General features: G+C 38.3%; 5 protein-coding genes and 1 long non-coding RNA gene across 10 annotated transcripts; all 6 read left to right on the forward strand.

Moving 5' to 3' along the window:
• The first annotated feature begins 535 nt into the window (after positions 1-535).
• On the forward strand, positions 536-6,275 carry LOC131954451 (amiloride-sensitive sodium channel subunit gamma). Its single transcript, XM_059318134.1, has 4 exons — positions 536-702; positions 4,963-5,154; positions 5,399-5,579; positions 6,133-6,275. The coding sequence occupies exons 1-4, from the start codon at positions 604-606 to the stop codon at positions 6,273-6,275; spliced, it is 615 nt and encodes a 204-aa protein (XP_059174117.1). The 5' UTR covers positions 536-603.
• Positions 6,276-10,867: 4,592 nt separating this feature from the next.
• On the forward strand, positions 10,868-17,172 carry LOC131954531 (uncharacterized). Its single transcript, XR_009388776.1, has 4 exons — positions 10,868-10,932; positions 11,196-11,312; positions 16,773-16,915; positions 17,046-17,172. It is a non-coding gene; the product is annotated as an uncharacterized LOC131954531 (long non-coding RNA).
• Positions 17,173-17,435: 263 nt separating this feature from the next.
• LOC131954455 (amiloride-sensitive sodium channel subunit beta-like) lies at positions 17,436-34,293 on the forward strand. Its single transcript, XM_059318148.1, has 12 exons — positions 17,436-17,541; positions 17,782-17,929; positions 24,926-25,078; positions 25,290-25,393; positions 25,940-26,103; positions 27,548-27,764; positions 29,387-29,465; positions 30,096-30,153; positions 31,427-31,485; positions 32,342-32,420; positions 33,432-33,575; positions 34,057-34,293. The coding sequence occupies exons 1-12, from the start codon at positions 17,436-17,438 to the stop codon at positions 34,186-34,188; spliced, it is 1,443 nt and encodes a 480-aa protein (XP_059174131.1). The 3' UTR covers positions 34,189-34,293.
• A 5,398-nt stretch (positions 34,294-39,691) lies between these two features.
• Positions 39,692-47,200, forward strand: LOC131954516 (polycomb group RING finger protein 3). Of its 2 annotated transcripts, XM_059318261.1 has the most exons (10): positions 39,692-39,904; positions 40,296-40,476; positions 40,657-40,753; positions 43,292-43,347; positions 43,479-43,541; positions 43,696-43,828; positions 44,531-44,555; positions 45,375-45,467; positions 45,900-45,992; positions 46,949-47,200. In XM_059318261.1, exons 2-10 carry the CDS (start codon positions 40,302-40,304, stop codon positions 46,988-46,990), a joined length of 777 nt encoding a protein of 258 aa, XP_059174244.1. In that variant the 5' UTR covers positions 39,692-39,904; positions 40,296-40,301; the 3' UTR covers positions 46,991-47,200. The 2 variants fall into 2 exon arrangements, with proteins under 2 accessions (XP_059174244.1, XP_059174234.1); XM_059318251.1 differs by lacking the exon at positions 39,692-39,904 and having other exon boundaries at positions 40,257-40,476.
• A 3,845-nt stretch (positions 47,201-51,045) lies between these two features.
• On the forward strand, positions 51,046-69,160 carry LOC131954478 (putative ATP-dependent RNA helicase DDX23). 3 transcript variants are annotated; one of them, XM_059318200.1, is made up of 16 exons: positions 51,046-51,141; positions 55,214-55,385; positions 56,649-56,744; positions 56,865-56,979; positions 58,842-58,980; positions 59,355-59,527; positions 59,658-59,834; positions 61,283-61,362; positions 62,900-63,125; positions 64,276-64,421; positions 65,375-65,552; positions 65,699-65,938; positions 66,636-66,787; positions 66,916-67,024; positions 67,508-67,682; positions 68,461-69,160. In XM_059318200.1, the coding sequence occupies exons 2-16, from the start codon at positions 55,228-55,230 to the stop codon at positions 68,685-68,687; spliced, it is 2,391 nt and encodes a 796-aa protein (XP_059174183.1). In that variant the 5' UTR covers positions 51,046-51,141; positions 55,214-55,227; the 3' UTR covers positions 68,688-69,160. The 3 variants fall into 3 exon arrangements, with proteins under 3 accessions (XP_059174183.1, XP_059174201.1, XP_059174194.1); XM_059318218.1 differs by having other exon boundaries at positions 51,065-51,141; positions 55,184-55,385; XM_059318211.1 differs by having other exon boundaries at positions 51,081-51,245.
• Positions 69,161-75,228: 6,068 nt separating this feature from the next.
• Positions 75,229-88,207, forward strand: LOC131954189 (casein kinase I). 2 transcript variants are annotated; one of them, XM_059317730.1, is made up of 8 exons: positions 75,229-75,557; positions 79,352-79,458; positions 79,664-79,790; positions 79,892-79,990; positions 80,364-80,582; positions 80,835-80,909; positions 81,722-81,959; positions 84,380-88,207. In XM_059317730.1, the coding sequence occupies exons 1-7, from the start codon at positions 75,432-75,434 to the stop codon at positions 81,950-81,952; spliced, it is 984 nt and encodes a 327-aa protein (XP_059173713.1). In that variant the 5' UTR covers positions 75,229-75,431; the 3' UTR covers positions 81,953-81,959; positions 84,380-88,207. The 2 variants fall into 2 exon arrangements, with proteins under 2 accessions (XP_059173713.1, XP_059173720.1); XM_059317737.1 differs by having other exon boundaries at positions 81,722-81,938.
• The last annotated feature ends 55,972 nt before the right edge of the window (positions 88,208-144,179 follow it).

Raw genomic sequence — 144,179 nt, forward strand, 5'->3', positions numbered from 1 at the left:
ACCACACACAGGTTCAACTTTAAAACACAGCAACCACACACAGGTTTGACTTTAAAACACAGCAACCACACACAGGTTTGACTTTAAAACACAGCAACCACACACAGGTTCAACTTTAAAACACAGCAACCACACACAGGTTCAACATTAAAACACAGCAACCACACACAGGTTCAACATTAAAACACAGCAACTACGCAGGTTCGACAGTTATTGTGATGCTGGTTCTTTTTTAATGAATACATTTGTACAAAACACATTCATTAAGCTGTGCGAAATGTGAATCTTAAAGTTATTTCCTGAATTTCTTGTAAGCATACTTGAAGGTGACTCATGAAACAGCCAACAGCTTGAAGGTGACTCATGAAACAGCCAACATCTTGAAGGTGACTCATGAAACAGCCAACATCTTGAAGGTGACTCATGAAACAGCCAACATCTTGAAGGTGACTCATGAAACAGCCAACATCTTGAAGGTGACTCATGAAACAGCCAACATCTTGAAGGTGACTCATGAAACAGCCAACATCTTGAAGGTGACTCATGAAACAGCCAGCAGCTTGAAGGTGACTCACGAAACAGCCAACAGCTTGAAGGTGACTCATGAAACAGCCAACAGGAAACATGTGGCAGGAGGCAGCAGTCCGTTTGGGATCCACGGACAGGGGAAAAAAACAGAAAGTCATAAACGCTTTCAAAGAGGTGAATTTTTTTAATTGTCTAAAATATCCGCGGTTACTTAAGTTAAATAAGTTATTTAGTTAGCTTCGGCTTGCGTTCGAATCCTAGCTTGTATAGCCTTGTTTAAATTTCGCCAGTAGTATGCTCTTCCGAGTTGGTCAAATCTTTAGATTCTGGCTAGTTGGTCAAATCTTTACATTTTGAAGAGTTGGTCAAATCTTTACATTTTCAAGAGTTGGTCAAATCTTTAGATTCTGGCTAGTTGGTCAAATCTTTACATTTTGTCGAGTTGGTCAAATCTTTACATTTTGTCGAGTTAGTCAAATCTTTACATTTTGTCGAGTTGGTCAAATCTTTACATTTTGGGGTGTTGGTCAAATCTTTACATTTTGTCGAGTTGGTCAAATCTTTACATTTTGAGGAGTTGGTCAAATCTTTACATTTTGAGGAGTTGGTCAAATCTTTACATTTTCAAGAGTTGGTCAAATTTTTAGATTCTGGCTAGTTGGTCAAATCTTTACATTTTGTCGAGTTAGTCAAATCTTTACATTTTGTCGAGTTGGTCAAATCTTTACATTTTGGGGTGTTGGTCAAATCTTTACATTTTGTCGAGTTGGTCAAATCTTTACATTTTGAGGAGTTGGTCAAATCTTTACATTTTGAGGAGTTGGTCAAATCTTTACATTTTGAGGAGTTGGTCAAATCTTTACATTTTGAAGAGTTGGACAAATCTTTACATTTTGTCGTGTTGGTCAAATCTTTACATTTTCTCGAGTTGGTCAAATCTTTACATTTTCTCGAGTTGGTCAAATCTTTACATTTTCTCGAGTTGGTCAAATCTTTACATTTTGAAGAGTTGGTCAAATCTTTATATTTTGTCGAGTTGGTCAAATCTTTAAATTACCTGTTTCTACTCACAGGACTTGTTCTTTTTATACAAACTGACTTAACATTTTATGATTTCATCACTGTGTTAACAACGTGTATGTTTAGAAGCACGACCTTGTTTTCTAAAACTAAATAATTTCAATGTTAACAACGCCGGCGCTATTTTTATTGTATACTAGTTGTTGGGGGCTAGGTTTGTTGGCATCACCGCCTAGACCCACGTTTATCAACCTCCTGGATAGTGAGTTAGAACACAGCCCGGCTACTGATGGGAGCTCTCAGTAGCACCCGGTTACACTACCATAGGAATGCGTCCCATGTTTCGGTTAGTCATCAAATGTAGTGGCCCACCTTGTCCCTTTTGTAGAGTGCTCTTTAAAGACAATATAGGCGCTATAGTGCTCACAGTGAGGCCCAGGGTGCTCCTAGTTACCCGACCGTCGGGGCTCCGGTAGACGCGCCTGATTCAATTTACTCACGCCTGATTCAATTTACTCAACGATTACAGTAGCCCACCGTATCTAGTGTTTGCACTCTTTAAGACGAACGTAGGCGCCATAAATCACGTGGGTTTGCCCCGGGCCACCCGTCTGGTGCTGTTACACCCTTAAATCAAGTTACCTTTGACCCACCGTGCAGGGTGCAGGTACTGAGATAGCCGATGAGGTACTCTGGGCGACAAATCGCAGGTACTGAGATAGCCGATGAGGTACGCTGGGCGCCAAATCGCAGGTACTGAGATTGCCGATGAGGTACTCTGGGCGCCAAATCGCACCTACCAGAGCGCCTCCCCTCCGAAATAAAATCTCTTTTCCCTATTGCCATCAACTTCCCAAAGTTTCATGGCTTTCGGATGAAAGGTGTAGTAATGCATAAAAATATATAAACAAACATACAAATACTTTCATTTATATATGTTGACAGATTTCCTTTTGATTTTTATCAATCCGTTCATCACTTTTCAAATAATTTCCAAGTTCGTTTTTGTTGTACTGGCTTTTTAAAAATCTATTGTTTAACATGTCAGTATATTAATACCGCTGAATGTTTTTGCTGGACTATTTCATGCCTGGCTAAATAGGTCGATATTGATTTTAGTTATGTTAAGATGAAATTACTAGTGGATTTATAGTACCCCAGATTCAGCGACAAAACGGGGTGGGGGGGGGGGATGGGGTTGGGTGCTGTTCATAAATGTAATAAAGTTAACCGCACGTTTTTATGTCATTTTCCTCGTTTGTTTGACCCTAGTTATGGTTGTTTTACATTTTATCTGGGATGGAGTTCATTCAGTGGCAGGCGGCAAAAGCTTTTGAGAGATAACAGACTGCCAGTTCAACGTAGAGCTTTGTTGGTAGAGAACCCAACATTCTTAGCTTTGTTAGTAGAGAACCCAACATTGTTAGCTTTGTTAGTAGAGAACCCAACATCCTTAGCTTTGTTAGTAGAGAACCCAACATTGTTAGCTTTGTTAGTAGAGAACCCTATATTGTTAGCTTTGTTAGTAGAGAACCCAACATCCTCAGCTTTGTTAGTAGAGAACCAAACATTTTAGCTTTGTTAGTAGAGAACCCTACATTGTTAGCTTTGTTAGTAGAGAACCCAACATTTTTAGCTTTGTTGGTAGAGAACCAAACATTGTTAGCTTTGTTAGTAGAGAACCAAACATTCTTAGCTTTGTTAGTAGAGAACCAAACATTCTTAGCTTTGTTAGTAGAGAACCCTACATTGTTAGCTTTGTTAGTAGAGAACCCAACATTTTAGCTTTGTTGGTAGAGAACCCAACATTCTTAGCTTTGTTAGTAGAGAACCCTACATTGTTAGCTTTGTTAGTAGAGAACCCAACATTTTTAGCTTTGTTGGTAGAGAACCAAACATTGTTAGCTTTGTTAGTAGAGAACCAAACATTCTTAGCTTTGTTAGCAGAGAACCCAACATTTTAGCTTTGTTAGTAGAGAACCCAACATTTTAGCTTTGTTAGTAGAGAACCAAACATTTTTAGCTTTGTTGGTAGAGAACCAAACATTGTTAGCTTTGTTAGTAGAGAACCAAACATTCTTAGCTTTGTTAGTAGAGAACCAAACATTCTTAGCTTTGTTAGTAGAGAACCCTACATTCTTAGCTTTGTTAGTAGAGAACCAAACATTTTAGCTTTGTTAGTAGAGAACCCAACATTGTTAGCTTTGTTAGTAGAGAACCCAACATCCTTAGCTTTGTTAGTAGAGAACCCAACATTTTTAGCTTTGTTAGTAGAGAACCAAACATTCTTAGCTTTGTTAGTAGAGAACCAAACATTCTTAGCTTTGTTAGTAGAGAACCCTACATTCTTAGCTTTGTTAGTAGAGAACCCTACATTCTTAGCTTTGTTAGTAGAGAACCCAACATTTTTAGCTTTGTTAGTAGAGAACCCAACACTTTAGCTTTGTTAGTAGAGAACCCTACATCCTTAGCTTTGTTAGTAGAGAACCCAACATTGTTAGCTTTGTTAGTAGAGAACCCAACATTTTAGCTTTGTTAGTAGAGAACCCAACATTTTAGCTTTGTTAGTAGAGAACCCAACATTTTTAGCTTTGTTAGTAGAGAACCCAACATTTTAGCTTTGTTAGTAGAGAACCCAACATTCTTAGCTTTGTTAGTAGAGAACCCAACATCCTTAGCTTTGTTGGTAGAGAACCAAACATTCTTAGCTTTGTTATTAGAGAACCCAACATTTTTAGCTTTGTTAGTAGAGAACCAAACATTTTAGCTTTGTTAGTAGAGAACCCAACATTCTTAGCTTTGTTAGTAGAGAACCCAACATTTTAGCTTTGTTGGTAGAGAACCCAACATTCTTAGCTTTGTTGGTAGAGAACCCAACATTCTTAGCTTTGACACCATATGTTTGTAACAATTAAACTATATCTTTATAACAATATGAGACCATATGTTTGTAACATTGAGACCATATGTTTGTAACATTGAGACTATATGTTTGTAACAATGAGTCCATATGTTTGTAACATTGAGACTATATGTTTGTAACATTGAGACCATATGTTTGTAACATTGAGACCATATGTTTGTAGCATTGAGACTATATGTTTGTAACATTGAGACCATATATTTGTAACAATGAGACCATATGTTTGTAACATTGAGACCATATGTTTGTAACATTGAGACTATATGTTTGTAACATTGAGACTATATGTTTGTAACAATGAGACCATATGTTTGTAACAATGAGACTATATATTTGTAACATTGAGACCATATGTTTGTAGCATTGAGACTATATGTTTGTAACATTGAGACCATATGTTTGTAACATTGAGACTATATGTTTGTAACATTGAGACTATATGTTTGTAACATTGAAGCTATATGTTTGCAACAATCCCACAATGTTTCCAGCAGACGACCAGCGTGAGGGACGAATTGTCCCTGTTCTTGACCGAGACCAGTTTTACCCCCATCGTCCTCATCTACAACTCGACGTCTGCTCTGAAAAAACTGGCCTGGTCAGTTCTGGTCCTTGGTTTCCTGGCCTACTCTATCGTCCAGTGCTACTGGTTACTGGAGCGGTACTACTCTTATCCAGTGGAGGTATGTCACGTCACGTGATCGTTGTCACGTCAGCTTCAAGTGGTCGTTGTCACGTCAGCTTCACATGATCATTGTCACGTCATCTTTTCGTGATCAACTTTATAACGTCATCATCTGTGATTGTCGTTACGTCATCTTCTCGTGATCATCTTTTGTGACATAGAATTGTAGATCGTGTGCTGTCAGTGGTTTATTTGACAGTGCTAACATGATTTTCGTGAAGTAACTGAAGATATGTGTACAGGTGAAGCTAGATCTGAAAGCCTCCGTGGAGTTGGAGTTCCCCAGTGTGACTATCTGCAACTTGAACCCCATCCGACAGAGTAGCGCCAGGCACGAGCCGTACAAAGCACTCGAAAAATTTGTCCAGCCAGAGAGTGACGACATTCTTTTTAAAGCCACGCTCAAATCCTGGGTATTCGAAGGTAAATCTTGGGTATTTGAAGGTAAATCGTGGGTATTCGAAGGTAAATCTTGGGTATTCGAAGGTAAATCGTGGGTATTCGAAGGTAAATCTGGGTGTTCGAAGGTAAATTGTGGATATTCGAAGGTAAATCTGGGTGTTCGAAGGTAAATCCTGGGTGTTCGAAGGTAAATTGTGGGTATTCGAATGTAAATCCTGGGTATTCTAAATCTTGGGTATTCGAAGGTAAATCCTGGATATTCGAAGGTAAATCTTGGATATTCGAAGGTGAATCCATGGTGTTCAAAGGTAAATCCTGTGTATTCTAAATCCTGGGTATTCGAATGTAACTGCTAGGTATTCGAAGGTAAATCTTGGGTATTTGAAGGTAAATCGTGGGTATTCGAAGGTAAATCCAGGGTGTTCGAATGTAAATCCTGGGTATCCGAATCACCCACATGGACAACATAACAGTATACCACAACCAACCGACAGCACGATGTTAACACGCAGTAAAATTTGAAGGTAAACTTTGAGAAATGTTGCCACAACGTCAATGTTGCTCGACCTTTCAGAGACATGTACAGAGAGTGACTTCCAGTGCAGCAATGGCCGTTGTGTTTCTAAAGGTTTCGTTTGTGATGGCATTGATGATTGCAACAATAATGATGATGAGGCAAACTGCGCCGGTAGGAAAACACTAGATCTAAGTTTATAAATATATATATATATAAATATATGTGTGTGTGCGTGTGTGTATGTGTGTGTGTTTGTGTGTATGTGTGTGTCTGTGTGAAGCCCCTGAGGAACAAAGCACTGCAGCACATCAAATCCTCTCTATTCCAGCCCATTGTGTAATGTCCAATCGTCTCTGCTCTAGCTCATTGTGTAATGTCCAATCGTCTCTGCTCTAGCTCATTGTGTAATGTCCAATCGTCTCTGCTCTAGCTCATTGTGTAATGTCCAATCGTCTCTGCTCTAGCTCATTGTGTAATGTCCAATCGTCTCTGCTCTAGCTCATTGTGTAATGTCCAATCGTCTCTGCTCTAGCCCATTGTGTAATGCCCAACTATGTTCTAGCCCATTGTGTAATGTCCAACTATATTCTAGCCCATTGTATAATGTCCAACTATGTTCTAGCCCATTGTGTAATGTCCAACTATGTTCTAGCCCATTGTGTAATGTCCAACTATGTTCTAGCCCATTGTATAATGTCCAACTGTCTAAGTTCTAGCCCATTGTGTAATGCCCAACTATGTTCTAGCCCATTGTGTAATGTCCAACTATATTCTAGCCCATTGTATAATGTCCAACTATGTTCTAGCCCATTGTGTAATGTCCAACTATGTTCTAGCCCATTGTGTAATATCCAACTATGTTCTAGCCCATTGTATAATGTCCAACTGTCTAAGTTCTAGCCCATTGTGTAATGCCCAACTATGTTCTAGCCCATTGTGTAATGTCCAACTATGTTCTAGCCCATTGTATAATGTCCAACTGTCTATGTTCTAGCCCATTGTGTAATGTCCAACTATGTTCTAGCCCATTGTGTAATGTCCAACTATGTTCTAGCCCATTGTGTAATGTCCAACTATGTTCTAGCCCATTGTATAATGTCCAACTGTCTATGTTCTAGCCCATTGTGTAATGTCCAACTATGTTCTAGCCCATTGTGTAATGTCCAACTATGTTCTAGCCCATTGTGTAATGCCCAACTATGTTCTAGCCCATTGTGTAATGTCCAACTATGTTCTAGCCCATTGTGTAATGTCCAACTATGTTCTAGCCCATTGTATAATGTCCAACTGTCTATGTTCTAGCCCATTGTGTAATGTCCAACTATGTTCTAGCCCATTGTGTAATGCCCAACTATGTTCTAGCCCATTGTGTAATGCCCAACTATGTTCTAGCCCATTGTGTAATGTCCAACTATGTTCTAGCCCATTGTGTAATGTCCAACTATGTTCTAGCCCATTGTGTAATGTCCAACTGTCTATGTTCTAGCCCATTGTGTAATGTCCAACTGTTTTTGTTCTAGCCCATTGTGTAATGTCCAACTATGTTCTAGCCCATTGTGTAATGTCCAACTATGTTCTAGCCCATTGTGTAATGCCCAACTATGTTCTAGCCCATTGTGTAATGTCCAACTATGTTCTAGCCCATTGTGTAATGTCCAACTGTGTTCTAGCCCATTGTGTAATGCCCAACTGTCTATGTTCTAGCCCATTGTGTAATGTCCAACTGTCTAAGTTCTAGCCCATTGTGTAATGTCCAACTGTCTAAGTTCTAGCCCATTGTGTAATGTCCAACTGTCTATGTTCTAGCCCATTGTGTAATGTCCAACTATGTTCTAGCCCATTGTGTAATGTCCAACTGTCTATGTTCTAGCCCATTGTGTAATGTCCAACTATGTTCTAGCCCAGGGGTCTCCAAACTTTTCAGTCCGAGGGCCGCATTAACTATCAAATTTCAGTTCGGGGGCCAGTTTCTTTCAGGCATGTCTTTGATTTTTCTGGGCAAGTTCCTCAGCCATCATCAACAAACATATTTTCTGAAGACAAAGAGATCTCTGCGGGCCGGATGAAAGGACCTCGCGGGCCGCATCCGGCCCGCGGGCCGTAGTTTGGAGACCCCTGTTCTAGCCCATAGTATAATGTCCAACTATGTTCTAGCCCATTGTGTAATGCCCAACTATGTTCTAGCCCATTGTGTAATGCCCAACTATGTTCTAGCCCATTGTATAATGCCCAACTATGTTCTAGCCCATTGTGTACTGTCCAACTGTTTTTGTTCTAGCCCATTGTGTAATGTCCAACTATGTTCTAGCCCATTGTATAATGTCCAACTATGTTCTAGCCCATTGTGTAATGTCCAACTATGTTCTAGCCCATTGTGTAATGTCCAACTATGTTCTAGCCCATTGTATAATGTCCAACTATGTTCTAGCCCATTGTGTAATGTCCAACTGTCTATGTTCTAGCCCATTGTGTAATGTCCAACTATGTTCTAGCCCATTGTGTAATGTCCAACTATGTTCTAGCCCATTGTGTAACGTCCAACTGTCTATGTTCTAGCCCATTGTGTAATGCCCAACTATGTTCTAGCCCATTGTGTAATGTCCAACTGTCTATGTTCTAGCCCATTGTGTAATGCCCAACTATGTTCTAGCCCATTGTGTAATGTCCAACTGTCTATGTTCTAGCCCATTGTGTAATGCCCAACTGTCTATGTTCTAGCCCATTGTGTAATGTCCAACTGTCTATGTTCTAGCCCATTGTGTAATGTCCAACTATGTTCTAGCCCATTGTGTAATGTCCAACTGTCTATGTTCTAGCCCATTGTGTAATGTCCAACTGTCTATGTTCTAGCCCATTGTGTAATGTCCAACTATGTTCTAGCCCATTGTGTAATGCCCAACTATGTTCTAGCCCATTGTGTAATGCCCAACTATGTTCTAGCCCATTGTGTAATGTCCAACTGTTTTTGTTCTAGCCCATTGTGTAATGTCCAACTATGTTCTAGCCCATTGTATAATGTCCAACTATGTTCTAGCCCATTGTGTAATGTCCAACTATGTTCTAGCCCATTGTGTAATGTCCAACTATGTTCTAGCCCATTGTATAATGTCCAACTATGTTCTAGCCCATTGTGTAATGTCCAACTGTCTATGTTCTAGCCCATTGTGTAATGTCCAACTATGTTCTAGCCCATTGTGTAATGTCCAACTATGTTCTAGCCCATTGTGTAATGTCCAACTATGTTCTAGCCCATTGTGTAACGTCCAACTGTCTATGTTCTAGCCCATTGTGTAATGTCCAACTGTTTTTGTTCTAGCCCATTGTGTAATGTCCAACTATGTTCTAGCCCATTGTGTAATGTCCAACTATGTTCTAGCCCATTGTGTAATGTCCAACTATGTTCTAGCCCATTGTGTAATGTCCAACTGTCTATGTTCTAGCCCATTGTGTAATGCCCAACTATGTTCTAGCCCATTGTGTAATGTCCAACTATGTTCTAGCCCATTGTGTAATGTCCAACTGTCTATGTTCTAGCCCATTGTGTAATGCCCAACTATGTTCTAGCCCATTGTGTAATGTCCAACTGTCTATGTTCTAGCCCATTGTGTAATGCCCAACTGTCTATGTTCTAGCCCATTGTGTAATGTCCAACTGTCTATGTTCTAGCCCATTGTGTAATGTCCAACTATGTTCTAGCCCATTGTATAATGTCCAACTGTCTATGTTCTAGCCCATTGTGTAATGTCCAACTATGTTCTAGCCCATTGTGTAACGTCCAACTGTCTATGTTCTAGCCCATTGTGTAATGTCCAACTGTTTTTGTTCTAGCCCATTGTGTAATGTCCAACTATGTTCTAGCCCATTGTGTAATGTCCAACTATGTTCTAGCCCATTGTGTAATGTCCAACTATGTTCTAGCCCATTGTGTAATGTCCAACTGTCTATGTTCTAGCCCATTGTGTAATGCCCAACTATGTTCTAGCCCATTGTGTAATGTCCAACTATGTTCTAGCCCATTGTGTAATGTCCAACTGTCTATGTTCTAGCCCATTGTGTAATGCCCAACTATGTTCTAGCCCATTGTGTAATGTCCAACTGTCTATGTTCTAGCCCATTGTGTAATGCCCAACTGTCTATGTTCTAGCCCATTGTGTAATGTCCAACTGTCTATGTTCTAGCCCATTGTGTAATGTCCAACTATGTTCTAGCCCATTGTATAATGTCCAACTGTCTATGTTCTAGCCCATTGTGTAATGTCCAACTGTCTATGTTCTAGCCCATTGTGTAATGTCCAACTATGTTCTAGCCCATTGTGTAATGCCCAACTATGTTCTAGCCCATTGTGTAATGTCCAACTGTTTTTGTTCTAGCCCATTGTGTAATGCCCAACTATGTTCTAGCCCATTGTGTAATGTCCAACTGTTTTTGTTCTAGCCCATTGTGTAATGTCCAACTATGTTCTAGCCCATTGTGTAATGTCCAACTATGTTCTAGCCCAATGTGTAATGCCCAACTATGTTCTGGCCCATTGTGTAATGTCCAATCGTCTCTGCTCTAGCCCATTGTGTAATGTCCAACTGTCTATGTTCTAGTCCATTGTGTAATGTCCAGTTATCTATGTTCTAGCCCATTGTGTATTATCCAATAGACCTGACTTTATTAGCAAAAACATGAAGCACATTTAAATTGATTTAAGCCAGTTAGAGGCAGACCTTAAAAGACTTCTCGTCTCTCCTGCAGATTATATTTGTCCGGCCGGTAAGAGAAAGTGCTCAGCGGACAGATGTTTGGCGCTGGAAAGTTTTTGTGACGGACAGAACGACTGTCCGGACAGCCAAGATGAAGAGAACTGCACAGGTAAGTTGACAGACAGTCGTTGTAAATAATGCTAGCATAGACAGCATTATACTTGTATGGGGTATCACATAGACAACATTACATTTCTATGGGTATCATTACAATTATATGGGGTATCATATAGACAACATTACAATTCTATGGGGTATCACATAGACAGCATTACAATTCTATGGGTGTCACATAGACAGCATTACATTTCTATGGGTGTCACATAGCGTATGTTTTACCAGTGAAATGAAAGTAGAATAATTTCCCGCTAGGTGTCGCTTGTCCAGAGAACTACTTCCGGTGTAACACCAGCCGCTGCATCCCCTCCACTTGGCTGTGTGACTCCTTGACTGACTGCTTGCATGGGGAAGACGAAAAAGACTGTCCAGGTAGGATCTACTTGATTCCTAGTTAGACTGTCCAGGTAGGATCTACTTGATTCCTAGTAAGACTGTCCAGGTAGGATCTACTTGGGTGTAAGTTAGACTGTCCAGGTAGGATCTACTTAAGTGTAAGTTAGACTGTCCAGGTAGGATCTACTTGAGTGTAAGTTAGACTGTCCAGGTAGGATCTACTTGAGTCCTAGTTAGACTGTCCAGGTATGATCTACTTGATTCCTAGTTAGACTGTCCAGGTAGGATCTACTTGGGTGTAAGTTAGACTGTCCAGGTAGGATCTACTTGGGTGTAAGTTAGACTGTCCAGGTAGGATCTACTTGGGTGTAAGTTAGACTGTCCAGGTAGGATCTACTTGGGTGTAAGTTAGACTGTCCAGGTAGGATCTACTTGGGTGTAAGTTAGACTGTCCAGGTAGGATCTACTTGATTCCTAGTTAGACTGTCCAGGTAGGATCTACTTGGGTGTAAGTTAGACTGTCCAGGTAGGATCTACTTGATTCCTAGTTAGACTGTCCAGGTAGGATCTACTTGGTTCCTAGTTAGACTGTCCAGGTAGGATCTACTTGGGTGTAAGTTAGACTGTCCAGGTAGGATCTACTTGGGTGTAAGTTAGACTGTCCAGGTAGGATCTACTTGGGTGTAAGTTAGACTGTCCAGGTAGGATCTACTTGATTCCTAGTTAGACTGTCCAGGTAGAATCTACTTGGGTGTAAGTTAGACCGTCCAGGTAGGATCTACTTGATTCCTGGTTAGACTGTCCAGGTAGGATCTACTTGGGTGTAAGTTAGACTGTCCAGGTAGGATCTACTTGGGTGTAAGTTAGACTGTCCAGGTAGGATCTACTTGGGTGTAAGTTAGACTGTCCAGGTAGGATCTACTTGGGTGTAAGTTAGACTGTCCAGGTAAGATCTACTTGATTCCTAGTTAGACTGTCCAGGTAGGATCTACTTGGGTGTAAGTTAGACTGTCCAGGTAGGATCTACTTGGGTGTAAGTTAGACTGTCCAGGTAGGATCTACTTGAGTGTAAGTTAGACTGTCCAGGTAGGATCTACTTGGGTGTAAGTTTGACTGTCCAGGTAGGATCTACTTGATTCCTAGTTAGACTGTCCAGGTAGGATCTACTTGGGTGTAAGTTAGACTGTCCAGGTAGGATCTACTTGATTCCTAGTTAGACTGTCCAGGTAGGATCTACTTGGGTGTAAGTTAGACTGTCCAGGTAGGATCTACTTGATTCCTAATTAGACTGTCCAGGTAGGATCTACTTGGGTGTAAGTTAGACTGTCCAGGTAGGATCTACTTGATTCCTAGTTAGACTGTCCAGGTAGGATCTACTTGATTCCTAGTTAGACTGTCCAGGTAGGATCTACTTGGGTGTAAGTTAGACTGTCCAGGTAGGATCTACTTGATTCCTAGTTAGACTGTCCAGGTAGGATCTACTTGGGTGTAAGTTAGACTGTCCAGGTAGGATCTACTTGGGTGTAAGTTAGACTGTCCAGGTAGGATCTACTTGGGTGTAAGTTAGACTGTCCAGGTAGGATCTACTTGATTCCTGGTTAGACTGTCCAGGTAGGATCTACTTGGGTGTAAGTTAGACTGTCCAGGTAGGATCTACTTGGGTGTAAGTTAGACTGTCCAGGTAGGATCTACTTGAGTGTAAGTTAGACTGTCCAGGTAGGATCTACTTGGGTGTAAGTTAGACTGTCCAGGTAGTATCTACTTGGTTGCTTTACAACAGGCGTCGTATGACTTAACTCATTGGTTTATAACAGGCGTCGTATGACTTAACTCATTGGTTTAATACAGGCGTCGTATGACTTAACTCATTGGTTTATAACAGGCGTCGTATGACTTAACTCATTGGTTTATAACAGGCGTCGTATGACTTAACTCATTGGTTTATAACAAGCGCCGTATGACTTAACTCATTGGTTTATAACAGGCGTCGTATGACTTAACTCATTGGTTTATAACAGGTATCGTATGACTTAACTAATTTGTTTATAACAGGCGTCGTATGACTTAACTCATTGGTTTATAACAGGCGTCGTATGACTTAACTCATTGGTTTATAACAGGCGTCGTATGACTTAACTCATTGGTTTATAAACAGGCGTCGTATTACTTAACTCATTGGTTTATATCAGGAGTCCTATAATTTATCTCAGAACTCGCCCTTTCTCCCATTTTATGATGAGAAAAAATGGCGTGTTTATATTTCCTTTCGAGATGATTAAAAAAAAATTATTGCTGATTAATTCAAAACGTGTTTGTTTGAGATCACCGAGCTAGCGCTAGGCGAATCATATTTATTTCTCTTGTAGGGTAGTTCACATTGTATGAATTATAAGGCTGCAAATAAAGGTTGCACACTACCGCTGCATATTAGGGCGGCACATTAAAACTACATACAACGCTTCACTTTAAAGTTGCACATTCAAGCTATACCTTTAGGCTGCACATTAAGGCTGCACATTAAAGCTGCACATTAAAGCTGCACATTAAGACTGCACATTTAAGCTACTGCTGGTGACTGTTGTTCTGCTAGTGAACGTGGACTCATTCAAACAAACTTGTGCCTCAACTCGGATAACATATTTTATTGAGTGACTTGCTGCTGGCGTATAGACATTGGTTTTGTCATCTGACCATTGCATGGACATGCTAGCGTAGATTTTGCCACACTATATAGGAGAATGTGTTCCGCTTTCCACGGAGTTCAATGTGTACATCAGATTTCACAGCGTTTAATTTTTTTTTTTTAATTCGTTTTGAGGTGTTTAATTGACAGCTAAATATGATTCTCCTTCCCCACTCAATCATTTCTCCCTACCCCAAACCCCGACCCCCGTCCTTGTATCCAGCAGCGGAGTGCAAAGGGTTTAAGTGCAACAGTACAGGACTGTGTATCCCACAAGTTTTCAAGTGCGATCACTTTGATGATTGCAGCGATGGGGAGGATGAGATCAATTGTGACATATGTAAGACAGTTTGTGACAGATGTAAGACAATTTGTGACAGATGTAAGACAACTTGTGACAGATGTCAGACAATTTGTGACAGATGTCAGACAATTTGTGACAGATGTAAGACAATTTGTGACAGATGTAAGACAATTAGTGACAGATGTAAGACAATTAGTGACAGATGTAAGACAATTTATGACAGATGTAAGACAATGTTTGACATATGTAAGACAATGTGTGACAAATGTAAGACCATTTGTGACAGATGTCAGATAATTTGTGACAGATGTCAGACAAATTGTGTCAGATGTAAGACAACTTGTGACAGTATCCTGCCGCTTCTAACACGCGAGTTAATTAAGGTTTTGAGTAACAACTTGATATGATTGTATAATGTGCACTTTGCTTTTCTTATTGCATTTACTTCGCTTTTGATTTCATAGATGATTGCCTTTCATATCATAGATAATTGCTTTTCATATCATAGATAATTGATGTTTAAATCATAGAAAATTGCTTTCCTTATCATAGATATTTGCTTTATTGCCATATATAATTACTTTACTTATCATAGATAGTTTGGTTTATTTATTATAGAATGTTTTCTTTAGTTATCATTGATAGTTAGCATCACTTTAATATATACTTCGCTATTTATACATAGTTCGCTTTTCTTAAAGCATTGCTAAAATCCCACATTATCACGTACATTCGTTTTGGCAGCGTTTAATTTTTTTTTTAATTCGTTATGAGGTGTTTAATTGACAGCTAAATATAATTCTCCTTAACCATTCTATCCTTTCTCCCTAACCCGACCCCCGTCCTTGTATCCAGCTATTATTGAACCTCTCAATCTTACCCTAACTTTAGTTAGCCCTAGAACTAACCCTTTAATATAATTCCAGCATTGACCATATATTGAGTGTTCTGCCTGTTACATACCATATGTTCATTGTTATACCTCTAGTGCAGGCAGTGGCGTAGCGAGGGGGGGGGGGTGCGGACCGCACCGGGTGACACCATTTAGGGGGGTGACACCAAGGCAAAAAATAGCAAAATATATAGAGAAAAATGATAATTCCACTAATTAAGTGATTAATTCGAGTGTTAAAAAGTCTTTTAAGAGCAAATTTGACAAATACCGACAAGGGTGGAGGGAAGGGGGGTGTGCAAATCGAACATTTGAGGGGGTGTGCAAATCGAAAGTTTGAGAGGGGGTGCAAATGGAAAATTGAAGGTTTGTCCCCGAGTGCCGGGAAGGGTCGCTACACCTCTGGGGGGTGACACCATTAAGTGCCGCACCAGGTGACACCCGACCTCGCTACGCCACTGAGTGCAGACCTTGGAAGACCTATTTTTTACATCAGTGCTGACCATAGCTGGAGTAAGAAAATATTATTGTGACAGTTAATTAAACTAGCAATAAATTATTGTGACAGTTAATTAAACTAGCAATAAATTATTGTGACAGTAAATTAAACAAACAATAAATTATTGTGACAATTAAAATAGCAATAAATTATTGTGACAGAAAATTAAACAAACAATAAATTATTGTGACCGTTAATCAAATAGCAATAAATTATTGTGACAGTTAATTAAACTAACATTAAATTATTCTGACAGTTAATTAAACTAACATTAAATTATTGTGACAGTTAATTAAACTACCAATAAATTATTGTGACAGAAAATTTAACTAGCAATAAATTATTGTGACAGTTAATTAAAATAGCAATACATTATTGTGACAGAAAATTAAACAAACAATAAATTATTGTGACAGTTAATTAAACAAACAATAAATTATTGTGACAGTTAATTAAAATAACAATAAATTATTGTGACAGTTAATTAAAATAGCAATAAATTATTGTGACAGAAAATTAAACAAACAATAAATTATTGTGACCGTTAATCAAATAGCAATAAATTATTGTGACAGTTAATTAAACTAACATTAAATTATTCTGACAGTTAATTAAACTAACATTAAATTATTGTGACAGTTAATTAAACTACCAATAAATTATTGTGACAGAAAATTTAACTAGCAATAAATTATTGTGACAGTTAATTAAAATAGCAATACATTATTGTGACAGAAAATTAAACAAACAATAAATTATTGTGACAGTTAATTAAACAAACAATAAATTATTGTGACAGTTAATTAAAATAACAATAAATTATTGTGACAGTTAATTAAAATAGCAATAAATTATTGTGACAGAAAATTAAACAAACAATAAATTATTGTGACAGTAAATTAAATAGCAATAAATTATTGTGACAGTAAATTAAACTAACATTAAATTATTTTGACAGTTAATTAAACTAACATTAAATTATTGTGACAGTTAATTAAACTACCAATAAATTACTGTGAAAGAAAATTTAACTAGCAATAAATTATTGTGACAGTTAATTAAAATAGCAATACATTATTGTGACAGAAAATTAAACAAACAATAAATTATTGTGACAGTAAGCTCAAACTCGACCAGCAGTATTGGCACTACAATGCAAGTGACCTCGAGTGATCAAAGCACCCATCAGACGACCGCGCCCCCGAAATCTGGCAGAAGAAAACGTGAAGCGAAAATTGTTTCTGGGTTGCCAAAAAAGCAGGTAAAAAATATTAAAGCTGGTATAACAATGGTAGATTGTAGACCAAATATTTGATGGCCTCAACGTGTATAGACCAAATGTAATGAGACGAAAACGTAAGACAAATGTGATGAGAAGATGTACTTCGCAGATGCAGTTGCCTGAAAAGTTAAGACAAAAGCTTTTAACAATGATAAGCCGAGATGGCCATAAGGAGAAAGTCATCAATGAATTATACAGGAGTTATCGCGAGTTCCAAAAGACTGGGAGTAGACAGCAAGCAGGTAAGTGCTACTGTGTACGTGAGGAACTCTCTGGCCTGTTTCCTGTTCAGTGTTTCTTCCAGACTTTTTCTTCCGGGGGGGGGGGGGGCACTTGGAATTTTCGGGGGGGGGGGGCGGTAGACTTTCTTCGAGGGGGCGGACACTGGTATAAGTATATATTTTCTATATAAATTATATAAATTTCATTTCGTTGGGGGGGGGGGCGGTAGAATTTTTTCGGGGGAGCTAAGGTCCCCCCCCCTCCCCACCCCGAAGAGATGCCTAGAAGAAAGTATGTTCCTGTTGCTGCTCTCTTGTGGTACTGTGTACGTTACAACTACTACGTGAGGAACTCTGGCCTGTTTCCTGTAGCTGCTCACTTGGGTTGTCGGTTGACCTTTGATATGTAGGTCAAGGCTGATGGTTACGTCAATATTCTTCCTGTCTTTTATTACCTTCCATCTCTGGCTCATTACTATATTTGATCAGCTGTAAAGCTTAGATCACGAATGTAGTGCCTACATAACTGTGTAAAAGTCTTATTGAAGTGACATACCATCATGTAACTGCCTACATAACTGTACTGTGTTAAAGTCTTCTTCTAATGACCTAATATCGTCCTAGGACCCACGCAGGTTACCAGAAGAAAAAGACAAGCTGCCCAGAGAATGAGCGGTACCGACAAGTCGAGCATCGCCGTGGACTGGTCCAAGCTTCTCAGTAACTCCACCTTCACAAAATGGGACATGTTGAACTCTAGTGGAGCCGGCAGGTAGATAGGACATGTTGAACACTAGTGGAGCCGGCAGGTAGATGGGACATGTTGAACACTAGTGGAGCCGGCAGGTAGATGGGACATGTTGAACACTAGTGGAGCCGGCAGGTAGATGGGACATGTTGAACTCTAGTGGAGCCGGCAGCCGGCAGGTAGATGGGACATGTTGAACACTAGTGGAGCCGGCAGGTAGATGGTACATGTTGAACACTAGTGGAGCCGGCAGGTAGATGGGACATGTTGAACACTAGTGAAGCCGGCAGGTAGATGGGACATGTTGAACACTAGTGGAGCCGGCAGGTAGATGGGACATGTTGAACACTAGTGAAGCCGGCAGGTAGATAGGACATGTTGAACCCTAGTGGAGCCGGCAGGTAGATGGGACATGTTGAACACTAGTGGAACCGGCAGCCGGCAGGTAGATGTGACATGTTGAACACTAGTGGAGCCGGCAGGTAGATGGGACATGTTGAACTCTAGTGGAGCCGGCAGGTAGATGGGACATGTTGAACACTAGTGGAGCCGGCAGGTAGATAGGACATGTTGAACACTAGTGGAGCCGGCAGGTAGATGGGACATGTTGAACTCTAGTGAAGCCGGCAGGTAGATAGGACATGTTGAGCTCTAGTGGAGCCGGCAGGTAGATAGGACATGTTGAACTCTAGTGGAGCCGGCAGGTAGATGGGACATGTTGAACACTAGTGGAGCCGGTAGGTAGATGGGACATGTTGAACTCTAGTGGAGCCGGCAGGTAGATGGGACATGTTGAACACTAGTGGAGCCGGCAGGTAGATGGGACATGTTGAACACTAGTGGAGCCGGCAGGTAGATGGGACATGTTGAACTCTAGTGGAGCCGGCAGGTAGATGGGACATGTTGAACACTAGTGGAGCCGGCAGGTAGATGTGACATGTTGAACACTAATGGAGCCGGCAGGTAGATGGGACATGTTGAACACTAGTGGAGCCGGCAGCCGGCAGGTAGATGTGACATGTTGAACACTAGTGGAGCCGGCAGGTAGATGGGACATGTTGAACACTAGTGGAGCTGGCAGGTAGATGGGACATGTTGAACACTAGTGAAGCCGGCAGGTAGATAGGACATGTTGAACCCTAGTGGAGCCGGCAGGTAGATGGGACATGTTGAACACTAGTGGAACCGGCAGCCGGCAGGTAGATGTGACATGTTGAACACTAGTGGAGCCGGCAGGTAGATGGGACATGTTGAACACTAGTGGAGCCGGCAGGTAGATGGGACATGTTGAACACTAGTAGAGCCGGCAGGTAGATGGGACATGTTGAACACTAGTGGAGCCGGCAGGTAGATGGGACATGTTGAACACTAGTAGAGCCGGCAGGTAGATGGGACATGTTGAACTCTAGTGAAGCCGGCAGGTAGATAGGACATGTTGAACTCTAGTGGAGCCGGCAGGTAGATGGGACATGTTGAACACTAGTGGAGCCGGCAGGTAGATGGGACATGTTGAACACTAGTGGAGCCGGCAGGTAGATGGGACATGTTGAACACTAGTGGAGCCGGCAGGTAGATGGTACATGTTGAACACTAGTGGAGCCGGCAGGTAGATGGGACATGTTGAACACTAGTGGAGCCGGCAGGTAGATGGGACATGTTGAACACTAGTGGAGCCGGCAGGTAGATGGGACATGTTGAACACTAGTGGAGCCGGCAGGTAGATAGGACATGTTGAACACTAGTGGAGCCGGCAGGTAGATGTGACATGTTGAACACTAGTGGAGCCGGCAGGCAGATGGGACATGTTGAACTCTAGTGGAGCCGGCAGCCGGCAGGTAGATGTGACATGTTGAACACTAGTGGAGCCGGCAGGTAGATGTGACATGTTGAACTCTAGTGGAGCCGGCAGGTAGATGGGACATGTTGAACTCTAGTGGAGCCGGCAGGTAGATGGGACATGTTGAACACTAGTGGATCCGGCAGCCGGCAGGTAGATGTGACATGTTGAACACTAGTGGAGCCGGCAGGTAGATGTGACATGTTGAACTCTTGTGGAGCCGGCAGGTAGATGGGACATGTTGAACACTAGTGGAGCCGGTAGGTAGATGGGACATGTTGAACTCTAGTGGAGCCGGCAGGTAGATGGGACATGTTGAACACTAGTGGAGCCGGCAGGTAGATGGGACATGTTGAACACTAGTGGAGCCGGCAGGTAGATGGGACATGTTGAACTCTAGTGGAGCCGGCAGGTAGATGGGACATGTTGAACACTAGTGGAGCCGGCAGGTAGATGGGACATGTTGAACACTAGTGGAGCCGGCAGCCGGCAGGTAGATGGGACATGTTGAACCCTAGTGGAGCCGGCAGCCGGCAGGTAGATGGGACATGTTGAACTCTAGTGGAGCCGGCAGGTAGATGGGACATGTTTAACACTAGTGGAGCCGGCAGGTAGATGGGACATGTTGAACACTAGTGGAGCCGGCAGGTAGATGTGACATGATGAACTCTAGTGGAGCCGGCAGGTAGATGGGACATGTTGAACACTAGTGGAGCCGGCAGGCAGATGGGACATGTTGAACTCTAGTGGAGCCGGCAGCCGGCAGGTAGATGTGACATGTTGAACACTAGTGGAGCCGGCAGGTAGATGTGACATGTTGAACACTAGTGGAGCCGGCAGGTAGATGGGACATGTTGAACACTAGTGGAGCCGGCAGGTAGATGGGACATGTTGAACACTAGTGGAGCCGGCAGCCGGCAGGTAGATGGGACATGCTGAACTCTTGTGGAGCCGGCAGGTAGATGGGACATGTTTAACACTAGTGGAGCCGGCAGGTAGATGGGACATGTTGAACACTAGTGGAGCCGGCAGCCGGCAGGTAGATGTGACATGTTGAACTCTAGTGGAGCCGGCAGGTAGATGAGACATGTTGAACTCTAGTGGAGCCGGCAGGTAGATGGGACATGTTGAACACTAGTGGATCCGGCAGCCGGCAGGTAGATGTGACATGTTGAACACTAGTGGAGCCGGCAGGTAGATGTGACATGTTGAACTCTTGTGGAGCCGGCAGGTAGATGGGACATGTTGAACACTAGTGGAGCCGGCAGCCAGCAGGTAGATGGGACATGTTGAACCCTAGTGGAGCCGGCAGGTAGATGGGACATGTTGAACACTAGTGGAACCGGCAGCCGGCAGGTAGATGGGACATGTTGAACACTAGTGGAGCCGGCAGGTAGATGGGACATGTTGAACTCTAGTGGAGCCGGCAGGTAGATGGGACATGTTGAACACTAGTGGAGCCGGCAGGTAGATGGGACATGTTGAACACTAGTGGAGCCGGCAGCCGGCAGGTAGATGGGACATGTTGAACACTAGTGGAGCCGGCAGCCGGCAGGTAGATGGGACATGTTGAACTCTAGTGGAGCCGGCAGGTAGATGGGACATGTTGAACTCTAGTGGAGCCGGCAGGTAGATGGGACATTTTGAACTCTAGTGGAGCCGGCAGGTAGATGGGACATGTTGAACTCTAGTGGAGCCGGCAGGTAGATGGGACATGTTGAACACTAGTGGAGCCGGCAGGTAGATGGGACATGTTGAAGTGTAGTGGAGCCGGCAGGTAGATGAGACATGTTGAACACTAGTGGAGCCGGCAGGTAGATGGGACATGTTGAACACTAGTGGAGCCGGCAGCCGGCAGGTAAATGGGACATGTTGAACCCTAGTGGAGCCGACAGCCGGCAGGTAGATGGGACATGTTGAACTCTAGTGGAGCCGGCAGGTAGATTGGACATGTTGAACTCTAGTGGAGCCGGCAGGTAGATGGGACATGTTGAACACTAGTGGAGCCGGCAGGTAGATAGGACATGTTGAACACTAGTGGAGCCGGCAGGTAGATGGGACATGTTGAACTCTAGTGGAGCCGGCAGGTAGATAGGACATGTTGAACACTAGTGGAGCCGGCAGGTAGATAGGACATGTTTAACACTAGTGGAGCCGGCAGATAGATAGGACATGTTGAACACTAGTGGAGCCAGCAGGTAGATGGGACATGTTGAACTCTAGTGGAGCCGGCAGGTAGATGGGACATGTTGAACTCTAGTGGAGCCGGCAGGTAGATGGGACATGTTGAACTCTAGTGGAGCCGGCAGGTAGATGGGACATGTTAAACTCTTGTGGAGCCGGCAGGTAGATGGGACATGTTGAACACTAGTGGAGCCGGCAGGTAGATGGGACATTTTGAACTCTAGTCGAGCCGGCAGGTAGATGGGACATGTTGAACTCTAGTGGAGCCGGCAGGTAGATAGGACATGTTGAACACTAGTGGAGCCGGCAGCCGGCAGGTAGATGTGACATGTTGAACTCAAGTGGAGCCGGCAGGTAGATGGGACATGTTGAACACTAGTGGAGCCGGCAGGTAGATAGGACATGTTGAACTCTAGTGGAGCCGGCAGGTAGATAGGACATGTTGAACTCTAGTGGAGCCGGCAGGTAGATAGGACATGTTGAACACTAGTGGAGCCGGCAGGCAGATGGGACATGTTGAACTCTAGTGGAGCCGGCAGGTAGATGGGACATGTTGAACACTAGTGGAGCCGGCAGGTAGATGGGACATGTTGAACACTAGTGGAGCCGGCAGCCGGCAGGTAAATGGGACATGTTGAACCCTAGTGGAGCCGGCAGCCGGCAGGTAGATGGGACATGTTGAACTCTAGTGGAGCCGGCAGGTAGATGGGACATGTTGAACTCTAGTGGAGCCGGCAGGTAGATGGGACATGTTGAACACTAGTGGAGCCGGCAGGTAGATAGGACATGTTGAACACTAGTGGAGCCGGCAGGCAGATGGGACATGTTGAACACTAGTGGAGCCGGCAGGTAGATGGGACATGTTGAACTCTAGTGGAGCCGGCAGGTAGATGGGACATGTTGAACTCTAGTGGAGCCGGCAGGTAGATGGGACATGTTGAACACTAGTGGAGCCGGCAGGTAGATAGGACATGTTGAACACTAGTGGAGCCGGCAGGCAGATGGGACATGTTGAACTCTAGTGGAGCCGGCAGGTAGATGGGACATGTTGAACACTAGTGGAGCCGGCAGGTAGATGGGACATGTTGAACACTAGTGGAGCCGGCAGGTAGATGGGACATGTTGAACACTAGTGGAGCCGGCAGCCGGCAGGTAAATGGGACATGTTGAACCCTAGTGGAGCCGGCAGCCGGCAGGTAGATGGGACATGTTGAACTCTAGTGGAGCCGGCAGGTAGATGGGACATGTTGAACTCTAGTGGAGCCGGCAGGTAGATGGGACATGTTGAACACTAGTGGAGCCGGCAGGTAGATAGGACATGTTGAACACTAGTGGAGCCGGCAGGTAGATGGGACATGTTGAACTCTAGTGGAGCCAGCAGGTAGATGGGACATGTTGAACACTAGTGGAGCCGGCAGGTAGATGGTACATGTTGAACACTAGTGGAGCCGGCAGGTAGATGGGACATGTTGAACTCTAGTGGAGCCGGCAGGTAGATGGGATATGTTGAACTCTAGTGGAGCCGGCAGGTAGATGGGACATGTTGAACACTAGTGGAGCCGGCAGCCGGCAGGTAGATGGGACATGTTGAACACTAGTGGAGCCGGCAGCCGGCAGGTAGATGGGACATGTTGAACACTAGTGGAGCCGGCAGCCGGCAGGTAGATGGGACATGTTGAACTCTAGTGGAGCCGGCAGGTAGATGGGACATGTTGAACACTAGTGGAGCCGGCAGGTAGATAGGACATGTTGAACACTAGTGGAGCCGGCAGGTAGATAGGACATGTTGAACACTAGTGGAGCCGGCAGGTAGATGGGACATGTTGAACTCTAGTGGAGCCGGCAGGTAGATGGGACATGTTGAACTCTAGTGGAGCCGGCAGGTAGATGGGACATGTTGAACTCTAGTGGAGCCGGCAGGTAGATAGGACATGTTGAACACTAGTGGAGCCGGCAGCCGGCAGGTAGATGTGACATGTTGAACTCAAGTGGAGCCGGCAGGCAGATGGGACATGTTGAACTCTAGTGAAGCCGGCAGGTAGATGGGACATGTTGAACACTAGTAGAGCCGGCAGCCGGCAGGTAGATGGGACATGTTGAACTCTAGTGGAGCCGGCAGGTAGACGGGACATGTTGAACACTAGTGGAGCCGGCAGGTAGATGGGACATGTTGAACTCTAGATGCAAGAGATGACTATTTCTGAGGTGGATCTCTTCACGTATCTTGGAAGTGTAGTAAACAAGGATGGGGGAACAAATGAGGACATCAAAAACTGTATTAACAAGGTCAAGTACACATCCAACATCTTCCGCACCACATGGACATCGACAGCACTGTCTAATCTTTCCAAATAGGACTGTATAACAGCAATCTGAAATCTGTTCTCTTATTTGTGGAGAATAACAAAAACTAAAAACATCCGACTTTTATTAACAGATGCCTCCGCCTCATATTGAATATCAGGTTTAAGGAAAACAAATTACAATGCCGAAATGCTTAGAAAAACTGAGAGGACCCATTGGCAAAGAAATACAAAGCGTAAAATGGGGATGAATTGGACACACCTTGAGTAAACCAACAAGCAACATCACCAGACAGGCGCAATACGGGAATCTCCAAAGAAAGAGAAAAGTAGGTAGGCTAAAACAAACTGTCGTTGAAGCAGAAGCAGCCGGAATGGGCACAACTTAAAGGAATCGTCCGAAACAGAGAACGATGGAGAGGTGTGGTCCCACAAGGGATCCATGGGATATATATATATATATATATATATATATATATGTATGTATATATATATATATATATATATATATATATATATATATATATATATATATATATATATATATATATATATATACATAATATACAGAGAGAGGGAAAGAGATAGATATGGAGAGAGAGCGAGAGAGATGTATATATGATAGCTGCAAAAGTGTCACGATCAATAGAATGTTTGTGAACTGTCCCAACAACACACGGTCTGTTCTGCCCTCAGTTTCTACCAAACAAAAGACGATGAGTATGAGGCCACCATGACGTACGCGTACATCACCGCCATATTGAATTCTTCCACCGTCGAGCCAGCGGGTCATCAGAAAAAAGATTTCATCGCCTCCTGCAAGTTTGGCGGATATTATTGTTCACCTATGTAACTAATTATCTTTCTAATTAACTCTTGAGTGTGACGACATTTAAAGTATTTCATAGCATTGACGCAATAAGATGACACTAAAAAAAAACACTATACAAAACACATTAATTAAATAATAATAAAAAAAATTTACAGTTATTAATGTACCAAAGTGACACAATGCACACGCTAAAAAAGGAACTAGACCTAGTAACTTATTTTTCTGCAGGAACTTTACATATTTCCACAATCACAAATACGGCAACTGTTACACGTTTAATTCTCGTCATGTGGAAGGTACTCTGACGACTCGCTTCCCAGGACCGACATACGGTAAGTTTTACATAGGGTATGTTTCATAACATATTCACAGCGTTGACTTGCGGAAAGTTTTACATAGGGTATGTTTCATAACATATTCACAGCGTTGACTTGCGGAAAGTTTTACATAGGGTATGTTTCATAACATATTCACAGCGTTGACTTGCGGAAAGTTTTACATAGGGTATGTTTCATAACATATTCACAGCGTTGACTTGCGGAAAGATTTACATAGGGTATGTTTCATAACATATTCACAGCGTTGACTTGCGGTATGTTTTACATAGGGTAAGTTTCATAACATATTCACAGAGCTGTTCATGTATTATAATCTTATGTTCAGGGCTGATCTTGGAGCTGTTCATGTATTATAATCGTACGTTCAGGACTGATTTTGTAGCTGTTCATGTATTATAATCTTATGTTGAGGGCTGATCTTGGAGCTGTTCATGTATTATAATCTTATGTTCAGGGCTGATCTTGGAGCTGTTCATGTATTATAATCTTATGTTCAGGGCTGATTTTGTAGCTGTTCATGTGTTATAATCTTATGTTCAGGGCTGATCTTAGAGCTGTTCATTAACCAGCAAGAATACATTGCGAATCTGGCCAGCGAGGCTGGAGCACGCATCATCATCCACAAGAAGGGGACGATTCCATTCCCTGAAGACGAGGGCATCTCGGTCATACCGGGTCGCTCTAGCTCGATTGGCATAAAGCAGGTGAGAGAATGCTGTATAACAAACTACAGTATAACAAACTACAGTATAACAAACTACAGTATAACAAACTACAGTATAACAAACTACAGTATAACAAACTACAGTATAACAAACTACAGTATAACAAACTACAGTATAACAAACTACAGTATAACAAACTACAGTATAACAAACTACAGTATAACAAACTACAGTATAACAAACTACAGTATAACAAACTACAGTATAACAAACTACAGTATAACAAACTACAGTATAACAAACTACAGTATAACAAACTACAGTATAACAAACTACAGTATAACAAACTACAATATAACAAACTACAGTATAACAAACTACAGTATAACAAACTACAGTATAACAAACTACAGTATAACAAACTACAGTATAACAAACTACAGTATAACAAACTACAGTATAACAAACTACAATATAACAAACTACAGTATAACAAACTACAGTATAACAAACTACAATATAACAAACTACAGTATAACAAACTACAGTATAACAAACTACAGTATAACAAACTACAGTATAACAAACTACAGTATAACAAACCACAGTATAACAAACTACAATATAATAAACTACAGTAAAACAAACTACAGTACAACAAACTACAGTATAACAAACTACAATATAACAAACTACAATATAACAAACTACAGTATAACAAACTACAGTATAACAAACTACAATATAACAAACTACAGTATAACAAACCACAGTATAACAAACTACAATATAATAAACTACAGTAAAACAAACTACAGTACAACAAACTACAGTATAGCAAACTACAATATAATAAACTACAGTAAAACAAACTACAGTACAACAAACTACAGTATAACAAACTACAATATAATAAACTACAGTAAAACAAACTACAGTACAACAAACTACAGTATAACAAACTACAGTATAACAAACTACAGTATAACAAACTACAGTATAACAAACTACAGTATAACAAACTACAGTATAACAAACTACAATATTGCTGATGATGTTTGTAAAACAGCGAGATCGCCAGAGGTTTGGGGTTTACATACCTCTCTATGGTATTGTCTTTAGTGGAATTCACTTTCCGGGGGTGTGTAGATGTGTGTAGAGGTGGAGGTGAGTATGAAATAGGTGTGTTTGAATCTTGCAGGTGTCATACTCTCGACTACCGCCTCCCCATGTGTTTGAATCTTGCAGGTATCGTACTCTCGACTACCACCTCCCCATGTGTTTGAATTTTGCAGGTGTCATACTCTCGACTACCACCTCCCCATGTGTTTGAATCTTGCAGGTGTCATACTCTCGACTACCACCTCCCCATGTGTTTGAATCTTGCAGGTGTCATACTCTCGACTACCACCTCCCCATGTGTTTGAATCTTGCAGGTGTCATACTCTCGACTACCACCTCCCCATGTGTTTGAATCTTGCAGGTGTCATACTCTCGATTACCACCTCCCCATGGTGTGTGCGGGTATGAAGCGAAGACAACGGATTACTATGTGCACTATCTGGGCACTTCTCACAGTAAACTCTCTTGTCTCAAGTCATGCTACCAAGACATCATCATGGAGTACTGCGCATGTGCCGTGACCTTCTTTTACATCATTCCCAACGTGACCATTTGCAACATGACGGATCCAATAACCGGTTGGTTTGTTCTCCCTTGTGCACATTTTTATCTTCATTTTCAAGTAATGTATTGATTATAAAATGCCGTTCCAATTAATTATTAAACGCCTTTTGAAATTATCCAAAATGAATAAATTCACTTCGAGGGCCTTAATTGATGAACTAACGAGAATAATACCAGGAGAAAACAGGTAACACTTGTTTTAAATAAATGATCTTACATGAGAGATCTTTCATTTAGGCGTCACAATCGGCTACCAATGGGCGATAATTTTAAAAACTTACTTGCCAGATATTTGATGTATATTTTCATTCGGGCCAAGGCACATTCCAGTGCCCTCTCGTGTTATTGTGTATTTGACCGTGTAGACATGTTGTGTGTGTAGACATGTTGTGTATTAGACCGTGTAGACATGTTGTGTATTTGACCGTGTAGACATGTTGTGTATTTGACCGTGTAGACATGTTGTGTATTTGACCCTGTAGACATGTTGTGTATTTGACCGTGTAGACATGTTGTGTATTTGACCCTGTAGACATGTTGTGTATTTGACCGTGTAGACATGTTGTGTGTGTAGACATGTTGTGTATTTGACCGTGTAGACATGTTGTGTATTTGACCGTGTAGACATGTTGTGTATTTAACCGTGTAGACATGTTGTGTATTTGACCGTGTAGACATGTTGTGTATTTGACCGTGTAGACATGTTGTGTATTTGACCGTGTGGGCATGTTGTGTATTTGACCGTGTAGGCATGTTGTGTATTTGACCGTGTAGACATGTTGTGTATTTGACCCTGTAGACATGTTGTGTATTTGACCCTGTAGACATGTTGTGTATTTGACCGTGTAGACATGTTGTGTATTTGACCGTGTAGACATGTTGTGTATTTGACCCTGTAGACATGTTGTGTATTTGACCCTGTAGACATGTTGTGTATTTGACCGTGTAGACATGTTGTGTATTTGACCCTGTAGACATGTTGTGTATTTGACCGTGTAGACATGTTGTGTGTGTAGACATGTTGTGTATTTGACCGTGTAGACATGTTGTGTATTTGACCGTGTAGACATGTTGTGTATTTAACCGTGTAGACATGTTGTGTATTTGACCGTGTAGACATGTTGTGTATTTGACCGTGTCGACATGTTGTGTATTTGACCGTGTGGACATGTTGTGTGTAGACATGTTGTGTATTTGACCGTTTAGACATGTTATGTATTTGACCGTGTGGACATGTTGTGTATTTGACCGTGTAGACATGTTGTGTATTTGACCGTGTCGACATGTTGTGTATTTGACCGTGTGGACATGTTGTGTGTAGACATGTTGTGTATTTGACCGTTTAGACATGTTATGTATTTGACCGTGTGGACATGTTGTGTATTTGACCGTGTAGACATGTTGTGTATTTGACCGTGTAGACATGTTGTGTATTTGACCGTGTAGACATGTTGTGTATTTGACCGTGTAGACATGTTGTGTATTTGACCGTGTGGGCATGTTGTGTATTTGACCGTGTGTGTATTTGACCGTGTAGACATGTTGTGTATTTGACCGTGTGGACATGTTGAGTATTTGACCGTGTGGACATGTTGAGTATTTGACCGTGTAGACATGTTGTGTATTTGACCAACAGAAAACTGTGTCAACAGCCTCCCATCTATCGCGTCAGAGCGATACAAGCTATGTGATGAAAAATGTCCTCAACCATGCGAGTAAGTAATTGGTGGCATAAATAAATATCTCATGTTTGGCTGGTAACTTGAGCAATATCACCAGTTGGTTTGTAACTTGAGCAATATCATCAGTTGGTTTGTTTTATATTATCAGTATCAGAAGGTGATCTTTATAAATAACACGAGTTGATCTTTGTTATATTATCAGTATCAGAAGGTGATCTTTATAAATAACACGAGTAGATCTTTGTTATATTATCAGTATCAGAAGGTGATCTTTATAAATAACACGAGTAGATCTTTGTTATATTATCAGTATCAGAAGGTGATCTTTATAAATAACACGAGTAATTTTATCTTTATCCGTTTCACCAGCTAATTTTAAGCTTTATCAATATCACTTAATGTTTATGTTATTAATTCACGCGTTGATTGTTAAATTTATCAACATATTGTATTGATCGTATAACTAAATTATCATCTCTTGCTGATGATGTTACATCATCATTAATTGTTACACATTACGTGATGTCATATGTTCGCGGTAAAATGTTATCGTTGTAGATGTTCCATTTGCTTAGTTGAAAAACATTTTAAAATAATTTGTTGAATATACTTAACATTTTAAAAACAAATTAATTGTACAAACCAGTCCATGTACCTTCCCAGGGAAACTCGTTACGAATTGTCGATATCACAAGCAGGCTGGCCTTCAACTAAGTACCAGGTTTGTATTGCTAGAGCACATGTGTATCACTACAACATATTTATAGTGGGACTTGTATGGGCTCTACATTCATTTTATAGTGGGACCAGCGTACCCGTCGTACTAGTCATACACACCAGAATGACGAACATTTGATAGTGTTCTCTTGTTTTCTAAATCTGAGTTATTTCAATGTAAACGATACAGGCTTTGTATTTTCTAAATCTGAGTTATTTCAATGTAAACGATACAGGCTTTGTATTTGTTGGATCTGGGTTAGTTGGGGCGCGGGTTTGTCTACACTACCTCCCAGACGCCTCAGAGCGTGCTGTATAAAAGCTTTGAGTGTTTGTTAGGTCACCCTCTCCCAGTGTTTCTTCCAGACTTATTTCTCCGGAAGGTGGGGGGGGGGGGGGGGGGAATTGAAATTTTCTGGGAGGGGGGACTAAAATTTCCGGGGGGGGGGGGGGCATTGTTATATATTTTCTATATAAAATCCATTTCTTTCGGGAGGGGGTGGTGGTCTCTCTTCCTCTCTTCTGGGAGGAGGGAGATCTCATCCCCCCCCCCCCGAAGAGATGCCTAGAAGAAACACCGCCCCCTCCCCTCGTAATGGTGAGGTAGAACACATCGGCGGCTGCCCAAACGTCAGGGGCATAGCTGGGTGCTCTCAGGAGCCATCGATTACACTACTGCAGGGGCGTCCCTGTTGCAGTTTAACAGTTGATTCAAGAAGTATCCCTGACTCTATTTGCAAAATTCTCAATCAATGGACCCCATGTACCAAATGACGATCCTGGTTAGATTTAGTCATCGATTTCAGTAGTCCACCACATCTTTAAAGCAAACGTAGGCATCATAGTGCTAATGGTGAAGCCTGGGTCATACGATTGCTGAGGTACGGGCGGTTTGACCGTTGTATCAAGTAGTACACTTGAGCCCTTGTGCTGGACGAACAATCAACGGATCTCAGGTGATGGGGTACTCTACTGCCATGTACCGCCCCTCCGAAATTGAATTTTTTTTTTAAAGCAGAAACCTTCCCAGGATTATTCTTAACAACTTCCAGTATCACGCCCATGTAGTAATGCATAAAAACAAATAACAGAACAAACACACTTACTTTCATATATGTGTATATATATATATATATATATATATATATATATATATATATATATATATGTGTGTGTGTGTGTGTGTGTATGTGTGTGTATTTATATATTTATATATTATACTTTATGATAATAACCTGTCTTGCTGGGTATAGATATTAATTATAATTATTTTCCAGGATTTCCTCCGAGAAAAACTAGGTCAAACAAACGCGTTATATATTCAGGCCGCCAACACGTGAGTTCAGGAATGTTTCTTTCACTTTCCCCTGTGCTGCTCTCACTTTTTACAGTTTTACAAAAAACAACTCAATCAAACAAAATAAAATTATGTAGGCCCATTTTTTTAATGAAACTAAATGAACATTTACTGACACACGCGAGGTCACTTTTTTGTTGTCATGATGTCACGTGGCTTCACAGTTTGTGTGTGTACACACATTGACATCAGTTTGTGTGTAGACAAATCGACATCAGATTGTGTGTACACACATTGACATCCGTTTGTGTGTGTACACACATTGACATCAGATTGTGTGTGTACACACATTGAGTTCAGATTGTGTGTGTACACACATTGACATCAGATTGTGTGTGTACACACATTGACATCCGTTTGTGTGTGTACACACATTGACATCAGATTGTGTGTGTACACACATTGACATCAGATTGTGTGTGTACACACATTGATATCAGATTGTGTGTGTACACACATTGACATCAGTTTGTGTGTGTACACACATTGACATCAGATTGTGTGTGTACACACATTGATATCAGATTGTGTGTGTACACACATTGACATCAGATTGTGTGTACACACATTGACATCAGATTGTGTGTGTACACACATTGATATCAGATTGTGTGTGTACACACATTGATATCAGATTGTGTGTGTACACACATTGACATCAGTTTGTGTGTACACACATTGACATCCGTTTGTGTGTACACACATTGAGTTCAGAGTGTGCGTGTACACACATTGGCATCGTGTAACTGACAGCCCATATGTCCCTGTGTAACTGACAGCCCATATGTCCCTGTGTAAATGACAAAAGCCCATATTTCACCTGCCTAATTTCCAGCCAAGACGAATTCACCAAGGTCCAGATCTACTACCAAGATCTCATCTACCAGCACGTTGAGCAGCAGAAAGCCTACGAGGTACGACTGTCCTTATGACGGGGGGGGGGGAGGGGGGGGCTACCACTGCTCCTATAGATAGAGTCTTACCACTTTTCTCACATCTGTTAAAGAAAAATGTAGACCTATTGACGTAGTACAGTTTTGTAGATATGGTAGCTCTGTTGTTGTGGAATAATAGGTATATATTGTTGAATAGACCTATTGATAAAAGTAGACAAATTGTAGAAGTAGACAAATTGTAGAAGTAGACAAATTGTAGAAGTAGACAAATTGTAGAAGTAGACAAATTGTAGAAGACAAATTCGCTTTTCACTTTTAAGATGTAAACCAGGGTGTAAAAATGTTAGTTTCATGAATTTAATTAATTAAATGAAATAGATCGGCGAGAAAAATTTTCAGAGGGTGGTTTTTCAAATTATGATCATAAGGATACATTTTTCGATGTTAAACATGATGTTTTCAGAGTAAGAATTGGATGATTATAATTGTTTTCAGAGTATGTATTTCATGATTATAATTATGTTTTCAGAGTATGAATTTAATGATTGTAATTATGTTTTCGGAATATGAATTGGATGATTATAATTAATGAATTGGATGATTACAATTATGTTTTCAGAGTATGAATTTGGTGATTATAATTATCTTTTCAGAGTATGAATTTGATTATTACAATTGTGTTTTCAGAGAATGAATTGGATGATTATAATTATGTTTTCAGATAATGAATTTGATGACTACAGTTGTGTTTTCAGAGTATGAATTTGATTATTACAATTATGTTTTCAGAGTATGAATTTGATGACTACAATTGTGTTTTCAGAGTATGAATTTGATTGTTACAGTTATGTTTTCAGAGAATGAATTTGATGACTACAATTGTGTTTTCAGAGTATGAATTTGATTGTTACAATTATGTTTTCAGAGAATGAATTTGATGACTACAATTGTGTTTTTCAGAGTATGAATTTGATTGTTACAATTGTGTTTTTCAGAGTATGAATTTGATTATTACAATTATGTTTTCAGAGTATGAATTTGATAAGCGACTTGGGAGGACAGCTGGGTTTGTGGTTAGGCCTGTCCGCCATCACTATCGGCGAGTTTTGTAGTTTTCTGTTCTCCATAGGACGGAGTCTACCTTCTAAGTGTTGTTCGGCAAAAACATCTCCGGTAAATTTATCGCATTCGTTAATAAAAGTGGGTCGGTAAATGTACAATTATTGTTGTAATTCGGTGGTTTTATATCGCATTTTAGTGGGTTAAACAATATAAACGAAATTAATGTGATCTGGTAGCTTTTTTGTTTTCGTTGTTTACGTCGGACTTAGATCTGTAATGTGCGAGCACTAGAGGGCAGTACACAGATCTAGATCGATGTATAACAAACTCAAAAGTAAAGCTTGGACTTCCTGACAACAACTGAGGCTGGACCTCACAGCGGGGAAAGTAAAGGCAACTGAGATCATGTTTTTTCAAACGGAAACTCTACTTCATCTGCCACATAAACAATCTGGTCTGAAAAAGTATGCGAGTTAAACGATCGTTTTAAAAAAAAACAGTTTCTTTTGTTTTGTTTTTTAATTGTTGGACGTTTCTGTGGGGAGCTGTATTGATCAGTGCACGAGAACAGACGTAATTTTTTTTTCCCCAGGGTCCAGGTACTTCGGTAACTTCAATTCAGCCTGTCATTCTGGAGGACCTGTATGACGACTTGAAGTCAGACGCTTGCCGTTATATTCAATCAGACACGGCTTTCCCTCAAAGTTCGGAATACTTCCCTTAAAACTGTAGTTCTAAGGGAAGAAGGAGGGTTTATTGACTGATTGCCTTCACGTTTTTCCTCTTCTGTCACCACAGATGTCACATATTTAAAAACTCAATTGACACTTGCTTGTACGTTGTTTCAATAACTAATAAACAGCTTATAGCAGAAGATTGTTTTGTTTCATTTTTCCAGGTGACCTGCAGTTAGGGGTCATCCATTTATGACGTCTACAAATATTTCGGATTTTAGACCCACCCGACCCCCTCCCTCCTCCAGCCCACACGCGTCTTCAGTGTGGAAGACCACAAAAATAAATAGATCACGCAAAACTTACTACCAATTTACTATTTCAATAACATGTATTGTGTACCTAATAACGGATGTACGGATTTAGTATTTTTTATATGGGGTCATCCATAAGTGACGTCACGCTTTTTTTTTTTACGATTTTTACCTTCCCCCCCCCCTCCCTCCGATACACGTCGTCACAAAAAGCCAGACCCCCCCCCTAAAATGACGTCACACATCACCCTACAACCCCCCACCCTCAAAATTGCTGTAGAATTTTTCTGAAAACATCGAGATTTTTCCAAAATCTTGTCAGAACGCTGTTAACGTAGTATTTTGATCAATTCCTATTAGATCTACAATTTATTGAAACCGTTTTCTAAAACGCGAAATGACGGCTAGAACTCGTTTTCTAACATTGCCTTTTTATAATGCAAAAGTGTGGCGTCACACCATCTGACCCCACCTCCCCTCTACGAGTCTGACGTCAATTATGGACGACCCCTAAAATTAGTGTTTATTATCAGGCCTAATTTTATCAAAAGTAGAATCTACAGGATGCATGCAGGATACGAATTTTATGTCTGTTTTAAAATATTAGTACTTCGACATTAAGTTCAACATGATGTGGACGTTCGCATGGACCCGAACCCCCCCCCTTCCCCCACCACCCTACGTTATACATGGATGACCCTTAACTGTGTACGAGTCTTGATGATCAGTAGTGCTATGTTATATTAAAGCCCGCAAATGATGATGGATCGAGCATACCCTGAGAACGGAAGAGTACAGCAGTGTGAGGCAAGCGTTAGAATAGTACCATCAAATTCCATGCAACTAGGTGTAGCTGCAGCTCTTAGCTTAAAGCGAATATATATATATATATATATATATATATATATATATATATATATATATATATATATATATATATATATATATATATATATATATATATATATATATATATATATATATACGAGAGAAATGACCCGTTGAGGAAGGATACAACGGGCGCTAGGGTTGATAGTGCTGTCTCTTTTCTCTAAACCAAAACCAAAATCACCACCTTCATTCAATTTAAGCGGAAACGGACAATGACAACGGATTTTTATCCAGAATCAGTACTTTAATCGGATTTATTCTTGATCTCCACTTAGTTACTGCACATTGATACTAATGTTACCGTTATTGAATAAATAAGTAAATAAATTTAAAAAAAATACCCCAACTTATCTCAATCATGAGAAAAGTCGCATTTAGAGTCTCTTTTAGGCGACTCTACTTGCCCTCCCCCCCCCCCCCCCCCCCCGCCCCACATACACACCTCAAAGCACATATACCGTCCCATTCAACGAAATATAATTATATACTTTGTTTCCAGTGTCCGCCCCCTCCCACAAAATTTCACCCCGACCCCGAAAATTTCAAGTACCCCCACCCCTCTCCGGGGAGGAAAAAGTATGAAAGAAACACTGGTCGCATTTGTAGATCATACAAACTAAAGGAAGAACCTGGGAAGGGTTTCGCCCCTACCAGAAGAGATGCATGAAAGAAACTGTGCACGCAAAAAACTTTTTAGATTAGAAAAAGTTCGGTTCCCAGAAAGAACCGCAACGGAAAAAAGCGCAACGGAAAAAAGCGCAAATAAAAAAGCGCAACGGAAATAAGCGCACACGGAAAAAAGCGCAAAGAGAAAAAAGCGCAAACGGAAAAAAGCGCAAAGAGAAAAAAGCGCACACAGAAAAAAGCGCAAAGAGAAAAAAGCGCAAACGGAAAAAAGCGCAAAGAGAAAAAAGCGCACACGGAAAAAAGCGCAAAGAGAAAAAAGCGCAAACAGAAAAAAGCGCAAAGAGAAAAAAGCGCACACAGAAAAAAGCGCAAACAGAAAAAAGCGCAAACAGAAAAAAGCGCAAACGGAAAAAAGCGCAAAGAGAAAAAAGCGCAAACGGAAAAAAGCGCAAACAGAAAAAAGCGCAAAGAGAAAAAAGCGCACACAGAAAAAAGCGCAAACAGAAAAAAGCGCACACGGAAAAAAGCGCAAAGAGAAAAAAGCGCAAACAGAAAAAAGCGCAAAGAGAAAAAAGCGCACACAGAAAAAAGCGCAAACAGAAAAAAGCGCAAACGGAAAAAAGCGCAAAGAGAAAAAAGCGCAAACGGAAAAAAGCGCAAACAGAAAAAAGCGCACACGGAAAAAAGCGCAAACGGAAAAAAGCGCAAACAGAAAAAAGCGCACACAGAAAAAAGCGCAAAAAGAAAAAAGCGCAAACGGAAAAAAGCGCAAACGGAAAAAAGCGCACACAGAAAAAAGCGCAAACGGAAAAAAGCGCAAACAGAAACAGAAAAATGCGCAACTTGAAAAAACACAACGAAAAATGTGCAAAAGAGAAATTTAGCACAAAGACCATATGGACTAGATGACACATTTATACATGACTGTTAGGGCTGCTGTGAGAGTGTCGTGTGTGATCACGTGATCTACTACCATTTAAAGCGTACCACTACCATCTGCATTCCCATCACCACGATACAGGCGATAATCACTTTACACAATGCCTATTATTTTCTTGGTCAATAATTATTCAACTACTATTCTCGTATAAACATACAACTATCGACATTACACGAAGTATCTTTCACATTCTCCCTAGTCCGAACTACCTAGCTTGCATACTATAACAACCCGTTCCTATGGCAAAACTTCACTCTCTTTCATCCGCGTCATCAAACATGCATTCGTCATATCTCTCGTAACAACATTCATTCGCACCAAAATAACAATTTTGTATTTAATATTTTTTCACATCATGACGCACCTACCTACCTACCTACTACCCACCTACCCACCTACCTACCTACCTACCTAACTACCCACCTACCCACTTACCCACTTACCCGCCTACATACTTACCAAACTACCCACCAAAAAAGTATCGGCGAAGTTCGTAAGTTTCGTAAACTGTACTAGACATCATTTTTTTAATGAAAATTCATTGACATCATTGACATTTGTTACATATATGTTACATTTTGCGACAACCTTAATTAGTGCGTTGGGCTTGTATGAAAACTCACTTCGAACTAACTCAATTACATGCTATTTATTTTAACATTACACGGTAAGCGTCACCCAACTGTTGTGATGTAAGGTGAGGACAGGTTCGACAATAAACCAACACGAAAGTACGAAAGAGACATAGATTGCCTATTAGAGAATGGACCCCTTAACTTTCCTAACCACACCATTTATTATACCCTTCCTTTAAATGGTAGTAGATCACGTGATCAAACACGACACTCTCACAGCAGCCCTAACAGTCATGTATAAATGTGTCATCTAGTTCATATGGTCTTTGTGCTAAATTTCTCTTTTGCACATTTTTCGTTGTGTTTTTTCAAGTTGCGCATTTTTCTGTTTCTGTTTGCGCTTTTTTCCGTTTGCGCTTTTTTCTGTGTGCGCTTTTTTCCGTTTGCGCTTTTTTCCGTTTGCGCTTTTTTCTGTTTGCGCTTTTTTCTGTGTGCGCTTTTTTCTGTTTGCGCTTTTTTCCGTTTGCGCTTTTTTCTGTTTGCGCTTTTTTCCGTTTGCGCTTTTTTCCGTTTGCGCTTTTTTCCGTGTGCGCTTTTTTCTGTTTGCGCTTTTTTCCGTTTGCGCTTTTTTCACTTTGCGCTTTTTTCCGTTTGCGCTTTTTTCTGTTTGCGCTTTTTTCTGTGTGCGCTTTTTTCTCTTTGCGCTTTTTTCTGTTTGCGCTTTTTTCTCTTTGCGCTTTTTTCCGTGTGCGCTTTTTTCTCTTTGCGCTTTTTTCCGTTTGCGCTTTTTTCTCTTTGCGCTTTTTTCTGTGTGCGCTTTTTTCTCTTTGCGCTTTTTTCCGTTTGCGCTTTTTTCTCTTTGCGCTTTTTTCTGTGTGCGCTTTTTTCTCTTTGCGCTTTTTTCCGTGTGCGCTTATTTCCGTTGCGCTTTTTGTTTTGCGCTTTTTTCCGTTGCGCTTTTTTCCGTTGCGGTTCTTTCCGGCCACCAAAAAGTTCACCCCCCCCCCCTCAGAGGAAGAAAAAGTCTGAAAGAAACACTGATGTCGCGCTTAGCCACTACCCGAAGAATTGCATGAAAGAAACTCTACACGCAAAACGATTATAAGATTAGACACAATAAATATGCCTTAATGTGAGTCTTTTTATTATAAAGTATCGATGACGTCATTTCTTTTGAGTTAGGGGGAGGGGGCGGGAATAGGGCTTTGCCCCTACCCGAAGAATTGTAGTGTACGGAAAATATTGTCACCCCCCCCCCACAGTGGCGCAGTTAGGGGGGCGGGGGTGCGGACCGCACCGGGTGACACCATTTAGGGCGGGGGCGACACCAAGGCAAAAATAAGCAAAATATATACAGAAAATGATAATTTCACTTGAGTAAATTATTAATTAGAGTGGATTAAATAGTCTTTTAAGATCAAAGTGGACAAATTCCGACGCGAGTGGTGGGGGGGGGTGACACCATGTCGTAAATCTGCTAATGGTAAAAGAAAACATGCAACATCCAGCTGAATTTATATTTATATAGATACACATCGTTAGTGTTATCTTAGCATAGTTTAAAGCAATCACCGTGGGCGTGACGAGGGGGATGGGGAGAGTTCTCTCAACTCAACGCTGCAATATATATGCTTGAGGTAAACGGTTTGGTTGAGAATTGTAATAAGCTATATGTTAAACCATGTGGGGGGGGGGGGGGGGGTAAAAAAAATTAAATACATTCAGCAGAAAAAAAAATTAAATAATTATACACATGCGTATACACATACTTACAAGTGTATATGGTATATATATATATATATATATATATATATATATATATATATATATATATAATATATATATATATATATGGAGGTGTATATATATTACAAGTGTATATGGTATATATATATATATATATATATATATATATATATATATATATATATATATATATATATATATATATATATATATATATATATATATATATATTATATATATATATATATATATATATATATATATATATATGGAGGTGACACCATCAGGTGCCGCACCGGGTGACACCCGACCTCACTACGCCTCACTACGCCACTGCCCCCCCCCCCCCCCCCCCCCCAACACACACAAAATAGAAAAAAAAGTCTGGAAGAAACACTGTGGGTGTTTAGGCTACGTCACGATGGGAACTTCCCGTTCTACTCAAGAGATCTCTGGGCCTAGACCTCTAGATTCTAGAATAAAGTGAAATTTAAAAAGTTTAATGGGAACTTAGGTTTATGTTTAGAGTAGAGCAATAAACGCAAGACCTACAACTAGGCCTACACATTCATTTACACAAGTTCTAGATCTAGATCTAGATCTAGTAATCATTAGATCAAGATCTAGATTAGACTAGATCTAGATTCTAGACTTATATAAAAAGCGGCCATCTGTAAGTTAGAGTGGCTTCAACAATATCGCGCTAGATCTAGAATTCTAGAATCACTTCACTAGATCTAGATCTAGATCTAAATTCTAAATCTAGATTTCTAGATTTAGATTCTAGATCTAGAGAATCTATTGATTGGGGCTATGCACAGTCAGCTGGGAATAGCCCCAATACGGCTATTCTCAACTGGCTGGGGAAAGCTTTGGCCTAATATTTTTTATTAAAATTTATTAGATTTTTTCTAGATCAGTTCTAGAATCTAGATCTAGACTCTACATCTAAATATCTAGAATCTAGACTTCTAGAACTAGGCCTAAAATTAGTTATGACAGGGCTTATGGCTTTTATAGATCTAGTTTTCTGTCATTTTAGTGATTTCTTTAATTGGTTGCAGAATAAAATGCAAGAAAATCTAGCAAATGAGTGCTCTAGCAAAGAGTTGAAACTGTCTAGGCGCATAGACCAAAACAACATTCTCTGGATACCCATTCAGTCTGTAAACCCACATCTGATTTGTGGCTTGTGTCAAGGCTACTTGTATGAAGCATGTACTATCACAGAATGCATGCACTCATGTGAGTAAAATGAATTTTTCAGAAATTTGATATATTGGAAAACTAATGTAGAATCTATAGATAGGCCTAGCTAAAAACTAAATATTTTTTGGTCATATTTTTAATATTTTTGGTCATTTTCTGTCTTCACTTATTATTCACATTGAACATATAGATTTAGTCATAATATTTCCAAAATAGTTTGCAAGAATTGTATTGTTAAACATCTGGAAAGAAGCCTAAATTGTCCAATGTGTGCTATTCTCATTCACCCCACTGATCCATTTGTTCACATCAGGTGAGAGAAATATTTATTACTAGATCTAGATAATAATTTTTTGAATCATCCATAAAACATAAATGACAGTGCATTGTATAAAAAGAATTTCTCACTTTCCTTATTGACATTTTTATTAATTAAGTCTGAATTTGTGTTTGCGTTTTTGTTTGTGTGTTGCATTTGCGTTGTTTGTGTGTTTGCATTTCGTTTTTGTAAGAGTTTGCGTTTGTTTGTATTAGTGTTTGCGTTGTGTTTGTTAATTCTGTTCCCAAGTTGGTACATTTAAAAAAGATTTACAGTGTGTGAAGAACGGGTATGCAGTATGTAGTAGATCTATATGGCAGGAAACAGATTCAACCCTCAAGCATCTACTTTTAGGGTCGATTTTCGCCAATTTTCAAAGTAACAAATATTGACATATTATATATCAATTTTGTTGCTTAACAATCGAGGAATTCAAAAATATAAAAATTAATAGCACTAGACATTTACATCACGTTCAAAATGTAGATTAACCACACTCACTCAACTGAGATTTTTTTTTACATCTAAATGTAGTGAGGTCCAAAAATCCACGAAATTCACAAAATTAACAATATAATTACACAGAAATGTCACTTAGGCATACATTTATTTGTAATTATGTCAAACTTTACAAAATATACCAGTTTATAGCTTATTTCTATAATTATTCTTGCGAAAAAAAACGACCGCCCTCCCCTTTAAAATTCTGGCTTTTAGAAACACTCTGGGGAAGAAAAAAATAACAGAGTTAAATATAGAAGGTCTATATAAAAAACATAATTAATAAAATATGTCTATATGCCAATTTTTAATATAGTTGCAGCATTTACATGGCTAATTATAATTGTTTAGTACTTTGAACATTAATTTAAAGTTACGACTGTCTGTGGCGTCATTCAAGTGTAGTGTCAGTGTAGGTGAACAGGGTGTTAGGGCCTGATACGATTTCATTAGAATTGGTAATGAACAGAATGTATAATTAGAACTGGCATATAAAAACAATGTTGATAATAGATGCAGTTGTTTTAATGCTACTTATAATAGATCAAAATGACAAACATAATTAAAACCTAAGAATCTGGAAGCGGTGACCTCATTTTACTGACACGGTTGTCAAATAGTAAGTGAATAGATCTAGATTTAGAATCTACGTAATTTTGAAAATACGCTAGTTCTAGAAGCAAAATCACTTTTAAAAACTGAAGTTAGTGATTAGATCTATAATGAAATTGAAATCAACAACTGATATGTAAGTATCTTTTGATTTAAAAAAAAAATACGCTTAGTTCTAAGAAAAAAAATTCTATGGTGTACTCGATCCCTATCCCAAAACGTGCCAGCCATATCGCATGCGTAGTCAGCTACTCAGCTGCTTATCAAATCGATGAATTTTAAAATTATATAATAAAAGTAGGTCACCCTAAAAAAAAAAAAAGTCAAATGGCTCCCGTTTTCACGACAGCCGTCACTCGATTCATAATTTACAGAGTTATAAAGTTCTACTTTCTTTTGGCTATAGATTTAAAGAAATATTAATTTGTTATTTCTCATGCGTTCCAACAATTGTACCTAATTTTAATAAACATTAGATTAGTAAGGACTCGATTCTTTTTAGAATTAGCCCTCGACACTATACAGACTATTGCGAAGAAACAGACTCGCGCGAATGTCGTGCGTAGGCTGGTTCAGTGGCGAAGGTTAGAACCCAATTTGCGACGGAAAATTTTTACTTTGAAATAATTACATTATCAATTAATTTCGATTTAAAACAAATGGCTTAAAGTCAAAAGTAAACTAAAATTTAAAAACTTTGTTATTCGCAGTGTACTCAAGATTCTCGTGTTTTAAAGATAAGTCTAGTTTTACTACGTGTGCGTGCATGGTGCGAATACCGATTTTCCGCGACAGAAAATCATTAAAAATATAAAAAAAAGTATCTACGGCAAAATAATAATTATATTTTACAGAATTAAATAGATTTAACTTAACTGTTATTTAAATACATGCTTCGGAGTAAAAAAATACAATTTTATATCCGTAAAAAATTAACTGAAATTCCCGCTTTCAGCGACGCCGATGTGTCGTAATTTTCGGCAGTCATTTTGTTCAAATTAAAGTAAAAAACGCATTCAAATATACTTTTTTTTTACTTTCATAATTTACAGCAATCATTTCTAATGAAAAATCCATAAAAAAATAATAGTTATTTTTACAAAATATTATTTCTTACCTCATTAGTGCAGTACACGTACTTTCCAAGTAGATCCATTCCGTCTAGATTTGCATACTTCGCATCCTTCGCCGCGGCACAAAATGTCATAAAAAACGAATTCCACAAAAATGTTGCTAACGAAGCTTGTAAAAACCTTGCTCTATTTATCAGTATAAACAAAATCCCCGAACGATGTCTGGTTAGAAAGTTTATGAACGGCGAAGACCGAATATGCATTTTGCGGTACCAATCTGTTTCCTGCCATATATAAAACATTATATAGCAAGTATGTATAGATCTAGTTTTTTTTTATATCTTAGACTGGATGGTTTGTTACAAGATATTGTATATGCTCTTTTGCCACACTTAGAAAAAGGTTAGTATATTTTTATTTCATATTCTTTATCGGCTTAGCATTACACAAATTATTTCAATTTACTATTGAAAATTAAGCTTTCAAATATTTTTTTTAAAAATTGTACATTAATTTAAAAAATTGTTTTTCAGAGGAGCTTAAACGAGAAAAAGCTTTCTTTGAAAAACACAAGAAAGAGGTTACTCATGTTAATAGTAAGTATCTTTTGTCATTTAATTAAGTATAGTGCTCTTTCCCTCAAAGCAAGTCGATCTCTGGTTTACTTTGCTAATTATTATAAATGTATCATAGTTTAATTAAATGATGGTTTAAAAAATGATGGTTTAAAAAAATTCTTATTATTTGTAGATAATCAAGCCAAGGTACAGCCCAAAACATCCAGTGCTATTACTTCAACACCTATCCAAAAACGTTCTTGTACTCCAGTTTCTCACAGAAATTCATTTGTTCCACCAGTATCTTTGTGTCTTCAGTGCCTAGAGTAAGTTCATTTTTTTGTAATTTTCACATCTTATTTTATTATGAAATGTTAGAATGTATGTTGATCAAAAACCAAAACAACTATGAAGACAAAGGTATAAAAAAATTAAATTTTCAAATTAATTTTATTTATGGTTGGCTGGGGCTGGTTTAGTGTACTTACACACATCAACTCTTTACCTATTTTTTGTAGCTAACCTATTTTATAGAATAATAAGTAAGTTCTGAGCCTCAAAGTTGAATATTATTTAACCCTATCAAACAGAACCTTCTTATATCTGGAATAAAATGGAGCTATTCAATGGTGGTAATTTAACCACTTTATTTACCAAATAATTATAGTATAGCAGGATTGTGAATGAATAGTAATTGAATACTACTCACTGGTTTACATTGCTAAAAAAAAAAAGAATTTTAAACTCTGTGTGCTCTTCTTTAAAACAATTTGAAGTTAGCAATAAGATTGTTGAACAAAAAGTTCCCAGTTTGATGCCAAAAAGGATCATCTAAGCTATGTTGCGCAATGCACAAGGTGACAACTAAAATTATGTCAGAATCATACAAGCTGCCAAATCAGCTTAGGCAAGAGAAAATAATAAATTATCATATTAAAATCTAAACCTGAACTGCAGGCTGCTATAATAATGCAACTACTATTTACTGTAAAAAGATATTTTAATACCCTTGTGTTCTTATTTTACAGGCCAAAAAATTCTGTACATAAGCTGGTAAGTTATGTAGCTAGAAATGTGATGAACCCATTTCATGATTAGTTTATTATTTAGTAATTTGACTGACAGTTTTTACTTTCTCCTATACAAAGTATAGATGAAGTATTGTAACCGTGCAAAAAATCAAAATTGAGATTTCTCAAAGTTTTACAACTTCCTGAGTTGGAAAAACATAGTTTTGCAGTTTTGTCCATGTGTGTATGTGTATGTCTGTGAACACGATAACTTGAATACCGTTACAGCTAGGTTGATGAAATTTCATATATAAGTATATTATCTAATTACTAGTTCTGTATCAACTTTTCCGATTACGGGTAGTGTATTTTATTCTACTTTTGGTTTTTCAAAAGCCTGTAACTTGAGTACTATTGTACATAGATAAATGAAATTTCACATATAAGTAAAAGATCTAATTCTCTGCCTTCTCTCAAATTTTAAGTAATTTCCGTTAGCCAGAAGTAGTACTTTACGTTACTTCAGATTTCTCAAAAAATGCATATGAATTTATAAAGTTCTTATATTCTGCACTATTATACACATATAGTTTGCTTTTCACTTAGTGCACAATTCTTTTTTTCAAGAGATCTATTCTATTTTTAAAAGTTGAAGTAATTAAAAATCAAGTCTATATCCCCAGTTGCATTCCCCATAATGTTACATTAAAATATTCGAGAAAATGTTGGTGAGATCACTCCCGCTTTATTTATTTCACACTGTTAAATCTGGATCTATTCTTGCAAGCAAACTTTTTTAAAAATGATTTAGATCTACTAAAAAACCCAAAACTTAAAAAAAAAATTTACGTTTATTCTTTAGGATAAACAGTATGTTCGTGTCACGGGGTGTGCTACAATTAACAATCTGATGACATTCTTGAAGAAAAAACTTCACATTCAGGATTCTCACAGGGTTTGTTACACAGTCTTTTATATTTCCTCTCTTTATATTCAGGCCTAGATTATTTCCTCTTTTATACACAGTCCTAGATTATTTTTTAACAGTTCTCGATATTTCTTGTATTATTTTTTTTTTTTACAATCTTAGATATTTCCTCTTGAATACACAGTCCAAGATATTTCCTCTTTTTTTTACAATCCTACTTTACTCTTTTTTTTTAAAGTACTTGATATTTTCTGTTTTTATGGTCTTAGATACTTCCTTTTTTTACACAGTGTTAGGTATTTCTTCTTTAAGGAAAACATCTGGTTAATTTTTTATGCTTTTTTGTTATTTTACTTTTACTTTTGAAACTTTTAGGTTGGCCATGGGAAAAGTTTCAATCTAATAGGTTTCTTTTTTACATAAATCATTTCTAAATTTGATTTTAATATTGATTGACAGGTTGCACTATACTGTCCATGTAGATCGGGTTTTGTTTGTCTAAGCAACAGCCACACTCTTAAAGCAGTTAAAGATTTATATTGCCATGATAAGGTAAGTAAATATTTTTAAATGTTTTTTTTAACTGTAAATTTAGTCTTATGTCACTGACACATAACATTTGCTATTTATTTCCCACACTTTCATGGTAACCTACTTATAATAATGATGCCTAATGATTCATTAGTTTTTGATTTCACAAATCGAAGGATGCCACACTTAAGCTATTTTTAAAAATAAAGGCCTTGCTAATGATTTCTGCTAATAAATACCTAGCCTCTTTTTAATTTTTACAAAGGTTTTTCGTAATTTAAAAATGTATTCTTTAAGTAATATGAATCTACATCAACACAGATATAATTCATCTGTGTCATATCATTGTTACGCTCATAGAGAATTTAATGTTCCTTTGTACCAAGATAATTTCCAAGAATAATTAAATAATATAAATATTCTAAACATTCATATTGCTGTCAAATTAAAATTAAAAAAGTATAGTTTTTAATTGTTTCAAAATTACTTGAATCAAAATAAATTGGTGTTCTAAAAAATACTAGGTCATGCATTTTATTCTATGCTTCAACCTAGACAACTGATGGGTCAAAGCTTTCGTTGTTCAATAAGACTTATTAAGTCATGTGTAAGACAAAAAATTAGATCAAAGCTGCTATTAAAGATTGACAGCTGATAAAAATTAAACAAGCATTACAACATATTTACAAAATGTTTGTTTACAAAAAAAAAAAAAAAAACATTTATAGCAGCCACCTGTGAACATGCAGAAGCCTACTAAGTGCTAATAGTAGGAACAACCAGAAAAGAAATGTATAGCTTTGCCACATGTAACAAAAGGCATGTGGAGAATGGTTGATGTTTATGAATAGCTTTTTAAAAAAACTGTATTGATGATTTAGAAAAAATATTTTTTTACTTATTATTATTCATTATATTTTATCCTATTGGGTTTACTTTTAGTAATACATAATTGCTTTCTTTAATATTTTTTTCAGGATATTTTAGAGCTAAATTATGATGTCAGTGAACAGTCATGAAACTTGAAAAGCAACTAGAATATTATTCTTCTTTATAAAAGTGTACACTAAGCTTGACATGCAATGTTGCAGAACTTTGAGTCTGGATATACATTTGAAATCGTTGGAAAATAATCAGCTGAATATTTGTTCCAATTTCTTATTATTCAAAATACTGATTATTTTTGACATAATTTTGTCTTTTTTGGTTAAATAAAGTGCTTGACTTCATTTCTCAGTAAGATATTTTTATTTGTAAAAGCTTTAAATTTCAAATTAAACATTAATAAAACCAACATTATAAAACAGAATACTAGCCAAGAATCTATTTAAACAAACAACACACAAAGTAGGTAATTTTAAGCTTTATGCAGCATTTTTTATTATAACTTATTATAAGCGTGACTGCACCATTGAAATTAAAACAGCATGTATCATCATCATTACATCGGATGCAGCCACACCTTTCCATCGTAGTCTGTTTTGGGGCTATTCCTCCAAGTCAGGTCCACCACATTCATTCTTCTTCACAGACAGCTGATCTTTTCCAAGTTTGTTTTGGCCTACCTACTTTCCTTGTCTGGTGATGTTGCTAGTTGTTTTAAGCAAGGTTTTTCCATACCATCCCCATTTGCGCTTTTGTATTTCTGTGCCAGTAGGGTTTTGCAGTTTTCCTTCATAGGTTGGTATTTTTTCAGGCCACCTGATGTTTAATATCTGACACAGTCATCAATTAATGAAAGTCTGAAGTTTGTTGTTATTAGTTTGTTTTCATGTCCACAACTCAGAGCTATAAAGTTGATTTGGTGCCATATGGAATGGTGGGCTCAGATCCTGTCTGGCTAAACCGATTCTGCCTTTTCTAGGACCATATTACTATTAATATTACATAGCTGTACCCATCTTTGGTCTACTTCCAAACCCGCTTCATGTTTGTGACTAAACTGAACCAGAGGTGGCACCACTTGCCCCTGCAGTACTGTAACCAGTGGCTCCCAAGAGCACCTTGCAATGACTGATATGGATGGTGGTTGAAGGATGTTCTACGTCCAACTTACTGATGGTGACCAACATACACTCATTATTTTCATACTTTGTGGGGTGGTAGTGTGGAAGAACCCGTGCCACAGCAACTAAGATCCAAAATCTATAGCACTGTCATTGTTTAATTACAACTCAAGTTTAAGAAAATGTCACGTCTAAAAATACATTATTAACACATTGATACCACGCTCTTAAAATTTTTATTAGTTTCAATTTCCTTTCTTCTGAGATTGCAGCAATGAATTACAGGTACTTTAGTTGAGAATGAAGAAAAATGGATGGGTGGTGGGCCACCATAGACAGTGCGGTAATATTGAAAATCATTAACATTCAAGGGGATAGCCTGATCAGACGAGAAAGCTCATGGTAGCACATACTAAGTCTCAAGTTTGGACCACATGGCAGATGAGGCTTGCCAGCTAGGGACAGCTACCCATCTAAGACTTTTTGGAGAGAAAACTCAAAAATCAAACAGATTGTTTTTGGGTGGACAAATGCTAGAATGGTAGCAAATCCAGAAAGGAAAGCAGGCTGATGTTAGACTAGATGAGCCATCTGGCAAACTTTTGACATACTTAAATCACTTTTTTGGGAGGGGGGGTGGTTGAACCAGAGGCGTAGCGACCCCTCCCGGGGACAAACTTTCAATTTTCCTTTCCCCCCCCCCCCCCCCCCCCGATATATTTTTTATATTTATAATTCAAAATAGCAGCTAAAATTAGCTTATTTTGGCGCACCCGGGGACAGAGGCGTAGCGACCCTTTCGATTTACACCACCCTCAACCTTTCAATTTATCTTTCCAACCCATTTTGGCGCCCCCTAAGGTCGGCGCCCGGGGACATATGTCGCCCCCCCCCTCGCCACGCTACTGCCCAGGGACATGTACCCCCTCCCGTCGCTACGCCTCTGGGTTGAACTCCCCAGTCTACCCTCTGCATGTGTCCCACTCACAAATTATTAAATGGGTTTGACTCTTTGAGGAGCATCCAAAAATAATAATCATTGTACTCTTGGCGAGTAGTTTAAGGGTTAAGGCAAGGGGTAGGAGAGTGTGACATCACATTTTGGTATTTAAAAGAAGTGTATTTTAAACAGCGTTTATTTAATTAATAAACATATTTTTGTAAATTATTATGAAAATAAAAGTAGTTAAAGTAGTATTGTACCGTAACCCGTGCGGCGTCAAAGCGGCAAATGACAAAGCGACCCCGTCAAATCGACCCCGTCAAAAGGGCCAGCGACATATGGACCCCGTCATATAGGCTCCCGATAAAAGGGCCTCAGTCAATAAGGCTCCCGACATATAGGCTCCCGTCATTTAGTTTTTTGACAAAACGGCCCCCATCATTACGACTCCCGACATATGCGCTCCCGTCATTTAGTTTTTCGACAAAACAGCCCCCGCCATTACGACTCACGACTAATAGGCTCGCGTCATTTTCGCTCACGACAAATAGGCTCCTGTCAATTTGACTCCCTACAAAAGGACCACTGACAATACGGTTTCTGTAGAGACTAAGTCTCCAGGCAAAACGGTCTAATTGAATATGACACCTGCCATCAATATTTTTAGAGTTAGCTTATCCAACACTCTTATGTAATACAACGTATGCATCTCTGGTTCGGCAGGCCTAAATTTATATTATTTTATTTAGTATAAGAAAAAGTATGTTTTAATTTAAGGGTCATCTATCTATGACTTCCATATATGAGTCGATTGAAGGGCGGTTCCAACTAAAGTGTGTGGGGAGAGTGGTCCACGCTATACATCCCTACCTGCAGTATGCTTGTAGGTTATCAAAACAAAATGCCGTTACCCTGTAAACATCTTGTATATCATACATTTACACTTCAGTGCTCGCTTTTAAGCAACATATCTTCACTGTTGTAAATTAAACATTATCAAAACTTTAGAATTGGTGGAATTTAGCTGTTAAGGGCTAGATTTGTTTGTGATTTGATGTTTGTTCATGAAAAACAATTTCATGCAGCCATTTAAAAGAGGCCATAGCAGAGGCGTAGCGAGGGGGCGGGGGGGGGGGTGCGGACCGCACCGAGTGACACCATTTAGGGGGGTGACACCAAGGCAAAAAATAGCAAAATTGGTGCAAATTGAAAGTTCGAGGGGGGTGCAAATCGAAAGTTTGAAAGTTTGTCCCGGGGAAGGGTCGCTACGCCTCTGGGGGGTGACACCATTAAGTGCCGCACCGGGTGACACCCGACCTCGCTACGCCACTGGGTCATAGTGGTAGTGGATGTATGACAAAATGGTTACTTTTATGCCAATAGTGGTAATACGATTCATTTGTCTGGAGCCAATATGCACGGAGTCATTTTGTCGGAAGCCAATATATCGGGAGCCCTTTTGTCGGAGTCATTTTGTCGGAAGCCAATATATCGGGAGCCTAGTAGGTAATATGTCGTGAGCCCTTATGTCGGGAGCTAATATGTCCTGAGCTTATTTGTCGGGAGCCTAAATGTCGGGAGCCCATTCGTCGGGAGCCTATTTGTCGCGAGTCATTATGACAGCAGCCCATTTGACGGGAGCCAATAAGTCGGGGCCCTTTTGACGGGGCTATTTTGACGGGGTCGTTTTGTCGGGGGTCGATTTGACGGGGTCATATTAACGGGGCCGTTTTGACGGGGCCGAGTTGTCCCGGGCCGTTTTGGAGGTGCACCACCGTAACCTGATATTGATAGTACTGAAAAAATCATTTTTTAAAAGAAAAATTATGGATTTCAGTTTGGGAGAGGGTAGGATGAGCAAAAGCGTGAAGACCCCGCCCCCCCCCCCCCCCCCAAACACACACATACACAGTACACAGATTGTCTCCCAAAGATTTCACAGCATAAGTATGGCATTCGCCATCCTCTTTAACTGCTGAACATAGTAGGCCTATATACGCTTCCTCGTTTATTACGCTCCTGGAAAATATTATAATCTAAATCTTGAAATAGATCTAGATTCTAGATCTGTACATTTTATTATTTTAAAAGCTGCTCTATGATACTGCTATGGGCCTACTAAAACTTATCTCTTAATGCTGAAGTTCTATTTCCGGTTTACTGCAAAGTAAACCTATGCTGAACGATTAAAAATAAATATTCGAGTCTACCCAGTGTGACTGTGAGTGTAGAACTTAATACCTGTTAATACCATCATTCATACTATTACTAGACTAGATGATTAATCATCTGTAATCTAATCTAGGTTTCTAGATCTTGAATCTAGTAAGTAGATCTAATAGGTATTTGGGTAAGAGTCTAGATTCTAGAATCTAAATCTACTGATCTAGATTCTAGAATCTAGATTAGATCTAGATTCTAGATTGATCTAAAATCTAAATCTAATCTAGAAATTTAGATCTAGTTAGAAGAATCTGGCCCTACTGACAACCAAAATAAATACTCCATCCATGCCATGATAATTAAATAATTATTAACGAAGTGTCTACTCGGAAGATTTTTCTCCCCAACGTCTCCACTTAGTTGGCAAAAGATAGCCCTGCGCATGCGCAGTGACCTATGGCTAGGGTTAGGGCTAGAATGAGGGTTAGGATTAGGGATAGGGTTAGGGATAGGATTAGGGATAAGGATAGGGTTAAGGATAGGATTAGGGTTGGTGATAGGGTTCTGCGGTTGTAAACACACGCATGCGCAGTACCATCAAAAACATCTCCGCTAAGGCAAGTCGTAGTTTCTCTCCATTGCGCATGCGTATCGTATGCGTATCTTAGCCGGAATAAGAAAGTTAAGAATAAGAAAATTACAAAGTGACTACTCTGAGGAAGATTTTTCTCCCCAACGTCTCCACTTAGTCAACAAATGATAGCTCTGCTCTTACGCAGTGACCTATGGTTAGGTTATTAGGCGTTAGGACTAGCAGAAATGAATTAGGGTTAGGGAAAGGATTAGGGCTAGGGTCAAGGATAGGATTAAGAGATAGGGTTAGGGTTCTGCAGTTATAAACACACGCATGCGCAGTACCATAAAAAACATCGCTGCGATGGCAAGTCGTAGTTTCTCTCCATTGCGCATGCGTATCTTATTCCGGCTAGCATAGGCCATGATATTATTATCTGCCCTACGGCCTTACGGCTAGTAGTAGATCTAAGTACTAAAAGAAGTATAGTGGATCTAGATTTAGACTCTAGTAGTACTAGTAGTAACTACTAAACTATAGTATATAAGTATAATAGTCGGTAAAATCACAATATAGTGTCGTAAATTATCCGGTGATTTTTGTTGAGTTTCGTAAACATTCGTTACCGCAAACCATAGTTTATTTGACAGTTGAAATAAAAATAAAGATTTAATAGGCCTAAAGTCATGTGCATTAAATTAATAATTGTTTTAACTTAATTTAAAGTTTAATTGACAGAAAATTATTAACAGTTAGTAGGCCTAAATCTAAATTTTATTAATAAAGTCGAATGTATTAGGCCTATAGGCCTAATTATTTATTTATTTTTAAGAAACAGAAAAAAAACTTGCAGAAGATTTGCCACATCTTGATCTAGCTAGATTGAGTAAAATAAGACGATTAGATTTAGGCCTATAAAGTTAAAAGTAGATCTAGTAAGAAGAACTAGAACAATGTTTAGTAGCAGCAAAAATTAGCATATAGGTACACTTAAAATAATTAGAAATACAAAATAATTAGCAAAACAGTTTAAAATTCAACTAAAATTAATCCATGCACATTTTTAAACATTAGGCCCCTAGATCTATGTATTAAAAATAATATGGCGGAAAACAAATGATGGTTTACAGTATTATCGGTGGTTTCCGGAACGGCTCGGCAGACTACGCCATGGTTTTAAGGTTTTTTACTGCTGTACAATTCCGGAATAATAAAGGACGCAATATCGTCATTTTACCTAATGTTCACTAGATCTAGCTAGCGAGATTCTAGATCTTGTTTATTAGTAGTTAGTTTAGTACTAGATCTAACTACAAACTAACTAGTTAAGTAGATCTAGAATCTAGTTAAATCTAGTCCTAGTAGTAGTCAGAGAATCTAGATCTAGATCTAGAATCTAACTAGAATTATTCTAGTTTTAATGTTTTATAGCGTGGGTTCCCAAACTGTGGGTCTGGGGTCGTGGAGGGCTCACTGGGAGGGGGTCGCCAACTTGTTGACTAAACGGTAAACCGTAAACCTTAGCAGTAAAAATAAAATTCGGCTTTACTAATATCACTGGAAATGGAATAGAGAAAAAACAATACGCTAACAGTGCAAATTTGTTTTCAGTCATTAGTCTATGACCTTCAAAACTAAAACGTCATTTTGAGACGAGTCGTTCGAAACACACCAAAAAAGATATGGAGTTCTTTTGTTGGCATGAAGTTTGTTGGGAACGTCAGAGAATTGATTGAACAGGAAGTTTTCACTACTTTTCACTAAGGAAACACAGCATTAGTGCAAGCATCAAATGAAGTTGCATTAGAAATTGCCAAGCAAAGAAACCTCTCACACAATAGGAGAGATTTTTTTTGGGGATTCCAGTGCAGTAAAGATGCAACAAATAGCTCTGTCTAATAATGCTATTCAGCAGCTTTTAGCTGACATGTCCGTAGATGTTTAAAGAACAAATTGTGAATGAAATCAAGTTTTCACTATTGTTTGCAATTGCTTGTCTTTGTGAAATATATTCATTCAGATAATAGTAAAGAAGAGTTGTTGTTATGTGATATCATGGAGAAAATAAATACGTATTTTCAAACTGGTTGATTAAAATGGGAAAACGACTGTGGGGTTTGTATGAATGGTGCGCCATGTTGGATAAAAATCAGTCTTTCAGAAAACAGATTTAGCTCTCTAACCAAGGCAAATTCACTAGTATGCCCTCGCCAGCAAGACTTCCGACTCCATTGTTAATTAAAGTCGTAAATTATATTAATCCTGGAGCCCTAAACACCAGTGTGTTTAAAGAATGTGCAAAGACATGAATAAAGATCATGAGGTTCTGCCTTTCTACACTATAGTACTCTGGCTATCAAAAGGAAATGTGAATCGTGTACGCTGGCTGTCAAAAGGAAATGTTGTAAATCATGTTTTTGAATTGAAAGATGAAATCAAGTTGTTCTTGTAACAACAAAGAGTGGTTGGAGAGAGTAGCATACCTATCAGATATTTTTGAACATCATCTCTTTTCTTGATTATCAAAGCTGCAAAATTGGTGAAGAAAAATAATCTGATTGTGAGGTAAATAAAAATTTGAACAAGGAGATTTTTAGGCATCTTGAATCTCTTGGAATTGAACTGGCGCGTTATTTCTCTTAGCTGAAAGAAGAAGAATCTGCATTGACACATAACCCATTCTCTACTTCCCTTGATGTTGCGAGCATTCAAGATGAATTACAAGATGGATTCTTAAATTTGAGGAATGATTCCTGGTCAGATGAAAAACTGCTCACACAGTTTTGGTGTAGTATACTCCATTCATACCAAAACGTGAAATTGTCTTTCGAGTTTTAGTTCCTTTTGTGTCTACATATCTTTGCGGGAATAGATTTTCAACACTTCTCCAATAAAAAACAAAAAAATAAATAAATTAAATGTTGAGAATGACATAAGGTTGGCGTTAACAAAAACTCAACAGCGAATGTTGAGTCTAGTTAATAGCATGTAATTTTGCTCATCGTATGAAAATACAGTTATCAAGAATAATTCATATTGAAGTCTACTAGAAAATTGTATCTAGTACTTATTAATTTCCTCACTAATTTCAACTTTTCTATGGGGGTCGCGGGTTATTTACTTTTTATATATAATATAAATAGTTTGGGAACCACTGTTTTATAGAATCTAAATCAAAATCAGAACTAAATTCTAAATCCTAAGTCTGCTAGTGATTCTAGCTTTTAGACTAGTAACTAGTTCTTATCTAATAGTATTATAGTAATAACTAAGATTATAATATTGAAATAATTCAATTCTACATCTACTCTAGATTCTAGATCTACTAACTTAACTAACAACTACACCTAGATCTAGTAGTTTGAAAATAAGTTTGTGATGTTTTTATAAAACTTGAATTACTTTGCAGTTTGCATGGGTTGAGATTGAAAATTGACTCAACCCCTTTCCTACCCCCATCCCCAGCTTGTAAAAATATTTCACCTTTTTCCTGAGACAGGTGGTTACATAATTTTTATGTTACCAGCTCCCTAATCTGTTTTGTTTTTATTTCTAGATTAGAATATAGTAATGAGTCCAGGAGCACGTTCTCGTTCTCGAAGTCCCATAAAGACTGACACGAGGATTGATTCAGAAGATCTAAAAAAGAAAGACACGCGTAGAGAAAGATCACGGTCTAAAGAACGAAATAAAACCAAATCTAGGCACAGATCAAAGAGCAGAGAAAGGTACTTTTACTCAGCACATTTTGTAGCACCTCTTAATGTATTAATTATTATTTTTAGTTATATTATATTATTGCAGTGCTGGTTTAAAAAACCAGAATGGGTGTTTCTATCGGGTCCTATTTTAACAATTAAAAAACCAGAATGGGTGTTCCTATTAATTTCTATTTTAACAATTAAAAAACTAGAATGGGTGTTTCTATTGGGTTCTATTTTAACAACTAAAAAACCCACTGCTGTACAATATCTTCATGACTTTTTTTGCACATTTCAACACAAGCAAAGATTGTATAAGTTATAAGATAAGGCCACATTTCTATTGACATATACTAATGATATGTTAAGTGGATGTATCACATTTGTATGAGAAAAACTGATTGGTTATAATATAATCTAAATATTTTTAAAAAGTAAGAATGTGTGTTACTGTGTTTGTCTTTTATGCATTACTAAATGGTTCATCTGATTGCCATGAAACTTTTTGAGATTACTCCTGGAAACTCTGGAAAGGTTCTTGCCCAGAATTTCCAAGTGGCTACCTTAGCACCTGGGATCCACCGCTTGTGTGTCCTGCACAAAGGGTTATGGGTGCTAGTTATTTCAAAGTTCAAGCTGCACTGGGCACTTTCGCCTGCACCCTGGTGTTAGAGTTCTTTGGTGCCCCCAGGCTCTTCCATGAACACTATGGAATGAGGACCCAAAATGAAATTTTAAATTAGGCAGTAATTTCCTTTACAAACTGAAAAATGTTCTTTATTCATTTTTTATTTAATTATGCTTGATTTTTCAATTTGAAGTGCTAATTTATTATAAATTTTAAAGTTATTTCTCAACATTTGGTCTAAACAATGAACATTGTTTTATATCTGTATCATCAGCTGTTAGTAAAACTTTTTTTAAGTCGAACCAAATTCTTAAACAGTCTTACATGGTGGTTTAATATTTTGCAAATAGTATGTTTTTTTTTCTATTGCATTATAGAAAATAAATAGCAAATATGTTTTGTAAATTAGAGGATTAATATCATAACTTCTAAAATAAAATTTGTGAGTGAAACTTTGGTTGATACATTTTTCACTCTGAATCTGCTGTGAATTATGCATGGTCTACCAGCAATCAGATGGAAGTGCAGAACTTGTTAGTATTTTTTTTTGTGTATGCTAATATTTCTCTGTGACTACAAAAATTAATATTTATAAAATTTATAAAGTAGATGTTAAAGTGAGGCTATTTTCATGAAAATGTTTGTTATGTTAAATTTTTCAGAAAGCGCAGCAGAAGTAAAGAGAGAAAAAGAAACAGAAGTCATAGTAGAGAAAGAGACAAGAACAAAAGAAAAAGATCTCATTCTCCGAAGATAAAGTAATTACTTTAATAATAACTGTTTTCTGTATAAGTAATCCTACGGATGAAGGAAAAAAAAACTACTTGTATCGATTATAATTTTATATGTGCTACAGTATCAAGTTTTGTTTGTTCTAGAAACAAAGAAGAAGAAGAAGATAATGAAAATAAAAAAAGAGCAGACAAGAAAGTACCATTATCGTTGGAGGAGCTACTTGCCAAGAAAAAAGCAGAGGAGGCAGCCTTAAGCAAGGTACAATATGATGGTTACTATGCGTCATAAAAACTTTACTCACTTAGCTAAGTAATGTCCAGTTTTTCCTTTATTGTATTTTGAATAGTGATTGAAAATAATGACTAAAATGTACATTTTTATTCAGTAGTTAGTGTATTTTTGGCTAAAAAAGTTAAATAAAATATCCTGTAGGTATTCTATTGATATTTTGTTTCAGTGTTGAGAAAATCAGTTCATAAAAATTAATGGTTTACACAGCATTTGCAGTTTTTAAGCATATTTTGTCTAAGAGGTTGTGAGAACATTCAGTTCACAAAATTTTAAAAAATGTCTAACCTGCAATGGTTGAATTTCAGTATATGCTGTTGATGTAGAATATACCAACAAAAAGGCTGGATCAGAGTTTATAAATATCCTGAAGTTAATTAATAGGCAGATATAAAAATATCAGTTGCAAGGGTTCAAGTTAGGAAATAAATTTGTTCCTTAATCATGCTTGTAAGTCAAATTACTCTTATCTCAAAGCAAATTTCCTAAATGCCACATGGGCGTTTCAGCCCCCAAATGCCACACATTTGTTTTAGTTTCCTGTTTTATAATAAGAAAAATATATTTATAAGCTGCAAATGTTGTATAAAACATGATATAAGAGATTGTAAAGAAATAAACTGGTTTTGTAAAATGTATGTACTTGAGAGGTGTAGGATGGAGGAAATAGAGTGAGGAGTTTCACTTTGTTCACTTGCTTGCTACACTATTAATAATAATATGCTCTTTAGATCACTTGAATTCACTTACTCTTTACAGTTGTAAATCTACACTTTATTCTTAGACTTTATGACAGTTGACTAAACATTATTATTGCTTTTCTATTCACTGGTCTTTATCTTTTTTGCCACACTTTCCTCACTTCCACTTGTACATTGTTTTTTTTTTTAAATTGTCTAAGGAGGTTTGTTTCTTCCTCCCTTTCAGAATTTTGGGAAAATGAATTAGTCAAGTGTCATAAAATATCTCTGATACAGGAATAGTTGCAACTTTTTTGGGGTGTTTCTTTTCCATGAACTGTGAAATTACAATACTAGTTCCTTGTATCTCATATTTTGCGCAAGTTTCAAAGCATTGCTCCCTCGATGGCTAGTATCTAAATTGTATATCAGGACATTGTATGTCAAGGTACCACTTTATTTGGATGGACAAAATGGCAACGTCAAATAACTATTTTTTTTTTTCCATACATAACTGTTTATAACTTATCATAATAAGCTTTATTTAAAACTGCCTTCTCTGGTCTTTTCTTGATGCTTTATATTTTAAATTAAGTGGGATTGGGCTCTCCTAAACTTTCTTGTATATTTGTATTTAACAGTAAGGGCTGGGATGGCACTTAACAGTGTAGTAGCACTATAGGAATATAGCTTGTGGCAAAAGTTTTTAGAGAAAACACATAGAGGCGAAAAGTTTTTTTTTGCTAAAGATTTTTGAGCAATCGGAAACAGTAAATATCCCTTCTGGTTAACAGAAATTTACAGGAGCTGATGTGTTTTGTGAGACATTTTATCCACCTAACTGTTTTTTCAACTCTTTATTTTGATTTTTTTACATGGAACATTTTTCTTTCTTATTATGAACTCAATTCAGGTGGTAACTTATGTTTGTGTATCTAATGTTCAACCATTCTATATAACAGAAAGTTAGATATAATTATATCTTATGTACTTTCTAATACTGAAGTGCTACCTTCTAACTTAAAGGTGATTAAATAAATGAAATGCTATTTTGAGGTTATAGACGTATAAGTATTAGAAAATAAGTTTTTTCTTTATGGCAAGCAGCCTAATGTGTAGATTATAGTCTGGATTCTTTTTATTTTTATACAGCCGAAATTCTTAACCAAAGAGGAACGAGTAGCAGAAGCTTTGCGTAAACGTCAGGAAGCTGCAGATGAAGCTAGAAGGAAAATGGACGAAGAAAGAAAAAAGCAGATAGACTTCATTAAAGCTGCCAAAGAATCATCAGGTTTTCTCTTACTCCTTGTATTCATTTTATTTTCTGACCCTACTTGACTATACTTGAAGTGGTTAACCTATCTGACCAGTAAATAAACGGGTCCTACCTAGCTAACCATTATAGGAACTGGCCAGCCTATCTGACTATTACTTGAACTGTACAAAAATGATTGAACTTTACAAATGACTAGTTTTAAAATGTTGACATAGTGCCACAATAAAAATACAAGTTTTATGTATTTTTTCAGACCACCCAGATTTATTTATGATCAAAACACCTCATTTCCAATGACTCCACTGTACATTTAAATTTTACTTTGTTTTGTATATTGAGATTGGAAATCTATTTATATCGGAGTTGTTTATTCTTGTCAATTTTTTTAGATGATCGGGATAGAGACAGGGATAGAGAAAGGGACAGAGAGCGAGAAAGAGAACGAAGAGAACGTCAAATGAGAAGAGAAAAAGATGCGAAAGAAGAAGGAGCTGGAGAAGACAAAACTGTCACCAAAGTTAAAGATGTTAAAGACAAAGACAGAGAATCTGAAGCAATACGTGTATGATTTTATTTTATAATTGAAAATATTCATGTTTTATTTTAGACTATAAATTAAAAATATTAATTAAATTATAACTAAAATAGACTTAGCAATTAATTGATGCTTATTTATACTGTTCTCACTGTAGGAGCGCTATTTGGGAATAATTAAAAAGCGTAAACGTATACGTCGACTAAATGATCGTAAGTTTGTTTTCGACTGGGATGCCGGTGATGATACTTCAAATGACTACAACCAGTTGTATAAAGAGAAACATCAGGTACAGTTCTTCGGAAGAGGAAACATTGCTGGTATTGATATCAAGGTGAGTTTTAATGTGATATATTTATGGTAGCTAGCTTTTACACTTTCTACCAAAAATGTGTAGTAAAAATAGAAAAACCATTTGATTTCTCTGCCCAATAGTTTGGCTTTATCAGGACAAAACAGATAATGAAGTTATTTTTTTTGAATGAGCTTAATGTGCTTATTTCTTCTACAATCTCACAGTATTAAATTAAAAATAACTGCATTGTAATGTATGCCAAAGTAAAAAAATGTATCAATGCCAACATACAAAATACCAAGGGAGATAAAAACGTTTTTGTTTATATTTACAAATAGCCAACAATGCTAGATAAGATACTTTGATTTGGGAATCCTGTTCAAGTAAATTTAAACCACATATTGGTGATATTGGACTTTATTTATATGTGAATTCGACATTAAACTGAATTATAGTTAACTATGCATATAATTATAGAGAAATGTAGGGACACATTTTTTTCTCTGAAAATTGTAATAATATTTTTATATAAATCGGTGTTAAAATTATATCACTATGAAGGTCAACATTTCTGCTTTCTATTTAAGTTTTTTATTATTTCAAGACAAAAATATTTTAATTTAAAAAAAATGTAAAAACTTTTAAAAACTATATTAAGCACATTTAACTCTTTAAGCCCGTAATTATTTTCACATTTTACCAGAATTTTTTTTTTCAGTACCCCTGTGGCTAAACGACCAATATCTTTTTACCCATTGATTTAAACCCCACACATTGATAAAAATGAATTGTAATTGAATGCCCTACACACTGATATAAATTTTAAATAATTATTTATTTATTGAAGAAAGATAATTACTTAGTTTTAAAGAAGAAAAAATACAGAGTTGATTTTTTTCGGGCAAAAATACGCTTCAATTGGGAAAATTAATGATAAGAATTACTTTTCATGGGTTCTTATCCATAGAAAATGAAAGAATGTCCATTTTTCTACAAAAATTATGGATCAGATTAGTCTTAGTATAAAAACTTTAATTTTGGTTAATTTTATAATGCTGCGACGTAATAGTTTAGACGTGGCTGCTGAACGGCATTCCGCAGTGTTAAAAAATGCCGTTTTGCGAGTTGTTTTACAAAAAAAATTCTATAAAATACAAAATCAACCTAACGTGAAAACTACAAGAAGTAAATGCAATGAAAAATGGCTGCTCTAGCGTTATCATGACCTAAATTTACTATTAAAAACTTGGATCCTGAACAAAAACGAATTTAATAGAGAAAATTTTATCGAACGCTGGGAGCGTTACAGTCTTAAAGGGTTAAATTACATGGGAGTATTTCAAAATTTAAAAAAATGTTTTACTCATGTCATTAGTATATTTTGTTTTATTTTATTGTGCTTTACATACATATATGTAATGGATCAGCTTTGCATTTTATTTTCTATAATAAATGTATTAAAGTAATCAAATTTTGTTTGCCATTAGGCCCAGAAAAAAGACCAATCCAAATTTTATGGTGACCTCATGGAGAAAAGAAGAACTGAGGCAGAAAAAGATCAGGAAAAGTATGTTCATTATTACACTTTTAAAAAAATTAAGAATATAGGCTACACGTTTATTTCCAAAACTGTAATTACATGATGTACAGTTGGACTCTTTGGACATCCGCTCCAAATGCTCCTGCTTCATCTGCCATCTGTTATAGCATACACAGTAAAGCAAACAAGGCTGTTAGGTTCATTGACTCAAAAAATTTATTGCCAAACTCAAATGACTAGCCTATAGGCATGTCACTGTAACAATTTGTACAGAATAAGGTCATATAGATTTAAAAAAAAAATATTTTAGAATAATCTATATATATAATTCTCTTCTGGGAGCCGTTAGAAAACAAGCTGAAAGAGCCTCCTTGCAGTCCCCTCTCTTTCTCTCTATCACTATCACTACCACCCCCACCCCACCCCCACATTGTCTGGTGAGCTGTGGTCACGCTGTTTACATTTTACAATCATAGAGACGGGTTTGGTGATGGCTATTAGGGGCAGATAATTTAGTTTGAAACGATTTTAAACTTAGAGGAGGTAACTAAGAGGAGGCTGCTTTCACATGGAAGGGGGGGGGGAGGGGGGTTTAGTGTTTTTAAGCAAATATTTTCAGTGGCAGCATTGGTACTGTCGAATTCACAAATTTTAAAATACTGAAAAGTAGAAAAAAAAACTAAATAGCGGTGTATGATACGCAGCAGGTCGGCTCGTCTGTTCATAAATTATTTTACTTCTGTCTATAAGCCTAATCAACTGGGCTTAGTGCTGACCACACTATTTCATCATATGCAGAGGTCATAGAAACAGGTGAACTCTACTTCACTTGCCTCATAGACCTTTAATCCTAATAGTAAAATAACTCTGTTTATGATGTCCACATGAAGGTTCAGTTGAATAAATCAACTTCTGTGCCCATTTGGATTTAGGGGTGGGGTGTCGATTTTGCTGTCCACATTGAATTTAACTTTAAAATACTTACAGCAGACAAAGCATTTTAACACCATTGCTTCATGTTTAAAATAGATAACTACTCAAGAAGCAATGCAATTACAGTGCCTAGAGTCTGTATTTATAAAAATGAATACCTCTGTGATGGGAAATAATGAAGGAAATGAAATGTGGGGGATTTTGTATAGAACCATAGGATATTATATGTTTAAAACTTTACTTCCATCCAAAAAATTAACATTTAAAACCCTGTATCAGTTTTTTGTAGATATTGAGGGTTTTTAGATTCTACTGTTAATATTAACATATAGGATGTGTGTGAACAGGGCAGTTAAGTTCCCTTTCTAGACCTAATGATCATAGGGCAGATAAAATAGAGTTCATTTTGCCACCTTTACTTACCCTAACATGTCAGATACCCATCATGGACACAATGCAGACTCAAGTCGGTCTGAGATCTAACTCGAGACTTTCGGTTTAGCAATCTACCATTCTACCACTCAACCACACTGAAAGGGCAGAGGGAATCTAAATTGTTTGTGGTTGTCATAAATCATGGGTAGCCCCTAAACATACTTAAATTAATAAATTGATCTATATTTCTTATTAGGAAACGTCTCAAAACTGTGGCATCAAGAGAAGCTAAGCAAAAATGGGATGATCGTCATTGGTCAGAAAAACCTGTGGAGGATATGGTGGAGAGAGATTGGCGTATTTTTAAAGAAGATTTTAACATAAGTTGTAAAGGCGGACGGATTCCAAACCCCATTCGGTTTTGGAAAGAAGCAGATCTTCCCAAAGAGCTTTTGGATATCATTGATGAAATTGGATACAAGGTCAGAATAAAACTATGTACAATAAGCAATTCAAATAAACCTCTTTCTTATTAAAAATTCTTAGTAGGAAAAAGTGAAAAGTGACATTAATGTGAAGAACTGAAAAACACACAGTGCATCCAATTTCCTGAGATGTTTTTGGTTTACAACCCTATATTACCAACTCTTTCTCTCTCTATCATTTTCCGAGGCTATGAAATCAGTTTCTTCAGTGATATATAATGATAGGGACTCAGGTTGAAAATAATATGCTGGATGTATTAAATGTATAAATTTAAAGAAGGAAAATAAAGGCATATTCGAATGTAGAAACACATTTTTAATTATGCATTTGGAAAAGTGTTTATAGTTGTGACAAGAACGCTCTAGAGAAGATACAAGTAACACAAAAACAATGGCGTCACATGTTTAAACTACGGAACATACACTACACTAATGGCGTCATTGATTGTGGGGAAAAAAATATAATTAAACATCAAATGACACACAATACTCATGATGTTATCTTGAATAAGATTCGCTTCCCACATCTTCATATTTTAGAATATGAAGAAATGAACTATTTCATACAAATTTGATTTAGAGCTATAGATCCTACTTATCAAGACATTCGCTATGAAATTTATACAATTTTCTCAGCCAAAGCTATTAAAAATTACTTTTAAAAAACACAACATAAATACCATTGAACAGCCAGGTTTTGAACTAAATAATTTAAGTCTCTTGATCAGTGTGTCATTTAATATGGTGTTGTGTTGACTAATAATGTAAATAATTTGGTTTTAATTTTTCAAATAGGTATTGGTAATCTATTATATTTTAAATGTTGGTTTTTTAGTTATTTCTTTGCTTTGTCACTGATATTGTTCAACGTGTAGTAAAGCCCATTGCGTTTTGACCAATAACTATTTTATAGATTATTTTACTCAAACAAGTATAGCATTAAAAATGTATAGGCCTATAACTCACATTTAATGAGTACCAATGGCTAACTTAAGAAAAAAGCACTTAAATGGAAAGATAGAAAAATCCTATGATTTTTAATGCCTTCAAGTGCTCCACATTTAATTCTGCTTTGGGCACTTAAGTCTGAATATTATGCAAAATTTTGTATTATTTATGTTTTATCATTTTGTTAACCCTGCTTCAGGAACCAACACCAATTCAAAGACAAGCCATACCTATTGGTCTTCAGAACAGAGATATAATTGGTGTTGCAGAAACAGGCAGTGGTAAAACTGCTGCTTTCCTTATTCCATTATTAAAATGGATTATGGGTCTTCCTAAAATTGAAAGGTTTGCTTTAATTTTAAAATGTGTTTTAAATTTATTAGCCCATATTTTAACTAAGCTTTTTATTTAAAAGAGACAGATATGTATTTTAAAAAAATTAATTTATATACAAATATATATATCAGTGGTTCTTACCCTTTTTAAGCAACATCATTGTGTTCAAAGAACAAAAGAATTAAAATATTTTTTTCACACAAAAATATCAGAAATATTTACTGCAAATCAGACACCAGTTCAGAAATGCGCTCCTTCACCTTGAATTCAGCGAACAATGTGTTCTTGTATTTTCCATTTTCAGGCAGCTTAAAGAAGTGTTCTCTTAGTTTTGCCTGTACTAGAATAGAATTGCATAACCTGGCATTGCAAATCATGCAGTTAGGACTCTGACTCCCATCAAGTTCTTGTTATATATCTAAATCTATATTGTGCATATTAGCCCAACCACTTTCTTTTTTTTTTGCTCGACATGTTAGTATGGATTAAAATATTAAGAAATAAATCACACTACACACCAACACGACAGTCACATTTTGACAACTGGGGCACATGTTTGTCACAGCACGTATATATAATCAACTAGTGCCTGTATAAATGACGTTGACAAAATTTTGAATTTGTTTCGTGGCATCAAGGTTTTCTCGTTATTGAAATATGATACTGATACGTCTCACTTCTCTCTGACGCATTATATTACTATGTTGTATTTGAACTGTCATCAGCTGTTCAGTTGTCGACCCTAACGAAACCTGATCGCAAATCATATGAGTGAGGTGTGTTTCTTGATCTCTGTTGAACTCATGAGACTGACTCACTCATTAAACACAGGTTGAGAACCACTGATATATATGTGTGTGTGTATATATATATATATATATATATATATATATATATATAAATATAAATATGTATAATGTATAAAGAGGTCTCTATATATATTGTTATTTATATTATTTTAGAATGGAAGATGCTGATCAAGGGCCATATGCTATAATTTTAGCCCCAACCCGCGAGTTGGCTCAACAGATAGAGGAGGAGTCCATAAAGTTTGGTAAAAACCTTGGCTTTCGAACAGTATCTATAATTGGTGGTATTTCAAGAGAGGAACAAGGCTTTAAATTACGACAGGGCTGTGAGGTATTTGTCTTATCAACTCATTATGTTCAAATAATAATAGTATAATGTTTAACTTTTTTTATTCATGTGCTTGTTAGTTTTCAATTTATTATCATTGTATTTCACTGTACTGACATAGCCTTTTTTACTTTCCTAAACTTGTTTAGATTGTCATTGCTACACCTGGTAGATTAATTGATGTGCTTGAGAACAGATACTTGGTGTTGAATCAGTGTACTTATGTTGTGATGGATGAAGCTGACAGAATGATAGACATGGGTTTTGAGCCTGAAGTCCGCAAAATTCTAGATTATTTACCTGTGACCAATGAAAAACCAGACACAGAGGAAGCAGAAGATGACTCAGTAATGTTGAGAAATTTCAATACCAAGAAAAAATATAGACAAGTAAGTTTAGTTTTGGTCATCTTACAATTTTAACACCCATTACTCTTGCCTTGAAACAATTTCATGGCAGTTATGTATTTATTTATTTGCTTTGGGTAAAAATCAAGTGCTAAAACTATCTAAAATGTTTTTTAAACCTGCAATAAACCTTGGCTTAAAAACTAAGTAACCCTTAATAGACTTGTGTTTTTTGGTCCAGTTCATATCTCATTCCACCCTACCCACTTTATCAAGTTATACATCAACTGTGGGATTTTTAGTTAAACTCAGACCAAGTTAAACTCAGACCATGTGAGGAAGCTATTGAATGATGCTACTCTTTAAAAGGCTAATTGCACTTGGACAGTATATCTCTTGATTAAACCTACTGTTTTTGTACAAAGCATAATCAGTTGCAGGCAATCATAATTTTCAAAAATCTTTATTTTTACTCACGTTACATATGTGTTTTGTTCGAGGATTATCTCTAGCTAAAACAGGAATATACTGTTTGGATATATTGGTGACATTTGTTTGTTTTCTTTAGTTTTCTTTATGTGCTCACAATATAGGTCTATCAGTTTCATTAAAAAAGCACCAAGTGTTCTTTAGCCTATTATGCTGATAAACTTTGTATTTATGTACACTAAAATTTAATACCTCATATGACTCCAATAAATATTTGTGAAAAGTATTCTTTTGTATTATATTTTGATAGACTGTTATGTTCACTGCAACTATGCCCCCAACAATTGAGAGACTTGCTAGAACTTTCTTAAGGCGTCCGACAGTTGTGTACATTGGTAATATAGGCAAACCCGTGGACAGAGTAGAACAAATTGTCTACATGGTTAGCGAGAATGAAAAGAGGTGAGAAGTTTATGTATTTTTATTCATTTAAATGAAATAAGGTTAAATAAAAACATTTTGTAATGCAATGCTATCAGTTTAATTGTGTCAGTTTATTTCAATCTGTATTCGTTATTTTCTGATTTTAGGAAGAAACTTGTTGATGTACTCAACAAAGGCATTGACCCTCCAATCATTATTTTTGTCAACCAAAAAAAAGGTGCAGATGTCCTGGCTAAGTCTTTGGAAAAAATGGGTGTAAGTTATATTTTGATATAGCGGCATAATAATAAATTTTGTCAATGTCAATGATTATGTCAATGTAGCTAAAATAAAATTTTAACATCAGATAAATCAAATGACATATTTTACTATATGAATACAAATTTGCAAGAGATTTTAGTCTATAAAGTGTTTGCATAATCTGACAAAATAACATGTCTTGTCTACTATCATTTGTTGTAACAGTTTTTTTTAAATCTCAGCCAGTATGGCAGTAAAATTATTTAGTTATTTGCGATCTTTACAAGTTTAAAATGAATATGGTGAGCAATGAATGTGAATATTGATATTAACTGTAATACAAGTGTTTTCTTTCATAAATTAACCTAGGCTAACATTACCAATATGACTTACACTACCTTCCAAACATGCAGTCCCCTATCTTAATTTGAAATGCTTCCATAATGTTTTATTTATTCTTCTTCTTGTTTGTTAATCAAGAGTTAACTTTCATTGCAGTACAATGCTTGTACTCTTCATGGTGGCAAAGGTCAGGAGCAGAGAGAGTTTGCTCTTGCTAGTCTTAAAGGAGGCTCCAAAGAAATTCTTGTGGCTACTGATGTTGCAGGTCGTGGTATCGACATTAAAGACGTTTCAATGGTTATCAACTATGATATGGCCAGAAATATTGAAGGTTTGGATTTTTATTCACTACTGGTGTATCTTGTATTTTAATTTGTAAATCATAAACCATTTATAATGTCACAAATAAGTAATTATTAAATTCTAATGTAGTCTTTATTAATTGTAACAGAAAGTATGTTACATTATTTGAAACTTTTTTTAGAGGAACATTTTTTTTTAATTTACGAATTTATAGCAATTTTTATGTATTTTGAGTGGGGAAGGTGGCAGGGTTTTTTGTCCATGTAGATGTTCATATGTTAAATTTCAACTATACAAAACTTTTTTTTTTTACTTTGAACTATTCTTTCCAAAAAAGAACCAAGTTTTTTAATGCATCATTTTTGGTTTGACATGGCAATTGAAATCTTTACAATAAAACAAGCAATGTAGATTTCTTCTTTCAAAACATTTTATTTAATATTTTTAACACATTCTTCCAATAGTTGATTTGGTACTTAAGGATAAATTACAAAAATTATCAACGTTGCAGTATTACAACTTAAACTTACACAGTTGAATCAGTATTTTAAAAATATTTTAAGAGAACTATCATATTTTGGATGGATATCCACAACTGGGGTTGTGTGTTTATTTAAGGTGGTTAATGGAGGACCACAAAATGTCCACTGTTGTAGCTGAAAAACAGTAGATTAATATATAATCCATTTAAATCCATTTATTGGTATTAATCAGCTTATTATGACAAATTATTTCAGTTGATTTGATGAGCTATTGTCTGTAAAAGAAAATACCCTCTATAATTGTTTTAAAATGATCTATTTCAGACTATACTCATCGTATTGGTAGAACAGGGCGAGCTGGCAAAGAGGGTGTTGCTGTTACATTTATTACAAGAGAGGATAATGCCACCTTCTATGATCTCAAACAAGTTCTTCTGCAGAGCTCTGCTTCTTCTTGTCCCCCCGAGCTGGCTAATCATCCAGATGCACAGCACAAGCCAGGCACGGTTGTACAGAAAAAAAGAAAGGATGAAAAAGTTTACATTACATAAATATTAATTTCTGTTTGATCTGATTACACTTTCAAAATCTGAATTCATTGTTCATTTTGATTCAAATAAATCTAATAACTCCCTTAGAGGGAACTAAAAATGATTGAAAGTTTGGACTTAGGAGTGCTTCCTTTTTTGCTGCAAGTTACATGCCATAGGCATACTGAGAGGCAGGTTTACACAAATTGTTCCATTTTCTCTGCAGCCAATAAAGCACACTAAGAAGACATACACACATGCTTTTTCTTTTCACTATTTTAAATGAAATGAAAGCAGCACTTGCTTTAAATGACAGTTCTGTGTAATCTTTCCTTTAATTTTGTATGAATCTTCTTCTAAAACATGTACATCTAAGTATAATGATTGTGTGTTTTGCTATCTTCTGACTTCACATACCACAAGTAATGTAAAACGAAATGATACTGTATGTTTTTGTAAAAGTGAAAATAAATGGTTATGTTTTTGGAACTCGAGGTTTTGTGTTGAATTGAACTCTTGTTTATTGTACTAGATCCTTTTATTCTATCTGGACAATTTTATATGAATATTACCAGTTTTTCAATTAGTAAATACGCAATGTAAAGTGCTACTACAGTAAATAAAAAAATTATAAATATTCAATTCCCCCACTCAACACAAGCGACACATCATATTGACATCCCTTTTACCACCATGTAGTACATCTAAAATAATTTAGTCTTCAACCTCTTTCCATAGTGACATCCTTTATTTGAATGGGTTACCCCTTTGCAGTAGTTTGCCACTAAGCTTTAATGATAGAAGATTGAATGTGCTTATTTTAAAAAGAAAACATCATTTAAGTTTATTAAATGCGTAATTTTAAAAATTGGTCATGACTCTACCAGCTATTGACACTATTCCACATAATTCTAAAGGTTTGTGTGTTTTAAAAATTTTTTAAAAGTTCATTTTAAAGCTCTTACTGATGAATGTCAATCTGAACATGTCAATCAGAATATTAGTAGATGTATCAGTTTAAATTATCGGATTGGCCGGCCAATGTGCGCATTGGCCGGCTCTCTTGGCCAAAGCCCGAAGAACTTAGCACTAAAATCGTATTTCGTACATTGGCCGGCCAATGCGCGCGCTGGCCGGGACGTACTGGCCAAAGTCCGAAGCGCTTAAACTTGACAGTGTATTTTGTACATTGGCCGGCCAATGCTCACACTGGCCGGGATGTCCTGGCCAATGTTTTATCTAGACTAAGTTGTGATCGCGTTTTCATTATTCTGGGTGCGGTTTCATTGTGACGAGTAACGTATTGTTTAGCTCTTGTTTGTATAGTATTCTATATGCAAGGCGACATGGACCAAAAGGGCCGTCAGACCATGAGACAGACATAGCAGATGGCTGTCAAAAGAAAAAAATGTAAATCCATGTTAGTTTCCATATATGAGCTACAGCTGTATGTGACAGCCTCCTCCATGGTGATAATCATCAAAGAACAAAATCAAAGACATTCGGCGTCACCGACCACGTGCAAGAAGACGGAACGTTCAAGAGACTTTGCCGCGTTCCTAGTAAGTTGAACAATAGTGTCCAAGCGACTTGAGATGGCGTGGGCGTCAGAAACCAGATCTTAAGAACATTGAACAAGAAATGGAGGTTGCCATATATGCAACGACTTCCTCAGCTAACACATCTGCTGCCGTGGCGTAACGTCCAGACCAGTTGCGTGACAATAATGTGGCCAACAGATTCTGTATAGTTTGTGAAAAACATTGTAGTGCAGCTCATTCTTGTGGCTCCTGTGGCAACGATGTCCATGCTATGTGTGGAATACCCAATGAAGCAGACGAAGGGTACGGCAACGATGTCCATGCTATGTGTGGAATACCCAATGAAGCAGACGAAGGGTACGGAGGAAATATTACCTGCAGATTATGTCACAACAAACAAGACATCATGGAACACAGGTCAGTAGCTCATACTAGCTTGCAAACTCAAGGTGCTAAGATGCTTAAAACATCAAATACAAAATTTAAAGATGCTGATGTGGGTCACAATGTACGCATCCGTGTTCCAGATGTTGACAGAGGTCGCGGTGATCCCCGAAGCGTCATTGCAGTTGTCATGAGCGTCGAGTGCGGTTTCTACAAATTAGGAACGGAACATTGTGTTCTAAAACAACTTACAACTATATGCTAGAAGTGAGTTTTCAATTCTTCACGAAAAACTGCTCTTATTGTCGTCAGTTGGCACTGAGGAAAAATCACTACGAACCATCGCATAAAAGTTCAACTTGTTGTAACAAATGATAATATTGATTGATTGAGACTATAGTACAATACAAATTTTGAATGTTTCTGTCATTTACTTTAATTAATAATCAATAAAAACTTAATTTCATGATCCTTACGGCATTAAAAAAAAATCTGCTCATGATCTTCTAATTCGGACTTTGGCCGGTCGTCCCTCGCCAAAGGCCGAAGTTAAGCAAAGTTTCGGACTTTGACCGGTCAATGGGAGGCGATATTGGCCAATGCGCGCATTTGCCGACTTCGGGCTTTGACCGTAACACACACACACACACACACACACACACACACACACACACACACACACACACACACACACACACACACACACACACACACACACACACACACACACACACACACACACACACACACACACACACACACACACACACACACACACACACACACACACACACACACACACACACACACACACACACACACACACACACACACACACACACACACACACACACACACACACACACACACACACACACACACACACACACACACACACACACACACACACACACACACACACACACACACACACACACACACACACACACACACACACACACACACACACACACACACACACACACACACACACACACACACACACACACACACACACACACACACACACACACACACACACACACACACACACACACACACACACACACACACACACACACACACACACACACACACACACACACACACACACACACACACACACACACACACACACACACACACACACACACACACACACACACACACACACACACACACACACACACACACACACACACACACACACACACACACACACACACACACACACACACACACACACACACACACACACACACACACACACACACACACACACACACACACACACACACACACACACACACACACACACACACACACACACACACACACACACACACACACACACACACACACACACACACACACACACACACACACACACACACACACACACACACACACACACACACACACACACACACACACACACACACACACACACACACACACACACACACACACACACACACACACACACACACACACACACACACACACACACACACACACACACACACACACACACACACACACACACACACACACACACACACACACACACACACACACACACACACACACACACACACACACACACACACACACACACACACACACACACACACACACACACACACACACACACACACACACACACACACACACACACACACACACACACACACACACACACACACACACACACACACACACACACACACACACACACACACACACACACACACACACACACACACACACACACACACACACACACACACACACACACACACACACACACACACACACACACACACACATATATATATATGGGGGGGAGTGGGTAATTAATACCCCCTAAGGAAAAAAATATACTTCAAGTCAGACACTTTATTTTTATTTTGAAGCAATCTTTATTGTAATTTTAATCGAAAGAAAAAACATGGTCTTAATGAGTAATCAATATAGGCAAACCTTTCTAAGATATATCCGATTACAAAACAAACATTACTTTTGGCCCATAATGGTTATATAATCTTTATTATTTGTGGGCCTAACTAAGTTCCAAGAAAAAACACTAATTAGTACCCTCCCCTCTAGAAATTAAAAACCTTATAGCCTTATACTTATAGACTTCTTACATAGACCACCATCCCATCGTTATAAGTCTCTGACTTATCTAACCCTACAATCAGACAGTGTGTGCTTTCTTTTTAAAATTATGGAAAACATCGCAGAGGCGTAGCGACCCTTCCCGTCGCCCGGGTACAAACTTTCAATTTGGCGCCCCCCCCCCCCCCCCCTCGGGATCAACCTTTCAATTTTCGATTTGCACCCCCCTCAAACTTTCGATTTGCACACCCCCCCCCCCCTCATATATTTTTTATATTTAATGCAAAAATGCAGCAAAAATGAGATTTTAATTTGTTTTTCCAACCCATTCTGGCGCCCCCTAAAGTCGGCGCTCGGGGACATATGTAACCCCCCCCCGCCCTCCCCCACCCCCCCCCCCCTCAATACGCCTCTGAAATATCACTATGGAGAAAATCTCGGTGGGCCTACATATTTCAATCACATTATAGATCTAAATATTAAAGTAGAAGAAAAATGTAATTGTTGACCACACCAAATCTAGCTGTGTTATTTTGACAAAAAGAAATTAACGCTGTTTTAGAATCACAATGACCCTCTATCTAACAGTTCATTGATATTAAAGTTAAAGATCGTCAATGTATAATTACGTAACGCTTTTTTTTTTACACATTTTCTAATCCCCATCGCGATAGGCAGAAAATTACGAAAAATAACGGACAGTATCACGCTACTGCCTACTTACCCAAATTGAATTTAAAAAAAAAACAACGATTTTTTTCTATAATATTTTTAATAACAATTTAAAAACATATATTAATTAAAAACGTTTTAATAACAAACTTTTATATAATTCTCCCCTTAAAAGTAGAAAACAAATTATTTACTTTAAATAGCTATGAACCAATATTTAAATTGCTAGCAAAAAAAAAAAAAAAAAAAAAAAAAAAGAAAAAAAAGCGCGGGTCAGTATATGCTATTATGTATTGCATACCCGAGCGAGTTTCTTCCAGGTATCTTTTCAGGTTGAAAGTATACCGCCCCCCCCCCCAACGAAAAGGGAATTTATAAAGTAAACATACTTTTACCAGTGTCCGACCCCCCCCCCCCCCTCGTTGCATACCTTTATTAAAAGAATAGCGATCCACGCTTTCTTTTTATTTTTTAAAATATTGGTTCATTATTATATAATTAAAGAAAATTTTCTATTTTCAGTGCATAATTATAGGAAAGCTTGTTATTTAAACTTTTTTTAAGTAAATTTTTCTATTCTTTACCATTTTAATACTATTAGAATTGTGTGACTAAAAAGAATTGCGCACCAAATTAATGCAAACAATGTGCGTGTAATTAGCGTGATAAAATTGGTACGTTAAGTAGGAAACTAATTTAATTATTAAAAAAAAAATAATCAAGCATCCAAGTAAGTCAAAGTATCTGTCACACTGCATTGTGGTAGGGTCTTGACACATATGCAAAGTTTAAAAGAAATCGATCCGGTTGAAGTGATCGAAATTTTGCTCGTCCGTTTCGATCCATGACGGACGACAGATATATAAAGCAGGCTAAATAAAAGATAGTAATAAATGTTCAGATTTATATAAAAAAATATCTATTAAACATACGAAATTATAACCGCTAACTTTCGCTGTAAGGGGTCATCCATAAATGACGTCACACTCGTAGGGGGGAGGGGGGGTCCGTAATTTTGTGACGATGTGTGATGAGGGGGAGAGGGGGGGGGGTCAGATGTTGCGACGTCACATTTTTGCATTATAAAAAAGCAATGTTAGAAAACGAATTTTAGACGTTATTTCGCGTTTTAGATAACTGTTTTAATAAATTGTAATAGTTTAGACAAGATTTTGGAAAAATATCAATGTTTTAAAAAAATTCAACTGCAATTTTGAGGGGGGGTTGTAGGTTGAGGTGTGACGTCATTTTAGGGGGGGGGGGGTCTGGCTTTTTGTGACGAAATGTGACGGAGGGGAGGGGGGGAGGTAAAAATCGTCAAAAAAAGCGTGACGTCATTTATGGATGACCCCTAAGAATCGCTTTTAATTAATTTCTGACAGCCTTTCCGATATCGTTACATATCGTTACTAAACGTAGGCGTCATTAGTGGATTTCCCCTTAGGTAGTGTATATTATACGGTAGATCCACTATAAACTGTGAGAATCTAAACTGTGGTTGAAACTAGATCTACTTATAAACTATGAGATCTATAATCTATAGGCAGACAAAAGGCGTGTCTGGACAAGAACCGGTTTACAAAACAACCTGTTGCTATACGCGTTTCGCTAAGCCAACCCAAGAATTAGTTATTCAAAAAATGTTCTATCACTGTATTATAGTCAATAATGTAAAAATAGTAAATGGAGTTATTCATTTTATCTTTAAATATTCAGACCAAATACATTCAAAAATACATTTAATGCTGTGTTTAATTCTACCAAATCTTAAATAAACAATATTTTGCCTTACATTAATTACAACTTAACCTATAAACCATTATATATACCTGGCACATGTCAATCCCAAAATCCAGTGCGACTTGTGTTATTGTGTCATCTTCGTGATACTATAAAGGGAACAAAACAAAAGTGACCAACATCTCTTATAAAATATAGACTACCTGTGATGTAACTTGGCCACAAAAACATATATAAACGGTTATGGGTGGGGAGAGATAACGTATATTTGGTTTTTGTGTGGAACAGGGTTCTCAGTGGTGGCAAAATGTCAACCACATCTGCAGCAACGAAAGGGGATTTCAACGTCGCTGGGAAATATCGTCTGGTACGCAAAATAGGCAGTGGATCCTTTGGAGACATCTATTTGGCCATTAACATCTCAAATGGCGAGGTAAATTTTCAAAACAGCTAGATTCTAGATATAGATCTAGATCTAAATTGTAGATCTAGAAAATCTAGGGATCTTTTTAGATACCAATGTCCGATAATAGACTCTTCCATAGAATAGGTCACATTAGGTGTGTTGTTGAGTTGTGTGGTATTATATTGACTAATTTTATGGTTAGAAATAGCCTTAATTAGGGTTAGGCGTATGGTAGTACTTGGTAGGCATTTCGACTTCTGCTGTTTCGATTAGGTAGGACCACATCCAGACTTTTCCATCATACTTGTTGAAATTCGCCATTTTTTAACATGTTAATTCTCACCATCAGAATCGAAGAATAAAATGTAGGCTATTCGATATGAATATTTGAGTTGAATTTCATCTTTTATACATATTAATAAATGAATTAGCTCCCGTTTTACATTGTCTGATACCGAAAGTGATTAACGATAATAGCAAATATTTGTCAAAATGCAGACGCTACCGAACTGGCGCATTGACAACTAAATTTCAGATATAATCATCTAAATTGCATGAAAATAGGCCTAAATGGCATGCCAATCATTTTGATTAATATAAATGTCGATTTTAAGGGTTTTAAGCATGGGGCAATGAGGAGTAGCGCGATAAAACTCGTAGGGTAGGAATGAGAAAGCGTGATTAATTTCATAATGGCAGCCGAGTTACGAGATATTAATAGATGTGCGCATACGATGCTTTTTAATAGCTGCTTTTAAATGGACTGTTACAATAAAATGGCCTTTAAAAAAATATACTGTAGATCTATATCTAAATTATTAAATTAAAAATGGAAAGAATGTAATTAATTGCTGCCTAAATTATAAAATTTTAAATTAGCCAGATTTTTATTAACCTTCTTAATACCAGGTTAACTAGATCTACTAGCAATAGCATTAACGAATTGCAGATAAATAGATTATAAAGGCATTTTCAAGAAGAAATAAATCTATATTTATTGCAAACAGTTTAAAAAAAAATAGAATCTAGATCTAAATGGAAATGAAAACACTAAAATAATATTGGGTCCAGAGATGTGTAATATTAATATATAAAAAAAAACTATTAGGCCTAAATGTAAATACTGACAGGCCTATCTAGATCTATAAAGGGCCTAAATTAAAAATAATAATGCCCAATTTTATAAGCTGCACTGCATTACAGTTTTAGTTATAGGCAACTATAATAATAGAAAGAAAACATGAACACTTTAATTAATGTCATTTTAAGAATTTATCAAAGGATACGTCAACTTCAGTAAAAATTTTATAAATTTATAATTTTATATTTATAAATAAGAATACTGTGAAATGTCAATCTTTGAGTTTTAGCACATCTCAACACTTTTCATCAGAAACATTACAAGAACCAAAATTTTCTAAATTAATAATAACATTTTTACCATGTTATACACGGACACAAATCCAATGTTTATGGCAAATCGTTAAGTATCTTGATCATATTGTGCTGTATTTGTAAGTTCTAACTCTATACATTACCTGTACAATATGTATACTAGCATTCTTATTACTAACACCAGAATCAATATGTAAAGTTTAATCTTTATTTTTATAGTAGCAACAAAGAAGTACAATATATTAGCCTGTAGTTAATCATCATAGTCTAATTGCGCTGTAACATATTCAAGTTCACTATTTATAGTTTTCCTCTAGCTATGTTTATTTTACTTGCATGTTTGTATTTTTTACATTCTCTAGTCCTAATATTTAAAGTTTTATCATGGTATATGGAATAGCAACCTAGCTGTGCAGTCTGGAAATCCTCTTATGGCAGTCACTATAGAACAGTGCCATTATTTCTAGTTTTCTCTTTTCTAATTTTTATTTTATTTGTAGACTTCTATTGCCTATATCATTGAGTACAAATGTGCAAAGTTTTATCATTATATCTTTAATAGCAACATTGGTATGCAAGTTTAAAGCCAATCACAAGTCTCAAATGCAGTTTACAATAAAACATAACTAGTTAAACACATAACTTTGAAAATTCATATAAAAAAACTATTAGGCCTAGAATGATAAATTTGGTGTTTTTATCAATGGGGTATATTATAGGATTAATCTGTGTCCATTTTATCATTCTATGATAATTAGGAAAAATTTCCCAATATGCCTATACTTGGGTTAGGGTTAGGGACAGGGTTAGCATTGACATTAGCCAGTCATGTGTTTATTTAGTTTAGTTAACTACCAGTAACCTAACACTAACACCCCTTTTTTAAAGAAGATTCCATTATCAGCCACTGGTATAAAAATTTCCCAGAAGGGGTGTTGTTTCCGGGTAGTTAGCTAAATACACATATAGATCTAGAATCATATAGAATAAGGCCTATATAGATAGATTCTATGACCTGTTAATGTCAATGCTAACCCCAACCCTTGTCCCACTATACACCTTACTAGCAATAATACTAGCTAAGCCAATGCCGCTGCCCAGAAAATTGGACAAATCTGCTTTTTCTTACTCTCTGCCTGTTCAACTTTATTTTTTTGCATGGTTTTATTGTGTTTATATCAACATGTTATATATCATTCTGTTTGTAATTAAATAACCTTTTAAATATGATTCAACGTGATTTCAAACATTGCCTATTGAATCGCATTTTTTATGCCAATTTAGAGGGGGGGGGGGCATTTTCACCTTTTTTAAAACAGGGATGTTACTTTGAGTCTATAGACTCTTCGAGTTTTTGTACTACAACAGTGAAACTTGGCAGAAATAAAAATTAGATATAGACGTAAACGGCGCACGGCTCATCATCAAAATGTATTAAATACTTTAGAAGATATCGTACAACAAAGTTGAACTAAGTTTCCCGGGTTAGTTAAAGACCAATCAATTTTTTTATTTGAACATTGCGCTGTATTGCTGAAATCTGGATGTTTATTAATATGTATGATTTATAATGCCCTAAAATAGAGACGTCTATAGAATTTGAAGTGGACCGAAAATCAAAACATGAAGTGCCGACCGCTGTCTGACTGAAATGCTCTGCTTTGAATCGCCTTCTTTAAACAGATGTGTTACAATATTTTTATACACATATCGAGTTTAAGAAATATCTACACATTAATCATTAATCTAGGTCTAGTTCTAATAAAAAATTAAACTAGGCCTACTAAATTAAGTTAGTAATATAGGGTAACGCAGGGTATTTGATCAAAATAAAGTGGAAAGGCAGTGGGAAACTGGTAATTTTAGACATTTTTTGTGAGAGCAAAAATATTGTGGATTTTAAGATGAAGAAAGGCATGTATTGTAGTCCTATAATTTATCTACCAGTATTTTTTATTTACTCTCCATTTTTAAACCTACCTAATCCCCACTACCATTTCTAAGCTTATGACACTTATGTTGCGTTTGATATTGCTTATTTAGGAAAAATAAAAATGAAATCACATGTTACCTCAAGAACCAATCATTCAAGCTATGAACTTAGTACCCTGCGTTACCCTATATTACTAACTTAATTTAGTAGGCCTAGTTTACAAGTCAACTTATTGAAAAAGCTTTAGTCAGTAATTTGAGCACTAGGGCTAAATGCTTAGTTCCTTAGAAATCTACTAATAGTAGTAATAGGCCTACAACAAACTTATGTCTAAGTCACAGCTGTCCAACCTTTGATGTGTTACATGTTTAAGTCAGACTTTCTTCTAATTTTTTACTTTTAAAAACAGCAAAAGCAGTTTTATTACTAATATCTAATGTCTCTGTAGAAATATTTATTTTTCTTAATTGTGTTTAAATTTTCACTTAATCAGGAAGTGGCTGTAAAGTTAGAGTCAACAAAAGCAAGACACCCTCAGCTTTTATATGAAAGTAAACTCTACAAACTGTTATCAGGAGGGGTTGGAATTCCACACATAAGGTTAGTTAAGATTTTTATAAAATGTTTGATGCTTAAAATTCTATACAAATATTTAAATGAAATGTGCCAGGCTGAAGTACATGCTTTGCTGCAAAATTTAGTTTAGTTTTACTTTTATTACATTCAAGAATGTTTTTACATTTAAGTTATAAGATTGATCCTATCAAATTTTCCACTATAAATTAAGTTGGTTATATTTGGACAGATGGTTTGGTCAAGAAAAGGACTACAATGTTCTTGTCATGGACTTGTTAGGACCCAGTTTGGAGGATCTCTTCAATTTTTGTGGTCGCAAGTTTACAATGAAGACAGTCCTAATGTTGGCTGATCAGGTAAAAATATGATTGTAGCTAGCTAGAATATGTTTAAATGCAATAATGTTATTTTTTTTAATGGTCTAAGTTATGTGAATTAAATTGTGTATTTAAAACAGATGATCAACCGAATAGAGTACACGCACAACAAAAACTTTATTCATCGTGATATTAAACCTGACAACTTCCTAATGGGTATTGGCAGACATTGTAACAAGGTCAGTAACTATTCATAACTTTATATACTACTAAAATTAGTTGTTTGTATATCTATCTCTCACTCTCTCTCTCTATATATATATGTATGTATAAATTAATGTATATTTGTCTGTCTGTCTCTCCTTAACTACATCATTCATCCGATTGCCATGAAACTTTGGGAAGTTGTTGAGTGCACTCAATTGGTTTCTGGCCTAAAATTATTTTACGTTAGGAATAGTTTTTAAATTTATAGTCATTGAGAAGATAGCAAAGATTAAAAGCTGTAGGTGTGTAAACTTAAGTTGACACTGAGTTTCATTAAAATTCATTTGTTTTAACATTATATAAAGAATATCAGCTCCTTGTAAGCAATTTGCTTTATCTTTACAGGTGTTTATTATTGATTTTGGTCTTGCTAAGAAATATCGTGACAACAGAACACGCCAGCATATCCCATACAGAGAAGACAAGAACTTGACAGGCACAGCACGTTATGCCAGTATCAATGCTCATTTGGGTATTGAGCAGAGTCGGAGGGATGACATGGAATCCTTAGGTTATGTTCTTATGTACTTCAACAGAGGATCACTACCTTGGCAGGGACTTAAGGTAGAGCTAAAAATACAACCTATGGTAGGATTACTATTAATAAGTCATAATAGATTAGAAATTACAGTTAGAGAAATTGTAATGTGCTTATAAATGTTTGCTAGTTATTTACAGACAATTCACTAAATTAAACCATAAGCTAGTTCACAAGAACTGGTTTTGTCTGTTTTGCATACTTTATGTCTAAATCTGCACATTTTTTTGTAAATTTCAATAATTGATAATAAAAAATGCTGAACATATCTATTTTAGGCAGCAACAAAAAAACAAAAGTATGAGCGAATTAGTGAAAAGAAAATGTCAACACCAGTGGAGGTCCTTTGTAAAGTATGTATTATATTCCAATAAAAAATATTTTATTAACCTTCAAACTAAAATGGCTGAAGTGTTTGATTCAGTGAAAACGTTTAATACCGCAGTGGAAATATTGTTTAATACAATAGGAATGCTATTTATTACAATAGAAACGTTAAATACAATGGAAACGTTTAATACTGTGGAAAGATGTTTAATACAGTAAAAATGTTATTTATTGCAATGGAAATGATCTTTAATACAGGGGAAATATTGTTTAATTACAATAGAAATGTTAAATACAATGAAAATGTAAAAAAATAAAATAAGTTAATTTTTTTACACAAATATTCAAATTCAAGCTACATCTTTTGCAAAAAATGTAGGCCGATTCTAGTCGGAATAAGATACGCATGTGATGCGCATGCGCAATGATGAGAAACTACGACTTAACTTCGCGGCGATGTTTTCGATGGTACTGCGCATGCGTGTGTTTACAACCGCAGAACTCTAACACCAACCCTAATCCTAACCCTAGCCCTAATCCTATCCCTAACCATAGCCCTAATCCTAACCCTAGTCCTAATCCTATCCCTAATCCTATCCCTAACCCTATCCCTAATCCTACCCTTAACCCTCATTCTAGCCCTAACCCTAGCCATAGGTCACTGCGCATGCGCAGAGCTATCTTTTGCCGACTAAGTGGAGACGTTGGGGAGAAAAATCTTCTTCCGAGTAGACACTTCGAAAAATGTATTAGTCATTAAAGATAACACCAAATAACTAACCGAGTTTGGGCCAGCTTTAAAAATATTTTGTAACTCTATTTAATTTATTTATTCCAGGGGTTTCCTGCAGAGTTTGCCATGTACCTAAACTACTGCCGAGGTTTAAGATTTGAGGAGGCACCAGATTACATGTACCTAAGGCAACTGTTTAGAATCCTGTTCCGCACTTTAAATCACCAGTATGACTATGTGTTTGATTGGACAATGCTCAAGCAGAAGGCTGCGGCATCTTCAGCTTCTGGCCTTGCTGTGTCCTCTTTGGCTGCTGCTAATGGTAAACAACAATAAGAGTCACGTATGTAGAAATATCTTCGCATGTACCATACAACTCATCAGGTCTTCAATATTGAATATAGTTTGTGTGCTTATGGTGTAATTATGTTGTAGGTTGATTGATGATCTCTTACATAGCGATGCTTTCTTTGTTATTAGACATTTTATGAGTTCTTTTATCTTATTTTCATACAAGTTTACACCCATGAACCAGTAGACACTCTCCCTTTCACTCATAATTGTGCTAGCAAAATTCAGTTCAATCTCTTAACACTATTTTGTATAATTTTTCCATTTCTTTAGAAATAGTAAACCTAGTATGTTATGAAATTATTTTTAGGTTTTCAGTTTTATCAAGCATATGCTAGTTATTTGGGGAATTAGACTATTGTTTGTAGTCATAAATTTCTATACACTGCAGTTTTTCACAAACTGTTCATATTTGTTTGAAAAAACCCCAGAAAACTCTCCTCCTTCCATTTCAACCATACAACAGTACATTGCTACAGTTTTACTTCATTTGACAAAAGATCTTTTGGGAAGTTCTTGTTTAATTATTTTATTAAATGATGACTTTGTTGTATTATTATTTTGTGTCCAGAATAGTAAATGGTTTTTCATTTTGGGAGATCATCTTTCAAACTAAGAAGTACAAGGTTTGAAATAAAAAAATGAAAATGGCATTTCCAGAATGTTAGTATGATAATACACAAAGATGCTATTTGTTTAAACAGAAAATTGAAAACCTAATTTTATCTAACATATTTGAACATAAGAAAAGCTCCACTCTTCCACTGATTTGACATTATTCAGAAATTCTATTAATTTGGATTAGATATCCTCTTAACAATGCATGTAATGGACTTTCTTTTATGACTGAGTACAGTGTCTACTGATACAGCCAGACAGGTGATGCTCTCTATTTTCTTCACTAACTATCAGTTTATTTATCTTATGTTTTTAAAAAAAAATGTAAAACTACCCACTACGTCATTCAGTTTTAGCAGAAACTTGAATAAAATAGTTTGGTTATATGATAACAAGTCTGTTGATAATGAGCAATTGATGAACTGGATGGACAATTTTGAGTTTATAGTTTTAATAACTAATTTATTATGACTTCATTGGCTTGGTTCTACATTATTGAGTTATGATCAATCAATAAAAACAGTACATTCAGTAATTACATGTTAATTGTTCTTGTGCAAGTAATGGTAATAGTATTTTTTAAAATATAAAAAATATGAGCCGACCCCCGGCGTATCATACACCGCTATTTAGTTGTTTTATTTTCTTGCCACTGAAAATATTTGCTTTAAAACACTATCAGTAGCTTGTTAAGGACGATAACCCCCCCCCCCCCCGTGAAAGTAAACTCCTCTTAGCTACCTCCCCTAAGTTTAAAATAGTTTCAAACTAAATTATCTGCCCCTAATAGCCGTCACTAAACCCGGCTCTACGATTGTAAACATTTAGCGTGAACCACAGATCACCAGATCATGTGGGGGTGGTAGGGAGCGCGCTGACAGCTTGGTGTTTTCTATCATCTCCAAGAAGAGAATTATATATACAGATATTTTCTCAAAATATTGCATGTAATTGAAGATTTAATTTGAAATAAAAGTTTAGTCAAAAAGACTGTTCATATTTTAAAGTGTTTTAAAAGAATCAAAATCAAACCTTGTCACTTCTGGGTAATTTAGTATGGTTTAAAGATTTGTGGGGTACATGCTAATATATTTCACATACAATAGTTAGTAATTTTCATTTACTAAATATCTTCTATTGGATAAAAAATTAGTGTTGTAAATTCACTGTGATTATTCTCAGTTTTTTTTGTTGCTTGCACATATAGTTTTAAACTTTATTTTTTTCAAAACACAATACCTAAAAAAAAATTCTCTTTTTAAAACCATAGCCAAGCAGGTTTGTGATTTTTGTATTTCTGTATTTTATATTGCTTTTGAAAGATCATTTTAAAAAAAAAAAACAATATTAAAGTTTTTTTTTATTTTTAAATAACTTTTTATTTTTAATTTGTAAGAAAATGTTGTACTTGAGTTATTTTTACTTCTTATACTTATATACTATGTATAACAGCAAAAGTATTAGCACAGTAACAAAAAAAAACATTAGAAATATGCACTGATTCTATTAAATATTTTGCTTTCATTTACCTGATCAAAGGGAAAAAAAATTCCAGATTTTAACATTTAACCTTAAAGTGCTTTCTATTCTTAATTGTAAAGGGTCATTTTAAAAATTTGCACTCAGTTTAAAAATGTAAATGACAATAAAATAATAAATTATATTATTCCTGTTCCTAATTATTGCAAAACCATCATATTGTATCTTAGTTTTCATAACATCATTATCATTAGTACTCATTATTTTACCACCAATTTTAATATACTGTAATTGTTATTTATATTTTATTTATAGGAATGAGGTAAAAACATGGAAAGGCTGTTAAAAAGTTCTTTGATGCCAAAGACCAAGTTCTGCCTATCACTGTCCACACACACACATTCATTTTTCATTCCTACTCCATTTATTAGCAGCCTCTGTAAATAGTTTTATTTAGCTTTTTTGGGAGGGGAGGTAGGGGAGCACATTTTTTTCCTTAGCACTCTTGTTAATTTGTATCTTTGCACAGCTATAACTTTTTTCAGAAATACTGAGTTTTTAAAAATATTTTATTTACCCCATAAAATCCACATTGACTTTTAAGGTATGGATTTCTCTAAATATGTGTATGTACATATTTTAAAAAATAGTTTTAGCTGAAATAGCTTTTTAATCAAATTTTAAAATGTGTTAAGGGACATTTCAAATGAGCATATTGATTTGCTGTTGTAAAAATGGAAAAGGTTGTTTATGTTACAGCATAACTGCACTAGCTTTAAATACGGTAGTCAATTGTGCACACATTGTACCGATTGATTTTTATTAAAAAATATTCTATGATGGTTGTGTTATTTCAAGAGCTAGGTTTTTAGTCCTTGAATGTGTAAGCTTCAGATGAAATTTTAAAATTGAAATGGATTACTACCAGTTGTTTATGAAATTAAGAATCTCATTATAGAAAGCTTTTCAAGTACATCCCTAGTGGCAAAAAAATTAATGTGCAGTACTTGTTTTGTTTTTGTTAAATCACGCTTTTTTTGTTATTGTGATTCCAAAAAAGACAATCTATAATCTCCTAAAGGTGCTCTTAACATAAAATGTCTACACCTTGGAATAGTTATATAAGAAAAGATAAACCTCAAATCATAAGAAATGATAAAATATAGATTCAAAATTATTCAATGTTTTGAGGATGAATATTTCTAATCCCATTATTTTCTAGTTTGTTGTTAAAGCTGTTGTACATATAATACTGATCTATTTAATTTTGTCTTTATTTAACTGACACAACTCAATTATTTTCTGACATTGAAAAAGATGTTTTAATCAAAAAGAAATTATTTAAATATTGTAAAGTTTTTAAAAATTCTAATTTTAAACACATTTCTGTATTTAATATTAGTTTTTGAACAGCTATGATCAGTTTAAATTTGTTCACTGATATATGATTAACAGTAGGTAATTTTTAAAGAAATTATTCACAATGCTTAAAGAGGGATTCAAAAAAGATTTAGCTAGTTTTCATAGATACGAAATCAGTTTAGCTAACTTGTTACCAGTAACAAGTTAATTTTAATAAATATCTGTATAGTTTTATATTTTGAATTAGTAAATCCCCAATTCTGTATAATTCAAGGTCATTATAATTCGTTGCAAATTTATCCCCAACATAAGAATTGTTAAGATACAATATGAATGTACATTTTTCTCATGTGTTTTCATTGTTTGTAAAAAAAAATTGAGTAAATTCCATTAAGTGCATGTAAAGATTAATTGCGCTTTGAAGGTTATAACTTAAATAAATACTTATGTTGATTTGTCTAAAATATCTGAAAGGATTTTTGTCTAAATGAAGTTTTTGTTGGTGCACATAATACACCTCATCATGGGCTGATATCATGTTAGTTTTTTTTAACCTAAGATGTGTATTGGCTTTATGGTTTACTTATCACCATCAGTTACCATAAATCCCAAGGAGAGAAAATTTATACATTTATGATTCTAGGCATGATATACTATTTGTGTTGTAATAAGACCTTATTTAGGTCTTTTTCTAGTACTTTATCTTTTCAAACTTACAAAACTTTGAAAAAATTGTAAAGTAAATATATAAATAAACATCACCAAAACTGATTATTAACTATGAATGTTTACAAATGTGCTTGATACTATCATGTTTATAAACAGTGGGGCAGACCTACACTGTCAGAACCATGAGCATTGCATTGGCTGACTATATTGTTCATTCTTTTTTTTTCTTTAAAGCAATGGCCTTATGATAATGTTGTAAATAAGCTTGCTGAAGTCCAAATTATTACACTTGAAATACTGTTGCATACAATCGTTAGGGTGATGTTAGAAATAAAATAAAATTAATCATCTAGCTGAAAAAAAAAATTGAATTTGAAAAAAGATGATAAGCTATTCTTATTCCACTTTTCTTTTTAGCTAATACAGCGAGTAAAAACTGTTTCTTAAGCTATCTTTATAACTGAGCAACACAGTTGATACTATATGACCCAGTGAGCTGTTATTGTACAAACTGGACAATTTTCTAGTCAGAGCTGAAGAAAAAACTCATTAGAAATTGTCTAGTAGGACTTGAGTAAGCAACCTACATAAATAGCTTATGTTTAATTACTCACTGGCCTTGTCAGTTGTAAACTCTCAGGTTACCCCCAGTTTGATTTTCTTTCAAAGTTGACTATGTGTTTTGATATATAAAGACTAGAGGTGTACATAATTAACACTTGATAAAGGTTGGTGATTTCAAGTTTTTATACAGTTGGCCTGTGTGAAAAAACCCAGATAAAAAAAAACTCATCTCATATGTAAATAAATACTTTTAAAAAAAATTTCTTCTATTTTTCCTGTACTAGCTTTTAAAAACATGTAATTACAATGTATGTCAACCAGTTTTAGTTCTTCAGTTTATTTTGGTATTTCAGTGCTTATCAATGTACACCATAGATATCTTGTGTTTTGTGTTCATTTTGTAATCATTTTTCATATTTCTTATCCTATAAAAGTATCCAAAATATAAGAATTAAATTGAAACCAATGTTTCAGCTTAAAAATTGTTGGCATTGAACTGATTGAACACATGATTTTTTTAAGTATACTGAAATAATAAACTACAAGCTGCCTAGGAAAGAGAAATAATTAATGTTTACTTCTTTTAAATTAACACATAGTGCCTAGAATGATTGCTAGTATATTGCTAAATGATAACAATTTTCTACCCATCATTTTTGTAACCATTCTAAAATAAGTAATAGACTGTTATATAAATAACTCTAACAATGTCAAAAATACTTGTAGGTGCAACAAATTAAAAACATTGTATTACATAGTTTAATTATTATTTGCATAAGCTAGGTAATAGATTCTATAATAAATTTGTGAATTTTTTGCTGATAATTGAAACAAACTGTAAGCTTCAAGCTAAATTTTGTACTTTCTCACATAAGTATGTTACTGGTTAAATACTGTGATGTATGCTTTATTCTTGTGCCCATACTTTTGGATCAGGCTAAATTCTGTAATGCCCACACTTTAGGATCAGGCTAAATTCTGAAATGCCCACACTTTAGGATCAGGCTAAATTCTGTAATGCCCATACTTTAGGATCCGGCTAAATTCTGTAATGCCCACACTTTAGGATCAGGCTAAATTCTGTAATGCCCATACTTTAGGATCCGGCTAAATTCTGAAATGCCCACACTTTAGGATCAGGCTAAATTCTGTAATGCCCATACTTTAGGATCAGGCTAAATTCTGTAATGCCCATACTTTAGGATCAGGCTAAATTCTGTAATGCCCATACTTTAGGATCAGGCTAAATTCTGTAATGCCCATACTTTAGGATCAGGCTAAATTCTGTAATGCCCACACTAGTTCGAGTACTTTTCTTCTCCTGTTCTGTTTGTCCATCAGTTTTGATTCTCTAGATGGAGTATTAAGGCATGTCTTGAGTTGTGTAAACATTGAAACATGCCTTCATCAATAAACAGATTGCAATAAAATCAGTTGAGAATGGACAGTTTAAACATAGATTTTTTTGTTAAATTCACATTTTTATTTGTATACTATAATTTTAACTTTTCTGTGCTGAGGATATAGCATTAAAAATGGTTAATTGAATTTTTTTTGTTTTGTTTGGTTATTTTTTTTTTTTTTTTTTTATGTGAGTTAAAAATCTTCCTTAGTTTTATTTCAGTGTTTATTTTATTTTCGTTGATAAAACAAGAATTTAGTTGCATTTTTTAAAGACCTAAAAGCATTAATGAAATTAAAAATTTACAAAAATAATGATTTTTTCCATGATGAAGACTTTTGGAAACTTGCACACACATTAAATAGAAAACTATTAATATAATAAAGTGAAAAAAGATTATGCAAAAAATTAAAAGGTAGTGTATTTTATTTGTATTGCTTTTTATTTACTTATTGGTTTTTCGTATAAATAAAATTTTGACTTAACAATGCGAAAAGGATTGCCATACACATTTTTTTAAAGCAAACTATTAATAGTATTAACAATTCAATCTTAATCTTACTTTGGGTTGGGCCATAACTTTTTTAAAAATAAACATTACCAAGTTATTAAATGGGTTACTTTTCTTACATTGTCAGATTTATTTTCAGTTTTTCCTATTAAACAACAGTCACTCATCAAATGTAGATATAACAAACCGACATCAGTGAAACTTATGCTGGCATGCGATAATTACTGTTTAACAGGTAGGTCCCTAATAAGTCTACCATACATTGATGTAGAGGTATTCCATTGAAAGGGGGGTGTATAAGGGAAAAAAAACAGCTCGTACCTGCTATAGCTATTACGTTTAATGTTAACTTATAGTCTAGTTGATTTCACTATCCTTTACATTATACATATTATGTTTATATATAAGCGCCCTATACTTTTCAGCTAAAGCGTTTTGCATTCTTTGCCAACCTTGAGCTCTGTTGTTGGTGTGAGGTAAACAATTTCTATTCGGCTGTTTCAAATTGGAAGCGTGAGATGGCAGATACGACGGTCACGTGACGCTAGTCAATGGTTCAACGTTCTTTGTAAGGTAAATGGACACGGCATCAAATCCAAGCCCCAAAAGAAGGCTAGCTGTAAGGAGTTTCTGCTCATTGGCCGCTCGCCACAGTGACCCCTTCACTAGTGGAGACTACCATCGGTACAGTATGTGCTCGCAAGCCCTACTCTACATCATTCAACAAACGTAGTTAGGCCTACAACTCATAATAAAGTATTAATACAAGGGGTGGTGGTAATGTCCCACTCCAGTTTGGAAGGACGGGATAATTAACGGGTGGGCGGGGCGGAGGTCGGGTAATTGGCAGGGGTAGAATCCTTGACCTTCATCACTGTACCCTAGCACTTGTTTGTATACCACAAATCACCCCCCCCCCCAATCACCTCACGCCACTCACCACACGCGAGCACCTTTTCATTCAACCCCCTCCCCCCATATCACCATATAGGCCTACTGGCACATATCAGACTATCTTTACTAGCAGAAATAAAACCAAATTTTAAACGATTGCTTATCAGTTCTACAAATAACAGAGCTTCTCCGGCATTTCCAAGGCAACTGGGGAAATGTATGATAGCAAGAAAAGAGGAGGTCGCAATGGGAACACCTGACATTTACACCCGCGATGGGCTGCTGTGTAGCATCTATCTAGGGTAGTAATTCTGTCAGCTCTTCTCAGAATGGATTTTCTTCATCGAAACCGTCGGGTAATACCGTTTCGGAAATTTCATTAGCTGGGTAAATGCGTCTATTTTGGAAAGAGATTTATAGTTAACTTACATCAGTCACAATACACTCTGAGTTTGTCACACAGCAACAGTAGAGATTGCCCCTGGATTATTCTCTCTATGCATTGGCTCAAGGAAACTTTTCAATTGGCCCATATACAGGGGCGTAGCGAGGGGGGGGGCGGGGGGTGCGGACCGCACCGGGTGACACCATTTAGGGGGGTGACACCAAGGCAAAAAATAGCAAAATATATAGAGAAAAACTCTAGAGGGGGGGGGGTGCAAATCGAAAGTTTGAAAGTTTGTCCCTGGGAAGGGTCTCTATGCCTCTGGGGGGGGGGGGGGTGACACCATTAAGTGCCGCACCGGGTGACACCCGACCTCGCTACGCCACTGCCCATATATATATATATATATATATATATATATATATATATATATATATATATATATATATATATATATATATATATATATATATGATTTTTATACTGCTACGTAATTTCACTTTAATGTTTTTCATTACTATCTACAGGCATATCAACGACAGAGTTGTCTAAGTAGGTGTCCCTGCATATGTTTACACTTACGAAAAACAACAACACCGGAATAGGTAAGTATAGATCTACATGTTTCCATGTAAAACTAATTTGTTGCGGGTTTAGTATTCATGTATTAAGTGTAATCGCCGTGTTACACCTACCTTCCCACGAGTCGTGTAAGAAAAACTTTCAATGGTGACTTCCCCTATCATTACCGGAAGACACAAGTGACAAATCTCCGCACCCACCTCTCCCCAACACACCAACACATCTACCCTCTTTTAATTGCTAGTTAAACATTCTAGTCAATTCAGCATATTCTTATGTCACCATTTCATCTTTTTGTGAAGGTTGATCGAGCTAAACTTTTTGCTCGAGTCTGTGGAATCCACTGCGCTCAGATCCAATGATCCTAGGTTGGTCAGACAAAGGAAAAGATTTGCATTTGAATTGAATCTATTGCTTTCTATTTGCCCCACTCACAACTCCCACCTCTCTCACCTACCCCGCACAGCACCAGAAGCACGCATGTGATTGGAGGAAATAACAAACAGCCACCACAGTGGCGAGAACATGAGCTGACTTGAAAAGGCCCCACGAAATTGCTTCTCTTAAAGCTCCATAGAAATGGGGGATTTGCTCTATCTGGAAAATCATATTAGCATAATTTTTCCACAATAAAATGGCTATTATCTGAAATGCTGGGTAATGAATGTGCGCGAACCGTCCCTCCCTTTCCTTAACACTCTGTTTTTTTCTTCTTTTGTCTGCCTAGTAAGGTGGGAAGCTACTGCAGCCTCTAGTGGGGCCAACATGCATTGTAGAACATTCACATTGTAGAACATTTATATTGTAGAGCATTCACTTTATAGAACATTCACATTGTAGAACATTCACGTTGTAGAACATTCACATTGTAAAATGTACAAACGGAGCTATAACATTGGATATTCACACAACTTTAGACCGTGGAATGGATGCTGTTCACATGGACACATAACCGAAACTGTCTTAAAAAGAGTGTTTCTTTCAGACATTTTTCTCCGGGGGGGGGGGGGGAAGACATTGGTAAAAGTAAAAAAGTAAATATTTTCTGTATAAATTTTATTTTGTTCGGTGTCGGGGGGGGGGGGGGGGGGGGGGGTCGGAGGCGTGGGACGTTTTTCGGGGGAGGGAAGGGGGTAGAGCAAAAACCAATAACATTCGTTACAAAATATCATTCTATACAATCCTTAGACTATATTGTTCTATACTTCAGTAATAACACTAATGTCACTTTAATCATGCAAAGAGTAAAATACATGCTAGAGAATAGCTTTTGGTTAGTGTCACGTTAGCGCAAGAACTAGTGTGAAGGTTAGAGTCAAAAGTTTTGTGTCTCCCTCCCCCTCCCACATACACACACAAATATGCCCACACACGAAAATAAAAAGGTAGCCAAAGATAATAATGGATGTCTTAAAACGAAGGTTCGGATTGGTCGAGATCTTGTGGGAGATGGTATCTAAACACCTAGTTGTAGCAATAGCAACCGAGAGGAGGGGAGATAACTAGATACGAGTTGTGTTCAAATTACGGCGCCTGGTTGACGCGTGGTGTGTGAGATTGTTAGGCACTTCAAAGTGCACGGTGACGTCATTCAAGAGTCTCGTCCGAATTCGGAAAGCTTAACCATTGCTTAAATTTACATATCAAAACTATTTAGTCACTAATAAGTATAATCAGTGTCCATAAATGACGTCACTCGGTATAAAATGATCAAACTCTTCCCTCTATCTACCGTCGCACCAAAAAAAGAAATATTAGACAATACAATCAGAGTTTCTTCCAGGCATCTCTTCCCCGAAAAAATTTTACCGCCCCCCCCCCCCGAACGAAATGAAATTTATATAATTTATATAGAAAATATATACTTTTAACAGTGTCCGCCCCCCCCCCCGAAGAAAGTTTACCGCCCCCCGAAGATTTCAAGTGCCCCCCCGGAGAAAAAAGTCTGGAAGAAACACTGAATACAATTATTACAATATCAGTTTACACGTGCCAAGATGATTATTTTTATTATACTTTTATTGCATGTTTTAAAAAAAATGTGAAATAACTGCTGAAAATCAGTTTTAAAAAGTTTAAATAAACTCTATTGAATTGCGAGCTTTGACGTTTAACTTTATTAACATCCTTTTCTCTCTCGTCACCACATCGTCATTACGTCCGAACAGATGGAATCATCAAACATTATGTTGGTAGCTGTCTCGTTATGATGATGTTTATTTCGTTATGATGTTGGTTGTTTCGTTATGATGATGTTTATTGCGTTATGATGTTGGTAGTCTCGTTATGATGATGTTTATTGCGTTATGATGTTGGTTGTCTGATGATGTTTGTCTCGTTATGATGTTTATTGCGTTATGATGATGTTTTAAGCTCTTTATGACTAAGAGCTCAACCATTCGCGCACAACATTCAGAGCACTGAAACTGCTGATATTCGGTGCTTGGAATTCTCAACTTCTGAAGCTTAAATTTTCTACATTTGAATTCATTGATTCAAATATGTATCTTACTTTTATAAAATATATTTTTATATTGTTGGCTTATATAACATTAACATTTCATTATGAAATATTTCTTGCACTTAAGTCAGCTTGCCTAGCAAGTGATCATTGTCATAGTTATCGTTATTAGCCTCCATGTGACAGGTGATGTAGTCAGTTTTGCTAGCAATGAACGTGTAGCGGCCACAGTCCCCAGGGTCATCTCCCCTTACAGCCATGTGAAGGATGGGCCGGCTGATTTGTCACAGTTTACCCCGTCTTGTAAGGACAAGGGCCGATGGGGAGACAACAGTACTGACGTCATTGTCCTGTCAAAGGACACGCCTCCACTGGTGCTGTCCCTTAGAAGTCTGCGCCAATCTGTCTGACTATTGACCTTTCATCTTTAACATGTTGGACGAGAGAGTGCGTTAATTATGATAAATCTACGGTCACTAGGGGGATTAAGAGTGCAGTCACTAAACAGTGATAGGTAATGGAGCTTTCTCGAGCCTAGTCTTTGGTAGACAATAGGTTTAGTTTTTAATATACTGTATGACTTGATTGTCAAATGACGTCAAGATGGGTATAGCTTCATATAGTCTATACCAGGGGTCGGCAACCTTTTGAGCCAGAAGAGCCAAAAGTTACAATTTACGGTAAGTTTCCAGCTTTTAAAGAGCCACTAACATTTTATTTTAATAATTTGGCATTTGATTAGGATTAGATAGATACATTTGATATTTGATTTGAAATAAATAGCTTTAAATATGAAAGAATATTTATAATTAAAAAAACATACTAATATTTCGCACAAAACATATTAAAGTATTTTAGCTAGCTCTGCTATGATAAAATTAGCAATCAATTAATATAACTACACGAGTATCCCAATCCACTTTATAAGCCAATAACTTTTTTTTTCTTTCTTTACGAACACCACCGGCTCAGGAGGTGTCTCCCATAGCCCGGCAGCCCTAAACACGGTCAACTCCGACTAACTGGCTTGGGTATCGGTCGTTTCTGTCTTCGGTTGTCACCGGACTTATTTTCCTACCCACTGAACGCAGAGTAAACTCGTACCCCACCGGCTCCACAAGCGGAAGGTAAAAGCTTAAAAATTCACGTCGCTCAGGTCAAATTAATGCGTACTGGCCAATAGAGAAATGCATTCTGTATAAAAGTAACATTCCCCATTTAACGATATTCGAAAAAGTCGGCACTTGAGCATTGGCAAGACTGGAACCTTCACCACGGGCTGGCTACAGCACAGCCTTGGGGCTGGTGCCGGCTGTCAGCTGTCCGTATACTTTCTACCTCACCTTCTCTCTGATGAGTGTTTTATCCTGTTTAAAGTTATTTTTCTTTATAATATTTTAATGAGTTTTGAAAATAATATAAAATAATAATTAATATTCGTGCTTGGAACATCAAAAGAGCCGTATACGAGCCGCAGGTTGCCGACCCCTGGTCTATACATTTATTTGTTTTGATCGGTTGTAATCTGAAGGCTGTCCGTTTTTCTGTCTTTTGTCCGGATATTTTTGGAACTATTGTTTTTTGAGACATACTTCAACCCCGCTTCACTCTGAACCCCATAACCCCGTAAACCCCACTGCACTCTGAACCACTTAAAACCCTCTGCACTCTGAACCCCCTAAACCCCACTACATTCTGAACCCCTAAACCCAGCTACACTCTGAAACACTAAAACCCCGCTGCACTCTGAATCACTTAACCTCGCTTCAAACAGAACCCCTAAACCCCCCTCCTAAACCCCGCTTCACTCTGAACCCCCCTAAACCCCGCTTCACTCTGAACCCCCCTAAACCCCACTGCACTCTAAACCCCTAAACCCCACTTCACCCGGAAGCCCATAAACCGCGCTGCACTCTAAACCACCTGAACCCCACTGGACTATGAACCCCTAAACCCCAATGCACTCTGAACCCCCTAAACCCCAATGCACTCTGAATCCCCTAAACCCCGCTGCACTCTGAACCCCCTAAACCCCGCTGAATTCTGAAGCCCGTCTCTTTATCCCTTAAATCCATAAACCCCCTTTTACTCTACTAAACCAACCCCAAAGCACCAGCAGGATTTGAACCTCGACCACAGTGAAGTACTAGACCTAGCAAGCCAATACCTAGTCATCTCTGCTATCCCTCTACATACCGTTTGTAAAAACAAGTTAATTAAAAAAGTCTAGTGACATTTATGCGCAATTTCCTTATGTTATCTAAAAATAGCTCTGACGTATAATGCTGGGGTGTGTTCAAGCTAGAAGAACGATCGGTTTGTAGGTGTTTATGTAATTTTAAAATTTGTGACCGAACGAGAGGATATTTTTGAAAACTTTCTTCGGAAATATTGTTTTAAATTATGGCAGGAATCTATTGGTACATGTTTCAAGTCGCTAAGTGGTCTGGTTGCCGAGATATGGGCCAAAAACTGAATTTTTTCGAGGTTTTTTGGCTTTTCCGGGAAATACATGAAAGAAACCCGGAATTTTTATGGCCTATGCTCATTCTCGTAACTTGCTTAACATAATTGCTTTTGGAACTAGTCATCGATATTGCTTCGTTGAGGAGGAGATACGACTTAAAGCCTGGACACACATTCATCCATACATTCATTCATTCATTCATCCATCCATTCCCAGAAATGACGAGTTAATAAACGCAATTCTCCAGAATGGAAATTGCGCTAAAAAATATTTTTATGAGTTACTAAATTTGACAAATAAACATTTTGCCTTTGAGCGCAGCAGTTACTTACTGAGGTAAACGTAAACATATTTGTATTATAACTAATTATGTATAATCTTAAGTATAATAAATGAGGTAATTACTTTCCACCCAAGTTTTAGCATCGTTTTATTGAGTTGATAAGTCTGTTAATCTAAAAGGGAGACAAAATATATTTTTTGGCTTTACGTAAACATTGACATTCACATACCTGTTCATTTTTTCTAATGACCTAAAGACTTGTACATTTTCTGCTCGCTACAACGTTTGAGCACTTTCTCCTTATGTGAAACAAGTTTAGATCTAATCATATTTTATTTTGGCTAAGGTAAAAATTATTTGCTTTCTTCCCACATTGATCGGTGTACGTGCATTTTGTAAATAATCCGAAATGGGAAAATCTGTGTTGTTGTATACTGTTTAACCCAAGGTGAAAAATTGATTTTATATGATATAAATGTAATTTTTTTTACTTTAGGTGAACATCTGTTTGGACCCGACCAACATTAATCAGCACCTATTTCAACTCCTGTATCAACATTCCTGCCATTTTCAACATTCCTACCAGTAGCAACATTCCCGTCAGTATCAGCACCTATATCAATATTCCTGCAAGTATCAGCACCTGTATCAACATTCCTGCCAGCATCAACACCTGAATCAACATTCATTCCAGTACCATCACCTGTATTAAGATTGTATTCAAATATGCACCTGTGTATCGCTATTGTGTTAGTATCAATTTTTAACATTTACACATGTAAATTCTATGAAGTATCAATTTTTAACATTTACACGTGTAAGTTCTCTGAAGTATCAATTTTTACCAAAATTATCACAGCATCAACACAATTGTCAAAAACATCACTTTCGTTACATTCTTTTTTCCGCATATGTTTTAAATTCTACCAATAAACCCATATTTGGCCGAAGGTGAGTCACCAAACATGTGCTACCAATGTTTGTCACTTTGTCATCAATTATTGTCACCAATATGTAGGTTTATCTTTAATGTATGTCACCAATATGTTTCATTAATGCATATCTCCAATATATGTCATCAATGTATATCTCCAATAAAGTCATCTATTTATATCATCAATGTGCATTATCATTGTGTATCGATGCTTATCTCCAATACATATCATTTTAGATTTCATCAATGTGTATCGCTAATGTGTTTCACGAATTGATGTAACTAATGTGACCACAAAATACCTGACGTCAATACATTTATCGCTTGAGGAAAGTTTCTAAGAAATCAGCCGATACGACAATAGGTGTCCTTAGATACGAAGCCATTATTTACAAAGCTAAATTAAAGTGTCAAATTTGAACTTAGTAGTTGATTGGCTGACGACACAAAATACAGGCAATGACAGAGTCATCAGATGGACAGTAATAAATAACAAAAGAGGGCCTGAATTTAGCAGAACACATAATAAGAAGTCAAAACGACATGCAAAAAACTAAACAGATTTATTAATTTTGCAAATAAAGTTGCACTCAAACTAAACACTATCCAAACCTATAAAAGCAAATAAATATGGTAAATAATCTAATAAAACAACGTGTCTTGGGAAAAAAAGAAAAAAAAAATTGAAATCCATCATTACCTCTGAACGTACTCTTAAACCTAACGATAGATACTCAGTGGCGGAACAAGGAAAAAAAAGGGCCACCCCGCAAAAATGTTTTTAGGCCCCCCCCCATATATATATATTATATAGGCCTATATATATATATATATATATATATATATATATATATATATATATATATATATATATATATATATATACAAACAAAATACGAACATAGTATACTCAATGCTGGCCTGTTCGGGTTTTAATAAAAAAAAACTTTAAAAAATTAAATTGTTACAAATTACAACATCATTTCATGTGTGTAAGTGCATTAGTGTATGTGTTTTTTGTTGTTGCCTCAGACATGTAATTTACAGCGTCAGTTTTGTGTGTTCGCTTTAGAATTACAGTTTTCATCACCGGCTTGTGAGGACTGATACAGATTTACAGTAGAAATATTTCTTTCTTACTTGTAGCCTGCTTTCATTTATTTAAGATGGTTTACTTATGCATAGATTGTTTTTTTAATTTGTTTAGTACAAATCTATTAAAAGGAGCTTTTGAGCACCCCTATTTGACTATTTAAAAGGGAAATAAGTCATGGAAGTGGTTAGACCGTTTGCTTATCTATGATAAGTTTGATTGTATGAGAAAGAGGACTCGGCTTTCACAGTGGTTTTAAAAACAAGAGCGTGGGGTGGTATCTATAGAATAAAAATAATCCAACCGCAGCTAGGCAATCTTTTTTACAAAACAAACATCAAGGCAAAAATGAAAGAAATTTTTTTTAAAATTTAACTACGAACAAAATATTATGGTCGGCTATGGGCCCATAAATGGCGTTGGTCCCCCCCCCCCCCGCATTGCGGGGTCTGGCGGCACTGTAGTTCCGCCCCTGTAGATACTCCTAACCCTAACCTTATCCTTAACCCTTACCCTAAAACAAAACCTAACGCTAAGCCTAACATAAACCCTAACGTTAACCCTAACCCTATCCCTATCCCTAATCCTAACCTAATCCTATCCTATCCCGAACCTTAACCCTAACCCTAAACGTAACCCTAACGCTAACCCTAACGCTAACCCTATCCCTATCCCTAACCCTAAACGATAACCATAACCCTAACCCAAACAGTAACCCTAAACGTAACCCTTACCCTAGCCCTAACCATAACCTAAACTCTAACCCTAACCCAAACACTGGCTCTAGATTTAACCTTAACTCCATCCTAACCTAACCTAACGCCAACACTAACCCTTAATATAACCCTCATCTTAGCCACAACCCAAATTCTAACCCTAACCCTCGCCCTAACCTAACCATAACCATTACCGTAACCCAACTTCTAACCCTAGTCCTAAACAAAACCACAAACACAACAAAAACCCTAACCCTAAAAAAAAGCTTAACCACTGACCCTTACATCTTACCTTTACTTTTACCTTACCTTTACACTCACATAAAACTTAGCCATCACCCTTACCAGTTTAACTAGAGGGTAGTTAGTGATCAAATTATGCAACTCTTGAAATGGATATAATTTTATTTCTTTTCATATTACCATTAATCTCAAGTCGCAAAATTTTGCTATTATCAAGTTCGAGACCAGTGCATTAAATTGTGATTGTATAATGAGACCAGTGCATTAAATTGTGTATGTATAATGAGACCAGTGCATTAAATTGTGTCTGTATAATGAGACCAGTGCATTAAATTGTGTCTGTATAATGAGACCAGTGCATTAAATTGTGTCTGTATAATGAGACCAGTTCATTAAATTGTGCCTGTATAATGAGACCAGTGCGTTAAAACGTTGCCTGTATAATGAGACCAGTGCGTTAAATTGTGTCTGGAACAAAATGTATGAATTAGGGGAGGTGTCCCTACACCTGCGGGTGGTCAATTTAAATTCATTTTGAAAATGTGAAAAAGTTAAGTCGAATCTAAATAAAGTATTGAATAAATATTCACATGCAGTTATACATTTTTAACACCCCCCCCCCCCATTGTATTTACTTATTCTGTCATCATTAAACAGTTTTACAAATTAATGAAACAATTCAATCAGTGAGCAGTATTCCCTCTAAAGGGGAAAAGCTAGTGTGCAACATGTATTTTGTGTGCGCGGTGTTCTAACAGTCTTATACATTGATATATTTATTTTACAAAATCACTGCGCGGCAGCTCAAAACCGCTGCATGGCCGTGAAGTAGTTGGCGACTGTGTTTACGTCTAGGTAGCATGTAGATTGTACCAAGAGAAGAATTTGACACTTTTATTTAGCTTTGTAAATAAGGACACCTTATAGTTGTATGGGCTGATATCTTTGAAACTATCCTCAAGCGATTAATGTATTGACGTCAGGTATTTTGAAGTCACGTTAGTTACTGATTGTTGATAAACCAATACGTTGATAATACTTGCAAGATAGTTTACCGGTGTAGATATTGTTGATAAAAAAGGTTACAAACGTTGATACATGTGCTTGTACCAGAAGGAATGTTGATACAGGTGCTGATACTGGCAGGAATGTTGATATAGGTGCTGATACTTGCAGGAATGTTGATATTGGTGTTAATACTGGCAGGAATGTTGATATAGGTGCTGCTACTGGCAGGAATGTTGATATTGGTGTTGAGACTGGCAGGAATGTTGATACTGGCAGAATGTTGATACTGGCAGGAATGTTGATACTGGCAGGAATGTTGATATTGGTGTTAATACTGGCAGGAATGTTGATATAGGTGCTGCTACTGGCAGGAATGTTGATATTGGTGTTGAGACTGGCAGGAATGTTGATACTGGCAGAATGTTGATACTGGCAGGAATGTTGATACTGGCAGGAATGTTGATATTGGTGTTAATACTGGCAGGAATGTTGATATAGGTGCTGATACTGGCAGGAATGTTGATATTGGTGTTGAGACTGGCAGGAATGTTGATACTGGCAGAATGTTGATACTGGCAGGAATGTTGATACTGGCAGGAATGTTGATACTGGCAGGAATGTTGATACTGGCAGGAATGTTGATACTGGCAGAAATGTTGATACTGGCAGGAATGTTGATATAGGTGTTGATACTGGCAGGAATGTTAATATAGGTGTTGATACAGGCAGGAATGTTGATACTGACAGGAATGTTGATATAGGTGTTGATACAGGCAGGAATTGTTGATACTGGCAGGAATGTTGATATAGGTGTTGATATAGGTGCTGATACTGGTGCTGATACTGACAAGAATGTTGATACTGGCAGGAATGTCGATACTGGCAGAAATATTGATACTGGCATAAATGTTGATACTGGCAGGAATGTTGATACTGGTGTTGATACTGTCAGCAAGTAGGCTGGAGTCTATATAGATCCTAACCTGAATTAAAAATTATATTTACATTCAGATCATTCGATTTTTTCAACCGTGTTTACATTTGATTGAACAAAAAAAGTTTTCCATTCCAGAGGACTGAATAAATAGTTGGTTCATGAAGACCTACTTAGGGGAAAAAAAGAAAATGATTAAATTTTGTATTTTACCTGCCCTGTCCAATATCAGTACACATTCTCTTATCAGACTATTTTATCTTCTGGCCTTAAGTCTCAATATTTTCTTCAATGTTTACTTAAAGCCAAAAAACAAATCCCATTTTTCTCGATTATAGGATATCAGTTAATATAAGTATCAAGTAAGTAAAAGAATTGCTAAAACTTGTTGTTAAAATATTTACATTATTTATGGTGCATTTTTGTTTCCATATTTAGCTACAATTCACAATTTACATATTGAACACAATGCATATCAGCTGCACAAAAAGGCAAATTGATTCTGCGTCAATATAGAAACTCATAAAGATAAATTTTAACTATCTGGTATGTAGCTGAATAGCAGAGATGACTGGGTATTGGCTTGCTAGGTCTAGTACTCCTCAGTGGTCTAGGTTCGAATCCTAATGGTGAACATAATACATACATGATGGTGATGAGTTGCAGTACAGGGGCTTGCACCTCAGTGCATGGGGGTTGCAGTGCAGGAGGTTTAAGTGCAGGGGGTTTAAGTGCAGGGGGTTTAAGTGCAGGGGGTTTAAGTGCAGGGGATTTGCAGTGAGGGGGTTAAGTGCAGGGGGGAGGGTTAAGTAGGGGGGTGGGTAAAGTGCAGGGGGAGATTAAGTAGGGGGGGTGTTCAAATGCAAGAGTTTAAGTGCAGAGTGGTTGCAGTGTATAGGTCGTTGTAGTGATATAAAGTCGCAGTAAAGGGGGGGGGGGGTTGCAGTAAAGGGAGTACAGAGGGGTTTATGTGCAGGGGGGGTTAAGTGCATGGAGGGCAATGGAGGGGTTGCAGTGCAGGGGGTTTACGTGCATGGAAGGTTGCAGTGCAGGGGGCGTTAAAATGCAGGGGGTTTGCAGTGCAGAGGGGTTTAAAATGAAGGGGGTTGCAGTGCGGGGGGGGGGGGGGGGTTGCAGTGCTGGGGGGTGCAGTGCATGGGGTTTACGTGCATGGAAGGTTGCAGTGCAGGGGGCGTTAAAGTGCAGGGGGTGAGCTTAAGTGTAGGGGCGTTACAGGGGGATTCCACCTCAGTGAAGTGGGTTGCAGAGGTTTGCACTTCAGTGCAGGGGAGTTGCGTGCAGGGGGGATGGTTGCAGTGCAGGGGTTTCAGGGGTTGCAAGGGGGTTACACCTCAGTGCAGGCGGGGTTGAAGTGCAGGGATTGCTGTGAATGGGAATTGTAGTGTAGGGGGTGGGGTTCGTTGCAGTACACCTAAGTGTTGGGGGATTGTAGTGAAGATTTATGTGTACAAAATATTTCGTGACTCGCTTCAATGTTTCTCCAAAGGTCGGCACTTGCTCGAAGATTATTTCTTCCCTTTCTCCCCCTTCCTTTCTGTCGTCTGCTGTCGTATGAGGGTAGCAAGCGTCGCCGCTGTGGCGCGTCTGCCTTGTTGAAACCCTGGCTTGGATTACAATATCGGTGGCCGCCGACAACACGGGTTATTTGTCATAGAGTTGTGACCCCTGGTCGGGTTGAAGATGGTTGCACTTGATAACCCGTTCCCCATCTCCCATATTTCGACCCCCGCTCTATGATGCCCACACCTGAAACAACATACACAATTGATAGTGAATTTCATTGGCAACCTGCCACTATGTAATTCATCTCTCCAACTAGCTAGTTAGCATAGCTTGTGTTTAACTAGCTAGTTAGCATAGCTTGTGTTTAACTAGCTAGTTAGCATACCTGAAGGCCACCCGGACACCTATGTCTGACGCCACACAATAAAAGAGCTCGCCTTGTCAATTGGCACGGGGGAAGATAAGACGAGCTTTAGGTGAGCAAATTAGGCAGATGAGAGCTTCACGATGCCAGACTGCCGACACGCTCGGCAAACGGTGATCACGTGGGAGGGCGAGTATCTATAGATACACAAGTTTTCGCGTGTCTGTCCGCGCGTGCTGAATGGTGAGCATTCCCAGTGAGTAAACTCGTGAGTCGGATTCAGAAATTCGTTGGCGACATGAAGTAAATGCGATGTAAGGCCTTGCGCTGTTACATGATTTGGTAACTAATAACAAATCTTAGAATCAGTAAGACTCGTCAAAAAAATTAACTTATCGTGCGTATAACATTTAGAATTGTCAAGTTGTTTAAAACTTTTAGAAATGTCAAGTTGTTTAAAACTTTTAGAATTGTCAATCTTAATAATTTTAATGTGTTGCTAGGATAAATTGTGGTGATGTGTGGTATGAAACATCCGCTCCTCAATGTGGATATTTGTATGTCATGATCGGTGCTGTATATGGATACATCCAGCTCTATATCCTGATCTATATGTGAAGTAAATCTGTCCGTTCGTTGTTGTGAAGTCTGTTTGTTTTTATTTATATAAACTCGATGGAGCCTCAATCTACCGTCACAAAAATAGTTGTACATAAACGCTGCCACAGGAAGGTCTCAACAACAGAACTGAAATGATAACAGAGTCAGATAAAAATCAGCCCCACTCCCAATCTATATCTCCCTCCCCTGTGACCCTCACCTCCCAGAAGTACCTCCCAGTTTTAGCAGCCGAGGCAAATTTTCCCATTTTTCACGTCTAATGGCTGTGTGTGACACAACAGTGGTGTCTTATCTCTAGCAATGATGAACTACAGAGGCACGGTACGCGGACTTAGATCAGTCGTCACAGTGATCCCCCCTGCTGATCCACGCCACACAACCAAAACTGTTGAGCCTACAACTGTTGAACCTACAACTGTTGAACCTACAACTGTTGAACCCACAACTGTTGAACCTACAACTGTTGAACCCACAACTGTTGAGCCTACACTGTTGAACCTACAACTGTTGAACCTACAACTGTTGAACCTACAACTGTTGAACCCACAACTGTTGAACCTATAACTATTAAAGAACCTATAACTGTTGAACCTATAACTGTTGAACCCCTACAACTGTTTTAGGTTCAACATCTATTGAACCTACACCTGTTGAACCTACAACTAATGAACCTACACCTAATGAATCTACACCTAATGAACCTACAACAGAATGTTGGTCACTTGTTAAAGCCCCACTACGTCTTTCCCATTGTAAGAAAAACACTGTACTAGTCTTTTTACAGTCGGGTCATTTACATTTGTCCCCAACCCCCACCACCCCACCCATCCAACCCCCACCACCCCACCAATCCAACCCCCACCACCTCGACCACCCCACCCATCCAACCCCCACCACCCCACCAATCCAACCCCCACCACCTCGACCACCCCACCCATCCAACCCCCACCACCCAACCCATCCAACCCCCACCACCCCACCAATCCAACCCCCCACCACGCCACCCATCCAACCCAAACTCCCCACCGACCCACCATACTCAGTATCTCCACCAACATATTTATTACCAGTCTACTGATCAGGATTTTATGACGTAGACTGTACACAACAACATTTCTGGTGTTGAAAAAAATAGTTTCTTTTTGTATAGCTGATGGAATTTTAATATTAGTGAATGACTCTAATGTTAGTGAATGACTCTAATGTTAGTGAATGACTCTAATGTTAGACCCATTTGTCAGATTGTGCCCTGTTTGACGGGGTCTGGGGATGGGGTTCAGGGATAGAGAGATATTCCCAGATGTAGTTAGATGCGTTAAAGTAATGCTGATGTTTGGTTGATGTGCTGTAGTTAACACTCACCGGTAGACTGCCAGTCGAAACCAAAATCTCCCCCCACCCCCCACCTCTTCTTCCAGAGTCTCAAAACGTTCAAATACAGTTTGGGTTTGGTGTGTGTGTGTGGGGGGGGGGTGTAATGACTGACTCCCATACGAAAAGATTTTTGACGAACTCAATAGTCCTACACACAAGGCGAGCTGCTAGATGAACTCAATCTGTCCAGCAGCAACGGTTGGCTGCTAGATGAACTCAATCTGTCCAGCAGCAACGGTTGGCTGCTAGATGAACACAATCTGTCCAGCAGCAACGGTTGGCTGCTAGATGAACACAATCTGTCCAGCAGCAACGGTTGGCTGCTAGATGAACTCAATCTGTCCAGCAGCAACGGTTGGCTGCTAGATGAACTCAATCTGTCCAGCAGCAACGGTTGGCTGCTAGATGAACTCAATCTGTCCAGCAGCAACGGTTGGCTGCTAGATGAACTCAATCTGTCCAGCAGCAACGGTTGGCTGCTAGATGAACTCAATCTGTCCAGCAGCAACGGTTGGCTGCTAGATGAACTCAATCTGTCCAGCAGCAACGGTTGGCTGCTAGATGAACTCAATCTGTCCAGCAGCAACGGTTGGCTGCTAGATGAACTCAATCTGTCCAGCAGCAACGGTTGGCTGCTATACTCTGCTGTAGAGATGTTTGTTCAAATTAATCCAAGACAAGATGTCTAGGCCATGTCGTAAATTACTGATGTAAGCCAGAAAATAATAGGAGGCCGTACAGCAATTAGATGCTGGATAGCAATCAGACTCCGTACAGCAATTAGACGCTGGATAGCGTTTCGTCATGCACGTACATTCTAAAAGCGGGGCCGAGATTTGAAGCTTCGCTGGCGCCCGTGGGGGCAGGGCAGTGATAAGCGGTGAGAGGGGTTGTCTTCGCCTCGACATGCGCAGTCAGCATGGCGCTCACAGACAGGCCGGCAGTAGTTATCTACTTTTTATCTGCTCGCGAGAATCGTAATGATGGCCACAATATAATGATGGCCAATATATCATCTTTTCCCGTTTGTGTTCAAGGCTCATGGAGCAGATGAAGTAGAGTTCATCTGTTTCAATGACAGCGCAAACTTATAATGATGGCCAAAATATAATGTTGGTCAAAGAATAATAAAAAATCCGTAATGATGTCAAAAATAAAATAGAGAATCTTTCTCAATGATGGCCACCAGTATGGATAGATTTAAAAAGGAGATTCATTGGAAAATATTTGATGACAACGCAGTTGAGAAAGCGATGGAGGATATTAGAAATAAAAGCAGCTGATTTTAAGCTTTAACTCCATGAATACATGAATGATTTGTGTTTTTGTGGACAGGTTTGGTTCACTTAGGTTCTACTCATTTACGGTTTGGTTCACTTAGGTGCTACTCATTTACGGTTTGGTTCACTTAGGTTCTACTCATTTACGAAGTACGGCGCTTGTGGACGGAGTAGGGGGGTGGGGGCTCAGTATGGACGTCACACATTTAATCTAGCTCTGGGCGTCAAACTGCACCCTACTGCCAAATCACCGCCCCTCCGGAATTAATATTTTTTAAATCCAAAAAACCTTCCCAGGAGTACTCTCAACAACTTCCTAAATTTTCACGTGCATCAGATGTAAGATGTGGTGATGCATGAAAGACAAACAAACAAACAAGCAAACAAACCCACAGACAGTTTAATTTTTACAAGCTTTTGTTGCATGTCGATATTTAAATTGCTTCCTAGTGCTTAGTGCTTGCTTCATCCGTCATGGGTCAAAACTTGCGAGCAAAATTTCGAACACACCTAATGAGACCAATTTGTTTGAAACTTGGCAATTGTGTCAAGATTTGATAACAATGCAATGTGACATCAAATTTACCTTACATCGATGCTTATTTAAATTGTTTTGTTCATTTCGGGTGCAATTTTTTTAGTCATGCAATACTATTGCTTAACATTTTGATAAATTATTAAAAAAAATTTAATCGACTTATTAATGCCAAGCTTTCATGTAATTAAGTGAAATAAAGTAGAAAATAAATACTTTTTTATTAAATAAATAATAATGCAGTGCTATTTAAATAACTATGAAGGAAAGCTTAAATCACTATATTATGTATTGAAAACCTAAACTAAAATTAAAGAAGCGACACACGCTTTTACTTTTTAGTTATTCAAAAATTGGTTGATTATTATATTAAAAATAATTTATTTTCTCATTGTTAGTGCATAATGGAGTCAGCCAAGCTTGAACGAGATGGATTCTACTATTAATATTATCCAACTGGGGTTTTAATATCAATTTGATATTCTAACGTCGGTCTACGTCAGTCTCTCTAAGGAGAGTCCCCTCAGGTTTAAGGTCAGTCTCTAGACCAGTCTCTACGTCGGTCTACGTCAGTTTCTCTGAGGAGAGTCCCCCCAGGTAGTCTTAAGGTCAGTCTCTAGACCAGTCTGTACGTCAGTTTCTCTAAGGAGAGTCCCCTCAGGTAGTCTTAAGGTCAGTCTCTAGACCAGTATCTACGTCAGTCTACGTTAGACTCTCTAAGGAGAGTCCCCTCAGGTAGTCTTATGTCTCTAGGTCAGTATCTACGGCGGTCTAGGTCAGTCTATTTCGCTCAAGTCAGTCTTTCAGAAAGACTCTATGTCAGCCTATAAATACCACTAGCCACTAACACCTTATATAAATACCACTAGCCACTAACACCCTATATAAATACCACTAGCCACTAACACCTTATATAAATACCACTAGCCACTAACACCCTATATAAATACCACTAGCCACTAACACCTTATATAAATACCACTAGCCACTAACACCCTATATAAATACCACTAGCCACTAACACCTTATATAAATACCACTAGCCACTAACACCCTATATAAATACCACTAGCCACTAACACCTTATATAAATACCACTAGCCACTAACACCCTATATAAATACCACTAGCCACTAACACCTTATATAAATACCACTAGCCACTAACACCCTATATAAATACCACTAGCCACTAACACCTTATATAAATACCACTAGCCACTAACACCCTATATAAATACCACTAGCCACTAACACCTTATATAAATACCACTAGCCACTAACACCCTATATAAATACCACTAGCCACTAACACCTTATATAAATACCACTAGCCACTAACACCCTATATAAATACCACTAGCCACTAACACCTTATATAAATACCACTAGCCACTAACACCCTATATAAATACCACTAGCCACTAACACCCTATATAAATACCACTAGCCACTAACACCCTATATAAATACCACTAGCCACTAACACCCTATATAAATACCACTAGCCACTAACACCCTATATAAATACCACTAGCCACTAACACCCTATATAAATACCACTAGCCACTAACACCCTATATAAATACCACTAGCCACTAACACCCTATATAAATACCACTAACACCCTATATAAATACCACTAGCCACTAACACCCTATATAAATACCACTAACACCCTATATAAATACCACTAGCCACTAACACCCTATATAAATACCACTAACACCCTATATAAATACCACTAGCCACTAACACCCTATATAAATACCACTAGCCACTAACACCCTATATAAATACCACTAGCCACTAACACCTTATATAAATACCACTAGCCACTAACACCCTATATAAATACCACTAGCCACTAACACCTTATATAAATACCACTAGCCACTAACACCCTATATAAATACCACTAGCCACTAACACCTTATATAAATACCACTAGCCACTAACACCCTATATAAATACCACTAGCCACTAACACCCTATATAAATACCACTAGCCACTAACACCCTATATAAATACCACTAGCCACTAACACCCTATATAAATACCACTAGCCACTAACACCCTATATAAATACCACTAGCCACTAACACCCTATATAAATACCACTAGCCACTAACACCCTATATAAAAAACCACTAGCCACTAACACCCTATATAAATACCACTAGCCACTAACACCTTATATAAATACCACTAGCCACTAACACCCTATATAAATACCACTAACACCCTATATAAATACCACTAGCCACTAACACCCTATATAAATACCACTAGCCACTAACACCCTATATAAATACCACTAGCCACTAACACCCTATATAAATACCACTAGCCACTAACACCCTATATAAATACCACTAGCCACTAACACCCTATATAAATACCACTAACACCCTATATAAATACCACTAGCCACTAACACCCTATATAAATACCACTAGCCACTAACACCCTATATAAATATCACTAGCCACTAACACCCTATATAAATACCACTAGCCACTAACACCCTATATAAATACCACTAGCCACTAACACCCTATATAAATACCACTAGCCACTAACACCCTATATAAATACCACTAACACCCTATATAAATACCACTAGCCACTAACACCCTATATAAATACCACTAGCCACTAACACCCTATATAAATACCACTAGCCACTAACACCCTATATAAATACCACTAGCCACTAACACCCTATATAAAAAACCACTAGCCACTAACACCCTATATAAATACCACTAGCCACTAACACCTTATATAAATACCACTAGCCACTAACACCCTATATAAATACCACTAACACCCTATATAAATACCACTAGCCACTAACACCCTATATAAATACCACTAGCCACTAACACCCTATATAAATACCACTAGCCACTAACACCCTATATAAATACCACTAGCCACTAACACCCTATATAAATACCACTAGCCACTAACACCCTATATAAATACCACTAACACCCTATATAAATACCACTAGCCACTAACACCCTATATAAATACCACTAGCCACTAACACCCTATATAAATATCACTAGCCACTAACACCCTATATAAATACCACTAGCCACTAACACCCTATATAAATACCACTAGCCACTAACACCCTATATAAATACCACTAGCCACTAACACCCTATATAAATACCACTAACACCCTATATAAATACCACTAGCCACTAACACCCTATATAAATACCACTAGCCACTAACACCCTATATAAATACCACTAGCCATTAACACCCTATATAAATACCACTAGGCACTAACACCCTATATAAATACCACTAGCCACTAACACCTTATATAAATACCACTAGCCACTAGCAGCCTATATAAATACCACTAGCCACTAACACCCTATATAAATACCACTAGCCACTAACACCCTATATTAATACCACTAGCCACTAACACCCTATATAAATACCACTAGCCACTAACACCCTATATAAATACCACTAGCCACTAACACCCTATATAAATACCACTAGCCACTAACACCCTATATAAATACCACTAGCCACTAACACCCTATATAAATACCACTAACACCCTATATAAATACCACTAGCCACTAACACCCTATATAAATACCACTAGCCACTAACACCCTATATAAATACCACTAGCCATTAACACCCTATATAAATACCACTAGGCACTAACACCCTATATAAATACCACTAGCCACTAACACCTTATATAAATACCACTAGCCACTAGCAGCCTATATAAATACCACTAGCCACTAACACCCTATATAAATACCACTAGCCACTAACACCCTATATTAATACCACTAGCCACTAACACCCTATATAAATACCACTAGCCACTAACACCCTATATAAATACCACTAGCCACTAACACCCTATATAAATACCACTAGCCACTAACACCCTATATAAATACCACTAGCCACTAACACCCTATATAAATACCACTAGCCACTAACACCCTATATAAATACCACTAGCCACTAACACCCTATATTAATACCACTAGCCACTACACTGCAGACAAGATCCCCCGACTCTGCCCGGTACGATCAATGTTAAGCGGCAGTTGAAGGCGTGATATCAGAACCATTACTAAACCTAATCGAATCAAACCATCAACGCTTCCACCGCATCAGATAACTCTGGGAGGGACTAATGAAGATATCGGGCGGCTGAGATAAGTCGGGGCGGTGGAGTGTGGGAGGCAATGTTGGCTGACCACATTCTGTTCCGTGGATAGATGTCCGGGGTGGGTGGGGGGGGGGGGGGGTTAGGTCTACACTACCGTCATACACATAACACATACAACTGACGGGCATAGCAGATACCACAGTGTGTCACCTTTAACACCACAGTGTGTCACCTTTAACACCACACTGTGTCACCTTTAACACCACAGTGTGTCACCTTTAACACCACAGTGTGTCACCTTTAACACCACAGTGTGTCACCTTTAACACCACACTGTGTCACCTTTAACACCACTGTGTGTCACCTCTAACACCACAGTGTGTCAACCTACTTGAATGACGCTGTCACTAACCCATGAGACTTACAGAATGACATATCGTCATATTATAAATAATGTTACATAATGTTACAAATGTAACAATGTATACATAAATAATATGTTACATACAAATGTAACAATGTGTACATAAGTAATATGTTACATACAAATGTAACAATGTGTACATAAGTAATATGTTACATACAAATGTAACGATGTGTACATAAATAATATGTTACATACAAATGTAACAATGTGTACATAAGTAATATGTTACATACAAATGTAACAATGTGTACATGTGTTTACAGATACGTGTACATCTGAGTAAATGTGTACCCGACCTTACAGATTGGTACACAACTTTACATCTGAGTAAATGTGTACCCGACCTTACAGATTGGTACACAACTTAACTAAAGACCAACTCAACCGTCACTATCTGGACCAGACTTTTATGAAATAAGACAAGACAGGTCAATTTAAGACATCTCCTAGACCGACGACACAATCGGAACTTATGGAGGAGAAGTCTGATTTCATCTAGGAAAAATCGTCTCCAATTTGTCATAGATTCCCCGCCATCTTCCCCCAAAGCAGATACTGAGGTACACCGTCATAAATCATCCACCGTCTTGATAGGTTTTTTCCCAGAGTTCATCCCCTTCGTTTCTTGTCTTGGAGTTCACTCCCCTCGTTATTTTCTCTTTCAATGACCGTCTTTCATCTGTGCGCTTAATTGAGTTAATATTTGTAGAAAAAAAGTTGGGGAAAAGGGGAGGTGTGAGGGGGAGGGTAATGTGGAGCTGCCACTTTAAATTCTGTTTGAGACAATCTTTCAGTGGACTGCAATCTACACGTTCCATGTAATTTAGCCAAGTGGCGCGCGCAGGCCGCGACAACTCAGCTGTCCATGGAAGGCGAGTCGAATTGTTCGCTTGTGATAAGCATCCTGACACGGGCTCTCGCAGAGGTGGATCCACACTGGCGGCACCTCTTCTTCAGCCCCCCCCCCCCCCACACACACACTGATGCAGTAGTTTCTACCCTAACTTTTGTCTAGATGCTGCACCCCCACCCCATACAATGTGCCCCCCCCCACACGCACACTGGTGCAGTAGTTTCTTATCTAACTTATGTCTAGATGCTGCACCCCGACCCCATACAATGTGCCCCCCCCCCACACGCACACTGGTGCAGTAGTTTCTTATCTAACTAATGTCTAGATGCTGGCTCTTTCAGTCAGAATCTATTATCAATGTAAGTTATTCCAATCCACACACGAATTGAATTGGTTGAGATGGTGGGTAAATTAACGCTCATTGGCGTTGTCATAGGTCACGTGTCAAGTTTCATGGTCAAAGGTCAATAAAATTTTAATGTTCTCCAGACCTCAAGGACATCACAGGCTCCGGGGTGTTCCTCTTCAGCCACAACATCAGACTTACTGGCCCCAACAACATCAGACCAGACTTACTGGCCCCAACAACATCAGACTTACTGCCACCAACAACATCAGACTTACTGGCCCCAACACCATCAGACTTACTGGCCCAAACAACATCAGACTTACTGACCCAAACAACATCAGACTTACTGACCCCAACAACATCAGACCAGACTTACTGGCCCCAACAACATCAGACTTACTGACACCAACAACATCAGACTTACTGACCCCAACAACATCAGACCAGACTTACTGGCCCCAACAACATCAGACTTACTGACACCAACAACATCAGACTTACTGGCCCCAACAACATCAGACTTGCTGGCCCCAACAACATTAGACTTACTGGCCCCAACAACATCAGACTTACTGACCCCAACAACATCAGACTTACTGACCCCAACAACATCAGACTTACTGGCCCCAACAACATCAGACCAGACTTACTGGCCCCAACAACATCAGACTTACTGGCCCCAACAACATCAGACTTACTGACCCCAACAACATCAGACTTACTGGCCCCAACAACATCAGACCAGACTTACTGGCCCCAACAACATCAGACCAGACTTACTGGCCCCAACAACATCAGACTTACTGGCCCCAACAACATCAGACTTACTGGCCCCAACACCATCAGACTTACTGGCCCAAACAACATCAGACTTACTGACCCCAACAACATCAGACTTACTGGCCCAAACAACATCAGACCAGACTTACTGGCCCCAACACCATCAGACTTACTGGCCCAAACAACATCAGACTTACTGGCCCGAACAACATCAGACTTACTGGCCCAAACAACATCAGACTTACTCGCCCAAACAACATCAGACTTACTCGCCCAAACAACATCAGACTTACTGGCCCCAACAACATCAGACTTACCGGCCGCAACAACATCAGACTTACTTGCCCAAACAACATCAGACTTACTTGTCCCAACAACGTCAGACTTACTGGCCCCAACAACATCAGACTTACTGGCCGCAACAACATCAGACTTACTGGGCCCAACAACGTCAGACTTACTTGCCCAAACAACATCAGACTTACTTGTCCCAACAACGTCAGACTTACTGGCCCCAACAACATCAGACTTACTGGCCGCAACAACATCAGACTTACTGGCCCAACAACGTCAGACTTACTGGCCCCAACAACATCAGACTTACTGGTCCCAACAACATCAGACTTACTGGTCCCAACAACATCAGACTTACTGGCCCCAACAACATCAGACTTACTGACCCCAACAACATCAGACTTACTGACCCCAACAACATCAGACCAGACTTACTGACCCCAACAACATCAGACTTACTGGCCCCAACAACATCAGACCAGACTTACTGGCCCCAACAACATCAGACTTACTGGCCCCAACAACATCAGACTTACTGGCCCCAACACCATCAGACTTACTGGCCCAAACAACATCAGACTTACTGACCCCAACAACATCAGACTTACTGGCCCAAACAACATCAGACCAGACTTACTGGCCCCAACACCATCAGACTTACTGGCCTCAACAACATCAGACTTACTGGCCTCAACAACATCAGACCAGACTAACTGGCCCCAACAACATCAGACTTACTGACCCCAACAACACCAGACTTACTGGCCCCAACAACATCAGACCAGACTTACTGGCCCCAACAACATCAGACTTACTGGCCCAAACAACATCAGACCAGACTTACTGGCCCAACACCATCAGACTTACTGGCCCAAACAACATCAGACTTACTGGCCCCAACAACATCAGACCAGACTTACTGGCCCCAACAACATCAGACCAGACTTACTGACCCCAACAACATCAGACTTACTGGCCCAAACAACATCAGACCAGACTTACTGGCCCCAACACCATCAGACTTACTGGCCCAAACAACATCAGACTTACTGGCCCCAACAACATCAGACTTACTGGCCCAAACAACATCAGACTTACTCGCCCAAACAACATCAGACTTACTCGCCCAAACAACATCAGACTTACTGACCCCAACAACATCAGACTTACTGGCCCAAACAACATCAGACTTACTTGTCCCAACAACGTCAGACTTACTGGCCCCAACAACATCAGACTTACCGGCCGCAACAACATCAGACTTACTTGCCCAAACAACATCAGACTTACTTGTCCCAACAACGTCAGACTTACTGGCCCCAACAACATCAGACTTACTGGCCGCAACAACATCAGACTTACTGGGCCCAAACAACATCAGACTTACTTGTCCCAACAACGTCAGACTTACTGGCCCCAACAACATCAGACTTACTGGCCGCAACAACATCAGACTTACTGGCCCAACAACGTCAGACTTACTGGCCCCAACAACATCAGACTTACTGGTCCCAACAACATCAGACTTACTGGCCCCAACAACATCAGACTTACTGACCCCAACAACATCAGACTTACTGACCCCAACAACATCAGACCAGACTTACTGGCCCCAACAACATCAGACTTACTGACCCCAACAACATCAGACTTACTGGCCCCAACAACATCAGACCAGACTTACTGGCCCCAACAACATCAGACTTACTGGCCCAACAACATCAGACTTACTGGCCCCAACACCATCAGACTTACTGGCCCAAACAACATCAGACTTACTGACCCCAACAACATCAGACTTACTGGCCCAAACAACATCAGACCAGACTTACTGGCCCCAACACCATCAGACTTACTGGCCCAAACAACATCAGACTTACTGGCCCCAACAACATCAGACTTACTGGCCCAAACAACATCAGACTTACTGGCCTCAACAACATCAGACTTACTGGCCTCAACAACATCAGACCAGACTTACTGACCCCAACAACATCAGACTTACTGGCCCCAACACCATCAGACTTACTGGCCCAAACAACATCAGACTTACTGACCCAAACAACATCAGACTTACTGGCCTCAACAACATCAGACCAGACTTACTGACCCCAACAACATCAGACTTACTGGCCCCAACACCATCAGACTTACTGGCCCCAACACCATCAGACTTACTGGCCCAAACAACATCAGACTTACTGACCCCAACAACATCAGACTTACTGACCCCAACAACATCAGACTTACTGACCCCAACAACATCAGACCAGACTTACTGGCCCCAACACCATCAGACTTACTGACCCCAACAACATCAGACTAGACTTACTGGCCCCAACAACATCAGACTTACTGGCCCAAACAACATCAGACTTACTGACCCCAACAACATCAGACTTACTGGCCTCAACAACATCAGACCAGACTTACTGGCCCCAACAACATCAGACTTACTGACCCCAACAACATCAGACTTACTGGCCCCAACAACATCAGACTTACTCGCCCAAACAACATCAGACTTACTCGCCCAAACAACATCAGACTTACTCGCCCAAACAACATCAGACTTACTGACCCCAACAACATCAGACTTACTGGCCCAAACAACATCAGACTTACTTGTCCCAACAACGTCAGACTTACTGGCCCCAACAACATCAGACTTACCGGCCGCAACAACATCAGACTTACTTGCCCAAACAACATCAGACTTACTTGTCCCAACAACGTCAGACTTACTGGCCCAACAACATCAGACTTACTTGCCCAAACAACATCAGACTTACTTGTCCCAACAACGTCAGACTTACTGGCCCCAACAACATCAGACTTACTGGCCGCAACAACATCAGACTTACTGGGCCCAACAACGTCAGACTTACTTGCCCAAACAACATCAGACTTACTTGTCTCAACAACATCAGACTTACTGGCCCCAACAACATCAGACTTACTGGCCGCAACAACATCAGACTTACTGGCCCCAACAACATCAGACTTACTGGCCCCAACAACATCAGACTTACTGGCCCAACAACATCAGACTTACTGGCCCAACAAGATCAGACTTACAGACCCCAACAACATCAGACTTACTGGCCCCAACAACATCAGACTTACTGGCCGCAACAACATCAGACTTACTGGCCCAACAACGTCAGACTTACTGGCCCCAACAACATCAGACTTACTGGTCCCAACAACATCAGACTTACTGGCCCCAACAACATCAGACTTACTGACCCCAACAACATCAGACCAGACTTACTGGCCCCAACAACATCAGACCAGACTTACTGGCCCCAACAACATCAGACCAGACTTACTGGCCCCAACAACATCAGACTTACTGACCCCAACAACATCAGACTTACTGACCCCAACAACATCAGACCAGACTTACTGGCCCCAACAACATCAGACTTACTGACCCCAACAACATCAGACTTACTGACCCCAACAACATCAGACTTACTGGCCCCAACAACATCAGACCAGACTTACTGGCCCCAACAACATCAGACTTACTGGCCCCAACACCATCAGACTTACTGCCCCCAACAACATTAGACTTACTGGCCCCAACAACATCAGACTTACTGGGCCCAACAACATCAGACTTACTGGCCCCATCAGACTTACTGGCCCCAACAACATCAGACTTACTGGCCCCAACAACATCAGACTTACTGGCCCCAACATCATCAGACTAACTGGCCGCAACAACATCAGACTTACTGACCCCAACAACATCAGACTTACTGGCCCCAACAACATCAGACCAGACTTACTGGCCCCAACAACATCAGACCAGACTTACTCGCCCCAACAACATCAGACCAGACTTACTGGCCCCAACAACATCAGACTTTTTTTTCGAAACCAACATTAACCATTAGATTATCGAACGACTTGAGTACATAACGAGTAGACTATCAAACGAGTAGACTATCAAACGAGTAGACTATCAAAGGAGTAGACTACATAACGAGTAGACTATCGAACGACTAGACTATATCACGACTAGTCTATCTAAAGACTAGACTATCTAAAGACTAGCCTATCAAACGACTAGAGTATCTAACAAGTAGACTATCTAAAAAAAAAACCAGAATACATCTACGAAACTGACAGGTGAGGTATGAAGCCACAAACTGCCTGGAACCAGTCTGTAGAACCACAAGATGACCGGATCATGAAAAAATTCCCACAAGTCACAGCAACGTTTGGGGTCACGTGGTCGTGGGCTAGCCATTACCTGCAGGAGCCAACCAGTACAACCCGCATGTGACCCACCACCTGATAGCCCGCAGGGTTGCCGCCCTATTCCCCCCCCTCAACTTCCTCTCGTAAAGATGGGATTAGTTTTTATTTTTATTGCAATCAGACGCGGGAGCCATGATTTATCGGGGGAAATAGATTTTCATTGGAAATTTTCTTCTTTGTTTTACACCGGCGCTAAACGTTGATTGTTGATGGTAATTCAAGTCAGAAATATGAGACCAGCATTCAATATACGGGACGTCATGGACGTCGGGTAAAAATTGACCTCTGGAAATTGTACTCTAATTTTTTAAAACCTAGAGCAACATCTATGTTGTTGTTTCAAGAAGCACTTTTTACTTCCGTGGTGGGGGGGGGGGGGGGGGGGCTGTGGGAGTGTACGTCGAATGAAATCTTCCAATTAAACTTTTTTTAATGAACAGATTTCAATTGAAACCGTCGGTTTGACACGCAATGGGAAGGTTAAAGGTTGAAGTGGAGACATATCGTACCATATAACAGCCACAACAAAACGCCGGTCTAAGACTTGACCCATAGTACCATATAACAGCCACAACAAAACGCCGGTCTAAGACTTGACCCATAGTACCATATAACAGCACCAACAAAACGCCGGTCTAAGACTTGACCCATAGTACCATATAACAGCACCAACAAAACGCCGGTCTAAGACTTGACCCACACTCGGGAAATAATCCGCCGCGATCAATGGAAACAATTTTTGTCCCCAGCGTTGTTCTCTAAGAGCCGGCACGCCGGTATTCTCCGGCTGATTCTCCGGCTCCAGGTTCATTAAATGCCGTGGAACGGTTTGTTTTGTCCCATTGTTACCGTGGACCTGATGGAGGAAGTCTAGTTGTGAACTGGGTATCCGTCAGGTTTCAAGTAACACACTCGGGTTTGTCCATTTGTTTTGGTTTTAATTGATCTGTTTAAAAGTCGAGTAACGATTTGATTGGTAATGTTATCGTAAATATTATTTTTAAGTATTTTAACCTTGTGGGTTCAATCCTCGGCCTTCACCTCATTATTTTCACAGGATATTTGCCAGGCTTATATAGAGAAATACGGCCTTTAGTTTATGTAGAGAAATAGACGTTCGATGTGAATATAAATGTACACACACACACACACACACACATATATATATATATATATATATATATATATATATATATATATATATATATATATATATATATATATGAGTATTTGTGTGTTTACGAATGTATATTTATATGAATGTATATATGTGAATATATATTTATATATATATATATATATATATATATGTTATTATCTATATAAATATATTTGAATGTATATATATATATATATATATATATATATATATATATATATTTATTTATTTATATATAAATTTATTTATTTATGTATACATCTAAGACCAGCTTTAAATCATGCGATTTGAGCCATTAGAAAACCCGGCAGAAGGAAGCTTTAAGAGCTCAACTCTTGTGAGAATGTGTGAAATTTGTCAGCGGCGCCAGGACAAACGGGGAAGCACTTCCACTGTAAGATAAGTGGCGGGGTGCTAAGAAAAGTGGAGATTACAGCCAGCTCCTGTAACCATGAGCTAAAAGTGTTTGCTTTATGGCCAGATAAATCTACTCGGCCTGCACCTTCAGGTCTAGAGGATGTAAATAGAAACAAGTAGATATTACATCTTGTTGAGTTCTACGATGTAATTGTGTACTAGATGGACAATAACATTACATATTGTTGAGTTATACGATGTAATTGTGTACTAGATGGACAATAACATTACATCTTGTTGAGTTATACGATGTAATTGTGTACTAGATGGACAATAACATTACATATTGTTGAGTTATACGATGTAAGTGTGTACTAGATGGACAATAACATTACATATTGTTGAGTTTTACGATGTAATTGTGTACTAGATGGACAATAACATTACATCTTGTTGAGTTATACGGTGCAATCTTATACATGTTAGACAACATTAAAAAACAAAATATATATCACTTGTGACTTTAGAAGATGAGAAGAAAATCACAGAAGATAAAACGAGATAAAACGAGATAAAATGTTAAATTCATGTCAGCAAGTAGTATTGAAGTTAACAACCGGTCGTGTAATGTTTGTATGAATCATGAACGGAGCATCAAATATGTTGTGTGTGCATAAATACTATGCGTAAGTTTGAAACAAATATCTCCAATATTTTGTTTACTCAAGAAACAAAGAAAATTTTTAGAGATACAAAAGTAGCTACCAGCTTATACCAAACTAGTAGCTAGCAACAAGATCTACCTTGGCTTATACCAAACTAGTAGCTAGCAACAAGATCTATCTAAACTTGAACACGAACAAGATATAAAGTCTGAGCCGATTAAATCTCCATTATCAGTGAGGCTAATGATCTACCAGGTACCAGACTATCGAGACCCAATGCCAGATACAAATCAATCTCGTGCCTTAAACAACAACACTAAGTTGTTTAACCATCAGTTAGTAAAGATGTTAGTTAGGGACTCATTCATGTAATCATTCATAGAGACACCTTCGTGATGTGATTCTAAGGGTGTTAGGGACACCTCGTGATGTGACTCTAAGGGTGTTAGGGACACCTCGTGATGTGATTCTAAGGGTGTTAGGGACACCTCGTGATGTGATTCTAAGGGTGTTAGGGACACCTCGTAATGTGATTCTAAGGGTGTTAGGGATACCTTCGTGAAGCGTCTAATAGAACTTTGTATTTTTAGAAGCCGGCTATTGGCCTTGACAGACAAGTTTATGTGAAACCGGTTATCCACTTTCCGGCGGGTCATCCTCGAAGCCGGCTATCCCAATTTCTGTCAACTCACCCTTAAAGCCGGTATATTCCCTGCCGGCAGGTTACCTTTCAAATCAGCTATTGCTCACCTTTGAGGGCGGCCATCACCCCTACCTGCAGGTCACCTTTGAGGCCGGCCATCACCCTTACCTGCAGGTCACCTTTGAGGCCGGCCATCACCCTTACCTGCAGGTCATCACCCCTACCTGCAGGTCACCTTTGAGGCCGGCCATCACCCCTACCTGCAGGTCATCACCCCTACCTGCAGGTCACCTTTGGGGCCGGCCATCACCCCTGCAGGCAGGTCACCTTTGACGACGGGTACTTACCCCGCTAGTCCTTGATGATTCCCTCACTCGGATGTTTGTTTAAAAATATGGCGGCGCCTCACCCACGGGGCGAACGGGCCCGAAAATTTATGACGTCTGATGTTGCAAACACCGTCGTCAAGGGCGATAATTGAGAGCTAAGGGGAGGTAAGAGGGGCTCCAAAAATGTTTCGATTGCAATCCTGTTTTTAAGAGAAGTTAATGGGTCTAAGATTAGCTCGAGTTTATCCCAGGTATTTTGATTGAGGCCTAGCTAGGACGGGACGAGTATCATTTATCAACTCCCCCAGAACGATGAGCGCTTTGTCAGTTTTATAAAGAGAGAGAAGAAAGTCATTTATCACATCTCACCAGCGGGGATCTGCCTCGAGAGATGGCTGAAACAGGTGCGGTAGAGGGGAGCTGGAAAACATGATCAATTCTTTCTTGGAACTTCAAAGTCAGTTCAACAAGTTATTGTTTCAGTCAAGGGATGTGATGTGTGGGGAAGTGATGTGTGGGGAAGTGATGTGTGGGGAAGTGATGTGTGGGGAAGTGATGTGTGGGGAAGTGATGTGTGGGGAAGTGATGTGTGGGGAAGTGATGTGTGGGGATGTGATGTGTGGGGAAGTGATGTGTGGGGAAGTGATGTGTGGGGAAGTGATGTGTGGGGAAGTGATGTGTGGGGAAGTGATGTATGTAGAAGGGATGACCAGAAGAGTGGTTTACTTAGAATAAGGACATAATGTATAGGACTGTGATTGTTAGACATTTCTTTTTGTTTGAAACTGTTGTGTTTTTATAACCTTGTCGTGTCATGGGCCGGGGGTGGGGGGGGGGGGCTAAATTAGCTGTGACAGTCAGCACTATAAGAGTATGATTAAAGCTAAAATATTGGCCTATTGTTAGTAGATCAACATCTGCGTTTCACGGGATATAGAAAACATTAAAACAGGATTCCATCCTTGACGAGAGTCTCCCCCTCCCCCACCCCCCCCCCCCCTTACCATTGTACGACCTGACATGGCGGAGGTAAATGGTTTAATAGATAGGGTGACACAAACTATGGTGTTTCACGGTTATCATCTTTCACGAAAGCCCCGAATGTACCAAGTGCTTCTAGCTGTCATACGACACAAATTTACCAAAGTGGCGGTTGCCAAAAACTGCTGAAACTGAGAGCGGGGGGGGGGGGGGGGGAGGCGGGGGAGGGCGACACGGCGAGACACGGGGACACATGAACACGATGCAAAAAAAATATAACTGGGTGGGGGTTTAAAAAAGGGGGAAAAGAAAACGATACGTACATTCCGTACATGTAGTGGTACACCGTAACGCTATACATGACACGACACTCCTCTAATCTGGATAATCCTAACGACAATAGCAATAAAAACAGATTATATATTCTCGTCACCCGTTAATCCATTGACTGAAAGAAAAAGCACCCCGGTTAAATCCCCTGCCGTAGGATCAGGTTTATGTCCCCTAATTTTCGAATGAAACCGAAGTTTTATTTGTTTCGTGGATGTATTTCAATTTGACATTGTGTTCATCCTGGCCTTTTTTTTCACGCAAGAATTATTTTACTAGGCAAAATTTTACCAGGCAAATTTTACTGGCACATTTTACTGGCCAATTTTACTGGCACATTTAAACAGGCAAAATTTCACCAGGCAAATTTTTCTGACAAATTTTATCAGGCAAATTTTACTGGCACTTTTAAACAGGCAAAATTTCACCAGGCAAATTTTTCTGACAAATTTTATCAGGCAAATTTTACTGGGAAATTTTATCAGGCAAATTTTACTGACAAATTGGGACAACTGGATGCTGGTGGAGTTGAAAATATTTTTTTTAATCCAGTCTTTGAAATGTTATCCATATCTAAGCCTACTTTTCCTGTACGACATTGCATGCAACTATTAAGTCTCAAAAACAAAATCACATATTCTATATTCTGTTCCAAATTCTAATAAATCGATTTGAACAACGTTTTTTTTCTCTTATTTCCTCCTGATCACCCCCCCCCACCCTTTAGCTGCCTCGTGCCGAGAGTTTTCTCTTAGTTGTACCCAACACGTGACACAATCCTCACTTCAGTCTGATCATCAACGTCAACATGAACCTAAAGCAAAACTTTTCCCTAACTGTCCATTTCTTGTTCTATGCTCAGTTTAGCAAAAACTTTTTCCTAACTGTCCATCTCTTGTTCTATGCTAAGTTTAGTCATCAGCTATAAGATGTGATACAATCAACGTTTGTCAAATACAGATCTACTCCCACCAATGTTAGTGAAATATACATCTACTTCCATCAATACAAGTTAAATACATATCTACTCCCATCAATACAAATGAAATATATTGAAATATAGATCTACTTCCATCAATGTAAGAGAAATATAGATCTACTTCCATCAATGTAAGTGAAATATAGATCTACTTCCACCAATGTAAGTGAAATACAGATATACTTCCATGAATGTTAATGAAATATACATCTACTTTCATCAATGTTAGTGAAATAGTGAAATATAGATCTACTTCCCTCTACCCATGTTTGTGTAAGGACGGATACCCCAGAAAATATTTGTGCACCGGTTGTCATGGAAACCTGAGAGTTCAGTAGCAGGCTTGCCATAGCTAATACGATTCCAATTAATGGCTAATTACCAGCAGCCAGTCCCGCCGTATATCAGACGGCGGCGTGCTCGAGGTTGGCGGGAATCACGTGACGTGGGCCCCACCCCAGCAGACAGCCAGGCGCTACCTTGACACGCCCCTTTCAGCTTGCAGGCGTTCACCAGCGCCGGCTCTTGTCGCCAGAGAATTTATGAGACCCGTATAACTGGGGCTCCATTTTCCTTACACTGTAAGCAGATAGGCACCGGTAACTGTAAGCAGATAGCCACCTGTAAGTTGGGGGGGGGGGGATAATTGTGGGGGTGGAGTAAAAAATTGTAAAGGCTGGGTAGCGAGAAACTCAGGTGAGAATAGGAAGGTGACATCGGCTCTTTGGCTGCTATACCAAGTAGTACTTTAATGCTAATATTCCCTTTAATACTTTTAAAGTTCTAGATCCAGTAATTTCTTCTTCTTTTTCGTTACTTCTAGTGTTGGAAAGGAATCCCTCTTACCCAATTAAGTATTACGTGTCAGCTTGTTATGCACAATATATTAAGCCGTTGGCTCCGCTTTCAGCCTGCTTTTCTTTTTGGTTTTTTTTTTCCCATTTGTCTCTCCTATATTTACTCAAGACAATGTACTGGTTATGAATACTAATAAACCGGGAGTGATCTCCCCTAAACTTTCTCGAATATTCTTATATAAAACAACGGGGGGTGGCAACTCGGGATATTGACATGATTTTTGTATCCACTTTTTTAATTTAAAAAAAATAGAATCTCGTAGAAAAAAAATTGCGCACCAAGTGAACGCCAAACAATATGTGTATAATAGTGCGGAATATTATTAATACTTTATAAATTCAAATGCGTTTTTTTTGAGAAATCGGAAATAGCAAAAAATACTACTTTCGCTTAACAGAAATCACTCAAAATTTAATAGAAGGTAGCTAATTAGATCTTTTACTTACATGCGAATTTCATTGATCTATCTGAAACAGTAATCAAGTTATAGGCTTTTGAAAAAATTGAAAGTATAATAAGTTCCACTTCCGGTTACCGGAAAAGTTGATACAGAACTACAAATTCGATATAACACTTATATATGGAATTTTAGCAACCTAGCTGTAACGGTACTCAATTTATCATGTTCACGGACACACGTACATACACACACACATACACACACCCAGACATACGGACAAAATTGCAAAACTATTTTTTTCCGACTCAGGGAGGTGTAAAACGTCGAGATTTGCAAAATTCTCGATTTTTTTTTTTGCACGATTACAAGTCTTTCTCTATACTTTTTGAATTTTGTCTCTAAACTTTCTTGTAGAAAAAAGAATTGTGCACAAAAAAAAACCCCCATAAAAATGTGCATAGAACGGAAAATTAGTATTTTATAAAGGAAATATTGATTCATTTTTTAAAAAAGGTAACTGAACGTCTAATTAAGTCATATTTTATGTCACATTGCATTGTTATTGCGTCTTGACCAACGTAAATAGTTTAAAAGGAATCGCTTTGGTAGATGTGGTAAAAATTTAGCTCGCAAGCTTCCGCCCGTGCCGGGCGATAGACAGATGAATCATGTTAAATAAATTCTTATGGTTTGAGAAATCTCATACTTATGTTGTCAGTATTAGAGAAATCAGAGAGAACCGTTTCCGGTTATCGGAAAACGCTCAAATTTAATAAAAGCTGCGCATACGTTGTAATAATTCTATGTGACATTTTGTAAATCTAACTTGAACGGGGATCAAGTTATCGGTTTTTGAGAAACAGAAAGTAGAATAAGTACCGCTTACCAAAAATCGCTCAAAAGTTGATACAGAGGTATGAATTTGATATAATACTTATATATAAGATTTCTTTTATATAACTGAAAGAATACTCAAGTTATCGTGTTCACAGACAGACAGACAGACAGACAGACAGACAGACAGACAGACAGACAGACAGGCAGGCAGACAGACAGACAGACAGACAGACAGACAGACAGACAGACAGAAAGACAGACACACAGACACACAGACACACAGACACACAGACACACAGACACACAGACACACAGACACACAGACACACAGACACACAGACACACAGACACACAGACACACAGACACACAGACACACAGACACACAGACACACAGACACACAGACACACAGACACACAGACACACAGACACACAGACACACAGACACACAGACACACAGACACACAGACACACAGACACACAGACACACAGACACACAGACACACAGACACACAGACACACAGACACACAGACACACAGGCACACAGGCACACAGACACACAGACACACAGACATACTAACAAAATTGCACAAAGTTTTGACCCAGGAAGGTTTCAAAGCGCAGCGATTTGTGAAAATCTCGATTTGATTTTTTCGCACTCTTAGAATACCCCCTCTATACTTAGTTAACGAGCAAGTAAAAAGAGGAGCTAGTGAATCTCTAGTGAATCTCCCAAACTTATAATGATGTCCGCACTGGTTCTACATCCAGACCCTAGGCACATTGATGTCAGATGATCTTTCATTTCTTCAAACCGTAACCACCGTAGAAGGCTACCCCGCAGAGACACATTTGGACCTTGGTTTGGACGGCGTCCAACTTCAGTGACAACAATCCAAATGTAGACCTTGATTACAAACGTCACAGTCTTGTGGGGAATTGATAAGGAGAAGAAAAAAATTAAATAAAGGAAACATACAGAAAGTTTCAAACGGGGACGCTTGGGATAGTATTAGAGAGGTGGATGGCAAATCCGAGTCTAAGAAATCATCCGGCAACCCCCAGATTAATTACCCCTACGTCAATATCGCCATTGTCTATTACCGCCAACTCCCCCGTGTAATTACACCTCCTCCTTTAGAATCCGTATATAACCTGTCCTTATCCATCTCATTTCCGTAGCAATATTTCCAGCTTCCTAACACTAATTCATCCTTGACCTATCCATATCTTACATTTACGTTGGTAGGGATCTTACTAAGTTACTAGTGTTATATTTCGTCTTTGTATTTTTACTGCGACGGTTTTACACCACAGCCTCTATATAAATCTCACTACAGCCTCTATATAAATCTCACTACAGCCTCTATATGAATCTCACTACAGCCTCTATGTGAATCTCACTACAGCCTCTATGTGAATCTCACTACAGCCTCTATATAAATCTCACTACAGCCTCTATGTGAATCTCACTACAGCCTCTATATAAATCTCACTACAGCCTCTATATAAATCTCACTACAGCCTCTATGTGAATCTCACTACAGCCTCTATATAAATCTCACTACAGCCTCTATATAAATCTCACTACAGCCTCTATGTGATATTCCATTGATCTAACTACAGCCTCTATGTGAGGGCCCATTGATTCCCCCACCTCGAGGCGCCGATACCATCAGTCAATACCAATCATCCGACTGATAAAAAAAGACCCTTCATAATTCTGACCACTGCCCATAATAAGACGATTAAATATCCCCCGCCGTCCCACTCAGCGTTCATAAAGACAGAACAACTCGCAGCTTCTCCCCCATCGTTCAGTCCTCGGCATTTCCCTGACGCTATCGTTCATAGCGCTCAAAACATGGCTTCTGTCTCATTTCCGGGTCCACGTGACAAAGTAAAAAGTCAATATTTTCTCGCCCGCGATGTGGCGCTGATAGCGGGCAACGCCTTTTCTCTGAGGAGCACCCGCGAGAGGGGAGCTGATAACCCTTGGCCAGGGGCGCGGGGCTCCATTTCCGTGGCCGCCCGTGATGGATGCTGGCGGGCGAGAACACGGCACCACGTTTGCCGGCCAAATTGTCACAGAATTTTACTTGTAATCCCTCATCCTCCCCGGCACATACCACTTAAGGAGATACAATCAGTACGGGTTTGCTCAGTTTTTGAAAAATCCTTTAAAATTTTTGTGTTTATTTTTTTATTACCCTTGGCTCTGGACGCTTGATTCAATTATTTTCTGATTTTCGGGATGTCTGGAAGATTGACCGTGGATTGATCACCCATGGCAACGGGCTGGTTGCAATACGCTCGCTGACCCTGTTATCTGTTAATGGCCCTACGGAGAAGAAAGCTTTGGGCTGGGGCTGACGAAAAAGTTGATGAGATGAATCCGCGTCAACGATGCGAACTGCCGTGAGAGCTGAATGTGTATAATTGCATGAGTGGCCGGTTATTGATTTAGATACGTATTTAGAAAATCTATCTTCATAATAACTAGATTAAAACCAGGTTTTTGTTTTATTTTTTAAAATGGATTTGGACAGTTGGATAAGTTTGGTTTTCTGTGAAAATTAAAAAAAAAAGATTCAATAAACATTATCGATATATTTCCTTAACTTTTTTGTTTATTTTGATTATTAAAAAGTTTATTTTTTAAAATGCGGTTTGTAAAGATTTTAGAGCTAGCTGGATGATAACATACATTAAAGCAGAGAGCTCGTGGTAGAACCAAAGATTTCCTTGGGGTGTTTAGAATTCTTCATTCTCTTGGGGTTTAAGGTCCACATTCTCTGGAGTATTGGGAGCTTGGGGTGTAAGGTCCACATTCTCTGGAGTATTTGGAGCTTGGGGTGTATGGTCCACATTCTCTGGAGTATTGGGAGCTTGGGGTGTAAGGTCCACATTCTCTGTAGTATTGGGAGCTTGGGATGTAAGGTCCACATTCTCTGGAGTATTGGGAGCTTGGGGTGTAAGGTCCACATTCTCTATTGGGAGCTTAGGGTGTAAGGTCCACATTCTCTGTAGTATTGGGAGCTTGGGGTGTAAGGTCCACATTATCTATTGGGAGCTTGGGATGTAAGGTCCACATTCTCTGGAGTATTGGGAGCTTGGGGTGTAAGGTCCACATTATCTATTGGGAGCTTGGGGTGTAAGGTCCACATTATCTATTGGGAGCTTGGGGTGTAAGGTCCACATTCTCTGGAGTATTTGGAGCTTGGGGTGTATGGTCCACATTCTCTGGAGTATTGGGAGCTTGGGGTGTAAGGTCCACATTATCTATTGGGAGCTTGGGATGTAAGGTCCACATTCTCTGGAGTATTGGGAGCTTGGGATGTAAGGTCCACATTCTCTGTAGTATTGGGAGCTTGGGATGTAAGGTCCACATTATTTATTGGGAGCTTGGGATGTAAGGTCCACATTCTCTGGAGTATCGGGAGCTTGGGGTGTAAGGTCCACATTCTCTGGAGTATCGGGAGATCAACATTATAACAAGTACAATTGTCATACCATGTGTATTTTCTCTATCTCCCGAGTAATCAAACAATTTTAAAACGGACATGTCGGGTTATGGTGGCAGAGATTGTGTACAATGTAAACATCATAGATACGACATGTCGGATACTACTGACAGAGATTGTGTACAATTTGCCCATCAAACCCTCTAAACTGGCTGTCTCTTATTTCAAGAAACATCAAAATCTTCTTTGGATTTATTAGAAACTGACGGCTAAATAAAAATCATATTCGCAACAAAAAAACTCTTACAGAAATCGAATTACTCACCACCCTCCCTATCATTTCACCCCACCGTCTACATCTCCTCCCCCTGTTATACATACAACATGTTGTTTCTCAGGCCACCGCCAAGTTGTGTGTGAATACACCACCCCAGGAATTAGTTGTGTGTGAATACACCACCCCAGGAATTAGTTGTGTGTGAATACACCACCCCAGGAATTAGTTGTGTGTGAATACACCACCCCAGGAATTAGTTTTGTGTGAATACACCACCCCAGGAATTAGTTGTGTGTGAATACACCACCCCAGGAATTAGTTGTGTGTGAATACACCACCCCAGGAATTAGTTGTGTGTGAATACACCACCCCAGGAATTAGTTGTGTGAATACACCACCCCAGGAATTAGTTGTGTGTGAATACACCACTCTAGGAATTAGTTGTGTGTGAATACACCACCCCAGGAATTAGTTGTGTGTGAATACACCACCCCAGGAATTAGTTGTGTGAATACACCACCCCAGGAATTAGTTGTGTGTGAATACACCACCCCAGGAATTAGTTGTGTGTGAATACACCACCCCAGGAATTAGTTGTGTGTGAATACACCACCCCAGGAATTAGTTGTGTGTGAATACACCATCCCAGGAATTAGTTGTGTGTGAATACACCACCCCAGGAATTAGTTGTGTGTGAATACACCACCCCAGGAATTAGTTGTGTGTGAATACACCACCCCAGGAATTAGTTGTGTGTGAATACACCACCCCAGGAATTAGTTGTGTGTGAATACACCACCCCAGGAATTAGTTGTGTGTGAATACACCACCCCAGGAATTAGTTGTGTGTGAATACACCACCCCAGGAATTAGTTGTGTGTGAATACACCACCCCAGGAATTAGTTGTGTGTGAATACACCACCCCAGGAATTAGTTGTGTGTGAATACACCACCCCAGGAATTAGTTGTGTGTGAATACACCACCCCAGGAATTAGTTGTGTGTGAATACACCACCCCAGGAATTAGTTGTGTGTGAATACACCACCCCAGGAATTAGTTGTGTGTGAATACACAACCCCAGGAATTAGTTGTGTGTGAATACACCACCCCAGGAATTAGTTGTGTGTGAATACACCACCCCAGGAATTAGTTGTGTGTGAATACACAACCCCAGGAATTAGTTGTGTGTGAATACACCACCCCAGGAATTAGTTGTGTGTGAATACACCACCCACCCGAGGAATTAGTTGTGTGTGAATACACCACCCCAGGAATTAGTTGTGTGTGAATACACCACCCCAGGAATTAGTTGTGTGTGAATACACCACCCACCCGAGGAATTAGTTGTGTGTGAATACACCACCCCAGGAATTAGTTGTGTGTGAATACACAACCCCAGGAATTAGTTGTGTGTGAATACACCACCCACCCGAGGAATTAGTTGTGTGTGAATACACCACCCACCCGAGGAATTAGTTGTGTGTGAATACACCACCCCCAGGAATTAGTTTTGGAATCCGGACCAATCCAATATGGCGCTATGTAAACGTTGAGAGATAAGTGGATCGTAATAGGCAGTTTTGGTTGCAGGGAGGATCGCGTCGGTACCGTGTCGCTTTCTTGGGAGATGAAATTAGGAGCCAGCGATGTTGAGGATAACTCGGTAAAAGATATTCTCCCCTGTTGGCGATAGGCCGGCCGTGGCTAACGCGATTTCTCTTTGAAGATAAAGCCGGCTAGCTGAGGCACTCGGCGCTTAATCGACTGGTGTGCGCGCTCGTCCAGGGGAGACGGGCTTAGAACATGCTAGAACATCTTGTTTCGGACATGCATAGGTATTGAGTAACAGTTGACGTCTGATGATAGAATGTGAGCTTAACAATGGCCGTTGGTTGTCATGGAAATAATAGCCCACGTCAAGAGTGATGCTTGTTTTGGAGTGGCGTCCCTTATATCTATACATCCGTCAGTTGTCTTCCCCTGCGTTGCATTTCCTACGATCGTTTCCCCTTTCTTTTTGCCACATCAAGTAAAGCGCAATCTTTATCCAGTTAGCTCCCCTATGCGTTTTCTAATTTAGCACTGCTGATGTTGGTTAGATAGCCTGTGAGTTTACCAAAAGTCGTGTCGTAGTTTAGGCGGAAATTGTTCAAAGGGTCGAGAGGGGAGGGAACCCAGCTTTTACAAGATTAGGAGTAAAAAGCCAATTAAAGACAACCCTCCCTCTTCTAGCCCCTTCAAGTGTGGAGGAATTTTTTTTTGTCTTAAATTTTCCTTCCCCCCTGGTGTGAAGCGGGGGTATCGAAATTAGGTACGTTCCCATGATGCACTCGGTTGTCCATTAAAATCTCGTTGTTGAGTTAGCTTCTCGTCTAGTTAAATAATTGGTTCCATGCATAAGGGGGCTTGTCTTAATAACGCGCCTACTGTAAAAGCTAATTTGTTGCCTTCTGTTACAACTCATAGCAGATTAACTTCCTCCTCTGTTTACTTGCGTTTTATTTAGAAGGGGAAGCTACTCAAGGGAACAATGGCTGTGTACACCAGTAGACCATCTAGTGGGAGAGCTAGAACATTTTGGTTTCGTACAATCAAATTCCCGCACACCTACACCTACACCTACACCTACACCTACACCTACACCTACACCTACACCTACACCTACACCTACACCTACACCCACACCCACACCCACACCTACACCTACACCTACACCAAACCTACACCTACACGTAGGGATATACACCTACACGTAGGCACATAGACATAGGCACATATGCACCTACACCTACACCTACACTTACGCCTACACATACGACTACACATACATATATGTCTACACATACGCTTACATATACACGCTTACACATACGCTTACACATTCACATACACCTACACATAGGCACATACGCCAACATATATACATAAACACATACAACTGCACCTATTTCTACCACTTGTAAACTCCACATATCTTTGCAACGTTTCACTGATTAAAATATTTCTGCAAATATTTGTTTTAAAGTAACAACCAGATCAAGCTAATTGATTTAAAAACTATTTCAATTAGCTTGAAGTTCATTAGCGATGGTTTATTATCGTGCGACGGCGAATGTCTGTATCGGCGTGAGGCTGTGTGTTGACTGTGTCTGACGCTGGGCCAGTAATCGCCCCTGATGGCAAGGAAAACGATTGGAGCTGCTCAGCTAACCAACATTGGCAGAGTCAACATCAATTTCATCAACCATTCACACGCACAACAAGACGTAAGCTTTTTGCTGCTCTCACAAATTTTTCTGGTTATCCAACAATTTAAGAAATAGTTTTTCTCTGTTAAAAGTCTAACAAAAATTTAAGATGTATTCCCTGTTGAAGTTTTCTAATTGAGGAAAAATTCCCGACGACAAAAATTCTTAAATCAAAATCTTGTCTCGAGTTGGTATTTCTAGTCTTATTTTTACTTTCTCGTATATACGTAGTATAGAGAAAGTATTGTAATCGTGCAAAAAAAAAAAATCGAGATTTTTACAAATCTCGACGTTTTACACCTCACTGATACGGAAAAACATAATTTTGCAATCTTGTCCGTATGTCTGTGTGTGTGTGTGTCTGTCTGTCTGTCTGTCTGTCCGTGTGTAAACACGATAACTTGAGTACCGTTACAGCTAGGTTGATGAAATTTCATATATAAGTATTTTATCAAAATCGTAGATCCGTATCAACTTTTGAGCGATTTCCGATAACCGGAAGTGGTACTTTTCCTACTTTGAATTTTTTAAAAGCCTATAACTTGAGTACTATTTCAGATAGATAAATGAAATTTCACATGTAAGTAAAAGATCTAATTCTCTACCTTCTGTTAAATTTTGAGTAATTTCCGTTGACAGGAAGTAGTAATTTACGCTACTTCCGATTTCTCAAAAAACTAATGTAAATTTTAAAAGTACTAATAATATTGCGCACTATTATACACACCTTTATTAGGCGTTCGCTTGGTGCGCAATTGTTTTTTACTGAGATTCTATTCTATTTTTAAAAGTTTTAGTATTTAAAATGGATTAAAAATCATAACTATATCCCCAGTTACCATCCCCTTGTTGTTTTATATAAGAATATTCGAGAAAGTTTAGGGGAGATCACTACCGGTTTATTGTTTTCGTCCACCAAAAATCTCAAGAACCCTTTCTTACACGGCCTAGGGACACCAAGGAGAATAAACGGAACTAAAACATGTATAAATTCTTTAATAACGATGTTTTTTTTTTAAATTAAAAAAAAGTTCTTGATCATTAGAAGTAAAAGCGATTTTTCTTGTAACCAACGGTTTAAGTTATACTATGTTATACTACACAGCTTATAGAAAATCGCTATTCATTTTCTTATTTTTAGGGTATTTAAAAGGTTGCTATAATTAAAGGCGTCTATAATTTTTTTAAAGAAAATGAAATATGCAGAACACAGTAAGAGAAATTGTTCAAATGATGTATACTGACCTGCACATCACGTATGTGTATGTTAGATTGTAGGCATTGTGGAGCCTATGTGTGTTATGTGTACCAGGTGTGCTACAAGATATGTGTGTAGTATATGTGGTATATGTGCTGCTTTTCTATCTGTTTTGCTTCTCTCTTCCATACAACATACAGTACCTAAATGTATCATGGGGGTAATTAATATAACAAATAACAGGCTAACTTGCTGTATTATATTCTTAAGATAATGTTTAGACTTTGTACTACACTGTTTTAACCTGGTGCTACAATGTTTTAACCTGGTGCTACAATGTTTTAACATGGTGTTACAATGTTTTAACCTGGTGCTACCATGTTTTAACCTGGTGCTACCATGTTTTAACCTGGTGCTACAATGTTTTAACCTGGTGCTACAATGTTTTAACCTGGTGTTACAATGTTTTAACCTGGTGCTATAATGTTTTAACCTGGTGCTACAATGTTTTAACCTGGTGCTACAATGTTTTAACCTGGTGCTACAATGTTTTAACCTGGTGCTACAATGTTTTAACCTGGTGTTACAATGTTTTAACCTGGTGCTATAATGTTTTAACCTGGTGCTATAATGTTTTAACCTGGTGCTATAATGTTTTAACCTGGTGTTACAATGTTTTAACCTGGTGCTATAATGTTTTAACCTGGTGCTACAATGTTTTAACCTGGTGTTACAATGTTTTAACCTGGTGCTATAATGTTTTAACCTGGTGTTACAATGTTTTAACCTGGTGCTACAATGTTTTAACCTAGTGTTACAATGTTTTAACCTGGTGCTATAATGTTTTAACCTGGTGCTATAATGTTTTAACCTGTTGCTACAATGTTTTAACCTGTTGCGTTAACCTAGTGCTACAATGTTTTAACCTAGTGCTACAATGTTTTAACCTGGTGCTACAATGTTTTAACCTAGTGCTACACTGTTTTAACCTGGTACTACAATGTTTTAACCTGGTGCTACAATGTTTTAACCTAGTGCTACAATGTTTTAACCTAGTGCTACAGTGTTTTAACCTGGTGCTACAATGTTTTAACCTGGTGCTACAATGTTTTAACCTGGTGCTACAATGTTTTAACCTGGTGCGTTAACCTGGTGCTATAATGTTTTAACCTGGTGCTACAATGTTTTAACCTGGTGCTACAATGTTTTAACCTGGTGCGTTAACCTGGTGCTATAATGTTTTAACCTGGTGCTACAATGTTTTAACCTGGTGCTACACTGTTTTAACCTGGTGCTATAATGTTTTAACCTGGTGCTACAATGTTTTAACCTGGTGCGTTAACCTGGTGCTACAATGTTTTAACCTGGTGCTACAATGTTTTAACCTGGTGCTACAATGTTTTAACCTGGTGCGTTAACCTGGTGCTACAGTGTTTTAACCTGGTGCTACAATGTTTTAACCTGGTGCTACAATGTTTTAACCTAGTGCTACAGTGTTTTAACCTGGTGCTATAATGTTTTAACCTGGTGCTATAATGTTTTAACCTGGTGCTATAATGTTTTAACCTGGTGCTACAATGTTTTAACCTGGTGCTATAATGTTTTAACCTGGTGCTACAATGTTTTAACCTGTTGCTACAATGTTTTAACCTGGTGCTACAATGTTTTAACCTGGTGCTATAATGTTTTAACCTGGTGCTACAATGTTTTAACCTAGTGCTACAATGTTTTAACCTAGTGCTACAGTGTTTTAACCTGGTGCTACAATGTTTTAACCTGGTGCGTTAACCTGGTGCTACAATGTTTTAACCTGGTGCTACAATGTTTTAACCTGGTGCTACAATGTTTTAACCTAGTGCTACAATGTTTTAACCTGGTGCGTTAACCTGGTGCTACAATGTTTTAACCTGGTGCTACAATGTTTTAACCTGGTGCTACAATGTTTTAACCTGGTGCGTTAACCTGGTGCTACAGTGTTTTAACCTGGTGCTACAATGTTTTAACCTGGTGCTACAATGTTTTAACCTAGTGCTACAGTGTTTTAACCTGGTGCTATAATGTTTTAACCTGGTGCTATAATGTTTTAACCTGGTGCTATAATGTTTTAACCTGGTGCTACAATGTTTTAACCTGTTGCTACAATGTTTTAACCTGGTGCTACAATGTTTTAACCTGGTGCTATAATGTTTTAACCTGGTGCTACAATGTTTTAACCTGGTGCTATAATGTTTTAACCTGGTGCTACAATGTTTTAACCTGGTGCTATGTTTTAACCTGGTGCTAACCAGGTTTTAACCAGACAACATCCCATAAGACCTGTTGAGAATACAATAACAATAAACCAGGAGTGATCTCCCCTAAACTTTCTCGAATATTCTTATATAAAAAAACAGGGGATGGGAACTCGGGATATAGACATCCATTTTAAATACTTAAACTTTTTAAAATAGAATAAAATCGCGTAGAAAATAGAATTGCACACCAGTGAACGCCAAATAAAATGTGCATAATAGTGCGGAATATTATTAGTACTTTATAAATTTACATTAGTTTTTGAGAAATCGGAAATAGCGTAAATTAGTACTTCCGGTCAACGGAAATTACTCAAATTTGAGAGAAGGTAGAGAATTAGATCTTTTACTTACATGTGAAATTTCATTGATCTATCTGAAATAGTACTCAAGTTATAGGCTTTTCGCTCAAAAGTTGATATGGATCTACGATTTTGATAAAATACTTATATATGAAATTTCATCAACCTAGCTGTAATGGTACTCAAGTTATCGTGTTTACACACACACAGATACACACAGACACACACACACACACACACACACACAGATACACACACACACACAGACACACAGACATACGGACAAGATTGCAAAATTATGTTTTTCCGTATCAGTGAGGTGTAAAACGTCGTGATTTGTAAAAATCTCGATTTTTTGTGTGTGCACGTTTACAAGACTTTCCCTATACTTCGTATATACGAGGAAGTAAAAATGCGCCCATCAAGCACCAACCAGACCCCTGTTGATTGTGTACGGCTCTCTAAATGAAAAAATTATGTATGGAACTTTTAATGACGAGTAAAATGCGAAAAGAATTCGGATCCCATTTCTTAGCGTATCACAGCAAACTAAACGGCCCCAGTGTTTCTAGAACACGAGCTATCGTTCGAAATGGGGAGGTGAGTTGTTCCATTAGACAATTCGTGGTTTCATCTTTTCTGTTTGTACATTCTTGCAATCTTCTTCTTGCGGTTTGCACTCAAGTTCCAATAATTGAAATTAGTACATCAGGTTCAGTGAATGTGTGAGTGTGTGGAAGTGTGTGTGTGTGTGGGGGGAGGTGTGTTTAGAGATAGATATACAATACCCAGGGGCGCGTGGTTCAACATGACAACATTTTTCCCACTTCAAAACCTTCACGTCATTCGAGTAATCGCCCCTGAGTAACCCGGCGGATCAGCTGTTTTCTTGTTTTAAAGAAATGGATAGGTTCAGACAGGTAGGTTTACCTGGATAGGTTCAGACATGTAGGTTTACCTGGATAGGTTCAGACAGGTAGGTTTACCTGGATAGGTTCAGACAGGTATCTTTAGCTGGCCAGTTTCAGACAGGTAGGTTTACCTGGCCAGGTTCAGACAGGTAGGTTTATCTGGATAGGTTCAGACAGGTATCTTTAGCTGGCCAGTTTCAGGCAGGTAGGTTTACCTGGCCAGGTTCAGACAGGTAGGTTTATCTAGCCAGGTTCAGACAGGTAGGTTCACCTGAATAGGTTCAGACAAGTAGGTTTACCTGGATAGGTTAAGACAGGTAGGTTCACCTGAATAGGTTCAGACAAGTAGGTTTACCTGGATAGGTTAAGACAGGTAGGTTCACCTGAATAGGTTCAGACAAGTAGGTTTAACTGGATAGGTTAAGACAGGTAGGTTCACCTGAATAGGTTCAGACAAGTAGGTTTAACTGGATAGGTTCAGACAGGTATCTTTAGCTGGCCAGTTTCAGGCAGGTAGGTTTACCTGGCCAGGTTCAGACAGGTAGGTTTATCTAGCCAGGTTCAGACAGGTAGGTTCACCTGAATAGGTTCAGACAAGTAGGTTTACCTGGATAGGTTAAGACAGGTAGGTTCACCTGAATAGGTTCAGACAGGTATCTTTAGCTGGCCAGTTTCAGACAGGTAGGTTTACCTGGCCAGGTTCAGACAGGTAGGTTTATCTAGCCAGGTTCAGACAGGTAGGTTCACCTGAATAGGTTCAGACAAGTAGGTTTACCTGGATAGGTTAAGACAGGTAGGTTCACCTGAATAGGTTCAGACAAGTAGGTTTACCTGGATAGGTTAAGACAGGTAGGTTCACCTGAATAGGTTCAGACAAGTAGGTTTAACTGGATAGGTTAAGACAGGTAGGTTCACCTGAATAGGTTCAGACAAGTAGGTTTAACTGGATAGGTTCAGACAGGTATCTTTAGCTGGCCAGTTTCAGGCAGGTTGGTTTACCTGGCCAGGTTCAGATAGGTAGGTTTACCTGAATAGGTTTGGACAGGTAGGTTTATCTAGCCAGGTTAAGACAGGTAGGTTTATCTGTCCAGGTTCAGATAGGTAGGTTTACCTAAATAGGTTTGGACAGGTAGGTTAATCTGGCTGTGTATCCCCTAAAAATGTTCAATTTAACTTTTACTGTTATGATGAATATGTTTAAACTCTACATCAAAATTACTTCAATCTAAGTATATAATAACTTTACATGAAACCATGAGCCGGAATTTATAAGAACCATATATCAATGTTAAAATAACTTTTAGTCATAAACTTTATGTAGACAGGTTGATTCGAACTTTGATTGGTTTCATAAAATACCCGCGGTCTGTCTAGAGCAAGAAAAAATGGGTGAGTGGGTAACACGTGGGATATGAGGGGGTATTGCGGGTTTTGTTGCCCACTGTTACACTAACTAAACTCCTACCACTAAACTTCAAGAATGTCGTATTTTCCACCAAAAACTTCAAGAATGTCGTATTTCCTACCACTAAAACTTCAAGAATGTCGATTTCCTACCACTAATCTTCAAGAATGTCGTATTTTCCACCAAAAACTTCAAGTATGTATTTCCTACGACTAAACTTCAAGAATGTCGTTTTTCCTACCACTAAACTTCAAGAATGTCGTATTTTCTACCACTAAACTTCAAGAATGTCGTATTTCCTACCACTAAACTTCAAGAATGTCGTATTTTCTACCACTAAACTTCAAGAATGTCGTATTTATTACCACTAAACTTCAATAATGTCCTATATCCTACCACTAAACTTCAAGAATGTCGTATTTTCTACCACTAAACTTCAAGAATGTCGTATTTTCTACCACTAAACTTCAAGAATGTCGTATTCCTTATACTGTTTGTGTAGGGTGTAGATGATAGACTGAATGTTGACTTCAAGTTTTAACGTGTCGTTAAAGGAAATGTACATTGGAGGTGAGTGGTGTACATTGGAGGTGAGTGGTGTACATTGGAGATGAGTGGTATAGCGGTGGTGAGTGGTGTACATTGGAGATGAGTGGTATAGCGGTGGTGAGTGGTGTACATTGGAGATGAGTGGTATAGCGGTGGTGAGTGGTGTACATTGGAGATGAGTGGTGTACATTGGAGATGAGTGGTATAGCGGTGGTGAGTGGTGTACATTGGAGATGAGTGGTATAGCGGTGGTGAGTGGTGTACATTGGAGATGAGCGGTGTACATTGGAGGTGAGTGGTGTACATTGGAGGTGAGTGGTGTACTGGTGGTGAGTAGTGTACTTTGGAGGTGAGTGGTGTACTGGAGGTGAGTGGTGTGCACTTATGGTGAATGGTGGTGAGTCAATAACACTCGTTTTAAACCTCTTCAAAACGGAACTTGACGTCAATAAACATTTAAAAACTAGACGTAAATAAACAACAAAAACGTGTAAATAGTTTTTTTCTAGTGCCCCATGAAAACAAATTAACCCTTCATCAACCAGAAAACAAATTAACCCTTCATCAACCAGAAAACAAATTAACCCTCCATCAACCAGGTTCTGAATAAGATTAGCCCGAAAATTGTTTTTACCATCCAGCGCACCCTGGCGTCTAGCAATAAAAATATCCCAGATACCATAACTAGCGGGCTCTGGCACCCCATGGAGACTCCGCCTCTGATATTCAAAGAGTCGACCAAATAGAGAGGAACTTCTTGTAATTACAGATCCCGACAAGACTTGCCTACCCCCACCCCACCCCGCTCACAGAACCCTCCATACGGTGCGATACCAGGTTTATGTAATTATGATGAATAACAACTTGAATTAGTGATAGGCGTTGAGAAGTGTATTTGCAGGGGTTGGGCAGGGGTTGGGCAGGGGTTGGGCAGGGTTCGAGGCTGATCATGGATTTTTCTTTCAGTCAGGGAAATTGAGACTTGGTGTTTCGATGTAACAAAATGTATCTTAGACTTGGGGTAACGATGTTACAAAATGTATCTTAGACTTGGGGTAACGATGTAACAAAATGTATCTTAGACTTGGGGTAACGATGTAACAAAATGTAACTTAGACTTGGGGTAACGATGTAACAAAATGTATCTTAGACTTGGGGTAACGATGTAACAAAATGTATCTTAGACTTGGGGTAACGATGTAACAAATTGTATCTTAGACTTGGGGTAACGATGTTACAAAATGTAACTTAGACTTGGGGTAACGATGTTACAAAATGTATCTTACACTTGGGGTAACGATGTAACAAAATGTATCTTAGACTTGGGGTAACGATGTAACAAAATGTATCTTAGACTTGGGGTAACGATGTAACAAAATGTAACTTAGACTTGGGGTAACGATGTAACAAAATGTATCTTAGACTTGGGGTAACGATGTAACAAAATGTATCTTAGACTTGGGGTAACGATGTTACAAAATGTATCTTAGACTTGGGGTAACGATGTTACAAAATGTATCTTAGACTTGGGGTAACGATGTAACAAAATGTATCTTAGACTTGGGGTAACGATGTTACAAAATGTAACTTAGACTTGGGGTAACGATGTTACAAAATGTATCTTAGACTTGGGGTAACGATGTAACAAAATGTATCTTAGACTTGGGGTAACGATGTAACAAAATGTATCTTAGACTTGGGGTAACGATGTAACAAAATGTAACTTAGACTTGGGGTAACGATGTAACAAAATGTATCTTAGACTTAGGGTAACGATGTAACAAAATGTATCTTAGACTTGGGGTAACGATGTAACAAAATGTATCTTAGACTTGGGGTAACGATGTAACAAAATGTATCTTAGACTTGGGGTAACGATGTAACAAAATGTAACTTAGACTTGGGGTAACGATGTAACAAAATGTATCTTAGACTTGGGGTAACGATGTAACAAAATGTATCTTAGACTTGGGGTAACGATGTAACAAAATGAATCTTAGACTTGGGGTACCGATGTAACAAAATGTATCTTAGACTTGGGGTAACGATGTAACAAAATGTATCTTAGACTTGGGGTAACGATGTAACAAAATGTAACTTAGACTTGGGGTAACGATGTAACAAAATGTATCTTAGACTTGGGGTAGCGATGTAACAAAATGTATCTTACACTTGGGGTAACGATGTTACAAAATGTATCTTAGACTTGGGGTAACAGTGTAACAAAATGTATCTTAGACTTGGGGTAACGATGTAACAAAATGTATCTTAGACTTGGGGTAACGATGTTACAAAATGTATCTTAGACTTGGGGTAACGATGTAACAAAATGTATCTTAGACTTGGGGTAACGATGTAACAAAATGTATCTTAGACTTGGGGTAACGATGTAACAAAATGTATCTTAGACTTGGGGTAACGATGTTACAAAATGTATCTTAGACTTGGGGTAACGATGTAACAAAATGTATCTTAGACTTGGGGTAACGATGTAACAAAATGTATCTTAGACTTGGGGTAACAGTGTAACAAAATGTATCTTAGACTTGGGGTAACGATGTTACAAAATGTATCTTAGACTTGGGGTAACGATGTAACAAAATGTATCTTAGACTTGGGGTAACGATGTATCAAAATGTATCTTAGACTTGGGGTAACAGTGTAACAAAATGTATCTTAGACTTGGGGTAACGATGTAACAAAATGTATCTTAGACTTGGGGTAACGATGTAACAAAATGTATCTTAGACTTGGGGTAACGATGTAACAAAATGTATCTTAGACTTGGGGTAACGATGTAACAAAATGTATCTTAGACTTGGGGTAACGATGTAACAAAATGTATCTTAGACTTGGGGTAACGATGTTACAAAATGTATCTTAGACTTGGGGTAACGATGTTACAAAATGTATCTTAGACTTGGGGTAACAGTGTAACAAAATGTATCTTAGACTTGGGGTAACGATGTAACAAAATGTATCTTAGACTTGGGGTAACGATGTAACAAAATGTAACTTAGACTTGGGGTAACGATGTAACAAAATGTATCTTAGACTTGGGGTAACGATGTTACAAAATGTATCTTAGACTTGGGGTAACGATGTTACAAAATGTATCTTAGACTTGGGGTAACGATGTAACAAAATGTATCTTAGACTTGGGGTAACGATGTAACAAAATGTATCTTAGACTTGGGGTAACGATGTAACAAAATGTATCTTAGACTTGGGGTAACGATGTTACAAAATGTATCTTAGACTTGGGGTAACGATGTTACAAAATGTATCTTAGACTTGGGGTAACGATGTTACAAAATGTATCTTAGACTTGGGGTAACAGTGTAACAAAATGTATCTTAGACTTGGGGTAACGATGTAACAAAATGTATCTTAGACTTGGGGTAACGATGTTACAAAATGAAACTTATCTTAGACTTGGGGTAACGATGTAACAAAATGTATCTTAGACTTTGGGTAACGATGTTACAAAATGTATCTTAGACTTGGGGTAACGATGTTACAAAATGTATCTTAGACTTGGGGTAACGATGTAACAAAATGTATCTTAGAATTGGGGTAACGATGTAACAAATTGTATCTTAGACTTGGGGTAACGATGTAACAAAATGTAACTTAGACTTGGGGTAAGGATGTAACAAAATGTATCTTAGACTTGGGGTAACGATGTAACAAAATGTATCTTAGACTTGGGGTAACGATGTAACAAAATGTAACTTATCTGAAACTTGGGGTAATGACACAGCATCTCATATCAGCGTAGACCGTACTAAAATGATGGTTTGATTGAGTTATGAGTTATGTTCAAAGTAATTGAGTTTCAATGCCACGATAAAACAGCACCTCGCCGAAGATCACCGCAGAGGTAGAAACACTAAAACGGCGCTGTCACTATCATAATAGCACTCGAAGATCCGTTCATAAAACGCGTTTATTTCCTTTGATGACTTCTATCGCACGCTCATCATTTACTTCATTTCGATCTGAATTGCTTGTTTATTCATAAACAAATGCGCAACTCTCTTAAACACTGATAGACATTTGAATTTTCCTCAATTATTTAGTCTAGCGGTTTCTAGCTTTAGGTTTTATCATTTTATCATCTTTTATTTAAGATCTCATCGAAATGTGTGCCAGTGTCATTAAACGTCGGGCTAAGTTTTTACACCTGAACTTCTCAATATAGGCGCTACAGTGTTTCTAGCAGCCGCCATATTTAGCTGTATGGATAGTGTTTACGGTGTCATGGTCGGCTCTTTGTTATTATGTAAAGCACCATCATGACAAGACGGCTGTTATGTAACTAATTTTTTATGTAACTAATTGTTTATGTAACTAATTGTTTATGTAACTAATTGTTTATGTAACTAATTGTTTATGTAACTAATTGTTTATGTAACTAATTGTTTATGTAACTAATTGTTTATGTAACTAATTGTTTATGTAACTAATTGTTTATGTAACTAATTGTTTATGTAACTAATTGTTTATGTAACTAATTGTTTATGTAACTAATTGTTTATGTAACTAATTGTTTATGTAACTAATTGTTTATGTATCAAATTGTGAGTGTATCAAACTATTCATTAAAGACGGCTAACAAGTAACAAATTGTTAGTGTACATAACTGTGAATGTAAAGTTGGGTATCTCATGTAACTGTGAATGTAACAAAATGGCGGCTGGTGTTACATCTGCTCCCCTCGTCGATTTGATCTCGCTCTCTACAGATGTGTGGGTGGGGAGAGTGGGATGGAGAGAGTGGGGTGGGTGGGGGAGAGTGGGATGGGGAGAGTGGGGTGGGTGGGGAGAGTGGGGTGGGTGGGGAGAGTGGGGTTGGTGGGGAGAGTGGGGTGGGTGGGGAGAGTGGGGTAGGTGGGGAGAGTGGGGTGGGTGGGGAGAGTGGGGTAGGTGGGGAGAGTGGGGTGGGTGGGAGAGTGGGGTAGGTGGGGAGAGTGGGGTGGGGAGAGTGGGGTGGGTGGGAGAGTGGGGTGGGTGGGGAGAGTGGGGTGGGTGGGGAGAGTGGGGTGGGGAGAGTGGGGTGGGTGGGAGAGTGGGGTGGGTGGGGAGAGTGGGGTAGGTGGGGAGAGTGGGGTGGGGAGAGTGGGGTGGGTGGGGAGAGTGGGGTGGGGAGAGTGGGGTGGGTGGGAGAGTGGGGTGGGTGGGAGAGTGGGGTGGGTGGGGAGAGTGGGGTTAGGAGAGTGGGGTGGGTGGGCGAGTGGGGTGGGTGGGGAGAGTGGGGTAGGTGGGGAGAGTGGGGTGGGTGGGGAGAGTGGGGTAGGTGGGGAGAGTGGGGTGGGTGGGAGAGTGGGGTGGGTGGGGAGAGTGGGGTGGGTGGGAGAGTGGGGTAGGTGGGGAGAGTGGGGTGGGTGGGGAGAGTGCGGTAGGTGGGGAGAGTGGGGTAGGTGGGGAGAGTGGGGTGGGTGGGGAGAGTGCGGTAGGTGGGGAGAGTGGGGTGGGTGGGGAGAGTGGGGTGGGTGGGGAGAGTGGGGTGGGTGGGAGAGTGGGGTAGGTGGGGAGAGTGGGGTGGGTGGGAAAGTGGGGTAGGTGGGGAGAGT

The sequence above is a fragment of the Physella acuta genome, unplaced genomic scaffold (genome assembly GCF_028476545.2).
Source record: "Physella acuta isolate Inbredline_101_S28 unplaced genomic scaffold, ASM2847654v3 ptg000078l, whole genome shotgun sequence".
In the NCBI taxonomy this organism is placed as follows: Eukaryota; Metazoa; Mollusca; class Gastropoda; family Physidae; genus Physella; species Physella acuta.

Bases quoted from the DNA above. Each gene is read 5' to 3' on its own strand.
- LOC131954189 (XM_059317730.1), top strand. From the start codon at position 75,432: ATGTCAACCACATCTGCAGCAACGAAAGGGGATTTCAACGTCGCTGGG. The intron at 75,558-79,351 runs GTAAATTTTCAA...TCACTTAATCAG, and splicing joins TTAACATCTCAAATGGCGAG to GAAGTGGCTGTAAAGTTAGA. The intron at 80,910-81,721 runs GTATGTATTATA...TATTTATTCCAG, and splicing joins CAGTGGAGGTCCTTTGTAAA to GGGTTTCCTGCAGAGTTTGC.
- LOC131954455 (XM_059318148.1), top strand. From the start codon at position 17,436: ATGCCTAGAAGAAAGTATGTTCCTGTTGCTGCTCTCTTGTGGTACTGT. The intron at 32,421-33,431 runs GTACGACTGTCC...TTATGTTTTCAG, and splicing joins AGCAGCAGAAAGCCTACGAG to AGTATGAATTTGATAAGCGA. The intron at 33,576-34,056 runs GTAAATTTATCG...TTTTTTCCCCAG, and splicing joins GTTCGGCAAAAACATCTCCG to GGTCCAGGTACTTCGGTAAC.
- LOC131954478 (XM_059318200.1), top strand. From the start codon at position 55,228: ATGAGTCCAGGAGCACGTTCTCGTTCTCGAAGTCCCATAAAGACTGAC. The intron at 56,980-58,841 runs GTACAATATGAT...ATTTTTATACAG, and splicing joins AGGAGGCAGCCTTAAGCAAG to CCGAAATTCTTAACCAAAGA. The intron at 63,126-64,275 runs GTCAGAATAAAA...ACCCTGCTTCAG, and splicing joins TTGATGAAATTGGATACAAG to GAACCAACACCAATTCAAAG.
- LOC131954451 (XM_059318134.1), top strand. From the start codon at position 604: ATGAAACAGCCAACAGGAAACATGTGGCAGGAGGCAGCAGTCCGTTTG. The intron at 703-4,962 runs GTGAATTTTTTT...CAATGTTTCCAG, and splicing joins TCATAAACGCTTTCAAAGAG to CAGACGACCAGCGTGAGGGA. The intron at 5,580-6,132 runs GTAAATCTTGGG...TCGACCTTTCAG, and splicing joins CAAATCCTGGGTATTCGAAG to AGACATGTACAGAGAGTGAC.
- LOC131954516 (XM_059318261.1), top strand. From the start codon at position 40,302: ATGCAAGAAAATCTAGCAAATGAGTGCTCTAGCAAAGAGTTGAAACTG. The intron at 40,754-43,291 runs GTGAGAGAAATA...TTTATATCTTAG, and splicing joins GATCCATTTGTTCACATCAG to ACTGGATGGTTTGTTACAAG. The intron at 45,993-46,948 runs GTAAGTAAATAT...TATTTTTTTCAG, and splicing joins ATTTATATTGCCATGATAAG to GATATTTTAGAGCTAAATTA.